At 45.7% G+C, this 144,179-nt stretch overlaps 1 protein-coding gene across 2 annotated transcripts; it reads left to right on the top strand.

The window, feature by feature from the left end:
* Window positions 1-36,200: 36,200 nt before the first annotated feature.
* On the top strand, window positions 36,201-109,105 carry TOX3 (TOX high mobility group box family member 3). Of its 2 annotated transcripts, XM_077310135.1 has the most exons (7): window positions 36,206-36,902; window positions 84,570-84,635; window positions 91,080-91,337; window positions 100,433-100,702; window positions 103,399-103,626; window positions 104,993-105,073; window positions 107,089-109,105. In XM_077310135.1, exons 1-7 carry the CDS (start codon window positions 36,801-36,803, stop codon window positions 107,833-107,835), a joined length of 1,752 nt encoding a protein of 583 aa, XP_077166250.1. In that variant the 5' UTR covers window positions 36,206-36,800; the 3' UTR covers window positions 107,836-109,105. The 2 variants fall into 2 exon arrangements, with proteins under 2 accessions (XP_077166251.1, XP_077166250.1); XM_077310136.1 differs by lacking the exon at window positions 91,080-91,337 and having other exon boundaries at window positions 36,201-36,902.
* The last annotated feature ends 35,074 nt before the right edge of the window (window positions 109,106-144,179 follow it).

Here is a 144,179-nt window from a genome sequence, read left to right as displayed (position 1 = left end):
CGCGTCAGGCTGAGTTACCATTTTCGGAATGACACAGATGTTAGGATAAGGAAGCATAAATGGAAATTAAAGAGAAACAAATTCAGAACAGATGTCAGCCTCTGCCGCTGCTTCTCTTTTCTTATCCATGCCGAGAATCACAAACGTGGGGAATGGCCTGCCAGGCAGGAATGTGAAGGCAAGAGCGCAGGGGATGCTGACAGAACGATCAGATGGCATCATAAGGGAATCGAGCAGTAAAAAGGAAAATGAGCATGCACGCGGCAAATGACTCTAATTTAATTCCAAGCCATGTCCGTCTTTGTACACCATTCCTGCTTACACACATACCTTGGGTAAACACACAGAATGCCGCTCCTTTTCTATTGTCTTTGGGAAGGTTGACTTCTTCAAGACATTGTCACTTTTTTTGGGTGGGTGGGAGAGGGGGTAATGAAAGAGAGAACCAGCCCCAAAGGGAACATGCAATTTTATGACATGCCGCTTAATTTTCCAGAATGCTTGATGCACGCATTCAACTGCATGCAAAGAATATTGAGAAACACCAAACCAACCACTTTTGTTTGGTCTTAGTTTGTATCTTTTAATGATGATGATATTTATTTGGATTTTTACACCGCCCTTCCGTACGGCTCTTTTATATACAGCCTTTTTGCCCCCAGTGGTTCTCTCTTCAAGAATTTGGCTTCCAGGCAATGACCTTTTTAGTGACAGTGTAGCTTTGGAGTTCTTTCTGAAATGTGGCGTTTTAAGTATTAATCAATCAAACAGTAGCCCGTCCATGATTTGGTTCTTCTCATCCTTGAGATTTTTCCTGGTTTGATTTCACTGCACCTTTGTGCAAACTGAATCCATATTTTAATAGCTTGCCACTAATTTACTGTTTTCTTGTATCCCGTCTACACATTTTTAAACATCTGTGCATTGGTCATCCAGTGTCGTATGTTATATTTATAGTATACATGAAAGCAACTTTCACCCAATCATCTCATGAGAAATTCAACAGCAGACTGGGCCTTGAGATGTTCGTAATATCAAATCTAAATCTCATAGACACGTCTTGAGCAAAGATTAGCCACTCCACAAGGAAAACGTTTGTGTGTGTGCATGTGTGTAAATGAGAGAGAGAAAGAGTTTATCCCAGGAGTTACCTTTGTGAGTCTGGGATTTTTAATCATTACATTGTAGGCACATGTTCATTGCTAAACAGCAGAGCTGATGCTTAATTTCGGATCCTCATTGTAAGAGAATGAACCTTCCACATTTCCTTTCCCTGCCCAAAAAAACCCTGCAGCATATGCTTCAGAGGTAGATTAATCCCTAATGGAACCATATGCTTCATTCTCACTAAAAATCAGAGGGAAATAGCTACCAGCCATGCTGCTGGTAAGATTTCTTCCAATCTGATAACAGCCTTTAATGGAAGAACCTAAGAAGAAGAGGGCTGCTGAATCAGACCCATAGTCCTAATGGACTGGAGTCAGATGAAGGCAGCCCAGAAATCATGAATTTTATCTTGAAAGGGACTTTACATTCCAGATATGTAGGGGCAGTTTTGAACATGCCTACTATCCAGATATAATATCAAGGTATGGTTACTCAGGGCAGACTAATTGATAGTCTGTATCATTTTAGAGCCGGTTTAATTTTATAATTGTCACATGGTCCTAATCCTGCTGAGGACCAGGACATGGGGACTGAGGGTCTGCTGTCCCTCCCTTGCACTCTCTTCGAGATCCAAAATGGCTACATATATGATTACATGGGTTTAGAATTTGGGAGAGGATATCAACATGGGCCAATGGGAAGCATTGTGGGTCAATGAGCTGAAATTTAATGAATCGCAAATGTTATGAGAAAATCAGCATAAAATGTTTTTAGATGGTATATTGCTCCTAAAGAGCTAGCAAGAGCAACTAAATGAGAAATGCTGGAAATGTTACGAAATAAATGCATTTTATCGTATGTGGCGGACTTGTCAGAGGACAAGGAAATTTTGGATTATGATTCATTATGACCCATTATGCATGGCTGCAGCCACATTAGGCTGCTGCTGAGCATTGCATCAGGGCAGCATGCCCCGGCACTTCCCGCATATGCATGGGGGAGGGAATCCCCCGGCCTACGCGGACTTCCCATGTGTAGTGTGCGCGCAAAACACTGGGGCTGGAAATCCCAGTACGCTGCCCAGATAATTTTTAAATTATCTCCTTCAGTATCCTGATTGGCTCAACAGGAGTCTTCCTGCTTTTTGAGCACACTTCCTCCCTGCTTGCCTTCAAAACAGCAGTTGAACAGACCGAAGAATGACTGCAGACAACAGTCAGAATACGTAGTTAGGACTCTCCTCTCCTCCTGTTTCTCTTCTGAATAAAAACAATTTTGCTCTTCAAGTATCCTGGTGCTCCACCCTCTCTGCACATTCAGACTCTGCCAATAGTCCTTGGAGGGGAAAAGGGGGTTTATTTGGTAACAGCCTGTCAAACAAACAGCACAGCCCTGCATCAGGCCTTCTGACTACTCTTCCGCTAGGTTCTCAAAGGAACAGAGCTGCCATGGTTGCCAAACAGCGCATGCATTTCTAAACAAATTAGAACCGACAAAATGAAGCTCTAATTTTTTAGTAGAAAATGGCAACCTTGTAGTTTGGAGCCAATTTCCCTGTCCAAAAAATGACCCCCAACCCAAATCCAGCCCTTGATCCAGACGTCCTTGTTTTGAAGTTTTTGCACCTGGACGGTTTGGTTTCCAACCTGACCTCATCGCCTGCCAAAAGAGGAAGGGGCTTAAGTGGGTCCATATGGCTCCCAACAATTGGCAGCAAAGCCCCCACCCCACCCCACCCCACCCCCGTCAGCTCGGTTTTTGCAACACCCGCCGTATTTCAACGCACCGCCGAACTGGTTTGCTATTCACAGAAGAGCAAAAACCCTGCCAGGCACGGCTTAATCTATGAATTTATCTAATTATGTCCTGAAAGCATTGGAGGGCTGCGGTGTGATTTCAGATGTTGGGGAGATGGAGCCAAAATCAATTTCACCCAAACTAGGGCACATGGTGACACTCATCCAACATGACTCAAGCAATGCCTGTCTCTTGGTGCACCAAATATGTCGTTGAATAGAGCTTCATTCTTTTTTTAGAATGATGGCCAACCCAGCAGAAATATAATATCAAAGCAGGACAGCTTGCAACCTTGAACAGGTCTCTCTCTTTTTTTTATTGTCAATGCTTTCTCTCCCTGATTTCATAATATACTTTATTTTGAAGCTGCAATGGATGGCAAACAACAACAACAAAAGGCCCTTCGCAATAATGGCTGTGAAGCCTCGAAAAATCAAATGATATCCCTGTAAAATCCATGGAATGGGGCAGGAAATAACTTGGCAATATTGGAGTTCTACAGCTCAGTTTGTTCAGCAGTTGTTTCATTATGTATTTTTATTGGCTATTTTCCCCTCCTTTTATCCCCTGTTGATAGAGGGTACTTAGCTATTTATGAGTCTCTTGGAGGGTGAGGTATGCCGTTTCCTGCTCGGAATTCTAAGCGGAGGGGTTGAGAATGGAGCAGCAGATAGGTAGGTGGTGTAAATACATAAGAACGTAAGAAGAGAAGAGGAGCCATGATAGATCAGGTCAATGGCCTGGGTTACAGTGACCACAATCCAGGTACCACCAGATTCCACCAGTGGGACAAGAACTCCAGAAGCCCTCCCATTGCTGTCCCCCAAGCATCAAAAATACAGAGCATGACTGCCCCAGACAAATGCAGTCTTGGGCTATATCAACAGTGGCATCACAGGAAGAAGAAGAAGAAGAAGAAGAAGAAGAAGAAGAAGAAGAAGAAGAAGAAGAAGAAGAAGAAGAAGAAGAAGAAGAAGAAGAAGAAGAAGAAGAAGAGTTGGTTCTTATATGCCACTTTTCCCTACCCGAAGGAGGCTCAAAGTGGCTTACAGTTGCCTTCCCATTCCTCTCCCCACAACAGACACCCTGTGGGGTGGGTGAGGCTGAGAGAGCCCTGATATCACTGCCCGGTCAGAACAGTTTTATCAGTGCTGTGGCGAGCCCAAGGTCACCCAGCTGGCTGCATGTGGGGGGGCGCAGAATCGAACCTGGCTCGCCAGATTAGAAGTCTGCACTCCTAACCACTACACCAAACTGGCTCTCATAGTCCCGCTGTATATCGCATTGGTCAGATCGCACCTGGAGTCCTATGTGCTGGTCTGAAGGCTTCACTTCAAAAAGGATGTGGACCAAAATGGAGAGGGTGCAGAGGAGAGTGATGACAATGATCCGAGGGGACCAGGCCCTATGAGTAAAGGCTGAGGGACTTGGGGATGTTCAGCCTGGAGAAGAGGAGGTTGAGAGGGGACAGGATGGCTGTTTTTAAGTATATGCCACTTGGAGGAAGGCTCGGAGCGGTTCATGTTGGCAGAATAGGACAGGACCCGGAGTAATGGCTATACAAAGTTGATCACCCGAACATTTTGTTGGTCTCTAAGCAGCTTTTGGACTCAAATCTGGCTCTTTTACCACAGGCCACTCTCTGTTGGACTTCCCATGCTGAGTGGTGTCCCAACAGGAACCAAATATTCCAGCTCTCTTCAACAGCACTGGCCGTAGCAGCGGTTTGGAACCAGCAGACAAACAAAGCTCTCCCATCAAGGAAACGAAGTGAGTACCGAAAGATATATCTGGGTCCAAACAAATTAAAATGTAATTGCACTCTCAAAATTAGGCGGGGAAAAAGACTCTAATCATGTCAGGCTGGATTGGCTGCTAATTAGCATCCTTTCAAAAGTAAGATTAAAATGCGCCCATGAATAAAGATGCACCATATATAATTAAAACATTCAAAGCATGTAAAGGATATGTATATTCTCGTGTGACAGAGTCCCCCCCCCCCCCACACACACACACCCCATTCCGATTCTGAGGCAGCAAGTCATGTGACATGGCATTTGAAAGAAAGCCCCTATATTCTGATCTGAAACAGTAACTTAGAAATCCATTTGATAATGATGTCAAAATAATGTTGTTGTTTTTTAAGTTGTGATATCATGTTTTTTTTTGTTTGGCCATTTTAATTTGATGCTCACTTTTGATTGAATTTTATTCCTCTTCTCTTTCAGGCTTTCTTATTTTCATTTGTTAATAGCCTGGGGAGGGATGGGGAATGTCCCTCTACATCTCCCTTTCAAGGTTGCCACGCATTGGCTAGCAAGTGGCAGGAGAAGGAGCGGGATGGGAACAAGGAGAATGACACCATGCCGACACCATGACACTACTCCTGTGTAAACTAAGGAGTGGCATCACTATTTTGGCATGAATCTAAAATCCCCTTGGGAAGTCCCTAGAATGTCACCTTATCATAGGCTGGGGTTGGCCAAACGGTAGCTCTCCAAATGTCCGTTATTATTTTATTATTTTATCATGTTATTATTTTATTTATTTATTTGCTGAAGGGGGGGGCCATGCAGCTCTCTCTGGCTGTACCGGCCTCAACCACAGACCTGGTGGAAGAGCTCCGTTTTGCAGGCCCTGCGGAACGCCGGAAGCTCCCACAGCCCCCATGGACTACAATTGCCAAGAGCCCCTTCCACCATGGCCAGTTGGCAGGGGCACATGGTAACTGTAGTTCATGGACATCTGAAGAGCCACAGTGGCCACCCCAAATCTCCATCGATAAGTGAAATCCCTCACCTGTCACATGACATGTTTCCAGCTTCCTAGGCGGAAGTGAGGTCATAACATCAGACTGTGCCATTCTCTCTGAGATTTGTGGCCCTGCTGTTCCACTGAGCACTCATGGGGGGGCAGGGGGCATCATTGGGGGACCCCTTGCCCTTCGCAGTCTTCTGACTACCCTAAACATAACTCGTGTCCACACTAGCAGCCTCGGTGTTGAGCAACAGAGCTCCAAAGAATCTTTCTCTTCATGCTGTGGATGCAGCATCTGGATCCATAGACTCCTATCATGTTTTATTCAACCTGGCCAAATAATAAGAAAAAGGAACCTCATCAATAGTACACATGTGTATATTGTGTTGAATACAAAGCGTGCAATGGCAGACCCAACAAACCAAGCCTAGAGAAGAAATGTCTGATTTGAGATTCTCCTTTTTCTTTCTTTCTTTCTTTCTTTCTTTCTTTCTTTCTTTCTTTCTTTCTTTCTTTCTTTCTTTCTTTCTTTCTTTCTTTCTTTCTTTCTTTCTTTCTTTCTTTCTTTTTGTGTGTGTGTGTGTTTAGCTTCATCGCAATATCTTTCGGTGCATCTATTACTTTTCATTGCCATGGCTACAGAAACTCATTTATTGTTATTATGTAACTGAGCAGATGTGCTCATTTTTTAATATGAAAACCAGAGCTCTTTCATCTCTTTCTGTTTCATAGTTACTGAACTAATAATGTGTTCCCTTGGAAAAAAACCCACAAACCTCCAAATTGATTCTGTTCTGTGCCTGTTCATGAGAGTATTATTGATTAGAATTTGACTAAAGCATTCATAATAAAAGTCTACATTAAATCTTCCTTGTTCCTGCACAGGGGGAAAAAAAGGGGGGGGGGAATGATCGTTATTGTGAGCTGATTTATATGCACAGATATAGATATGTATGTCCTTGCAAACCTATATTTAATTTGCATTTATTTACATGCAAGCAAGAGTTTGACTTATGTAAAACTGAAATTATGCCATTGCTCTGTGAGCAGAGAGCTTTTCTCCTGATGCGTCTGTGCTGAGAGGATGGAAATATATAGAATAAATGATCATAAAAATGAATCAATGACAGAGTTCATACCTATCACACTAAGTGTATTAAAATGCATTTAGAGATATTTGTCAGAGAATTGCGAGACTGGCACAGTTATGAGTTCTTGATAGGAAAGCTGGTTTGCCCCCATCTCTTTCCCTGTCTATATCTTCCGCCTTGCATCCATTTTGTCTCATAGGATAGTACCTTGGTGTACAGCAGGGCTGGCCAAACTGGCTATCCAGATATCCATGGACTACAATTCCCATGAACCCCTGCCAACAAGGCCAGTTGGCAGGGGCTCATAGTAATTATAGTCCATGGACATCTGGAGAACCACAGGTTGGCCACTCCTGCTCTAGAGGAGACATGACTCCATTCTCTAGTTGCTTTTCTGCTTGAGTGCAGGAAGACTTTCCGCTACTAACAGCCTGGTGTAGTGGTTACGAGTGGTAGCTTCTAATCTGAAGAGCCAGGTTTGATTCCCCACTCCTCCATATGCAACCAGTTGAGTGACCTTGGACTAGTCACAGTTCTGCTAGGGCTGTTCTCACAGAGCAGTCCTGTCAGAGCTATCTCAGCCCCACCTACCTCACAGAGTGTTATGGGAAGAGGAAGGGAAGGTCTCTTTGAAACTCCTTTCGGCAGTGACGTGCAGGGTATATAAACCAACTCCTCCTCCTCCTTCTCCTCCTTCCCCCTGCCACTGATGAGCAAACTGAGGGAGAGATAACTCATCTTCATGCAGAAATCCATTCAGGTAGAAATCTATTGTTCATTCAAATAATGGGCAAGATGGTCTTCTATCCAATTAAAGCTCTTCTATTTCAATGGATTTCTACCTCCCCAGACCCGCGATCCCATAAACATATGAGTCAATGAGATGCAAGCATTTGTCAGGAAGTCATGTGACATCATGGGATAAGGAGATGAGGATCAGAATTATGACCTCACTGGGATGAAGTCAAGGACCACAGGCACAACAAGAAGAGACCTGTGGACAGGAAACACAAGCTAAGCAACATAAGGTATACCATAGCCAAGAATTAGCCAATGGCCAATACTATGAAAAGGTTGTCTGCTCCTTGGATGGACCTCACAGCAGGTTCTTCTCAACTGACAGCTTTGTAGGGGGGTTGCCACCTAGTCGATGAGTCTTTTCCCCTTTCGACCTTCCTCCTTGCAGCTCAGCTACTCACTACACAGAGTCCTAAACTGAGGAAGGAGCCTGAAAATTGTTAAATATCACTGTAAGAACAGAAGCTCAGTGGCTCAGTGGTAGAGCAGCTACTTGGTATACAGAAGTTTCCAAGTTCAGTCCTTGGCATCTCCAGTAGGGATCAGGTCATGGGGAGTGTGAAAGACCTCCGCCTGAGATCCTGAAGAGCAGCTGCCAGTAGATCATACTGACTTAGATGGACTAAGGGCAGGATTCAGGCTAAGATGGTTTTGGTGTTCATATGTCCCCACAATGGTTTTGTGGTCCTTTTGTATACTTTCCCCCAAACAGTTCAGGCACAGGCAAGAGAATGGATTTGCACTCTGTTAATGAACCTCGACGCTCAGTTAGGTTTGTTGTTCTCTCAGAATTTGTAAGAAGTGAAGGGAATCAAAAACCTAGACGTGTAATTGAGTCTATATTTACACTTAAATAAGTGGATTGCTTTGCAAACGCCTGAGAAAAAGGTCACCTCGAAATACACAAACATGCAAATATATTCAGTCATTAATAACCCACAATTATATATAGATTACAAAATATGCACTTACTATGGCAACGAGCAAGTTATCTGCACAATGGGTAAAAATTGCTATCAGCACCGCTGCTGGTCTTTTCTTTCGCTTGAGTTGAGAAGGAAAGGGTAGAATAACATCCCCACAAGTTAAGCCAAGGAAGTGTCTCACGTCATAGCAGATGGGATTCTGAGGGTTTTTTTTTGGGGGGGGGGTGAGGCATCATCTGGAAATGGAATTGGGGTCACTGTGGGTGGGCAGGTAGTTGTGAGTTTCCTACATTCCACAGAGGGTTGGACTAGATGACCCTAGAGGTCCCTTCCAACTCTAGGATTCCATCAGAGCTCTCTTTCTCCATCAACGCCTTCCTGAGAGAGCCAGTAAGAACCATTTGGCTTTCTTCTGCTAAGTCTCATGTTAAATATGAGGGGGGAAGTCAGTGACTTGGTGGTAAAGCATAGGGTTTGGATGGAGAACATCACTCCCAGATTCAAAAGTCCTTGGATCTCTTGGGAAAAGGTCTCAGGTAACAGGTACTGAGAAAGTCCTTCTCTACCTGAGCTTCTGAAGAGCCACCGCCAGTCTAGACAACACTCAGCTAGATGCACTAATGGGATGCCTCTGTATAAGGCTATGCCCACCTGAGAAGGTAGGCCCAAGGGTTTCTGGCACCTTAGGCAAGTACATTAACTTTAGCACCCCCTTCCACCATTCAATAAAAAGAGCAGTGAGAAATCTACTCACTGGACATTCATAGAAATAGACACATCCGTCACGCTCCAGCATGGCAGCTGTAGAAGTCCAGGATCAATGCTTATGGGAGTTCTAGAAGCCAGGGCATCAAGCTTCCTTCAAGATGGCACTCTTCCACCAGGCCTATGGTTGAGACCACCACAGCCAAAGTTCCTCCAAGGAACACTAGGGGTCATGATGCAGGGGCAGGCAATGGTCAACTACCTCTGAATGTCCCAGGCTAGTAATTGGATGGGGGACTGCCAAGGATTTGGATGAAGTTCCTCCAAGGAACACTAGGGATCATGATGCAGGGGCGGGCAATGGTCAACCACTTCTGAATGTCCCTTGCCTGTCTGCCAGACAACACACCCCTCTTTAGCCACCACAAGTGTCCTTGGTGAGACAGCAATAAATAGTCAGTCCTCTCTTGCTGTCTCGCAAGTATTCTTACAAGCAGCCTGCCCGACTCTGAAGCCGCGTTTGCGACATTCCCACTGTCATACAAATGAGATGCTCTCGGCACCTATCATTTTGCTACAATTAGAGGTGAGCCTAATCACTTTTAATTAGCCCCAGGCATAATCTTCGTAATCTTTCCTCTCCAATTTGGATCGAATGTTCACCCTTCCCTGCGTGTGTTTACAAGTACTCAACATGGTTCCCTCTCTCTCTTGCCATTTCCTTTCTCCATGATAAGCAGTGTCGAATGCATTCCTTCTTGAAACCCAGATTATTATTCATCTATTAATTGGGCACTAATTCCTCCTCTCTTGCTAATCTTAAATACGAGCGTGTGTATTTTGAGATCCCAGTTCCGTTACACACCGGGCAAGAGCGGTTACGAAGCTGGTCAGGAATGGGAATGGTGCTGTCAAAATCACGGCCTGTTAAGTGGACAATCTAACGATGTTGTAGAGTTTGTGTTTTCCAGTGATGCTTAATGAGTGTAAAGTTTTAAGATGGCACTGGCGCAATTTTAATGAACGCCGGCGTCATAAATCTACCCTTGCTCGCTTGGCGAAGGTTGGATTCCCTGCCTTTCAAGAAGCCAAAGTAGCTCCACTTAACTTGGTGCGATTCTCTTGTGCTAAGGACTTTGAGGATTACCACTCTCAAGGCATTAAACTCATAATAGAGCCACTCGTGTTATTTTATCAACAGAGAAACAGCATTATTGATGCTTGGAGGTTCCCCCCTCCCCACTTATTTATTTTCAGCATGGTCAATAAGGGTCTTAGAACACCTGGGGTCGTGCCAATGGATTATACAAAAGCCAATTTTCCTCACCAAGGCTGCATCCATGTGCATACTGCGCTACTGTTGTGTTATAGCAATATTACAAACTGGATGTTTCAGGGTTGTCCCTATAATCTAGTTGCAAAATATTGCTATAGCATAACAGTAGAAGAGTTGGTTTGTATGACCCGCTTTTCACTACCCAGAGGAGTCTTAAAGTGGCTTGCAATTGCCTCACCTTCCTCTCCCCACAACTGGCATCCTGTGAGGTAGGTAGGGCTGAGAGAGCTCTGACAGAACTGCTCCATGAGAACAACTCTAACACGATTGTCAGTGGCCTAAGGTCACCTAGCTGGCTGTATGTGGAGGAGGAGTGGGGAATCAACCCTGGTTCTCTGGATTAGAGGCCGTTGCCCTTAACCAGTACACCATCAAGATGGCTCTCAAATGTATTGTTAATTATTGAAGAATGAAGTTGAACAAGTTGGGCTGTTGAGTTTGATCCAACCAAGATTCTGACCTTGGGGAGCCCCCTCCCCCTGGATGTGCTAACAGCCAACGTCCTAAAAACTATTTAATCACAGGCATGTTTTATTTACATACATAGTTGTGTCTGTTTACTTTTAAAAATCCCCATCTAATTACCCCAAATACATCAAATGTCATACACAGTAATAGATCAAAATTAACTGAAGGTTATTAGACTAATTGAAATCAATGAGACCATTCCAGAGTAAATGATTTTGAGGTCTGAAGCCTACAGCAGTAAAGAGAACAAAGGAAAGATTTAATAGTCTTTTTCACTGCCTGACTTATGGATCTTTTACATTTTAATTTACATTAAACACATTATTAAACAAAGAATTAATCCCGTGATTAATTCTGATTAATAATGTGAAATATCGCGCAGTGAACGAGCAGAGAAGAGGAGTGATAGCTTTTGTTTCTGCCTACTCTTCATTCTGACATCTTCGATTCAGGTTTACCTGCCCTCACTCAATCATCAGGTTTTTAAAAACATACTTTCCCTGTCTACAAAGATTTCCAAGCTTAAAATCCATTTCAGAAGTTTTTGAGGCCTTATCCAGCCCTGCTTTGGATGGCCCATCTAGCCTGATATCAGCTCTGGCAAGCCAAACAAGTTCAGCTCTGGTTAGTGCTTGGATGAGAGACCACCAAGGAACTCCTGGGTGTCTGCATTGAAGCAAGCAATGGCCAACCACTTCTGTTCATCTAATGTCTTGAAAACTGGCAGGGATTCCTAACCAGGGGTCCATGGGAGCTATGGAGGGGGTCTGCAACATTTCCCCTCCTGCCATAATGGACTCGTCCACAAGCTAGGGAACTGGCCACTTCCAAGCTTGAGTTCTCTCATGGTTTCTCCCCCCAGGAGGGGACAGAACCTTCACACCTACTCCATCTTAAACCACTTCCTGTCTCTCCCCCTCCCATTGTCAGGCCTGCCTGTTAACGTGGGTGATGACATCACTTCTGGTGACAAGAACCTTCTGGGGGCGTGGCCAACTGACATCACTACCGGGGCTCCTTGAAGCCTGAGCAATTATTTCAGGGGCTTCTCCATGGTCAAAAGGTTGAAAAGGGAATGCCTTCCAGCAGGGGTAGTCAACCTGTGGTCCTCCAGATGTTCATGGACTACTATTCCCATGATCCCTGTGCTAGCAGGGGCTCATGGGAATTGTAGTCCATGAACTTCTGGAGGACCACAGATTGACTACCCCTGCCTTACAGGGTTCCCATAATTCCTCTGCAATTTAGCAGTCCTTTTCATGGACATTCCTTTGACTTTAGTCTTCACCCATGGAGGAGGAAGTTGGAAGAGCACAAATTCGGTATGTCTGGAAAGGTATTCTACATGGTGAAGGGCTTGCTATGGGAAACACTCATGGGCTGATTCCGCACATGTAGTATAATGCACTTTCAGTATGCTTTTGCAGCTGGATTTTCACGTGCAGAACATGAAAATCTGCTTCTAAAATGCATCGGAATAACAACGTGTTAGCTCATTCCTATTCGTTTTCAAAGACTGCAGGCCAACTTTCCCAGAAGTAAGTCCCCTTGAATGCAACAGGACTTACTTTCAAGTAGACCTGATTTCCACCTCTGACATTAAAGATCTTGAGACCTATAGCTAGTCTAGAGGGATCTCTAGCTCTGTCTTGGTGTTGCCATGCTGCAAATGGGGGCTGGAGACCTAAAGTGACAACTGATCCCCGGACATTGTAAATAGCTCATTTGTCTGTTTATTTAAAACATTTGTTCCGCTTCTCCTGGAGAAAAGCTTTGGAAGGTGAGCTGAAATCCCTCCCTGCCCTAAACCCTGCCCCCTCCAGGCATCACCCCCAAAACTCCAGTCGTTTCCAAATCCAAATTTGGCAAAGCTACCCTATCTCTGTGTCCATCTCGGTCTGTCTCTGTCCCTCTCCAAGCACAGCTGGTACTTTTTTTGTTACAACAAAACCTGACCGATAAATAGCCTGAATTTTCCTCCACGAACCCAGTGAATAAAATGAGCCTGCACTGTCGGCTTCAGAGCATCTGTGCATTAAAGATTAATTTTCATATTATGAAAAAAAAAATGTACACTATCGTGGCTGGAAAATGAATTAGATCAACTTCACTTGCGGCTTAGAGGCATTCTGTTTGAAATACTGGAATCTAATTCGAGAATGCGGCACTCTGGTATTGTAATGATTTATATTCACCTCGATAAGCTCTTCTTTTCACAGGGCATTAAATTCTCGAGCCATCTTGTGAATTCAGACAACATCATGAAGACTAGGCCGTCCGGAGACCTTAATTGCTATTATAACCTTAAAAATCAAGGCAGCCATTTTTCGCAGCCCTACTGGGAAGAATGCACATTTTGAGAGTTTGCGAGGGACTGTGCTTTCTCAAAAAAAAAATTCCCCAGTGTGGCTAACGTCCCCCCCCCCCGCCCCCCGAATACTCTGCTCTGGATTAAAACCCAAACAGAAAGGACTGCCAGGGTGAAAACAAAAGAATTTATCTCCACTGATGTAGCCTGACATATGAACAAGAGACTGAAGTGTTGCCATGGCAATAAATGTGTTGGACTTATGCATGCATTTTCTGCTATAGGATTTTGATTAATGGCACTGGCTAAGTAGCCAGAGGAAGAAAGGACAGAGAATTAGAGATGGCTTGGAGCGAATGAACTTGTCCCACTCCGTCTTACAAGGCACACTCCAACAGAGGCAATCTTGATTTCCTGGTACCTGTTCCTCATACATCACTGGATCTATTCGGTTTCCGGGTCTGACTTGGGGAGTTGCCTTGTTAACATTGGTGGGAGTTGTTAGTATTGTCTAGCTCTTCCCCCAGGGCATCTGCGTGTAAACAGTGCACGCCTAAACAGAATTATACCCTTCCCAAATCCAGTGAAGTTAATAGGATTAGAAGGGTATGACTCTGCATCAGATTGCACAGGGGATTTTTGTTTTGGAGGGGGCAGGCAACTGGACACTTCTTGTCCCTAAGACAGAGGATGGGCCACAATGCATCTCCCCCATGATGCACATGGACTTCCCAATTGCTTGGGAAAGACCAACCATGAAGAAAGACAGAATATAAATGGTTAAATCACAGAGCGGGAAGAGGCCATAGTGGCTATCTATTACAACCCCCTTCTAAATAAATAAACACCCTTTTGTTTAATCCTAGGTGGGAATCCTAGCTTGGAGGGAAGAGAGCAACCGTGTTAGTGCTGTTTATTATATATATTTTTGGGATTGAAAACCACCCTGAATTAATACAAATACCTAAGAGGCACTAAACTTTCTGAATCCCAGAGCCGGTAGGCAACATTGGGGGATGATTCGGCCTCTATGCCTTGTTGTTGACCCTCCAGAGGAACTGGTTGGCCACTGTGTGATGATGCTAGCAAAAAGTCTCTTCAACCTATTTATTGAATCTACCAGAGCCAGAACGAGCCCTGGGTCTTAGAAACTTGTTGCCAACTTTAAACGCCTTCCTCAATAATTCAGTAATGGTTGTCTCTCAAATATAAATTTCGTTCAGTATTTTCAGTCCTCAGTGTTTAATATTCCTCTTATAGCATCACATCCACTACCAAGGCTTATGTAATCTCACAAAATGGGGATCAAGTGGCCAAAAAGCCTACACGACATTTGCTTCGTCACTCGGCTACTTTGGCTGATGGGTCGTTCTGTGATTTGTGTGAGACAGGATGCTGGACCAGATGGATCACTGTTCTGATCCAGCAGGGCTCTTCTGAGATTCCCCTATGCCCTGTTGTTGGCCCTCTAGAGGAACTGGTTGGCCACTGTGTGAGACAGGATTCTGGACCAGATGGACCACTGGTCTGATCCGGCTGGGTTGTTCATATGTTCTTATGAGGGGAAGACCTCAGTATTTATGCTGTAGTGTTGGCCCTCTAGAGGAACTGGTTGGCCACTGTGTGAGACAGGATACTGGACCAGATGTACCACTGGTCTGATCCGGCCGGGTTGTTCATATGTTCTTATGAGGGGAAGACCTCAGTATTTATGCCCTAGTGTTGGCTGTCCAAAGGAACTAGTTGGTCACTGTGTGAGATAGGATGCTAGACCAGATGGACCACTGGTCTGATCCGGCCGGGCTTTTCCTATATATGCAAATATTTTAAATGTATAAATATTTTAAATATATTGTAGTTCAGATGCAACCAACCAACTTTGGTTTTCTGTGGCAAGTCTTTAATGAAGCCCCATTAAATCCTCTGATTTATGCCTACGATGCTGAATAACAGTTTGTCATTCTATACAAAATATACAATTTTTTCCCCCCTGAACGAAAGACCTAAAAATAGGGACCAGGGTATTCCAGAAAGGCTGAAACTGAGCTCATTTGTTATTATTTAGTATCAAAATTTAAAATAAATTTCGGTGGTGTTTGGGGGGTGTATTTGAAAACCACCATGACATAACAAACACATTATTGTCTGTACAGAAGCATCCTTTGTTCTGTTCTTCCCAAACAAAATGGTATGCCTTCCTCGTTTTCTTTCCTTCTTTTCTGTGTGTTTTTTTTTTAAACCCTCCCTGTTTCATCTTATATTGGAAAAATACAATGTGACATCTGGAGAATAAATTGTTCAGTCAGCCAGAAATACGCCTTGTAAAAATTGCTTAGGTTTCTGTAACAAGATTATTTACTGCCACTGTTCACCTAAAATGCAGCGCACTTTTGAAATGGACCTTTTATGAAACACATCAAGCTCTGTGGAAATGTATTCAGCGCATTAATCTACAACACTGCACACTTTACAACTCTTTGGGAATGGATTTTGAAACTCCGGCCATCTAATGAGACGCGGAGATTGTGCACATGCAGTCACGGTTTGTGTTCAGCCCCGAAAATATTAAGAAACGAATACGGTCCCGATCCCTTGACTCAGCATGGCCCATTAGGGATCCCAGTCCCAGGACCTGGAGACCTCCTTGTTTAACAGCTCATCTCTTGGCGACAGATAATTTCCCCTGGAGAAAATGGCTGCTCTGGAGGGTGGACACCATAGCAATATGCACCATTGAGGTCTCTCCCTGCCCCAAATCCCACCGATTCCCTGATGTACCCAATCCAGACCTGACAACCCTATTGTCCGTTGACTTTGGTGGTGTTGGCTGCAGGTTTCTTGATAGTGTGGATTGGTTTTAATGGTTTTAACCATGGGTTTTATTGCAATTTTTATCTTGTAAACCGCTGTGAGCCTAAGGGAACGGCGGTATAAAAGTTTAATAAACAAACAAACAAACAAACAAACAAACCAATCAACCAACCCCCAGCTTGGAATTGCCTTCCATGGAAAACATCTGGCAGAGGATTCTGGGAGAACATCCATGGGTTATTCTCTGGTCAGGTAAGAAATTAATCTGGCCTGCTAAATTGCACTATTGACCCAAAGGAGCCAAGGACCAGACTATATGCTATGATAGATTCTCTCAACATTTTCTTTACTGTTTTCTCTGACAACTGGAGTGCTAGAATAATTTTCTCTTTATTGACTGTTACTGGAATATGCTTAGATCACTTGTGGGATAGAAACAATTCCCCACTCTACCACATGCAACCAGCTGGGCAACCTTGGGCTAGTCACAGTTCTCTCAGAGTTCTCTCAGTCCTTGCTACCTCTTTGGGTTCAGTCAGGATGCAGACAGTTGAACTGAGATGCAAAGATAATTTTTTCTTCACAGGAGGAAAGCTGAGCTGCAACAGGGAGAACACGCTGTAGAAGAAGGAGAAGAAGAAAAGTTGTTTTTTATTCCCCGTGTCACTCTAGCTGAAGGACTCTCAGTGGCTTACAATCGCCTTCCCTCCCTCTCCCTACAACAGCCACCCTGCAAGGTAGGTGAGGCTGAGAGAGTTCTAAGAGAACTGTGACTGGCCCAAGGTCACCCAGCTGGCTGCATGTGGAGGAGCGGGGAAAAAAACCCAGCCTGCCAGATTAGAAGCTGCTGCTCTTAACCACTACATACCCTTCTGTTTCAGGCCACACCCTTAGAGACATTATTGGTTGTTAATGCGCCCTTACAATTGCCTACGACACATACTCTGCCGATTGGCTGCTTGAGACAGTCTAGCGAATCACAGTTGAGAACCGAGGAAGCTCAGCTACATAAATTCTATTGCATGAACAAATATGCACATGCCTGTAGTGTCTGTAGTGAGGAAAGGAAAGGTGTTTGCAAGTCTCTTTGAGACACCTTCAGATAGTGAAATGCAGAATATTTAAAAAAAAAAGTTCTTCTCTTCCTCTCTGCATTCTTTGATTCCTACGAAGTCTATTCTCTGGAGACGAACTTCCGAAAGAACTTTGTACACAGCTGCTGCCTTGCAGTAGAGTCAGCTTCTTAATTGCCAGCAACAATCCAGGTTCCGACTCCAATATCTAAACTGTGTGTCTTGTAACGTTTGTTTATGTCTGAGTTGTCACCGGAAAATGGCCTCCAGGAATTCTGGGCCGTTACCGCAAAATGTCCTTGAAATGAAGGAACTCCTGTCAGGCAGGAATAAAATAAAGAATACAACCAAGATCACACACTAGAGATACATGATGGAGAATGACAAACGTTTGTCCTGGAAGTGTCTCGGTGGTGACAGAGATGTACAACTTGACATAGGTGGACACCAAGTCCTGCTTGCCGACCAGGAAGGGTTTTGATGACCTTTCTGTTAAACCAAAGGGAGTCACAGTGAAAAGAAACAATCTCTGTCAGCTTCACAAGGGAGGAAAATAATGCGCAAGTCTCAGAGAGGAGCTGTGGTTCAGTGGCAGAGTATCTCCTGGACAGGCCAAAGGTCTTGGGCTCTAACCCCACTTAAAAGGGTCAGGTTGTAGGTGATGCAAAGTTCTAACTGATAACCCCAGAGGCCTTCTGCCAATCTAAGTGGACATTCTTGACCGTGATGGACCAATAGTCCAATTCACTATCAGACAGCTTCACTTCTGATAAGGGGGTGGCAGGTGACAGTGGATGAGCAATAGGGTTGCGAGTGTCCTGCATAGTGCAGAGGGTTGGACTAGATGCCTCATGAGGTCCCTTCCAACTCTAGGATTCTATGATTCTACGTGTATATGTACAGTTTCTAAACTGAAACAGAGACTTCACTGCATGAGCATAGACATCCTCAACATCTGCATATAAATGGCTTCCGATGGGTGGTGAACCAACAGACGGATTTGATATTAGACGGCGTTATATTTTCATACAGGGACAATTGATAAAGTCGCCTTCTGTCCTGATAACCAGCGTTGACGTATGCAGGATGACTGTGCCGCCAGACGCCTTTTAAATACTGCCTCTGACCCGCTGATTCTGCCCTAGCTACACATTGATGGCCATTCCTATTCATGGGGGCATTTTCATGAAGCTTTAAGACCTGGAGATCAACATTGGCTGAGGATTCCTGACCTGAAGGAGATTAAGTTGGCCTCAACCACGGCCAGGGCTTTTTCGGCCCTGGCCCCAGCTTGGTGGAACGCCCTGCCTGATGACGCCAGGGCCCTGCAGGACCTTAATCTGTTCCACTGGGCTTCTAAGATGTGGCCTAGAAGGGAACTTCAGTTAAAGGGTTCTTGTGATCCTACCCCTGCCTGCATGATGTAGCCAGCGTCGTGTCATGGTTGAGAGTGGCAGCTTCTAATCTGGCGAGCCAGATTTGATTCCCTGCTCCTCCACGTGCAGCTAGATGGGTGACCTTGGGCTAGTTTCAGTTCTGCTAGAAGTTGTTCTCACCGAGCAGCCCTGTCAGAAGCTCTTTCACCCCACCTCCCTCACAGGGTGTCTGTCGTGGGGAAAAAAAGGGAAGGTGACAGTAAGCCTCTTTGAGGCTCCTTCAGCTGGAGAAAAGCAGGGTCTAAAAACCAACTCTTCTTCTTCTTCTTCCAGAGAGAATTGGGCAACTTAGTGCATAATGTCTGGCTTTCATGTTTTCAAATCGATTGATTGAAGTCTCGGGGCTCTGTTTTATTCTATTTATATATATCTTGAGCCGCCCTGAGTCCCCGGAGAGAGGGCAGCACCTAAATGCAACTAGAAATAAACATAAAATAATTCTCCCTCCCCCCCTAATTCTTGAATCTGATGCTACCCCATGCGGGAGAAGAACGCCCCAGCAGAGAGGTGGCAGAGCTACCCAAATGCAACAGCAGGACTGTACTTACTTTTGATGTGCATGTGTGTTTGTAGAACCTGGCTCCTACGATTGCGTGTTTATTTCACATTCGTTACTTAATAGAGCTCAGCCAACTGGTCAATGTTAACAAGGGAAGCGCCTACTAGATACTACTGTTTTCCAAAATGGTCCAAATAAACTCTTGGATCTGATGCTACCCCATGCTGGAAAAGACTCCCCAACAGAGAGCCAGCAGAGCTACTGAAACACGATAGCGGGACAGCGTTGACTTTTGATGTTTTTTGTTCTTTAAAAAAGTTGGCTCCTGAGGTTGCCGGTTTATGTCAGATTCGGTACTTCATAGAGCTAAACCAGCTGGTCAATTTTAACAAGAGGAGGACCTGCTAGAGGCTACTGTATCCCAAAATGGCACTAATAAACTTTAATAGACGCCATCTAACAATTGGATATAAATTAGAGACAGGGCTGGTGCAGAGGTAGTAATGGCTGGCGCTCAACTCTGTGCCGTGTTTCAAAAGCACTTTCATCAAGGTCCTGAGATTCGAGCAGATATTACTATTGATTATCACTTACTCTTCCCTGAGTATTAAAGAAAGCAGAAAACTGCTCGAGCATGAAGTGAAAAGAGGGAAGGAAGGAAGGAAGGAAGGAAGGAAGGAAGGAAGGAAGGAAGGAAGGAAGGAAGGAAGGAAGGAAGGAAGGAAGGACGGACGGAAGGAAGGAAGGAAGGAAGGAGCATTTGAATTAAGGAAGGAAGGAAGGAAGGAAGGAAGGAAGGAAGGAAGGAAGGAAGGAAGGAAGGAAGGAAGGAAGGAACATTTGAATTAAGGAAGGAAGGAAGGAAGGAACATTTGAATTATGGAAGGAAGGAAGGAAGGAAGGAAGGAAGGAAGGAAGGAAGGAAGGAACATTTGAATTATGGAAGGAAGGAAGGAAGGAAGGAAGGAAGGAAGGAAGGAAGGAAGGAAGGAAGGAAGGAAGGAAGGTGGCCAGCATTTGGTGGCCAAAAATCACACCTATGTCTTTTCAGAGAAGCAGTGTGCTGTAGCTGTTAGAGTATCAGACGAAGAAGGAGAAGATCCAGGGTCAAACCTCCCACTCTAAAATTAACCTTGGGTCAGTCATTGGCTTGCATCAAGCCTACTGTTTTGCTGGTGAAAATGGAGAGGAGTATCTCCTTTGACTACTAGGTGAGCCTTGGCTGGGCATCTGCATGGACAAAAGCCATGTCCCATGGGGGCTATGGAAAGGAGGGGAAAGTGCAGGAGACTCACTGAAAAATCTGTCTGGATCCAATCCACTGTGGCAGCAGTGGCCAAACTGTGGCTCTCCAAATGTCCATGGACTACAATTACCAGGAGCCCCTGCTAGCATGCTGGTATGAGCTCATGGTAATGGTCGTCAATGGACATCTGGAGAGCTACAGTTAGGCCACCTCTGCACTGTGGTATATCCTTACCTGATTCCAGTGAGTCATAGAATCATAGAGTTGGAAGGAGCCATACAGGACCACCTAGTCCAACCCCCTGGATCCAGAGTAGGTTTCGACCACTTGATCTTAGCACTCTTTGTGGGACATCAGGGGAGTGGTGGTCCTGTAGATACAACAATCCCGGACTATTTAGGGCTTTGAATGTAAGTGTCAATACCTTGAACCTGATTTGGTCTCCAATCTGTAGCCGGTGCAGCTGAGAGAGCACAGGTTCTGGTAAGGACCCAAGCATTCTGGATCATTTGCAGTTTCCTAACTGCAACCTCACCGGCAAGAAAGTGCTTTATGTGTAACCAAATCCTTGGCTCATCACAATCTCATCACAATCAGTATCATCTGCTCAAACTGGCAGCGGCTGTTCAGTGTCTAAGGCTGAAGTCTTTCACATCATCTTCTGCCTGCTCCTTTGGACTAGAGATTTATTTATTTATTTTATTTATTATTATATTTATATACCGCCCTCCCCGAGGGCTCAGGGGATTGAACCTGGGACCCTCTTGCATGCCGTGCAGACCCTCTACCACTCAGCCACAGTCCACAGCCCAGGGAAATGACTATTCAGCCTCTGGTTAAATTTCTCCAGCAAGGGAAAGGTGCCTTCATCTCCTCCTGGGGAAATTTGTTCCACTGTCAGACTCAGACCGAAATTCTTCCTAATAGCCGAATAAAACTTGCTTTCCTGTAATTTGAGCCCATTATTCCTAGCCTGGAGCTCAGAAGCGGCCGAAAAACAACCGTCTGCCATCTTTTGAGTGACGGCCCTGGCAATATCTAGAGACGGCCATTACATCTGCCCTTCATCATCTGCACGTACCAAGCACTTCCAGCCTTCTGCCACTGGACTTAATTTCCTCCTCCTTGCCCTCCTGTTTCAGTTTGCCAATGTATTTCTTAAAGTGGGGTGCCTATGGACAAGCAAATTCTCTCTAACCAGGGACGGGAGAGATTGCTTCTCATGCCACAGAAACAACACTTTGACCGTTTATGCACTGGGAACTTCACTACAGCAGCTCCCGTACAGGAGCACAACTCTGGGGCGGATGATGCACACCAGGCCAAATGCTCCCCCGTGCGGGTGCAGGAAGAGGTGGGGCAACCTGCCACAACTAAAACTTCAGCCTGCAGCTTGGCATAAAACCTCCAGTGCATAAACGGTCTAAGAAAAAACTGGATTAGCCGTTTCAGCAGGTGTATCACGCAGGTGACTCATGTTGTGGTGACCCCCAACCATAAAATTATGCAAGTGTTCTTCCACAGAAATTAAACCAAAACTGACCCATGGCGTGAAGATCCATTGTTCAGGATTGTATATAAATTGTTTTTTTCCCCTAGGGTTTCTCAGTTCAGCTCTGCCTCTTGTCCCACCATGCCCATCTCGCTCTTTTCCTTCGCTCCAGACAGACAAACGCTCTATCTCGATCTACCCCGCAAGGCTGTCGTGCGGATGGCACCCCTCCTGTCCAAGCTGCTTGCCCTGCTGCTTGCCCTGTGCAAGGGCCGTTCAACCCCCAAAAGGGTCCCGACCCCCAGGTTGAGAATCACTGGCCTAGAGCCTTTTTGTGCATGCTGTCAACCAAGCGTAGTGTCACTCATCTCACATGTATGCAGTTGATTTTTGCTTTCTACCAATATCCAGAGCCTTAATTTATGCGATCCATTTGATGGGGCTCCCTCTGTTCCAGCTGCGTTAAAGAACATTACTTTCCCCAGCCTTTTCTGAAGGTGACTTTTCACCAGAATGCACTTGCATATTGTCAAATCCATGATTAGAAAGTGCAAGGGAAATTATGGCCTACAGATGATTTTTGGGATACATTAATTACTGATCTCACCACATGAGGGTGCACTGAGAAAACAGCCTTGTCGGAGACAAACTGCTGCCGGGAAATGATGAAGGTGTTTCGAGGTGCTGTTTCTATGTGGATGACAGCGATGTCTATTGGCGATCAGGTTTTGATGTCACGGTAGGAATCGGCTTGCTTGGCCAGAGCAAATGTCCACATGGCCTAACATTGGGCATCCAACAGCGATCCTGACTGTGACCTGATGAAAGCCCTGGTTAACTCGATCTTGCCAGATCTGATAAACTAAACCAGGCCAACTTTGGTGAGTACAGCTTTGGTGAGTACTTTGGTGAGTACAGTGGTTAAGAGCGGTGGACTCTCAACTGGAGATCCGGATTTGATTCTCCATTCCTCCACGTCAAGCTTGCTAGGTGACTTTGGGTAAGTCACAGTTCTCTTAGGGCTGTTCTCATAGACCAGTTCTGTTAGAGCTCTCGAAGGCCCACCTACCTCACAGGGTGTCTGGTGTGAGGAGAGGAAAGATCAGCAAAGGTTTAAACAGCCAGGCTCCTTCCCTTATCGGCCTATCATTGGCTGCTTTGGGTGGGTCAATCTGCCCAAATCAGGGTAATGAAAACCTTTTTCTTTCCCAGGGTGGGAGGCCTTTCCGCAGCCACCATTTCAAAAAAAACCCATGCTGTGGTGCCATTCAGTGGCCTTTGTGGTACAATATGATACCTCAGTGGCTGGGAAACCCTCGATGATACAGAGATGAACGGACCATCAGGACAGCTCAGACTAAGTCAGCTTGATAGGACCTGCTTGGACCAATCAATAAGAGCCCTCCTTTCTTGTTAGCTAAAGTTCCTTCCTCCAGGTAGAGCTCGTGATCAGGATACATCCATGTCGGCTATCCATGTCGGAGAGGAATGGGAAGGCGACTGTAAGCCACTTTGAGCCTCCTTCGGGTAGGGAAAAGCGGCATATAAGAACCAACTCTTCTTCTTCTTCTTCTTCTTCTTCTTCTTCTTCTTCTTCTTCTTCTTCTTCTTCTTCTTCTTCTTCTTCTTCTTCTTCTGTATGTGCCAACCTGCAAACAGGCAAAATTGACAATGGCCCGCCAGCATGGCCTTCTCTGTCATGGCCCCCACCTTGTGGAGCGGCCTGCCTGTGGGGTCAGGAAGGCTCCCACTCTCCCAGCATTCCGCAAATCTTGCAAAACTGAACCATTTAAGAGAGTTCTATACAGCCAATAGAGACGCAATCTACGAAATATTCTACCAAATTACTTGGATAAATTATTAGGCACTCTGGTCTATACTGCTGTGCCTAGCATGTGGAAATTAGAACCCTCTTGAGTGATTTTTGCATCACATATGATGTCGTATTACTAGTCCAGCTTTGCTTCAGTTCTGTAATGTAAATAAATAAATTTTGAAGTGGCGTGATAAATTAATGGTGCCGCCCCCTCCCCTCTTGTATTGTCAGCTGTTTTAGCTTCTAGGGAAGCCATGCTATCAGTTTGGAAACAGTTGGGTCAAAAGCATGTCATGATGCAAAAATTAATGCACGGAGAGGGAATTTGTCTGCAATTAGATTGATAGAAAGCCCCCAAATCTGTTGTTCCATTATAAGCAGATGTCATGTTGAAAAGGGGTCCCCCCCCCCCCCACACACACACACCCACCTCCTGAATGCCGTCCTTGCCGGTTTCATCTTCTGATCAAATGCCAAATAAGAAATCTGCTTGTTATTTTGGATTGGGGAATTTTCTTTAAATAAACATATTAGTTAAGTATGCAAATCTGCTTATCGTTGCTTAAGGAATCCTGCCAGGGTGGGAAACATCTGGGACTCAAGATCAACTGATGAACTAATTTACAAATTTAGTATGCTGAGCCCTGGCTCTTGTCGAGTTATTGTGTTGGCTTCGTTCAGCTGTTATCAGCACGGCGATTTTCTTTGAATTTGGCTGACTTAAAAAGTTCCAAGCCGTGCAAAAGTCATCCCTTTCTGTTCTTCTCAGTCCAATAATGTAACCTCCCAGGTCCCAGGGAAGACTGATTCTGAGCATTAATCATTAATGCTCAAAGCTAAAGACTAGTATAGCTCTAGTTCATTTATCTGACCTTGCTGCCTTGAAACTCTAAAAAGGAAGGATATGACCAGTAGCATATAGAGCGCATAAGAATGGTTGTTGATTGGGAATGGTTGACACAAAGCCGTCTCATTTCTGTGGACCTTCCAAGATTAGAGATGATTTTCCGCTTGCTTCACCTTTAAAATCGACGATGCATCATGTCCAGGATGCTTTATTTATGGGCCACTCCAAGCCATGGAAATACCTATCGCTCCCTGGAAGGATCAGTTCTTGCAGACTCAAGGTTGACCAGTTAAGACAGTTTCCCTGCCCCACCTGGAGTTTGGCAACCCTACCAATCAAAGCCAGCGGTCCTAAAGGTCACCTGATTTCAAGCCACATATATCTTCATCCAGCCTCATACCATACACATGTGGTGGCCCACCCATAGCCCAGTCCTGAATCGAATTCCTTACTCAGGCCACTGTAGTGGCCATAGTGGATCTGGAGGGAGCTGCCTCGCCCTCTGGCTCTTTCCCGTCAGCCGCAGAGCCTCCAAAGTATATCTTCCCTTTCTATTGCTTACATGAGGCAGCCCTCGGTCTGCAGCGTTGAAGTTCGTGTGCAATGGAGGCATTGCATACATTACCGCGCAATTCAGCTGACCTTGTCCCTTCCCATTTGTGTTGTTGCTGCTCTGAAAGACATAAAGGGAAGTGAATGAATGGGCAACGGGGACAAAAGCAGGAGCATCTGGGAATGCCAAGTGTCACCGGCAATCAACTTGTCACTTAGGGCAATTATCCCTCGATGAGCTATAGCAAGGTCAGGTGACGATGTCTACGACTGGTGGTGGCACTTTGCGGTAGATAGCCATAGGGATGTCTGGGTAGCTGCTAGAGAGATGCCACACACCCCTGAAAAGCTGCCGGGTCTCAGGTGTATTGGCCATTTATGGAAAGATGGAAGGACATATGTCCTGTGACAGTAATCCTGGGAACTTTTCATCCATCCTTCCATCCATCCATGCACCCACCCAACCACCCATCTGTCCGTCTGTCCATTCATCTGTCCATCCGTCCATCCACCCACCCATCCGTCTGTCCATCCGTCCATCAATCCACGTGTCCATCTGTCTGTCTGTCTGTCTGTCTGTCCGCCCATCCACCCACCCATCCTGTGACAGTAATCCTGGGAACTGTTCATCCATCCTCCCATCCGTCTGTCCGTCCGTCCGTCCGTCCACCCACCCACCCATCCATCCATCCATCCATCCATCCATCCATCCATCCATCCATCCATCCATCCATCCATCCATCCATCCATCCATCCCATCCAAGTATTGGCCTCGCTTAGTTTTCAAGATTCCCATGAGACAGGTCTATATGAGGCCACCTTCTCTCCACAGTAGGACTGGGATTGCAAACATTTAAAGCAAGGCAAAATATATTAGATGGGCACTCTTGAGCCCCACAGGCAATAATGCTGCGAGGACTGAAAAAATACACATTTGATAACTCACAAGAGAGTCCGGAACCCGAGTGTGAATCGAGGTGGTGACTTAGCACCACAATTATTGTTCCGAATTTCCAGCCTCTGAAGTGCTTCAGCAAGCCTCAAAGAGAGCTAGGTACCTTTCCATAATGGCTCCTACCCTGTGGAAGGAGATACTCAAGGAAGTCCATCAAACATCTGCTCTGCTCAGCAAAGTCTCTGACAATATCTTAAACTGTTTTTTTTTGGGGGGGGGTTGCTATTATTTTAAGCACTGGACAACCGCTGTAATTTTTATACCCCAAGTAGCTAAAATGCCCTGGGAACAGAACAAACTCAGATTTCTTACAGCCCAACGAGACCTTTTAAAATGGACTTAAGATCTAGCAGAAGGCAGCCTTGTATAACCAAGACTGAATATTTTTGAAATTATTGTAATCCGCTGCTTGATGGCCGGGCACTTGTCGTGTTTTCTGATTGGCAGACTGACACAGGTCAACGCCCCCTTCTCGTTTCTATGGTATGATCTCATCGATGGATGGGCTTTTGTCGGAACGATGGCGCGTTACCCCTGCAGAAATAGCCGGTTATTATAACAGCAGTAAGTGAGCAGCAGTGGTGAAGAAGGAGAGGGAACTCAGAAGACGTCCAAAGTGGAGACTGCCTGTATGGAAGGCTCGGAATAAGATTTCCTGCCAATGCTGTTCCCAAAAACAGAAATCAGAAATGAACTTACTTGGGGAAGAGACATTTATGGTCCTATGTGAAAGGAGAATGCCGTGTCAGACCACATGAATAGCTGAATTGCACTTCCAAGGAAAGTATTTGGGGGAAGTCTGTCAGGAAATCGATTAATAACCCTTTAAATGGGTATAGAATTCCTTTAGTAACCAAGTTGCATTCTGTTCTTTTCAAATAACATTTCCCCCCTAATCTACAACGTCATCTTTAATATCTAAGCGGAGCCTAAACAAGATTTTTTATGCATGTACAAACCCGTGTCCATCCATTCTGTTTTACAAGATAAAACGAACAAAGGTGTCATATCAACGGAGCTGATATTTCCTTTTTGTCTTCAGTGAATGTGAGGGGGTGTTGACATTTGTTTTATAGCTATCCAATCCCCCAAGCTTATTACTTTAGTTTTCTAAACAGAAGATGGGTTTTTACTATATTACAAAGTGATGTTTCTGAAATTCAATTGCATCTGTATTTCTCCCTGGACTTTAGACTTTAGACAGTGCTACCCAAGGCATGTGCACCTGGCCTCAACCAGGGCCAGGGCCTTTTCGGTCCTGGCCCCTACCTAGTGGGATGAGCTCCCGGAGGAGACACAGGTCCTGCCGGATCTTACTCAGTTCCACAAGGCCTGTCAAACAGAACTCTTCCACCAGGCATTTGGTTGAGGCCGGGCCTCCAGGAACACCCAAGCACCCCCCTCAAACCCTCTCTTCTGTACCATCTAGTTCTGGCAACTAATGGAGGGAAGAAATTTGGGTTAGATAGGAAGTCTGGGACACTGATTTTTAGAGATTCTACAGAGTTGTTTTTAACGACGTTGATTTATTTGCTCTGAGACGTCTGGTCTGAGAGGGGCAGTCCTATAAACCCAATTAGAGTCTGCTGCTCTTAACTATTGTGCCACACTGGTTCTCTTGTACCCTGCTGAGGTTCCTGTTCTCCCCAGGACCGTTTACGCACGGAGAACTTCACTGCCCCAGCTCCTGTGCAGGAGCACAAACTGGGAGCGGATGAGGTGCACCAGGCCAAAGGCTCCCCCGTGTGGGTGCAGGAAGAGGTGGGGCAACCAGCCATGAGTAAAACTCCAGCCTGCAGCCCGGCATGAAACCTCCAGTGCATAAATGGTCCAGGTGGCACTCCCAAATCTCCAACCTAGAGATGGCAACCTTCAGACCCCTACCCTCGATGGTGGCCAAGGGAGAGCTCGCAACGCTATTCCGTAGGTTTTTCAGGCCAAGAGGCATTGAAAGCTGACCTCCCGTCTGAATACTAACCAGGCTTGACCCTGTTCAGCTTCGGGGATCTGAGGAGGCTAACAAGGGCTATCCAGTTCCGAGATTCCTGGGTTTACCTGTTCCTGATTCCGCCATATGTGCTTTGTTCTAGGAATCTTGTTGGAAGGGTGCCTTTCAGATCCCAAGCTTAACGTTCGGGTGACACAGAATCAGTCGCTACTAATAAAAATCTATGCTTCCAAAAAAAACAACAACAACAAAAACCCACTGACAAATATATTTCAAAAATGTTTCCTACACTGCCCTTCATATATTAAGATCGTCCCCCCCCCCCCCCGGCACGATGAAATCAAGCCATTCTAGGGAAACTTTGCTCCGTGAATCTTAAACAGGCTACTGGAGAAAGATGCTGTTTTGTTGTCAGACCTCTTTCAGTTTAGAAAGATTAGAAAGTGATAGCCGTGTCAAGTCCTCTTAAAAATAATATGCTTTCATCCTGTGTCTTAATGTAACACTATCTTACATAGCAGATGTTTGGGGAGTGCTTTCCCCCTCACGCAACGGGGAAGGCATACCAATGCTCTCCCGGCGATTTACCTTTGAGGACAGACAAGCGTCAGAGAAAGCCATTCTGGAAATGAGTTGAAAATGGACTCTGCTAAGGGGAGAAGGTTAGGGGGGGAAAAAAACCACCCCCAAAAACACACCCGGCATCAAATCAAATATAGCAATGCTGGAAGTTAAACAATGATCTTTAGCACAGTAAGACCCCCATGAGCTGCAGAAAGGGGGGGGGAGAACACCCCCGCCATTTCTTATGGGATGCAGTGATAAAGAAATTACATACTTATTTGAGAGGAACATAAATAAAGATTAATAGGTTAATGAGTTATTTTCCTTTCATTACTACACCATTGTACTTTATTATAATTGCTTTGCACTCATTTAATTAAATTTGAACTGGGGCCAACACAAGATAATTTGTTTTCCCTGTACTAAACAATGAGTATGCAGATTGGAAGTCGTGAAGCAGTAATCAGCCCTGTGTTTTGCAACACTTTTCTACTCGGAGTAGACATTATAATTGATAATTTGATTGTTGCGGCACTCTGCACAATATATTTTAAAGCAACATTAACATAATGGAAATTATGTTGTGTGCCTAATCGGAGCTGTTCGTGGAGCTGGCGGGTGAACGAATCCCTGGTGGGGTTGGCGGAGGAACGGAACGGATGGCAGGTATGCCCAAAGTCCTACCTGCCTCCTTTTGCTGATGCGTGGCCTGTTTGTTTATGTCTTTCAAGCCTTTTTAGCAAAGGGATATTTTTTAGGTCACTGATGAGGGACGCCAACTTCCAGGTAGGAACGGAGGATCCCCCAGAATTACAGCCCGTTCCGGATTAGAGAGATCCGCTCCCTTGGAGTAAATGGATATCTTGGAGTGTGGACTCTATGCTACTGAATCCTAAAAACACGACAGGGAGAGATTCAGTATGAAAGGTGCGATACCTTCTCCGCTCCCCAGGTAACCCAGAGCTGAATTGTAGCTTCAACTCATTTTTTGGTAGACTGAGGGGTATCTGTCTCCCTTTCATATTCTCATTTCTTTCATACTCTCATAGTCTTTCTCCTCTGTTTTTGGCCCTCGGGTTTGCACAGATCTGGTCACAGGTAAGACCCCTTCTCTGGATTTTCACCCATCTTTAAAAAAAAAAAAAACGCCCATGTCTTCTGGACAGTGCCTTGTGTATCCGGCTTGCCTTGCATTCATGTCTGAGGACGACTCTCCAAACCGAGGCCGTGAGAGGAGGGTTAAAGCCACGAAAAACGGAACGGCTTCTGAGCTAAGCAAACGTTCGTTCAGCCGGTGTTTGTCCTCTGACAAGGGACAAGTGGCGCCGCTTGCACAGGCATCTGACTCATCCCATTATTTACCTGCTCACATTTACCCAGAGAAGTGTTTTTGCTCGGGCTCAAAATGAAGATTGATTGTACGCTGCAATAGTCACATTAACCTGCCTGCCTGGTGGCCTTTGCATCCTTCGGGGCACGCAAGACGCCTCCCCTCGGACCCAAGAACACGAAGAGCCACTACGAGGGACTGGTGTCTGCGTACCCCGAGGTGGGGGAGCTGCCTGGGCCCGGGGTTTTTTGCAGGGCCACTGATGCCCAGCACCACCCCCACCCCCACATGCTGTCAGGGAAAGATGTGCCGGGGGTGCGCAATGGTGGCGCTCCTGAAAATGAGTGGTGTTGTTCATGGCGGTGTTCCCATCACCATTGGGGTTACTAAGTCTCTCCAGGAAACCAGGGCTAGAGGGAAAATGGAAGACACTTTCGGGGAGAAAGAGAAAGATCTAGGCCTGAACGCGGGTGTCGCACAGGAAGTGACATCATTAAACCGGTGGCGTCCGGGCAATGTCCTGGCCACTTAAGGTGGCCGAAGCCTTTGGCTGGAGAACGGCTTCAAACTTTGCTCCCTAGAGTCATAGGTGCATTTTTCTCACTCAGCTGATGAATGTCAGCTGCACAAACCAGGCAGGGTGTTTTCTGGTGGACTCCTGAGTTAGCTCGGTACAAACCTCTTACTTCAATAACTTTTTCGCCTTCTGTGTGCGCTCCAGTACAGTGCAACAGCAAAGACAGGCTGACAATAACCTCTATTTAAGAACAGACAGGAGGCATATTTGAAGCACTGTAGACCTGTAATCTTGACTGCGCCACTGGAACAGCGGCTGTAAACATTAATCAGGGAGAAAATTGTGCAACCGGCAGGAATGTCTTGCTGAGCGGGACCAAAAACCAAAAACAAGCCCTCCCCAGCAACCCTGGATAAAATCAAATAGGTCCTTCAGAGGTAGACAACCAAGGGGGCTCCAAAAAGGAATAGGTGAGATTGGGGAAGAAGGGATCAATCCACATAATAAATGATTAGCAATGCTTTGAATGCCATAACACCAAACTGTTCTGGGCACAGAATGGCAACATTTCAGCACAAGACAATATTATTTTGTCAGTGCACACCAGGGCATTGTGAAGGGGTTCTTACCCAATTGTGGAGTGGAAACGGAAAAGGTGCAGCAGGGGGTGTGAGCATGCATGCTCCAAGAGATGGTTGAGGCAGGAAGATGTCGCCTATTTATAAAAGGTTATAGAAATAGAATCTGTGCTGTTCTGAAGAGAGGAAATTAGGAGGGTGAATCTTGGGGTTACAGAGAACGCCACAGGGAATTGGGAAGATAAATGCTCGAAGGCTGGTTGAAGTTCCTCTGTAAGAAAGCACAACGGGTCATGACCCAAGGGGACCTGGAAGATATAAGGAAGAAAAGAAATATATACAGAACAAGTCCAGGAAAGCAGTCAGAGCGGTAGCTAGTAAACAGCAGGGGATCAAATTGAATGGGATGTAGGAAACGGAACTTCTGAACATATTAATGATTAGGTGAGTGCAACTTTGGTATGAGAATGAAACGATGGGGAGGCAGTCTTCAAGCAAAGGTTGGATACACACTTTTCTTGGATGCTTTAGGATGCTTTGGGCTGATCCTGCGTTGAGCAGGGGGTTGGACTAGATGGCCTCTATGGCCCCTTCCAACTCTATGATTCTATGATTCTAAGGTGATGTTAAGCTGCTTTGAGACTCCTGGTAGAAAAAAGCAGGGTATAAAAAACAATTCTTCTTCTTCTTCTTCTTCTTCTTCTTCTTCTTCTTCTTCTTCTTCTTCTTGAATGTGAGTCCATCATGCCATGCCATACATTTAGTTAGTCTTTCAGTTGCTCCTCATTTCTTCTACTCTTGGTCTTTTCTACACCCCATGAGATAAACTTGCATTCTAGCTGCATCTGAAGAAGTGAACCAGGAAAACTCCTCCTCTGCCACCAAGCTGGTTAGGCTTGGAGTTGCTCCTGGACTCTTGCTCTCTTCTGCCGCTCTGGACTGACCAACACAACTATACATCTTGACCTGTCATCCTGCAGTTGATTTTATCAAACATGGTTTTTAGACCTACTACCTTCCCTTCTGCATTTCCTGCGTTAGTGTTCACAGCCTCCCCACCACTTCCCACCCCCTCATCCATCCAGCCATCAGACTGCCTTATTATTCCGAAGAAAATAACCAAACAAGGCTGCCTGTCTGCAAACAGTCTATATAGAATCATAGAATCATAGAGTTGGAAGGGGCCATTCAGGCCATCTAGTCCAACCACCTGCTCAACGCAGGATCAGCCCAAAGCATCCTAAAGCATCCAAGAAAAGTGTGTATCCTACCTTTGCTTGAAGACTGCCAGTGAGGGGGAGCTCACCACCTCCTTAGGCAGCTTATTCCACTGCTGAACTACTCTGACCGTGAAAATTTTTTTCCTGATATCTGGCCTATATCGTTGTACTTGTAGTTTAAACCCATTACTGCGTGTCCTCTCCTCTGCAGCCAACGGAAACAGCATCCTGCCCTCCTCCAAGTGACAACCTTTCAAATACTTAAAGAGAGCTATCATGTCCCCTCTCAACCTCCTTTTCTCCAGGCTGAACATTCCCAAGTCCCTCAACCTATCTTCATAGGGCTTGGTCCCTTGGCCCCAGATCATCCTCATCGCTCTCCTCTGTACCCTTTCAATTTTATCTACGTCCTTCTTGAAGTGAGGCCTCCAGAACTGCACCCAGTACTCCAGGTGTGGTCTGAACAGTGCCGTATACAATGGGACTATGACATCTTGTGATTTTGATGTGATGCCCCTGTTGATATGGCCACTTTAATCGCTTCTCCACGAGCAATTCTGCCATCAGTGCGCCGTAATGTGCACTAGGGCAGTTTTTCCTTTAGGAGTTTCTTTTTGGCCCGACTGCAGTCCCTCTTAGTGTGTCAGTTGTAATAAAATGAACAAACAGAACTGAACGCCAGAATGAGTAATTCGGCCCCTTCCTTTTGAGGCCTCCAAATCGTCTCCATTGCAGTTCGCTTGACTTTGCCTGGGCAGGCTTTTCTCATGCAAATCCTCTCCTCTGACTCGTAAAGTATTTAATATTTTGCATACCCTCCGTCAGCATCCGTCATAAAGAGGCAGAGTTGCTCCACAAAGGTTTGTGGCTGGCGTATTGTGCGTCTCCTACAAAAGAACAAGCTTTTTTTGTTGTTGTTGTTGTTGCTTTCTTTCAGGTCACAAGGTCAAGCCTGGGTGGATTAATTTTGCAGAGCCCCTTTGTTATAAATAACAAACAAGGCCATTTATTTTCATTTCCTTGTTTCTAATTGCATGCATCTCCTTTGGAGTATGAACTCACTAAACAGGTGGCTGAAATGTTGAAAAGGGGGAAAAGGAGGGGGGAGTTGAAACCATTCCAGAAGAGCTGGAAGGTCCCATTCTAATAAAGCGGCAACGTGAGTTTAATTTTTTTTTTTGCTGGAAAGCAGGGGGGTATACACCTGCCAGGAAGGGGAGTGCCTTTCCTGAGCCATCGATGGATTCTTGCACATAGAGAAGAAAAAGAAAAGGTGCGAATTTTTCATTGCTGAATGCCTCCAGGATTGTGTTGCGGGAAAATAATGCGATTGGATTGGAGTTCCTAGGCTGGGACTAGGTGCATATTTTTAACATGTGTTAAACATTTATCAGATGATATGACAATATGCAGTCATGTCAACCTCCCCCCCCCCTTCCCCAAATGGCCAATGATGGAGATTCATGGAGGAGCGTCTACTAGCCATGGTGACTGAGGGGAACCTCCACCTTCAGAGGCACCAATCCTCTGATTCTCAGAGCCAGGAGGCAATATCGGGGGGAAGGCCTTGGCCTCTCTGCCCTGTTGTTGACTGTCCAGAGCAGGGGTAGTCAAACTGCGGCCCTCCAGATGTCCATGGACTACAATTCCCAGGAGCCCCCTGCCAGCGAATGCTGGCAGGGGGCTCCTGGGAATTGTAGTCCATGGACATCTGGAGGGCCGCAGTTTGACTACGGCTGGTCCAGAGGATCTGGTTGGCCACTGAAGGAGACAGGATGCTGGACTAGTTGGATTAATGGTCTGATCTCGCAGGGCTCTCCTGATGTTCTTATTACTATTAAAAGAAAAGTTTCCAAGAGCAAACACCTCTGGGCTTCTTTGTAGCTCTCAAGTGTGTGTGTGGGGGGAGAATTGCTAAAGCGGTAGGCACTTTTTGCATTCGATGAAAGCCATCACTAAAAACAGCCCTCTCCTTCCAGCCCCAGCAAATGCAGCCTTCTGCGTCGGCATGGTATGATTATAGATATGTGGATCATACCCATCCCCTTTATTGGATCTAGAGGACAACAAACCCATGGCTTGCTGAGTACTGAACCTGTTTTGGCTCAGCAGCACTGGATACTTAAGGACATAAGAGGAGCCCAGCTGGATCAGACCAGAGGTCCTTTTCAGGATGCAGTGGCCAACCAGTTCCTCTGGGCAGCCAACAACAGGCCACGGAGGCCAAGGCCTTCCCCTGATGTTGCCTCCCGGCTCTGGGATTCAGAGGTTTAGTGTCTGGCAGTTCTCCTCAGTCACCACGGCTGGAATTACCCTTCATGTATCTATCTAATCCCCTTTTAATAAGAACACTTCCCCCAACTTTTAGCGCTCATTCCCACAATCAGTTCACCACTCCTGTTCAGTACGGGTTTGAGAGAAGAAGAAGAAAAAAAACCCCAAGTTGGCCGTTGGACACGTCTATTTGTCGTCTGCTCGACCGCGATGGGAAAGACTGTGGGCCTTCCTAAGGTCTCCTCTGGAACCAGAGGAGCTCCTCTGGATCCACTGATATTCTACATCAGTGGTCCCCAATCCCTGAGCCCTCCTGTCCCCTCTCAACCTCCTCTTCTTCAGCCTGAACATCCCCAAGTCCCTCAGTCTTTCCTCCTAGGGCTTGGTCTCCTGGCCCCGGATCCCCGGCGCTCTCCTCTGAACCCTCTCCATTTTGTCCCCATCCTTTTTGAAATGAGGCCTCCCGAACTGCACACAGGACTCCAGGTGGGGTACTAGATTATTATAAAAAGACTATTATTACTATTCTGAGGACCCAAGAGTCACCAGTCAACAGGCAAGGCCTGGAGACCTCCAGCAAATACAGCTCCTCTTCCGACGATAGAGATCCGTTCCCCTGGAAAATAAATAGGGCTGCTTTGAAGGGTCTCTATGGCCTCGTATCCCACCAAGGTCCTTCCCCAAAAGCTGTCCTCTACAGCCCAAATTGGTAGCACGAGCTGGGACTTGCCGGTCCCAATTTTTCCTCCATCCCATTCACCTTCCTTTGTAGGGATGCCAGTCTCCCGGTGGGATCCCCTGGAATGAGAACTCATCTCCAGGAGAAGAGCTCAGTCCCCCTGGGGGGAAAATGGCTACCATGGAGGGTGACTTCCATATGAGGGTGACTTCCACCAAAAGAGTCTCCAGGCATTTCCCAACCCGAAGTTGGCAACCCAACTTTCCGGAGGATGCGGGATGGGGGGCAGCGGAGTCTTCCCGTCTCTATTTTTTCTCCACAACCACCTCATAGATTAGCAACAAGGAAGCAACTCTGGCCAAATCCTCCAGGGGGCAGTATGGAGAGCCGAATTCCCTTCTGGTCCCTAATGAAAACTTTAGCGTCTATTGCCGACAGTGTCGCCCAACAGTTAGATCGTTGGGCTGGGCTCTGGAAGACGCGGGTTCGAATCCCCGCTGCGCCACTCTGGGCAGCACAAGCTCCCTCCCAGGGTGGTGCTGCCAAAGCGGGACCAGGGGGGAGATGCTCTCTGGGTCCTCCTCGGGGCAAATAAATCAAGGATAACCACATAAGCACCCCGGGGTTTTTTCACCTGCCTCTCTGTCCACGCGCGCCCTTCGAGCGTCTGAACACGCCTGTAACCCCCCCCCCCCCGACATGCCCGGATTGCAGGGGGCATCCCCGAGGGGGGCACGGGTCGAGAGAACGCAAGCAGGTGGGGAAACGACCCGACCCCCAGAACCCTCTCCCCCCCTCCCCCAACGCCATCCTGGAGGGTGCAATCCTCCGCATCCCAGCCAGCCGTCCCGCCGCCATAGGATCGCCTTGCGCGCGCGCAGGAGGGGAGGGGAGGGGAGGGGACGGCTGAGGCGCTCCTCCTCCGTCCGGGCTCCTGCGAGGGGAGCCGAGGGGGGGGGGCGCGGCTTGCCGACCCTCGCGGGCGCCTGCGGGAGCGGGAGGCGCGGACGGGGCGGGCGGAGGAGGGAGGGAGGGAGAGAGTCCCCCGCGCCTGCCGCCGAGCGCGCGCCCGACGCCCCCCCTCTTTCCCCGGGGCGGGGGGAGAGCCGCCTGCGCGTGGCTTCTTTGTGTGGCGCGGCTGGGGCTGGCAGGCAGGCAGGCAGGAGCAGGAGCAGGACGCCGGGCAAGGAGGAGGCGCCCCCCACGCCCCCCACTCGCCCTCTCCCCCTCTCCGCGCCCGCGCAGGACCCTCCTCCTCCTCCTCCTCCCTCTCCGCCCCCACCCCCTCCACCTGCCTCCCGCCCTCCCTCCCTCCCTCCCTGCCTGCTGCTCACCTGTCGCTCCCCCCCCCACCGCCCGGCTCTCTCATCCCCTCCCTCCCTCCCTCCCCCCGTCCAGGAAGGCCGGCTGCTCCGTCGCGCTCCACTTTGCGCAGCGCAAGAACTTGGCTCGACGCGGCGCCCTCTCCGGAGCAACTTGGGGAAAGGTGGATCTACTGGGGGTGGCGGGTGGGTGGGCGAGAAGAGCGCGCCCCTCTCCGGGCTTGGAGCGGACCCCCCTCCCTCCCCCCTCCTTCCCTTCCCCCCTCCCTCTTGGGGACCCCCCCTCTCCCCCGGCCCTCCGCAGGCACCCCCGGCGCCCCTTCCCCGACGAGGCGCCCCGCTTTCGCCATGGATGTACGGTTTTATCCCGCGGCGTCTGGAAGCGCTTTGCCCGGCGAGCCGTCCAGCCTGGATTTTGCCCAGTGTTTGGGGTACTACGGCTACAATAAGGTGACTTGATCGCTCCTGCCCAGGGTTGGGTTTGGGGGTGGGGGTGGGACTGGGGGGGGGGATTAGGTCCAGGTTTTGGGGGGATGTGCTGCAAAAGGGGGCGGGGGGCTCGGGCCCGGCAGCAGCTCCAAACTTTGTTGTTCGGCGGGTCTGCGTGTTTGTTTGTGTTTTTTGTGTTCACTTTCACCAACCTCCTCTCCCTTTTCCTTTTGAGCCCCCTCCGATCTCTTTCTCCCCGGCAGGCACAAAGCCCTCTCTGATCCCTTGCCCCCCTTCGGAGGTGGGGGGAGTGGGCGGGAGAGAATCACCTTTTAATTCTGTGCTCAGGGTGGTTTTGAAACAAGAGCATGATTCGCACACAGAGCTTATGAGAAAAGGGGGAGAAAAGATGTTTGTGCATGAAATATTTACTTGCTGAAGATAGTGTTTCATTGGTCCGGGGCAAATGAACTGAGAAAAGGGAAAGTCTGTTTTGTTTCTGGGCAAAATGGGTTTGTGCAAGTTCTCCCCCCCCCCCACCCCCCCTTTTTTTGTAAAAATGCAGCTTTCTTTCTTTCTTGGAAGCTTGGAACAATGGACAGTTTTGCTGAGCCCGGGAGAAGCAAATTGGGATTGTAGCTGGCTGGCAGCAGCTGCTGGTCTCTTTCTCTCTCCCTCCCTCCTTCCCTCCCTCCCTCCCTTTGGCTTTTTGTTTGGTTGAGTCAGGCTCAAAACTGGCTCTTTGGTGTTAAGATGCTGTTGAAATGAATGCTTGCCAGAGAGTCTTTGCTGACCCCCTTTCCCCTCTCTGCTCTTTTTCACTTTCCACCTAACTAGTGAATGCCCTGGGTTGCAACTGAGCTGGCTTACATGGAAGTTTTATGGCCATGCGCATGGTATTTACATCTCCTGCTGTGTGCTAAGGAGGGTAGCTCTGCAGGCAGCTCTGAACTGGCATGGCTTAAGAGAGTGTGTGTGTGTGTGTGTGCATGGGCGTGTGTGTAAACGCATGACTCTGACCATCCTCAAAGTAGCAAACCAATTTGGTCGGCCTCGCCTGCCTGTGGGTAGAAGTTTGCGGGCTGCTATGCTCTGTGCCTGACTTACATCTTTTTTGTGCGGAATGCATTCGAGACGACAGAGCCGAGGCAATGGCCAGAAGGAAGAGGGCATTCCGTGTGGCTAGGTGCATTTGTGAAAAATATGTTTCCCTTTCTGCCAGAGCGAGGCTTGTTTTCGCCAGCAGCCAGCGGAGAACAGGGAAATGCAAAAAAAAAAAAAAAAAAAGAGAGGGGAAAAAACACACACAAAAAAACCAGCACAGTGACACCATGAGTCATGCTATTCAGAATGGGACTTCACTGTTTGCACTGTGCTGTGTCAATAGCAGGCGAAGTTAATAGCAAAGAGTCTTCATCTCTGCGTATAAAGATCCCTTTCACAGCCAGTCCCCCCCCCTAAGTCCCCCCCTCCCAAGCTCATACTGTGTTTGCCCACCTCTGGGGCCTCTGGAAAGATACTGCCTGAGATTCTGAGAAAGAAAAGATGCTATGCAAACTGTTCGCTATTGGGGGTGGGGGAGCCATACATTTGTTTTCGCAAATGCCGGTCTCTCGATACAAGTTAGAGAGCTTGGAACCTTCTTCTCAAGAAGGAGTCTGTGGGTATGCCAGGGGGTGGAGCGGCCCATTTCCAAAACAGCCATCGGAGCACGATGCCAGAAGTTTGTTGTGGGGGGAAATGGCTGTACACAAAAGATGTTCTGGAGACGAACACGGTTCGAAGATGGCTGAGGTTTCGGATGGTCCCGGGGCGTACCTGGCGTGGCTGAAAACTGCTTGGATGTTTGTCTTCTTCTGGCCAGCCAGAACGGACAGGTCTCTTTTCGACGGGTGACACTAAACCGGACCTGGAGATACCCTACATCTGCTTGTGCACGCTCTTGGGAAATGCAGCCTTGGGATGAGCATGCTGCTGTGTTGATAGTGTTTTTTTGGGGGGGGGGAAGCAGAAGGAGTGAGACAAATTTAGGGCCTGGAGAATCGCCCTTGAGATGGGAGCCTTTTAAAAAGTTCTGCAAACTTTTGCTAACTTGGCATGTTCCTCCGGCGGTGGAACCCAATGTGAAAAAAAAGGTTGCTGTCGTTTTAAGAGTGAGCCCACTGCAGTTTGCCTTCATATAGAAAACTCTGATGTTGTGCAGTATGTGCCACATGCCTTTTGGTGTGGGCGCTTAAGAGCGCTGGACTGGAAGGCTCCCTTTGCTTTGCTGTGGAACGCCAGTGGGTCCAGGTTTGCACAGGTAGAGTGTAGGATGTTCTGGATGCATTCCACCTTCATCTTTGTGGTGGCGAGGAAGAAAACCAAGAGTTGATCTGCCAGCGCGCAATGCTTTTCTTGAGTTCGAGTGCCATTTTGGACCTGCGGCAGGAATCAGGTGCCTTGAGTTTCGACCCAAAGCACGGCTGGAAACGAGAATTGATGACAAGAGGAAGATACGCTAGAAAATGAGTTTTAAGGCTCTGGAGGTTGTAGCTGTGATCTTGCTGTCCTGTGCTGATTGCAGGGTGATCAAGTAAGTTGTAAGATGCCGGTGGTCCCAAGCACCAGATTGTCTATCGGTCGCCATAGCGTTGTTAAGCACAATCTTGCATAGTTGGGGTTGGATCATGGTTTCCGATGAAAACGTGGTGTGCACAGTATAGGCCGATGACTTGCAAGCTGGTGTCCTTGTAGAGGAAATCCGTTTCTGCATGAGGCCGGATCAGGAGGTTCTCTCCAAATATACCATCCCTGTGTTTTAGGCCTTGAGGGTATTCTCAAAACCGTCTAGGGCTACCTTGGAATGAACGGGATGTCTTGAGAGCCTGTGAGCTGAGAAGACAGAATCAGCCGTCGAGCGTCCGAACACCTTAAGCGATGGGGTGAGCATTTGTGACGTGAGCATTGTACAGTTCGGTGGCTGTAACTTGCAAATGTGGTGTTCCTTGAGGACGCCAAACTGGCCGCAGCCTTTGGGATCGCCTCGAGGAGTTCACAGGTCAATCAGACTAGCATGGAAACCAGGTTCAGTCCAAGGAGATACATGTGTCCCAAAGTATATTGCTCTCAATGACCGCAAATAAATTTTGTTGTGCCCCAAACTAGCAGTTCCAGAATGTTCACTTCTTCCTTTTCTGAATGAGAATCCCGTAAGACAAAAAACACAACACAACTATGCGCCGTCCAGCATCCAAGTGGGAGCTCTCTTGCACAGGTCTCTGTCGATTCATGCGCTGCCAAGCAGAGGACTGTGGGGAGGGAGAGGTTGACTTGCCCCCCACCCCCAGGGCCTGTTCTCCTCTCCGCCCCCCACTGGTCATCTGTGTGGTCAGGTGTTCAGTTGGAGGAGGGAGGGATGGTTATGCACAGGGCAGACATCCATGCTCTGCTGAGTCATGGTATCGCGGGCCATGTTGCCGTCCTCTTTGGCACACGGCACATCTTTGTTGCTGCGATGGATTGGACCGATACGGGGAAAAGGCTCTCTCGGTGTTGTGTGCATGTGGCATTACGAGGGGAATGATTACATGCCGGAGCATGGTGCTTCCAGAAACAGATCCGTTTCAGAGAAGGGGAAAGGGAACCGAGATGGTGTTTCCCAAGACGAACGCAGCTGCGGGATCCCGAACACTCCAGTTGAGTAAATAGGTGGGGGAGATAAAAGAAGGTGCAGATGGCCAATGGGTTGGAACGGACCACTTTCAGTGGGAAGCTGGGTTATCTTGTTCCGCCGGCCGCTGTGCCGCTTTCCCCCCAAGTCTGCTTGAATCAGGAAGAGATGTTTCATTTCTCCTGCTTTTCCTGCTGGTGCATTTCCACTATTGTTTGAAAGGGGGAGCAACAGTTGTTGCTTCTGTACAGTGTTAACTCTTGGGTGACCTTTGTTGTGCATTGCGATCTGGCCTACCCACACAGGTCATCTCAGCGGAGTGGCCTTCACAGTAGGCTTACCAACCTCCAGGTGGTGGCCTGGAGATCTCCCGGAATTACTCCTGATTTCCAGACTACGGAAAGCCAGTTTTGCTTCTCTGGAAGATGGACTCTTATGGCATTCCAGAAGAAGAAGTTGGTTCTTATACCCCACTTTTTACTACCCAAATGCATCTCAAAGCAGCTTCCAATTGCCTCTCTTTACTCTCCCCACAACAAACACCCTGTGGGGGAGGTGAGGCTGAGGGAGCCCTGATATTTCTGAAGAAGAAGAGTTGGTTCTTATATGCTGCTTTTCTCTACCCGGAGGAGGCTCAAAGCGGCTTACAGTCGCCTTTCCTCTCCCCACAACAGACACCCTGTGAGGGAGGGGAGGCTGAGAGAGCTCCTGACAGGACTGCTTGGAATCAAGCCTGGCTCTCCAGATTAGAAGCTGCTGCTCTCAACCACTACACCAACCACTATACTATGCTGGCTGCCCCTGCTGGAGTCACTCCATGCCCCAAGCCCTGCCCTCCCCAGGTTTCAATCCAAATTTCCAGCCATTTCCCAACACCAAAATGGCAGCGTTGATGACCAAGCAGGGCGGAGCCAAAAATCAGGCTGTGAGGTCAGAGTGGGCCTCTCAGGAGGAGAAGCAGCAGAGATTTTGTGCTTTGAAATGTCACCATTTCCCTCTTTGCCTGGGCACAGTCAGGTGCTCTCCGAGCACCTTTCTCCCAGGTGAGCAACAACAGGCATTTTGAAGAGGGTGCGCACTCACACGGGTAGCAGCAAAATGCATGCACGGGCTTTTTGATAGCGCAAACGAGCATTGCATTCAGGAAGTTGGCGCTCCACTTTTCAGAACGGTTTTTGCCATCTGGCACGACTTCCCTGGAGTGTGATTTGGCCATATTGGATCCGGTCCTTCCTTTCGGTTTGTTTGGACAGCCCCACCTTCACCAAACAGCGTGCCAGGTTGTCTATCCTGATGAACTCACACTTCACATTTTAAGATAGAAGTGATGAGGGGTGGGGGAATAATGAGGGGAGCATATGCCTGAGGGATTAAAATGTGGAATTCGCTGCCAGACGATGTAGTGATGGCCACTGAAATAACAGCTTTAAAATGAGATCAGATAGTTTCATGGAGGATAAATCTATCATGGTGACTGAAGGGAATCTCCACATTCAATGGCACTAAGCCACCACTGAGTTATGAAGACCCCCGAGGATTTTCAAGGGGATAGATATGCAGAGGTAGTTTGCCATGGCCTTCCTTCACCGAGTTTGCCATTGCCTACCTCTCAGACCCAGGAGGCAACATCAAGGGAAGGTCTCTGCCTCTCTGCCTTGTTGTGCCTTTAGAGGAACTGGTTATCCATTGTGTGAGATGGGATGCTGGACTAGATGGACCATTACTCTGTTCCAACAGGGCTCTTTTTATGTTCTTAGGAAGGCCTTGGCTTCAACGTCCCACTGTGTGAGACATTATCTGGATTAGATGGGCCACTGGTCTGATCCATCAGGGCTCTTCTGATCCAAGAGGTCCTCTGTGTCCTGTTTCTGGCCCTCTGGAGGAACTGGCTGACTACTGTGTGAGGCAGGATGCTGGACTAGATGGACCATTGGGCTGATCCATCAGGGCTCTTCTTGTGTCTTGTTGGCCCTCTGGAGGAACTGGTTGGCTACTATATAAGATGGGATGCTGGACTAGATGGACCATTGGTCTAATCTAGCAGGGCTCTGCTTATGTTCTTATTCTCTTCCATTACACGTTCACAGATATGTTCACAAATGTGCATTCAGTTCAGTTGCAGAGGAACTGTCATTTGTAAAGCTGCAGCAGTAAGAAAGCATCGCTTAGGCTGCCCAGCACAAACGGGTTTCACAATTGTACACAGATAAAGGATTGGGCCCTGTGGGCCTTCCAGGGTATGGTTCAGTAGGATCCTATTATGCAATTCCTGTACCACTGAGTATGTCATGCTAATACTCACTCTCTCCTCCTGTTTTCCTCCCCCTTGGTCCCAGGATTCTGACATCCCAGTGCCTTAGTTATTAAATATCCCATTTTGTTGATTATACTGGCTCACTATGTATAATCCGCCTTCGTTCCGCGTGACAAAGATGGACTGTAAGATATACAAACCATGGGGTGCCTTGATGGCCCTGGAAGGATTTCCCAAATATATAGTCATGCCGTCCCCCCTTCCCCTCCCAAAATGGCCAATGGTGGGCCTGGAGGGGGTGGGGAGGGGGAGGGGTCCCGGGTGGGCACATGCTCAGCTTTGCTTCACAACCATTTTCTGCATGATTATAGCACTTCCAGGGTTTTTCGATGCCTGAAGAATGTTTCAGGGGCTTCTCAGTGGTAATAGAGTTGAGAAAGGCTGGTATAAGCGGTCAAGAGTCAGTGCTTAGTATTTCAGAAGCAAGTAAGAATGCAGACCCGTCAATCTTTAGACCCAGGATTGAGGAAGGGTTGTGGCTTAGTGGATGGGTGTCTGTTTTGCATGCAAAAGGTTCAAGGTTCAATCCCTGGCGTTTCCACTTGAATGTACTAAGCCTGGGGTGATGTGAAAGACCTCTGTGTGAAACCCTAGAGAGCCACTGACAGTCTGAGTTGACGATACTAACCTTGATGAATTGATTGTCTGATTCTGTATAAGGCAGCTTGATGGCTTCATGACAAGTATCTCTAGCTCAGATTTCATTCTGTCCTGGATGGTGTGATCTGGGAAGCCTGGTAGATGGTTTCAGGAGGACTTCAGGGATACTGGTGGAAAGGGCTGTCAAGTCACAGCTAAGCTAGGACAACTTCGTAGAATTTTCAGGGCAAGAAACATACAGAGGTGACTTTTCTGTTGCCTGGCTCCACATCCCTACCCTGAGCTTCCTGAGATCTCCCATCCAAATGCCCTGAGATCTTCCGTCCAAATTCTAGCCATGGTCAACCCTACTTAGCTCCCAAGATCTGACATCCCCTCCCACTATATCCCCCAAAGGACATTAAGGCCTAGTGACCAGAACCTACTTTGTATCTCTGGCCCCAAAATGGCCTCAATCAAGGCCAGGGCCTTTTCAGCCCTGGCCCCGACCTTGTGGCACACTCTTCAAAAAGGAGATCAGAGTCCTGCAGGACCTCGGACAGTTCCGTGGGGCTTGTGAAATGGAGTCGTTCTGCAGGGTTTATGGCTGAGACCTGACATCTCAATTCACCAGACTCTCTGCACCTGCCAAACAATGTCCACCAGTGAGATGCTATGGAGACACCCCTCCCCCTCGGATCTCAATCCATACAATAGACCAGGCTGTCCTAGAATTTTGATGCTGTGATTTTATTTGTATTGTGATTTGCCCCTGCATCTGCTGAGATAGGGTGGAATAACTGCCCCGAAATAATAATAATCAATACAAATAAAATGAGATCGAGCTAGATTCAGGTGAGCCACCGGGTTGGTCCGAAGCAGCAGAACAAACTTAGAGTCCAGGGGCGCCTTTAAGACCAACAAAGTTTTATTCAAGGCGTGAGCTTTCATGTGCAGGCACACTTCCTCGGTCAGTGGAACAGGGATGCATTCTGTGGTGCACTCAGCATCCGCAGGGCTCCCTGTGAGGTCAAACAGGCCCGGCTATCCCATTGCTGGAATAAGTGAGGTTGTAGCACCAGCGTTCCTCTGCAGCCTGACGGGCTCAGGATCAGCCGCTATTCTTGGTAGAGCTAATTCACCCCCGGGGAAAATGTCACAAATACTTACAATGCAAACAAGCCACTGGGGACCCTGGCCGACCGCTGTGCATTTGGTAACTAGGTGTTGGTTACTAGGCATCGCTAATGCCTCTGAGCAGCAGAAGCATCAGCTGCTGGTGGTTGACTTTGTTAAATCAATGGGAAGCAATATGGATGCATGGAGTGAGAGAGAGAGAGAGACAGAGACAGAGACACACAGAAAGACTGAGACACACAGAGAGAGACAGAGAAGAGACAGAGAGAGAGACAAAGAGAGAGAGAGAGACAGAGAGAGAGGGACAGACACATACACAGAGAGAGAGACAGAGAGAGAGACAGAGAGACAGAGAGAGACAGAAAGAGAGCAACACAGAGAGAGACAGAGAGAGAGGTGCCAGTGTTGTATGCCTGGTACAGTGTGAGCTTCTAAAGGTGAGCTAAAAGGGAGAAGATTAGAGAGAGGCTGTGGCTCAGTGGCAGACCATGTGTTCAGTATGCAGAAGGACCCAGGTTCAATCCCCGGCATCTCCACTAAAAAGGACCAGGCAATAGGTAATGTTCCGCTACTGAGACCCAGAGAGCTACTGCTAGCTTCAATAGCAATGCTGACTAAGGTGGACCAAGGGACTGATTCAGGAGAAGGCAACTACATGCAAGGGTTCCATGGCTCAGTGGTAGAGCCTCTGCTTGGCGTGCAGAACGTCCCCGGTTCAATCCCCAGAAATTCCAGTGAAAAAGGACCAGGAAGGACCCTGGAGATCTGATGCTGGTTTGAGTAGACAATACTACCCTTGAGGGAGTATTGGGGACTGATGCAGTTTAAGGCAACTTTACGTGTACATATGTAGAGACTGAATCATAGAATCATAGAATCATAGAGTTGGAAGGGGCCATTCAGGCCATCTAGTCCAACCCCCTGCTTTACGCAGGATCAGCCCTAAGCATCCTAAAGCATCCAAGAAAAGTATGTATCCAACCTTTGCTTGAAGACTGCCAGTGAGGGGGAGCTCACCACCTCCTTAGGCAGCCTATCAGGCCCCACCACTGGGCCCCACCACTGGGCAAATAACTGTTCTGAACTGGTAGAGATTGCTAAGGCTCATTGTAGCTCTTGGGTTGCTTCTCCTCCTGCCCTCAGTCTGGGCCTTTGCAATGTGATTACATTGGCCAAAGCGAAAACCACAAAGTTTTGGAGCAAGCACCCAAGAGGGTTTACACACAACATGGACGTCAACCAAACAATCCCTGTTTACAAAAACTTCTGTGTGTCAATTTTATGCTGCTTGTTTTGACAAGAGGGCTAATTTGATGATGCCAGCAGAGGATTCAAAGCGTGGGAGATAGTGAGGTGCTCTTTGGAGAACACGGGGCTTCCCTTTATAGCCTGTTGCTTTTGATAAAGTTATTTTTTACAAACAATGACGTAGGGATTTTTCCCCCATTTGAAAATGAGAGAGCTTTTTCCTAGATATATTATTTTGAAACAAACATCAATTGTGTTTTAATGAACTTTGTTATCATTCTTGACCTACCAAAATGGTGGGGCTCATGAAGCCAATACAACTGGATTTTCTCTCTCTTTTGGCTTGCTAACTAGTGGTGTGATCCCTAATGGTTGCACCATTTAAGAGCATTGAAGATGGAAGGCCATCAAGGAAGAACAGGGTTAAGGAATGGCCAACCATCTCTGCTCATCTTTTGACTTGTATGTTTTATGGTGGGGTGACCGTGCGTCAGTTCTGACTTGACAGCATGTTCTTCTCCTTTTTCTTACTCTTTTTAGGATCGCATAGTCCATTCTTTTTAAATGAATGCTCTGAGAAATATACCTTCCAGGTTGAGATTTGTTGGCCACTGTGTGGGACAAAAGGCTGGATTAGATGGACTTTCCCAGCAGGGCACTTCTTATGTTCTTAGGAAGGCCTTGGCCACTGTGCCTTGCTGGTGGCCCTCCAGAAGAACTGGTTGGTCACTGTGTGGGACAGGATGGCAGTCTAGATGGACCACTGGTATTATCTTGCAGGGCTCTTCTCATATTCTTATGAAGGCCTTGGCCTCTATGCCCTATTGTTGGCCCTCCAGAAGAACGGGTCGGCCACTGTGTGGGATAGTATGATAATCTAGATGGACCACTGGTCTGATCCAGCAGGGCTCTTCTTATGTTCTTAGGAAGGCCTTGGCCTCAAACCCTATTGTTGGCCTTCTAGAGGAACTGGTCGGGCCCTGGACAGACAGGATGCTGGACTAGATGTGCGATTGGTCTGGCCCAGCAGGGCTCTTCTTATATATAGAATAGTATACATCAGTCATTCTCAACCAGAGTTACTAGTATCTCCATAGGGTCCACCTTCCAAAGTGGCAATTTTCTCCAGATGAACTGATCTCTGCAAACTGCAGATTGGTTGCAATAGTAGGAAATCTCCAGCTACCACCAGGAGGAAGGCAACCTTAGCCTAACCTACCTCATAGGACTGTTGTGATGATGAAAGGGAAGGGAGACACACGTGTAGGGATGCTAGTCCCCAGATGAGTTTTGGGGATCCCCTGAAATTACAGGTCATCTCCAGGTGAGAGAGAAAATGGCTGTTTTGGAAGGTGGACCCCATAGGATTTTACTCCACCGAGGTCCCTCCAAATCCCACCCCCACCTGGCTCCACCCCCAACATCTCCAGGTATTCCCCATCCCAGAGCTGGCGACCCTACAAGATGTCTGATGCTGTCCAGAAGAAGGCTGGGGGTAAAAAACAGTGACAAACAGAGTAGCCCAGATTGAGGGTAGGACTGTGGAATCATTCTACATGTTAGGCCAAACTGGGATTGCCGTGGAAATCTTATTTCTAGTTCTTGTGCCAGAGAGTAAAATTCACTTGGGCCCTCACTGCAAAGGGACGCTAATACCTCCCCACCATGTAGGCATAGATTTAATTTTCCAAATGATACAGAAAGCTGGAACCACAGAACATTTCTGTCTGTTTGGCCTCTCATTTTAACGGCCTTTCTGGGAAGGGGGGGGGGGACTGCGACCACATGAAAATGTTGCAAAAATAAAGACCGCTCCTTTGAAAGATGCCAGCTGCTCTGCATACCGCTTCTGTCTTGAGCCCTTTTATGGTTCTGCTGACGGAGAAGTAATTTGGGGCACTGCCTTGCAGTTCAGTAGCTTTTTAAATAAACCTTTCTCTTCCCTCCCTGGTGCCTTTGCTGAAAATATCCAGCAAGCTGCCAGTCGCCAAAGGCTGTGGAAGACGCTCTCCTTTCTTAGGCTTCTATGAAGAAAAGGTGGTGGGGGGGAGGGAGAGAGAAAAAAATCCCAAAACACAGGATTTTTTGCTGAATGACATGTCTTTATCCCTAAAACTGGAGAGTCCATTTTAGGCAAAATAAATAAAAATAGGCACATAAACATAAAAAATAGCCCCCCCCATCTCCTCGTCCCATCATGCATTGCCTGCAATGCCCCATGTGCAAATAAAACTAAATAAAAATATGCCTCCCCCTATTCAAGACAGTCCCGACACCCAAGTGAAGACCTACTGGGCCAACTTACCCCAGCCACAGGGGATGAAACAGGAGGGACTGCTGACTCTGTGTGGCCGCCATCTTGGAATTCCCCCATGCCACGATACATCTGAGCGGCTCTTGAGGTACACTGCTGTATCCTGGTACACTGGTTGGAAAACCATGGGTTAGATGCTCCAATGGTGTGCCTTGGCTTAAGGTAGCTCCTGATTTTAAGACTGTACATTTTTTTCCCCAGTTTGTCACGTCACAGCAGACTTATGGTGACCTCTTGTAGGGTTTTCAAGGTGAGACATTCAGAGGTGGTTTGCCATTGCCTGCCTCTGCGTAGCAACCTTTGGCTTCCCTGGTGGTCTTCCGTCCAAGTACTAACCAGGGATGACACTGCCTTAGGTTGTGAGATTGGATGAGACCAGGCTAGCCTAAGCTACTGCCTTTCACCTAAGCCATATCACATTGGGTTATTTTGGAGACCTTATAAGTTCTCTCTCTCTGTCTCTGTCTCTCTCTGTCTCCCTCTCTCTCTGTCTCTCTCTGTCTCCCTCTTTCTCTGTCTCTCTCTGTCTCTCTCTCTCTCTGTATGGGTGTCTAAAAGGAGGTTCATATCCTTTCAATACCTCGTTATGTGTTTCTACTTACAGCACACACAATATTCTTGTCTACCCTCTTTTTGCCCACGGGGCCCCTCTTCTGGATTTCATGCCAGAGTGGTGGCTGCTGTTGATCTCATGCATTTGATAATTTTGATTGACTGCCCACAAGAACTAACCCGAGGGCTGGTTTCCATATTGTTGCCGCCACATGCAGGCCTCTTCATGTTGCTTCAGATGGTGGCAGCTGCTAACGCGTTTGTCTGTACTTGGAATGGGTTTTCTGTAGCCCGGCTAAAAATCTTCCCTTTGGATTGCCTGTCCTTGTTACAGGGAAGGTCAGCCCCAGGACATTGGATGTACACAAATGGCGTTGTATGGGGTGATAGTAGCTCTCCTGCGGAAGGGTTTTAAAAAGCAGCTCTGTAAGGGGCAAGCCCAAATGGGAAACTAGCTTGAAGACTATCTCTGCCAATCTCCAGGTCTAGAGATCCCATGGAATGACACATGACCTCTAAGCCTAGAAATCTCCTGGAATTACACTTAGCGATCTCCTAGAATTGCACCTGATCTCAAAGTCTAGAGATCTTTTGGAATTGCACCTGATCTCAAAGTCTAGAGATCTTTTGGAATTGCACCTGATCTCAAAGTCTAGAGATCTTTTGGAATTGCACCTGATCTCAAAGTCTAGAGATCTTTTGGAATTGCACCTGATCTCAAAGTCTAGAGATCTTTTGGAATTACACCTGATCTCCAATCAATAGAGAACAGTTCCCCAGGAGAAAACAATGGCAATGAAAGGTGGAGTCTATGACATTATACCCTATGGAGGTTCCCAGTCTGGTCTGATCTCATCAGAGCTTGAAAGCTGAGCAGGGCTGATATGTGGCTGGAAGACCACCAAGGAAGACTAGGGATGCAAGGCAGGTGACGACAATAGCCAATCACCTCTGCTCGTCTCTTGCCTTGGAAATCCCATGAAATGGAAACATCAGTGGGATGCAACTTCGTGGGGCTCTGACTTCCCCTTCCTCTGACTCTAGGATGCCAGTCTCTAGGTGGGCCCTGGGGATCCCTAGTTTTGCAGCTCACCTGTAGGAAACAGAGATCAGTTTCTCTGGAGACAATGACTGCTCTGGAGGATGGACTCCATAGCAATGTTCTCCATTGAGGTCTCTCCCCTCCCCAAATCCCGCCCACTCCCAGCTCCACCCCCAACGTTTCCAGGTACTTCCCAACCCAGAGCTGGTAACTCTACTCTGACTTCAGTTAGTGGCTCCCCAGCCTTTGGCAACTGTAATGTTTCATAGTTGATTTTATTCGATGTGTGTGTGCGTGTTTTTTTTGGCAGGGTATTGTTTTCTTCCAGTTTTATCTTTGATGGGAACAGGGGCACGAGCAAGATATATATTTTCTGTACTGGAATTGTAAGGGATTAAATCCATCGATGCCTTTGACCTTTGTAAGCCGCTTTGAGTCCTGTGTGGCTGGAGAAAAGCTGCATATAAAGGTGCGGAATAAACAATAATCAATTTCACTCGGCGTATCAGCGGGGGATTTTCTGCGTGAATGACACCAAAAGTATCCTTCTCCAAGGCAAGGAAAACGTAAGCCCTGAACGTGGCCTTGGTGCGTGTGTGTTGTGTTTTGTTTTTGGCTTCCCAGTTGTCAGGCTTCTGTTAAAAATAAACATAAAAAAACCCTACAGTGGAATGGACAGGGCGGTGTGGGCCAAGCACCGCAACTGGCTGGCTTTCAGGAGGCCTTGTGCTGCAGAATGGTGCGAGGCTAATTAAATTGTGCTGTGTACAATGTTTTCTTTTTCTCCCTCCCCCTCCCCTCCCCTCCCCTTGATCGAGTTAAGCAACTTCTTTCGGATTGAATAAACGCACAGAGAAGCTGTTTTTAAAGAAAGCAATTAATGTGGCAGAAACCGATACGACTTGCAGCTCCAAAATGATTTCCCTGCAATTTTCTTTTAGGGGGAAGGGGGAAAAAACCCATCAACAGAGAAATAATAATAAAAAAAAGTTTTAACAACCTAATGCAGCATTATTTGGGGGAATTCACCAAGTGCCTCCTTCTCCTCCTTCCATGCTGTAAGATGCCCCTTTGATCAACATGTCCTGTTGGAAACCTGCCTTTACTCCAGGGGTGGGTGGGGCTGCGGGGCCCCCATGGGCTCACATGATATGGTAGTGCTACTCTGGAAGGAGTTGTCTTAAGTATCTTTTATTTATTTTAAAACTCAGGGCGCATTACCGAATAATGAAATGTATGGACAATTCTACTCTAATAGACAATAAAGTTTAAACAATCAAACAATCAACATTACCTGCCCTCCCCTCCCAAAATGGCCAATAGCAGGCCAATGATGAAGGGAGTGGGAAGATGAAGGGCCCCAGGTGTGTTTCCAAAGGTTGGCCTATACCTTGAATTAATCTGTGTTGGTCTTAAAGGTGTTCCTGGACCCAAACTTTGTTCTTTTGCTTCCGACCTGCACCACTACCCACCTGAATCTAAGAGCAGCAGTGAAATGGACATGACTTTCAACTTTCTACCCTACCGAATGAAAATACCTAAGAACAAACATATTTGGGGGGGGGGTATAAGCTGTGATTCTCTTTTGGGAGTATATTCTTCCCCCCAAATCTTGTTGGTCTTGTAGGTGCTTCTAGACTTGAATCGAGACACTCTTTGCAGACCAACTCAGCCACTCTCTGGAACTGGCTGGGGCTCACTAGCTAGTCATAAACTTTGCATGCGGATCTGTGGATGGGTGCTTAGCACCCATAGTTAGAGGTTGTCAGGTAGTAGATGTTGTGGAAGATTTTTTGAACTTCTGACTCTATCCACCCACCCACCCACCCACCCACCCACCCATCCATCCATCCATCCATCCATCCATCCATCCATCCATCCATCCATCCATCCATCCATCCATCCATCCATCCGCCCCTACATGCGTAAGTCACTTCATACACACTAAATACTGAATGTTCAATCAATGCTCTTTGCGACTGGAAGTTATTGTGTGAAATGGCAAACTCCATTTGCAAATGGCCTCAGAAGTGGATGGAAATGGCCTCATTGAGCTTGCGTGGAAGTGCATGCGCACACCCTCATGCGGGGGCTTTTTGTCCAATATGTCTCTTGCATGCTACAGTTAAAATAAATTATACACAGTCCTTGTTGCATTTTCTGAAATAGCTGCTCTGCAGACTTGCGATGCTACTTGTTTTGAGAACAGCAAATATTTAACTACCGCTTTTTAAAATGCTCTCTTTCGCACTCATTGTGCTGCTGAAAATATGCTCTCCTCTGGTATAACTTGAGAACATTTGTTTGCCAGATGAAGATAACCTGCAGGGTTCCATTTGATCATTTAAAAAAAATGATATTTGACTGGAGTGGTTTTCATAGCCAAGGGATCATTTCCGTAAGGGCTTAAGTCGTGGGACAATACAACCCTCTTTCTTATTTTCTTCCCTTTTCTTTTCCAAGAGCAAGGCCTGAAGATAGACTGCAACCGTAGAACATGATGGGGATCTTTTTCTCTGTAGCTGTAGTTGTTGTGTGTTTTTTCCTCATCAAGATCCTTTGTGGTTATAATTTCTTATTGCAATCTAAGCCCGATTTTTTCCTTTTCTTTTTTGCATTATGGCATGTAATTAGAAGCTATATATATCCTGGCAGCTGGAACCTCAAATTGCTTCTTCTGGCAAATCCCCCGTCCCTTTTAAGTGGGACTGAATTAGCAGAATGCTTCAGGCCTGAGCTGCGAATCTTGGAAAATGGCTGCAGAGATAACAGTTTAATAAATAGCAACTGGGGGATAAGTTACAAGTGTATCTACTTGTTAAAACATGAAAACTCCGAGGGACTTTGTAGAAATGCAAAAAAAAATCACTGCTTGAAACTGCTTAGACAATTGGTGCGTTTCTGTCTCTGGTTTATCAGCTGTTATATGTGACATGGCAAAATTACTTCTAATGGAGTTGTGTATGCTTAAGCGCTCAAAAAGACTCAGTCTAGATCAGTTCTCTCCCCCCTCCCTGATTATGGTGTGGGAAATTATCTTCTGGCAATTCAAATCCCTTAAAATTCTTAATTTCCAGAGAAACAGGGACGCGTACCACATCCCCCATGAGCAGGCGATTTAAACCCAGGCTTTCCAGCCATTGCAGATAGGTGGGCGGCATGCATTCCCCCCAAAAATACCCCCCAGTACCTGCTATTATGGGGGGGGTTCGAAATTCAAACTAGCAGGATCTGCTAGGAATCCCTTGGACCTCCATGAACGCCTAGTGCCGGGGCCTTCCAGACAAAAGGCATAGTTGTGGAAAATAGTAGAAGAAGAAGAGTTGGTTTTTATACCCTGCTTTTCACTATTTTAAGGAGTCTCAAAGCAACTTACAGTCACCTTGGCTGCACGTGGAGGGGCGGGGAATCAAACCTGGCTCTCTAGATTAGAAGCCACTGCTCTTAACCACTACACCAAGCTGGCTCAGGTGTTTAGGCAGCTGTATGTGGGGAGAAGTGGAGGGCCTCTGGCTGACATGGTCTCCATTGGATGCAACCTAGCCATCACATGAAGAAGAACCTGGTTCAGTCTGTGGCCTCTCCAGACAGTGCATCTTAGATATTGGGGAATAGCCTATATCTGCCCAGTAGCAGAGAACTGAAGGAACAATGGTACGACTCTGTATAAGGTGCTATGTATGTGCATATGAGGGCAGGGCCACCAACAGGGGGACTGGAGGGACGGAATTTGGAGGTCCGAGTCAGCTGGAGGCCCCTTGAAGCTAAGGTCATGCTGCTTCCAGTTGAATGTCTTCCCACTTTAGTGCAGTTCTGGCTATGGCCACTAGGGGTGCAGGGAAGTCTGAGCACAGGAAAAGGTGTGCTACTAGTGGCTAGATTTCCCAATCTCCAAGACTGAAGCGAACTTGCCTGACAGATCATGCTAAATCCATCAAGCCCGGCTGATGGCTGCTAAACTAACTGCCAGACTGCAGCCTGCTAACTAGTCTAGACTTTGCCTTTCCTTGAAACCAGTTCAACCACATCTTGCAAAGCAGTAGTTAGGGAAGGCTTTCTCAATCAGGGGTTCTTGAAAGCCTGGGGTTTCTTGAACGACCTGGAAGGGTTTCCTGAACGGGTGGGCGTTAATTAAGGTTTTATATATTTTAAAACATTTATTGGGTGATATGACCATATATGGTGAAGTGAACCTGCTTCCCCTCCCAAAATGCCCAGTGATGGGCCTGAAGGGGGTAGGAGGGGGAGGGGCAAAACTATGCTTCCCAGTCATATTACACATGATCATCCTACTTCTGGGTTTCCTGAAGCTTGAATAATGTTTCTCAATGGTATAAATGTTGAGAAAAGCTGAGTTAGGGTGTTGCAGCAAAGGTGTGCCTTCTGTAAGGGAAACTTGATCCGTTGCAGCTTTGGCAGTTTCCCTGTTTTGGGTACAGGGCGACACATGGTTACTTTTGTCATTTGTCTTTGATTTCGGGCAATCTCCCTTCTATTGATAGTACTCTGGCAGAAGCCAGCCTGGGAAGAATAGGTTGGGCGTCCCGCTTACGGAAGATATTTACACAACAAATATCTCAAGCTTGTTTGTGTAGTCGTAGATAATTGCTACTCTATGGGTTCTCCTCTCCATTGTTCAGCCATCTCAGTCTGTCATTCCGCAACTTTGAATGTGGTGCGGCAGCATTTTCTAACTGCTGTGCCAACAGAGGACTCTGACTGTGATTCTACTCGTCGAGGGCATTTTAATGCCTGACATATTTTGGAGGTCTTGATGGCCGTGGAGCAAGTTTGGACAGGTTGCTACCCAAATAAAAGCCCAGTCAGCATGTATTGAGGTCTGTCTGTCCATTATCTCAGTGCCTGCATGTTTTTTATCTTGCCTCTCTTTATGTTCAAGAAGGGCCTCTCAGAGTTTGAAAGGCCTGAACCCTGTTCTGGTTTCGAGGCTACTGGTTACAGTACATCCCACTGAAGTCCCTCTCCTCCCCATATGGAGAGGCTAATTCTGTGAAGGTTCAATGGGGTGGCAGGAGACAGTGGATGAGCGATAGGGTTGTGAGTGTAGGGGGTTGGACTAGATGACCCAGGAGGTCCCTGCCAACTCTATGATTCTATGATTCTGTGATTCTAACTCTCTTCCTGGTATATTAAACCCCCCTGAAGAAACGTCCAGTTGCATCATGAACATCTCCTTCTTCGAATCCTGTCAGTGTCTTTCTGACGCATGTGAAGTAGACATTCTTCCAGTGGACCAAAACTCCTTGAGATACAGTTTTTCCTGATCAGAAAGAGGGAAGGGCCATGACCGGCAGTTGGCTCCCAAATACCTTGTTCTGGTGTACGTTCTCAAGCAAAAGATGATTCCCCACTGCAGGACTAGGCTGTTGCTCATTTTGCCAATCCAAATTAGTTTGGGGTTTTCATAGAATCATAGAATCATAGAGTTGGAAGGGGCCATATAGGCCATCTAGTCCAACCCCCTGCTCAAGGCCGGATCAGCCCAAAGCATCCTAAAGCATCCAAGAAAAGTGTGTATCCAACCTTTGCTTGAAGACTGCCAGGGAGGGGGAGCTCACCACCTCCTTAGGCAGCCTATTCCACTGCTGAACTACTCTGACTGTGAAAATGTTTTCCTGATATCTAGCCTATATCGTTGTACTTGTAGTTTAAACCCATTACTGCGTGTCCTCTCCTCTGCAGCCAATGGGAAAAGCATCCTGCCCTCCTCCAAATGTTTTGTTTTTATGGTTCATGATACTGGTTTTTAAATTCCTGCTTTCCGAAATCCCTGATTGCACATCTGACACAGAAAGCCTACGTGTTATACAAGACTGTGGAATGTGTTCTAAGGACCGTGACCAGTTCATAGCTTTTGGGGCCTCTTTGTTGCCCCCTTGGGCATGGAAAATGCTCCCATAGAACAGTCCCAAAGTCTCTGGCGGCTGTCGGTTGCGAAGGAAGATCAGTCGTCTTGGGTAAGTAGTCTTTCAGGGACGCCGCGCTGCCGTTATCGATCCTGCTGAGGACCTCCTGATTAGCTTCTGTGGGAATTAAGGGCTCCCTGGAATGCAGTTGGAAAGCCACTGGCTTATTAAACAGGTGCGGATGTAGCTGGTTGCAAGCCCTTTAAGAGTGTCCCTTGTTGGCTCTAATTATTACGGCCTTGTTTGTGGAAGACACTATAACCTAACAAGATTTGATAATGGTTGCCAATCCCCGTTTGGGGCCTAGGATCCCCTGGATTGGAATCCCTCCCTGGCCCATTTTAGGGCTTTCTTACTTATCAGGCACATGGTGGGAAAATCAGGAAGTAAACATGATGTTCCAGAGTCACCTGGACGTGACGGAGGGATGTCAGGGGCGACGTTCTGGTTTTTGGGCAAAACTCTGTGCTAAGAAGCTAGTTTTACCATAGAGATTTTGCCCCAAAGCCAGAGCGTCACCCCTGACTTCCCTCTAATGCAGGGACATCACAGTTATTTCCTGGATTTTCCTCCCCTGGTAAATTCCCCCCTCCCTTGCCAGCTGGTTTCAGAGACCTGGCTAAGATTTGACATCTACCTTACTTAAGTACCTGGCCAGATCAGACCAGTGGACCAGCTGCTCCTGCCTTCTGTCTCCCAGAGGGGGCAAACAAACATTTTGGAAGGCCCACAGAGACCAAAGCCTCACCCATTGTGCCCCCAAGGTGCAGTGGGCAGCAGGCTCCCGTTCAGATCCCCATTCTGTCATGGAAATATTTCCTGTACATAGCTTTAATCGGTAGTTATTCAAGTCTTAGTCTGAACACACTGGAAGTATTTCTGTAAAGGCTCTTGGGTCAGAATAAGCCTTCTTACAATCTGCATTCTTTTCTATTGCTTGCCTCTCGTGGAACAAGTAGGAAGAGTTCTGGAATGCATCCTTACCCCTTTTGTGCCTTCTCTGGCTTTGGCATTCTGTGATTTGGACAATTGAGAGGGCTGCCAGGTCTGGCTTGGGAAATCCCTGGAGACTTTGGGGGAAGATCCTGGAGAGGGCAGGATTTGGGAAGGGGAAAGACCTCAGCAGGTTATGCCATCTAGTCTGTTTTATCCAGGGGAGCTGGTTCGACACCTTCTGGAGATCAGCTGTAATAACAGGAGTTCTCCAGCCACCCCCTAAAGATTGGCAACTGTAACAACCAGGTTCATCCCCCCCCCCCCCCAGGTTTAGTCCCAGTTATTCTACTTTTGGTGATGTTGCTTCGTCTTTGCTGATAAACGTCTGTTTTTCTGCACCGCCACTTTGGCTGTTAAAGGAATGTTTTCGACCGTCTTGAATGTGCTGAGCTGGAAAAGGTGTTCGATGCCCTGTTTCTCCTTGTGTTGAGAAACCTGCCTTAGAAAGGGGAGGGTGGGGGGGCTTTCATTGGCAGAGTTTCAATATGCAGAGATATTGGAGCACCAGACTGCTTAAAGAATAAAAGCTTTCGTTCAGAAGAGAAACAAAGAGGAGAGAAGAGACCTAATTAACTATTAGCTGTTATCTGCAGCCATTCTGTTGTTCAGCTGTTCTGGAGGCAAACAGGGGAAAATGTGGTGAAAAAGCAAGGCGTCTCCCGTTGAGCCACACAGGAGGAGATCATTTGGAAATCATCAGGAAGTATCTATCCTATCTATGCTAAAACTACACCTCCTCTGATGCCCCCTGCAGGACACTCATTATATTCTGATCAATTATGCACACTGTGGATCTTGCATGTTCTAACACCTGCACCCAGTTATTTCAGCCTAGGAGGATTGAAGTAGTGACACCTTGCCTTGAGAACTATCTTTCCCCCAAGAAATATCGGTGGATTTCTTCTGAAGTATCCTGCAGTAACATACACAATGTTTGTTGCTCAAGCAATTATTGAATCTTACTCATTACTCCCTGCTCAGCCTGGTAGCAGCTCTCTGAGAACTTTGTTAAAGAGAGGGATTTTTAACCAACGCTTCCTGAGATCCTTAAATGGAGATGCCAGGATCTGAACTTTGTACATGCAAAACGGGCGTTCTGCTCCTGAGGGCACAGTCCTTCCCTGTTTATACTTTCAACAAGCACGTTAGGGAAAGTTAAACCTCTGCTTCAGGAGGGATCCTGATTGCACAATACACAAAGTTATAGCAAGCGGGTTTCTTTCTAAGTGGAAGCGTGTTTGGAATTTTTCTTCTTTGGGAAGGTCAGTTCTGGCCAGGGCTTAGAGGTGTAGGTGTTGATAACTGAGAGGGGCAATATTTCAAGAAAAGCTGTGCGTTTCTCTTTAAAAACAAAAACAAACCAGCAACAAACTTGGCCTCGAGAGAGTTTCCTATATTGGGGTCTCCGGAATGGTGTCCGCTGAAATGCTTGATGCCCCAGACTGGCAGTGGATCTTCAGGATCTCAAGTAGACATCTTTCACATCACCTACTGCCCGGTCCTTCTAACTGGGAATTGAACCCGAGACCTTCTGCATCACAAAGATTTATGGATCCTCAGTTTTATTTTACAAGAAGACTAGATTTTTAAGGTCACTCTGGCTTTTGGGCAAAACACTATGGTAAGAAGCTAATTCTACCATAGAGTTTTGCCCCAAAACCAGAGCATTGCCCCCCCCCAATGTGTCTACATCACTTCCTGGTCATGTAGGGATGTTGCGTTAATTTCCGGTGTTCCTCTGAGCTCCTGGAATGTTCTGGTTCCAAGGGACCTGGTAACCCTCCCTGGAGAGCTCACAGAATTACAGCTGATGCCCGGGCGACATAAATCAATTTCCTCAGAGAAAACAGCAGATTTTGGTGATGGAATCTGTGGCGTCACATTTCTCTTGAGCCCAGTCTCCCAACTCTCTTCTCCTGCTGCACTCTGAAATCTGAGAATATTCCTCCCCAAGTTGAATTTTATTGTGTACACCCAGCTCACTTTCAGTCACATGTTATGTGATGGCGGCAGCAGTTGCTGCTGAAACAATTCCAAAAATATGCACATCCAATTAGAAGCCTTGCTGACTCCTCCCAGTTTTTAAAATCACTTGGCTCTCTCCAGATGCTCGTGGACTACAATTCCCATGAGCCCCTGCCAGCACTGGCACATGGGAATTGTAGTTCATGGACATCTGGAGAGCTACAGTTTGGCCACCTCTGTTCTAGGAAATCCATGATTATAATCCGTTATTTCCCCCTGAAATTCAAGGATAAATACTGCACAATATTTATGATCTAGGAAGCTATTTATGGAAATGCACATTCCACCCCACCCCCAGTATTAAAAACTTGAGTTAGAAAAGCACCGAAAGCCTTAATTCGATTTCCTTGTTTCCCCAAATTTGTCTAGCAACACTAATATTATTTCAGCGTGGTACTCGGTGTTTATTAAGGTAACGCTCTGCTATGATATGGCACTTATATTTCCTCACTTCATGAAATTTTCAATAGTTCTTAGATCGCTATTTTGTAAACCACGGTGCCATTTATATTCAAGCCTGTATTTTAATATAGCATCAATATTTAACTACTCCATGAAATGAAGTCTGACTTTTATAGCAAAAATGTCAGTCTTTGCAGTTCATTAAATTCATTTAAAGCGTAGCTGTCTCAATTCTTTTCCTTTCTTCCTGGAGAAACATGGAACTCTTAATGGAGACATACATTTAAAATTTAGCATGTATTCCCCTCCCCCCCTTCATCCTCTGATTTGCAAATCCTTATAAATGTAAACTATTGTGTGTTTTCCCCCCTATTACCCTTAAGCTTAATAGGTGTCACTTAACATAACGTATGCAGCTGTTTATCACAGTTGGATGTAACCGGGAGGATGCTACAAAAGATATTAAGATGTCACACGCTATTATGAATCTGTGGAATTCTCCGTGTGGTATTAAAAATGCATTATTTGAAATGAACCATATAGGGGCTGGAATTTAATAACTCTCCGATTCCAGTGGGGGTTTTGAGTGGCAAACTTCTGTTTCACAAAATCTGGTGCCTTTTTAGAAACAGGGGTGGTTACAGGCTTGAATCTAGTCTAGGGATGCCAGCCTCCAGGTGGTCCCTGGGGATCCTCTGGAATTACAGCTCATCTCCAGGCCACAGAAATTAGTCCCTTTGCGGGGAGGGGGTGGATATTTTGGAGGGCGGGCTGTATGGCATTGTACCCTGCTACAGGTCCTTGTCCTCCCCAGGCTCTCATCCTGAAATTCCTAGGGGTTTCCCGACCTGGATCTAGCAACCCAACCTCCCCCATTACCTGCCGGTGGCCGGGAAAAGGGCGGGGACGACCAACCAACCCTAAATTAGTGACGTGTGAATGGAAGGAAAAGGTACCTAGCAAAGCTGCGCTTGAGCAAGTAGTGGCACTCAGGTCTAATTTTAAGGAAATAATGATGGGCATCATACTTTAGTGATGTTCCAAACCCTGCCCTCCCCAGGCTCCAACCCTGACTGTCCAAGAATTTCCTAATCGGGATTTGGCAACTCTTAACTAAAACAAGACTCGAACACATGACTTCCCAAATCACAACTTAAGGTGAACAAACCTTTTCTGTAGGAATCACAGTCTTTGCTGAATCCACTTTGTGCTAGCCGGATAAGAGTTTAAATGAATTAGAATTATTATTCAAATTCGGGAGATGTTTGACTGGTCACCTTTTGAACTACGGGTGCTCGCACCTTAAAGCACTGGTACAATGAGAATTTTTTTTTATTATTAAGTACTCTCATTTCGGTGGCAATTTAAGATGTAGCCAGCTTTCCAGGCATTAATCTTTTCTTCCCCCTTTTTTCATTCACGGTTGATGGTCTGGGTTTTACACAGCCAGCCTCTGAATAGGGCACTCAATAACTATGCAAAATATCCATTTCTCCCGTGGGTATTTGTGCTTTGATATATTCTGATCCTTATTAAATTTAAAAAAGGATCAATTTATACAGTTTGGGCAGAGATTTATTAAAAACTCACCGAGTGGACGGCTGGCGGGGGCGCGGGGCGTTTCGATGACGTGGCCTTTTTACCGGGAGACTAGTAATTATTGAGAATCAAATAACTATGCAGGGGCTAAAGGAGAAAGGGAAACAAAATATTGTGTCCGACTCCATAGCAGCTGAGGCAACGATTGCAGATATTACGGGGCTGGGTTCCGGATTTCCTCTTAATATAGTTTCAAACATCCCAATTTTTCAAATTGGAGAGCCAGCTTGGTGGAATGGTTAGGAGTGCTGACTTCTAATCTGGCGAGCCGGGTTTGATTCCTTGTGCCTCCCCCATGTGCAACCAGCTGGATGCACACCATGGGATTTTTTTGATGGCCCTGGAACAGTTTCCTGAATGGGTGGGAGTTACTTTTGAATATAATAATAATAATAATGGTGATGATGATGATGATAGGATTTATTTCCCGCCACTCCCTAAAAGGCTCGTGGTGGGTAACAGACATCATTAACCCCATTAAAATTCCCATTAAAACGATAAGATCCCCAACATGGCGGAAGCAAAACAATCCCATTCGCACCCCCACTGCCGAAGCGGAAGAGGGAATGGAGGGGAGTGAAACACCCGTCGGTTGATATGTCTATATATGATGATGACCAGCTGCCCCCTCCCCAAATGGCCAGGGATGGGCCTGGGCGTGTCCACAGCTCTGCTTCCCAACCACGTTCTGCACCTTTGCGCCACTTCTGGGGTTTCTCAAAGCTTGAAGAAAGGCTCAGGGGTTTCTCTTTGGTAACCAAAGCTGAGCAAGGCTGTTCCAGGTGTATTCACCTTTCCACCGGAAGCACTGGGCCAAGAATGAAAGACAAACGTGCATTCTGGGTCGTCACAGGAGTCTCTCCTCCGCCCCCAGACAGGCAGCGTACCTCCTGCAGCCGTTTTTGACAGACTCTTTTCCGTTTGAAATAATTGTATGGCCCTGCTGTTTGACGAGGTGCCTCATGTTTTTTTTGTTCTGCACCTCTGGCCACCTGTGCTTGTGGAAAATGGATTACTTTCAGGCAGCCTTCTCAGCGAGACTTTTATTTATTGAAGCTTTCAGAACGCTGTGAGGATCTCAGCCGCAGGAGAAGAGGGGGAAGGGGCAGGCCGTGCCCGCAACCTCTCGCGAGCAAATATTAGTAAAGTGTTATGCAAATGCTCAGCATTACTATAACGAATAGCGTAGACTCAGACTAGAGACGTAAAAGGGGGGCATTCGACACTCTGGGTGGACTCCTTAAGAGCATTGCCAGCTCTGAGTTGGGAAGTTTTTTTTTTCTGGGGGAGTGGAGTCTGAGAAGGGCAGGGTTTTGGGAGGGGAGGGACATCAGTGGGGTCTAAAGCCATAAAATGCACCCTCAACAGCAGCCGTTTTCCTTAAATGAACTGATTTCTATTGAGATCAGCTTTAATCCCAGGAGATCTCCAGCCCCTACCTGGAGATTGGTAACCTTTCCCCACGAGGCTGTAGAAAAGCACGGCTCTAAAGCAGCATGCAATTGCCTACCCTTCCTCTCCTCACAACAGATGCCCTGTGGGCTGGGTGAGGCTGAGAGAGCTCTGAGAGAAATGTGATGGTCCCAAGGTCACCCAGCTAGCTGCATGTGAAGGAGTGGAGAATCGAACTCGGCACTCCAGATTAGAGGCTGCTGCTCTTTAAAGGCCACCACGCGGGCTCAGAGACTCTGCTTCGAAGAGTCGGAATTCCTTTCATCAGACGGAGCAAGAATAACCCGTACTCTGTTGTTGCCTGGCTTCTATAAGTATAATATATCATTGCATATGCTTGCTGCCTGGGGCCTATAATCATGTTGTGAATGAGCTCGGGGAGTAGTTTAAATGACTATATCAGTGACAAGAGTCTTGAGTCTTCGCTGCACTGAACGGAAGCGTTCGTGGTGTTCGTTCTACCCGAGAGAGGCGTAGGCACGCCCTGGATTTCTCACTGACACGGGAGACCTGAGTCTGACCTTTGCCACTCGAGAGGAGAGGGGGTTCCCATACGTGAATGCAAAATAAAATAAAATAAAAATAACCATGGCCACCGAGACCTGGCATGCTTGAGGAGAAAGCTCAAAACATGCAGAGCTGCTTTATACTGAACCAAAGATTTTTGGTTGCTAACAGTCGGTATTGTCGACTCAACTGGCAGCGGCTTTTCAGTTTTAAATCAACTACTGCCAGAGCCAGCTGTATATAGTGGAAATCTGGAAACCAGGTTTCATTCCCCACTCTTTCACCTGCAGCCAGCTGGGTGACCTTGGGATGATTACAGTTCTCTCAGAGCTCTCTCAGCCTCACCTAACTCCCAGGGCATCTGGTGCAGGGAGAGGAGGGATAGGTGATTGTAAGCTGATTTGAGACTCCTGTGGGGAAGGAAAAAGAGAGTACAAAAAGCCAGCTCTTGATCTATCTTGGATGCTTTAGGATGCTTAGGGCTGATCCTGCGTTGAGCAGGGGGTTGGACTAGATGGCCTGTATGGCCCCTTCCAACTCTATGATTCTATGATTCTATGATTTATGCTGGAGATGCTGGGGATTGAACCTGAGACCTTCTGCATGCTGAGCCATGGACCCTCCTCCGCTTCAAATTGGTTGAACAAGTTTCTGAGCTCCCTGCATTGGCCATTTTCTTTCCGGCCAGTGGTTTGTTGATATCTCATTGTATTGCTGTCATCCAGAGTATTTGCCTGTGCTTTGGAAACAAAACACCCAGTGGAGGGTGAGTTTGCATAGCAAGATCCAGCATGTCGGAGCAGCTTGCTAAGCAAAAGAGCCACAATAGGGTGGGTTGAATCCAACCAGCTTTTTTCACTCCATCTCACCTGATTCCCTCTTTACTGTAGCCCTCTCCACCTGTGACGTTTGTCCATGCCAGTCCCAAGATCCCCAGTGCAGCCTTCTTGTTGATCCAAGGAGACCACCTTCCTTCAGTTCCCACTGGCGGAAAAGCTGTTTCGATCGAACTTGGTGACCTTCAGGCAGCCCAAACTGAAAAGACGATGTAAAATAAAGTGAACTTGTAGAGTTGTTCCAACTGTCGGGGGACTGAACTCTCCCCTCAAAATAAAATGACCCCTGATTGTAGCTTTGTATCTGGAGACTTTGGGGGTGAAGCCAGGAGTGGGCAGGATTGGGACTGGGGAGGGACCTCAGTAGCGTAGAATGCTATGGAGTTCACCCCCCAAAACAGCCATAATTCCAGGGGATCGACAGGCCCCCCTGGGAACTCATGTCCCCACCTTTGAAGCTTCCAAATTCAGCTCTTCGATCCTGATTTTTCTGAAAATTATTATCAAGATGTAGTCTGCACGGGGCTTTTTACCCAGTCCCAGGTTGACTAAATCCCTGCAGTCTACACTGAATTAGATTTCCATTTTGATTTTGGGTGCTTTAAATTTTCCCTCTGCAACAAACATGATGGATTTGCGGTGACCCTACCTTTCCCTCATGATATCCTGGAGTGGATATAAGCCTCAATATTTCAAAAACCACCATGAGTAAATGTGCAGATCTGTGGTCTTTGCGAAATAACTCTGCCTTGTGCCTCGAATGCTGTAGTAAGGAAGTCTTCCCTGATTGGCCAGGGCATCAGTCTCTCCAGTTGCAAGGCTTCCCTTAAAGTGACTGTGCTCCAGAAGCCCTAACTTCTCTCAGCAGAGATTTGCCTCTTGGTTTTTTCCCCCTCCTCTGCTGTCTCCAATCCTCCCCAACCCGCCCCCCCCCCCCCGTTCAAGAAAAGAAAGAGATTCCTGCTGCACTTGGGTCCCCCCCCCCCCCGGTTCTGACCTTCTGCAATTGAGTGCAGAACACTTTCTGTTTCAATAGAGATAGACTTGAGTTCAAATCCATCTGAATTCAGCAGGATCCACACCGGAATAAACAAAATAAATGCAGAATCAGCCAAGGTGCTGCCATCTGTCTTTGCCATAGATCTAGAATACAGGCTTTTTTTTTTTTTAAGGACAAATTTCAGAGAATTGTATACTTGGTATGAGGTGAATTAAGGTCCCCAACGCACTGTAAGTGCTTCAAAATAAAACAACCTGCCTGGTAACCCCAAATCTTGGATTTTATAGATTAAACCATTTTTGTTGCTGGGGGAAGGGGAGGGGAAGCGACTTTACATCTCTTGGATTCCGTCGATTGCTCTTTTAGAGCCTGTCGGTTAATTAATGCAGCTTAGATAGTAAAACTTCTTAATTTGAAGATAACGTGTGAGCGACAAGGTATTAATTTCACCAAAGATAACATGCTAATTAAAAGGTTTCAGCGCAGTTGGCTAAGGTTAACTGCGCCTTGAAATTCTTGAAATGGAACCCTAATTATATTATTCTCTCTGAATGCTGTTTCTCCGCACGCTCGTACCTCCCAAGCGAGCGTGTAACCGTGTCTCTTGTTCCGGCTTCCGAGATTCATTGGCCGGGGAAGAAATACTTCTGTGATGGCAGACTCTTTTGTAAGGGAGCTGTGCAGATAAGGAATACGTCGGAATACGAACTAGCAGAATCGGTGGCACAAAGCCCATACCAAACGTATCCATGCGTATGCAAGTGTTAGAAGAAGGCAAGCCTATTCATGTGTTAGAATTCATAAAGCAACAACCACACACGCGTGGTAATTTAAAGAGGAATGCAAGCGAAAATAAACCCTCTGTCTTGAAGGGCTTGCAAGGTTTATTTATTTAGACAAATTATCTGCCATGTAGGGTTGGCGGTCAAGGAAGAAGAGTGTATCTTCTTATGTTGTTTTTATTGTCGCTCATTTTTAGGCTGCTGAACACTACTTGATGGGATTTTCGTTGCTTCAGCATGATTCTACCTCGTTTTCATCCCAGTCATTCTTATGTTACTGCTTTTGTGGTCTTATTTTGTAGTCAGCCAAACTTAAGCAGGTCTCCGAAGAAGGGTTGCCAGCCTCTGTGTTGGGTCTGGAATCACAGAATCATAGAATAATAGAGTTGGAAGGGACCTCCTGGGTCATCTAGTCCAACCCCCTGCTCTACGCAGGACACGCTCAACCCTGTCACTCATCCACACTAACCTGACACCCCCTTGAGCCTTCACAGAGTCAGCCTCTCTGTCAGATGGCTCTCCAGCCTCTCTTTAAAAATGTCCAAAGATGGAGAACCCAGCTATGGAATCCTGTTGGTCTGCTAGGCGCCCCTGGACTCCCTTTTACTTTGTAGGGTGGTTGTTGTGCAGATAAAGGAGAGGAGGGAAGGCCAGTGTTGTAATCTACTCTGGGTCTTAATTGGGGAAAGAAGAGTGGTATAAAATCAAAATAAAAGGAAGAAAAAGGACACTGTTTTGGAGGTAATGGATATTAGCTTCTGGTTTTTATCACACTTTATAATTTGTGTGTTGAGTGTGTGACGTTTGCCCAAATGTTCCTGTGTGAAACACAGTAGAGCAAACACACTTGAATGATGTGGGCTTACTGTCCTGTGTCTGTGTTTCACGCCTCAAGCAGATGAACGGAGGTATACAAATTTCCTGCTGATAGCTGATAACAATCTGGCTGTTATGTTTTCCACCGTACAATGCGGAATACAGGTCACTGCAGGTAACCCTATTCTAATCATGTCTTCTCCCAACATAAACCCATTAACCGGTAGTGATAACCTCTCCTGAAAGTTCTGAGATAAGTATTGCCGCATTCTCATTGGAAGTGTCTCCGTGCTTTTGGGATAATGCCGTAAGTGAAATAAACAACGTTGGAGAAGAGAGAAGAATTGGAGACCTCTGTGGACTGCAGAGCTGTCTCCTTCTCAGATTTCCTCCCAACTGAAGAAGTTCATCAAGGGGGCTTTCTTGTGTGTACCGTTCACAGTGTTACGCTTGAACAGAAAGGCGTACATGCAGTGGCAGAGTGCTTAGGTGTCTTATGTGTGTTACGTGCCATCAGATCACTTCCAACATGGCAACCGTATGAAGTGAGAGCCTCCAACATGTCCTTTCATTGACAACCTCGCTCAGGTCTTGCAAACTAAAGGCCATGGATGGCTTCCCTCTATTGAGTCAGTCTATCCCATGGTGGATCATCCTCTTTTCCTGGCATTGCTGGCTTTTCAATGAATGACATCTAGTCATGATCACCTCCGGTGTCATTTTGGGTGCCCTCTGGGTGCCTCTTCGAGCGCTAGTGCTATTGTTTTCTAGCACTGGGCCATGTAACATCAATGGCCCCCTCCTAGCCCACGTGATTAGATATTGGTAGGAGGTTAGGTTTCGCCATCTGTGGTTCTTTGTTTATTGTTGGACATCCTGTTTTTAATGAGGTTTTATCGGGGGGGGGGGTTATGAAGGACCATTGTAACTCGCCATGAGCCGGCTTTGGGAGTGGCAGGGAATAAATCAATCATCATCGTCATCGTCATCATCATCATCTTCTTCTTCTTCTTCTTCTTCTTCCTCCTCCTCCTCCTCCTCCTCCTCCTCCTCCTCCTCCTCCTCCTAGGAGGAATTCAGCCTCGAATTGATCTAGAACCCACTTATTTGTCTCTTTGTGCTTGTCTAACAATTGTGGAACTTCCTTTCCTTCGTAGCCCATTAAAACCTGAGCCTGGGTACTTTCCAGACGACGCGTTCAGTTCTTTGGGCTAGAATTGAACAGGCATGAAGAAGTTTAATCCAAAGGAACCGAACTGTCAAATTAAGGAGCGAACTGTTACCTTTTCTCCTCGGTGTGTGGAATAGTCTTGTCAATTAGGACATGGTGGAGGAATCGTGGGTCATGATTTCTGTTGTAAATGCACTGGAGAACTGCCAGAGAACCACGTGATTCATCCAACCTAGATCAGACATTATCAAAGCAGCACGGAGTCAAGCAACATGGAACTGGCAATTGAGTTGCTTCTGTAACCGGAACCAGAAATGGATAAAGATCTTACGGTGTTGCTCTGGCCAGCTCAACAAATGGGGAAGAACCACCCTTAGCACACTAAACTGTGGATTTCTTATTTTCGTTTCCATATGTGATTAATGCAAGGGAAATTTCAACATGGGGTTTGCAATAACTTGGTAGGGAAGACAACAAAATGTGAGTCCAATAGCACCTTCAAGACCAACAAAGGTGCTATTGGACTCAAATGTTGTTGTGTGACTTCAGACCAACACGGCTACTCACTCGAATCTATCGACAGGGAAGAAAATTCCCCACGCAGGATAGCTTGATTCATGCCAGCTTCTATGTGTGGCGTTCTTCCTGAAAAGTCCGCTTGCATTGTCAATTCTGGCCCGACCATTTCGTAGAGCATCACTCCAAATCTGAATTTACTTGGGGAATAATTTCTTTTAAGAATGGGGGCCGTGCGATCATTGCGGTTGAATAGGTAATGCAAAAGCTTGGGAAATATGGAAACCATCAGCCTTGTATTAAAAGCAGTACATGTGTGGGTGCGTGGCCTTCAAAACAGTAAAAAATCACCCAGCGTCTGTTCATATCCTGTAGCGATGCTGTATCAAAGGTGGCAGAGGCTTTGAGTGCACTGTAAGTAATTATCCTCCTTTCAAGCAAGTGTCTGCTTCCACACCACTCAGAATCACTTTCGGAAACATCAATATCTTCTGATGCCGAACTTTCCCCCTTTTTTTTAAAGGTGGAATTCGGAGAAACGAATTCTGTACTTCTCCGTATCGCCTTGTTTCTTGATTCGGTCTGTGCCGTTCCAAACAGAGCTTGCTGTGTTGACAAGCTCTGTAGAGGGTGGAAGCGCAGGCTGCAGAAAAAAGACCGGAGAGATGAATATGTAGAAACTGTAATGATCAAAGGTTGCAAATTGGCTTACCGAGTTCTTAGAAAGCGTTTCGAAGGAGCCAAGGGTGGCTGAGGCAGTATTTTTAAACACTCGCCGTCAAATGCATTTCATTCCTTCTTTTAAAAGAATATATCTGGTATAAAAGGGGTTCCCGCCCATCTGATCCCCTCCCCCATTCCCAGGTTGACCATCAGAAATAAAAATTAGAATTAAGGTCCTGGAAGGAAGTCATTTTTCACCTTTCCTTTCCTTTCCCTTCTCTCCTCCCCATCCAGAGAGCCAGTTTGGTGTAGTGGTTAGGAGTGTGGACTTCTAATCTGGCGAGCCGGGTTCGATTCCGCACTCCCTCACATGCAGCCAGCTGGGTGACCTTGGGCTAGTCACAGCACTGATAAAGCTGTTCTGACCAAGCAGGAATATCAGGGCTCTCTCAGCCTCACCTCCCTCACAGGGTGTCTGTTGTGGGGAGAGGAAAGGGAAGGCGACTGTAAGTTGCTTTGAAGCTCCTTCGGGTAGAGAAAAGTGGCATATAAGAACCAACTCCCCCCTTCCCTCTTCTGAGCCCTTGATGTCACTTCCCCAAAATTTCAAAATAAAACATACTGTGGACTTTGATATACACATACTATCTTTAAGCAGAAAACATGCAGATAAGTCCTAACTAGAGGTACGGTGAACCAGGGATTCACTCACTGGTGGGCAAATTGGGACCTGTGTCAATAATGGTATAAAGAACTGAAAGAGAGACTTGTCTGGATATTTAATCAATATGTTATTAGGGCTACACATTTTTGAACTAGAAAATGGATGGTGGAGGAGTGAGATCCAGTAAGGTGAGATCAGATCTCTTCCAAAAATATATGTGCAGGGGGTCTCTTTTGCTTGATGGCTGTTCATGGAATCCAGGGGCATCTTCATGTCAAAACAGGGTTTACTTTCTTCTTTTCTGGGTGGGGCGAGGGAGAGTTAATTTTTGTTTATTTTTAGAGAAGGTTCTATTCTTGGAGGCTCCTGTGAGTTCTTCCCCTCCTTCTCCAACATAATAGCTCTTTAATATCGAATTGTTATCCCTCTTAGTTAATACAGAATAATCAAATCACCCACCATTATGACGGGGGCAGTGCGAAAGGAAAATAACGGGGACGTCACGTAAATCTCCGAACGTTATGAAACTCGCATTGCGTTCGATTAAGAATGCTAAAACCGCTGGTTCCGGCTCACTAGAAATGGTGATTGGATAAGGGAAATAGAAGGCATTTCCACAGTGCCCGCTGTGTACTCTTTTGAACACAGAGTTGCCCATTCCTGAGCGGGAAAGGTTAGGCCATATTGCCCTGAGCAGTTGTTTCGAACAGGGCAGTGATCGTTGCCAGTCTCCAGGTGAGGCCTGGAGTATTTGCTCATCTCCAGGCGACAGAGATCATTTCCCCTGGAGGAAATGTCTGGGGGATGGTCTCTATGACACCTGGCGAGCTTCTCGCTGTGGGGGGGGGAGAGGGAGTCACGGCTCCTGTGGCCTTCTGCTGAGGCTTTCGTGGCCCAACAGTGGCCCGTGGCCCGGGGGTTGATGACCCCCGTTTTAGATCATTCTGTGTTCTTATGAGCTGCCTAGGGAGTCAGGACCTTCGGATGAAGGTGCATGGTACAAATTCCTATATAAATAAATGAATTGATTGATACAGGTATATTCCTGATACATCTCAAAAGATTAGGCTTCCAGCTCCGATTCGTTAAACTTTAATGTGCCGCACAACTTCCTGGGTGTGTTTTTGTGTACGAGACAATACCTGTGTGAGTTTGTGATGTCAGTCATTTTCCCACAGAAGACAAAACCATCCTTCTATTTTGATTGTGGCCGGGGAGGAGCTTTCTGGAGTCACCACTCCCTTCTTCAGACGCAGCGGGAAAGCTCCTCCCCTGACACAATTTTTGTTCGTCTTTACGGGGCTCGTGGATTCTCTGCCTTTTCTTCTTCTGCAGACGGACTTACACGGTTACCCGTCTCCTTTTATTTTAAGTTGGGTTCCTTTTCCCAAAAGAGGGCAAGATTTTTAGACTTTACCGTTAAGGATGTACACGCTTTCTTCCTCCCCCCTTCCCCTACACAAAAAAAATGCTTTGAGTCTGACAGGGACGTTCAGAAGCGTGCAAAGGGGCCGCCTAATGAAGATGAATGAAGAAAATTGCCCGTATAAGAATCACACGTTGGGCTTGCAGCCCAGGTTGCCGAAAGTGCGTGATGGAACCTCACGGCTCCATTTATCAGTGTCATATTTGGGGTAAAAGTGAGCGCCGTTGTTCTCATTCCTCCTCGATGGATAGGTCAACCTTAATATATACGGTTCTTGTAGAACATTTGTTTGATGTATTTCCATTAGCCGGGCAATAATAGGAAAGCAGTGGAGAGAAACACAGGACACCTTTTCCCCCCTCGCCCCCCTTTTTTTGGAAAAGTTGAAATACTGCATCTGCTAATGCCCAATATTGCTAGGCTTACTGTTGGAATTTTTTTTTTAATGTTTCATGACGTGGTCACATATATATTGCCTCCCTGTAAAAAATAATGGGGAAGTGTCACGAAAGAAGTATAAAATATACGACTGCAAGCGTGTAAATTTTTATCCCTGAATACTTTCCCCGAGCTTCTTTCATATTTCATGTTTCTGTGCGGAAAGAGTTGACAGGGAGCGAATTTTATAAAATATTTCAGAAGAAAGCAAGTCAGAAACTTTCGAGGTTAGGAAAAGGGGAGGGGGGGAGAGGGGGCCCAGCTAGCTTATTTAAAAAGCGCACACAATTTGGGATTTGTGCGGTGGAGCGTAAAGAATTTCTTTTCTTTCTCCCTCCCCCCCCCCGCCCCAGATCCGAATTATGCAGATTAAGCATTTTCATCTTATTTGATGGAAAGAAACCAAAGTAATCATGAGTTATTTGAGTCCCCTCCCGTTATTGTGCTTCATTTTTGTTTTTATTAAAGGCATTCCATTTGTATCTTTCTACAATGGCAGCCTTTGACTTGGTGCCACACCAGCTTGGTAGGTACTAAGTGATTCGTTAGCCCATTTTATTTTGTGCAGCCGAATTCTGCACTTTTCGTGAATTATAGCATGCAGCTAAAACAACTTCGTTTGGGGGTGTGTGTGTGTGTGTGTTTTAAAAGCCCCAAACCAGGTGTTTCTAAGTGCAATGCAAACATTCCAGCCACATGTTTCTATAATTTAAATTAATTTGGTACAGTCATACTGTTAATCTTTGGTGACTCGCTGATTGGCATTTTGCAGACGTTTTTCTGGAGGGCACCCAAGACCATTTTCTGTTTTCTGGCAGGAGCGGAGAGCAACCTTTCCACAAATTGGAGCCTTGTACAGCAACTGGGAACCCAGCCAAAATTTAAATTAGACAATAACCTCTGCACCGTATATAGCTTGTATTCCTCAACAGCAGGGAGAGTGATTTGTTTAATACAGTCAGCCCTGTAGCGAATAATAGACTGATGGATGAGTCATTCTTTGGCAGTGCATTCCCCCACCCCAGCACCAAACCTCCCCCCACCCCCTCAAAATTGTACAGCTTGAACAACCGGTAGGTAATGTAGTTACTTAACAGTTGTCCAAACAGTAATTATTAGCCAAACAAGAAAAACGGCAAAAATTCACCATTGCCTTGGCTTTTTGTAAAACGAGTGTTTCGTTTCCCATCACTTCTTCTTTGTATGTGGAAGAATATATATATATGACTCCTGGTTTTGTGCGCAGACGCAAAGACGGTTGTAAACATGTTATATCATAGCCGGTGGGTTTCTTACACTTTTGCGTCTGTAAATATTGACTTCGGCACATTCTGTTTCGGTGTAATTAAATGTAGTATCCGTCTCTATTTGTGGCTCCATAATTAGGTCTTGGGAGGGGGGGGTCTTCCTTTGGGTTGCGGTCCCCTCAGCCCGGCGCATTGTTTCCTTTGCGTGTTCAAAATGTGTCACTGACAATTGATATCCATGGAAGCAAGGAGATCTTTTGTGTTCAAACAACAAGAGTCCTTTTTTTCCTTGAAAGGAGACGGAGGGAGGGAGGGGACCTCTTCATACCGGGTCCGGTTCATGTTTATTTAAAAGCTTAAAATCATTAGACCAAATCTTACTTTTTTTTTGTCCCACAGAAAATTGATTTTGCTCAGGGAAAAAAGAAAAAAAGAAAAAAACAGGGACCTGAAAGAGAATATTCAGAAATATGCAAATGGACCAGAGATCGAAATCTCTAGCAGCTGCACAAAAGCAATGATGGGGCAGGTTCTCCCCACCCCCCCATGCCCCTTCCCCAAGAGCTTATTTAGCTGCAGTGTGAACATTGCTGAACAGAATTGTCACCTGCCTCTATTAAAACAGTTTTGGGAGGGGGGGGGATGTGTGTCAGGAAAAGTGGCGGAAACCCTTTTCTGAGTCAAACAGCTTAGAAGGCTCTCCCCTTCCTGCCGGCTCTCGCATTTATGAAATAAAACCCACATTGTGTAAATATTGAACAATACAAAGATGTCTTTCATAAGAGTTTGCTGCTCACCCCGCTTTCTGGGGCCGTGCCAAACAGTAGTTAGGAGAAAGGAGGTGCCAATCAAAAATTATTATTATTATTATTGCTAGCTTAGAACCTGTTATAAGGCAGTGTCTTATCGGGAAGTGTCAACTTGATAGAAGCCAGATGCTTTACTTTAAAACTTAAACTCTTTCGTATATCATTCTGCTTGTTCCCCATTAATCCTGCCTCTGACAGGATCTCTTGAAATACTCCACGTTAAGATCTGTCTGGTAAGGGAATTTTTTCCCCACAAATGACAATAAATTCTGGAGAGCGGTGATGTTGAATGTGGTATACAGTTGTGTGTGTGTGTGTGTGTGTGTGGGGGGGTGTTTATGTCTGGAAGCCAGAAGAAACAATGGCCCCTCCAAGTTAGGCTCTAAAGATTTGGGTAGTCATTTCTATTTTGATGTGGATTTTTGTCATCCAGCCTGCTTAAGGTTGGGTTCTTCTTTCCAGCTGTACTCTGCATAGGGTGTCAACTTCCAGGTAGAGTCTGGAGCCATCCTGGAATTACAGGTGATGCCCAGATGATGGATATCAGAGTCTATGCTGAGATTCTTCCCTAGCTTCTACCCCTCCAAATCTCCATGAATATCCCAACCCAGAGCTGGTGGCCCTAATCCCACAGCCCACTCTCTCTTTCATTAAGGCTGGTTTCAGACCAGACCTAAATTGAAAATGATATTCAGCTGCTTTGGTCCTGTCTTGGAGCTTATAACCAAAACACAGAAACCCCATTTTTGAGCTTAAGAAGAAGTAGTCTTGGGTTTTATACCCCATATTTTTGCTATCTGAGCAGCTTATGATCACCTGCCTCCCCCCTCCCCCACAACAGATGTCCTGTGAGGCAGGTGGGGCTGGAAGAGAGCTCTGAGAGAACTGTAACTAGCCTAAGTTCACCTAGCAGGCTTCATGTGGAGGAGTGGGGAAGCAAACCCAGTTCTCCAGGTTAGAGTTTGCTGCTCTTAAACGCTGCACCCTCCTATAACAATGTGTGTCTTGTCCCACCTTCTCTGTGCAAAAGGCATGACTCCTGAGATAACTCCCATGCTAGTTTGAATTAGGTCTCCTGTTTACCCACCTGGGGTGGGGAAATTCCCGCTCTTGGGCCCAGTTTCCCATCCCTGAAGAACTGAGAAGGGTTTAAAGTGGTCTCAGCATAATGATGCTCTAGGAATGTCCAGGAGAAGGGGGAGGGAGCTTAACATCAACCGGAAGTGACATCACATCCTCTGCAAATAGCATCACTGTCTACCTAATCTCCTGGCATTTGTCCCTAGTATTCTGCTCTGAGTTCCCAAAGATTAAGCAGACTATGAATCCCATAAATTAAAAAAAAATAGTGTGGATATTTATCTATCCGTCCGTCCGTCTGTCCGCCTCTCCCTCCTCCCTCTCTCCCTCCCTCCCTCCCATCCATCCATCCATCCATCCCACCCCTTGCGACATGGCTGGCTCAGAGCGGTTTCCAACATAGCATAAAACAGCACAATAAATACCGTATATACTCAAGTATAAGGTGACCCTTTCAGCACATTTTTAAAGTTGAAAAAGCCCCCCCTTGGTTTATACTCGAGTGAGTATAAGTTGACCTTCTTTTTCACTGCAGAGCAAGTTTACTGTTTTTCTTTGAAATAAATATTCAAAAACATTTAACCTACTGACGCCTCAATTAATGTAATTGTATTGATACCTATTTTTATATTTGAAATTTACCAGTAGCTGCTGCATTTCCCACCCTAGGCTTATACTAGAGTCAATAAGTTTTCTTAGTTTTTTGTGGTAAAATTAGTTGCCTCGGGTTATATTCGGGTCGGCTTATACTCGAGTATATATAAGCAATTGTTAAGATGTATTAAAACAGTAAAATGTACAGCTGTATGAATGGACCAGAACAATCCTTGACATTTCAAGGGGGGACGTATATGTAGAACGCCCAGATGATTTTTAATCAGGTCATCTCAATGTCCATTGGCCCCAGCTAAACGCCAGGCGGAAGAGCTCCATGTTGCAGGCCCTACGGAACTGGGTTAGTTACATTAGGGCTCTTGGCTCTTTGGGGAGCTCATTCTACCAGGCTGGGACCAGGCCTGAAAAGGCCCTGGCCCTAGTTGAGGCCAGGCATACTTCTTTGGGGCTGAGGACCACCAATTTATTCCTATTGGACGATCTTAGGGTCCTTAGGGGAGGGGCATTGTATATATGCAAATTCTTCTGGCGGCATAGTTCACTCCCAGCCTATGTTTACCCACGGGATTGGGTGCTGCTTGCATGCTGTGTAAACAGTTTGAGGATGAACCACGTGGGTGGAGTCTGGGCATTAGCTAGGCCTGCTCCAGAAGCAGCCTTGCAGGGAACGACACCCATTTGCCAGTAATCGTGCATGCAAGGTTATGTGATAATCTTTGAATTCTTGCAGTATTTCTGTTGGTAGTAGGGGAATAATGTCGATCCTGGTGTTGAAGAGGTATTAGAACGTGATTTTCCTCCCTGTTTCTCTCGACATCAATAACGTTGATACATTTGCTATTCCGAAAACTATAAAAGCTTTCTGCTCATGGCTGGGATGTTCATACGTGGTTTTATTTTTATTTTTTGGGGCTCATGCAAAATTCGACTTCGAACAAGGCTCTGCTTATTTACTAGCAACGTCAGCAACTCCCGCCGTTTTGGACATTTCCCAGCACCTCGATGTTGCTTGTAAAATACCGGTCTTGGGAACCTGACTGAAACAAGCCTGTGACGGAATCGGAATTATTGTTTTTGTTGTGACAAGCCGGACTCAGAAGGAAAGTGTTCACAGAGGGACGCTAAGGAGAAAGAGAACGGTGTGGAGAAACAGCTCTCAGTGTTATGACTCTGATTTCCGAGGTTCATGACCGCAGAGGGCCCACCTTCTCCCAAGCCGGACGTTAGGAGGAAGGAGATATGTGAGGGATAAAATAAGCGACGGTTAGTAGTTAATAAATGCCGAAAGTCCTTCTCAAACAGACATAAAGTTGGAATGCGGGAATGCTTGAATTGTCCTGCTACTTCGGGCTTTCTGTTTCCTGGGTGAACCCATGAAGCTACTTTGTCCTGCAACAGACCCTGGGTCCATCAAGGTCTGTCCTGCAGTCCCAACTAGCAGTCTAGCTACAGCATCTTGATTCAGACTGGCAGGGGTTCTCCAGAAATCCTTCATGTTACACAATTACTTATCATGGATGCTTTAGGCCAGCGGTAGTCAAACTGCGGCCCTCCAGAGGTCCATGGAACACAATTCCCAGAAGCCCCTGCCAGCAAATGCTGGCATGGGCTTCTGGGAATTGTAGTCCATGGACATCTGGAGGGCCGCAGTTTGACTACCCCTGCTTTAGGCTAAGCCTGCCTTGAACAGGGGGGTTGGACTAGGTCAGGGGTGGTCAAATTGTGGCACTGCAGATGTCCATGGACTCACAAATCCCGGACACAGCATAATGGGGTTAGCCTTAAATTTCTGCCCTGGTAGATAAAGCCCGCTGCAAAAATGGCTGCCACAGCTTACCTTCAGCCGCACACTGAAGATCTTTGTGGCATGGAACATTTTTTTGAAAGTCTGCAGTCAATATAATGTCTAATGGCCAAGTAGAATCATTCTGGGCAGAAGCACCCGCTGACCCCTTCCCACTGCCAAACATTTGGTGGACCCCCTTTTGGGTGCCTCTGCCACGGAATGAATGAGTTGGCTCCCAGAGAATGCAGAACTATTCTTCAATGGTCTACGACTTGACTCTTGGGCTTTGTCCACTCTGTGTTCCTCTCCTCTCAAGCATTGTGTGTCCCTTCAAACTGAAATTCCAAACCCTATTTTGAAGCTGGATTGCAAATCCAATGTTGAGGGGGGGAGGAGTTATATTCGTTCAGATGAGCTGCATGGATTTAGCTTGGAAATTAACTGGTGGCGATAGGATGCATTTTGCACACTTCATATATGCAAAAAGAATTTGTTATCTGCTGCTTCAGAAGGAGAAACTAGATCTAATAGGCCTAAGTGATGGGAGGGTAGACATTTCTTCCATCCATCCATCCATCCTTCCATCCTTCCATCATCCATCCGTCCTTCCATCCGTCCATCCATCCATCCATCCTTCCATCCATCCATCCATCCATCCATCCATCCATCCATCCATCCATCCATCCATCCATCCATCCATCCATCCATTCAATGCTCTACTTCCTTACAGAGCTCCCGATGGATTACAATGTCAATCAAATACATAAACCAGATTACATAAAAACCAATCACAATTGAGGGCTGCGTTGATCACAGGCAGTCCTAAATAAAACTGTCTTCTAATCCCTCCTAAAGATTTCTAGTAGTGATACCAGGCCCTGGGGAGCTTGTTCCATAATCATGGTGCTGCCCCATTCTAATGTGGCAAGCCAGATTTCATTCCCTGCTCCTCCACAGGCAGCCAGCTGGGTGACCTTAGGCTCGACACAGCACTGATAAAGCTGTTCTGACTGAGCAGTCATATTAGGGCTCTCTCAGCCTTACCTCCCTCACAGGGTGTCTGTTGCAGGGAGAGGAAAGGGAAGGCAACTGTAAGCCGCTTTGAGACTCCTTCAGTAGAGAAAAGCAGCATCTAAGAACCAACTCTTCTTCTTCGTTGTCTTCAGTAATATCACGGCTCTGTCAGCCTCACCCACCTCACAGGGTGTCTGTTGTGGGGAGAGGAAAGGGAAGGCAATTATAAGCCGCTTCGAGCCTCCAAGTAGAGAAAAGTGGCATATAAGTACCAACTCTTCTTCTTCTGTCTGAGTTTCTGTTTTAGCTCTGAGTTTCCTGCACTGAGCTTGGGAGAAGACTGCACAGCCAACTCTCTGATTCCGTGCAATGGTTAATCGGTGTTCGCATGAAAGAAAGAATGAACTGAATTGGCCTTTGCAGTGGTGGGAGAGCAAGAAAACCCTGAGGCTCAGTCATAGAACTCCAAACCTTACCTATGATCAGACCCAGTGACTGTTCCGATTTCTGTATAAGCAGAGCAAGGGAACTTGGGGATATCCTCCCATGACTTCAATTAACACAAAAAGAAAATCCATACGCCTTTGTCACCAACACAGCAGGTATGGTTTTGTCCAAGAGGAAGCTAGCAAGGTGGGGAGGGAGGGGGGAGATTACAAAGAAAGAAGCAACACACACAACTGAACCAAGGCGAGGTTACGGAATTGATGCTTCTAATGCAATAGAATATTTAGAGACATCGTACTGGGTTTGAGGCTGATGTGCAGGAAGGAAATGCTCTGAACCATTCGCAAAAATCATATAGGCCGTTTGGGTCATTGTGGACATTTTAATTAATCTCAAAATGCTCGTCCACCAATCCAAATTGCCTTGCGACTTGAACAGTAAATGTTTTGCTATTTTGGGAAGTGATAACTTGTTTGTCTCCCTTCTCCAAAGAGGACCTTGGAAACAGTTTTGGGGGAAGTTGCCATGATGCATAAAAGTACATTATAGCATCTACTAAAAACGACTAATGTTATATACTACTAATAATAATCATTCAGAAATGCAGTGAGTAAATGGAACACCAGGCTGGCAGTGAATGGAGAAGAAATTGGAGCAGTAACAATCAAATGAAGAAATTTTCAGGGAGACACATTATTACAGTTGCTTTTTGTCGTCCTTATATCACTCACCAGCATTCTTAGCATCATAGCCCTAGGATACCAAGATTTCCTAAATTTCTCCCCTAAGTCTGCAGAAACTGGCAATCCTAGTTGTCTCAACGGAGGAAATGTTCTTGGGTTAATACTTTAAAGCAGGGATAGTCAACCTGTGGTCCTCCAGATGTCCATGGTCTACAATTCCCATGAGCCCCTGCCAGCAAATGCTGACTGAATGACTCTTCAGTGTTGATTTCACAAATTATTTTGGTGATTGCAAGTCTAACAAGGGGTAACCTAACAATGAACTGTTCTTATATCTGAAGAATCTGCCTGTTAGTGAAGACCCATTTTGCAAAAAATATATCCTCCATTCTCACTGTCTTGCATGGGGAATACCTTTGGCAGGAAACTCCAGGGTCTATGTGATCATTCTGGAGTGTTCATTATATAGCTAGCAGTTAAGCTTGCAAAAGAAGTCCTATGGTATAGCTACAGCAGTGAACTAAGGCTCTTGTAAGTACATTCATCTGTTATGTTTAGCCTAAAAATGTCTCGGCTAATCTTTCATTATTATTACAAAATACCTACATGAGCTTCACCCTTCCTACATTAATATTTTTTTTTACATTTATAACTCAGAATAATTTGATAGTGTGTAATTGAGCCAAATAATGTTCCCGATTGAAATTCACAATTTTCGCTTAAGTGAGTGAAATTTGATATGAGAGTCTAAGGAAAGCTACTTACGGGCCAATTGTGGTATAATCATATTGCTTGAAATTCATGGGAGAAAATATTACAGTAATCTCAGATAGAGGAGCATAAAAACCGCTCCTTGCAGGAATATGCTGGCGTAGGGGCGAAGAAAAAATCCGCTCTTTGGCCATCAAGCTACATCTAATAAGATGTGTGCGGATTTTATGTAAGTGTGAGTAATATGAGATCTGATTAATATCCCTACTGGAAGAAACTTTTTGAAGATGATGGGCAACAGCATAAATGAGGAAGCCGTTCTCAATGTTTGCAACAGTCGTCTTTGCGGAAGTGTTTATGCATTTATACATGATACAGCAATTAAGAAATTCAAGTGATAATCCTCACTGGGAGCTAGATGACATGCCTGCATGATGGTTTAGCAACTTGAGCTGCTCGGTCAGATCCAGGTGCCAGAGGTCACCACGGTGCTCTTGAACACCCCCCAAATAATGAAACTTTGGGCTGCTCCAGCAAGGACTAAGATGTGCATACATGGGCATACCTTTGCTAAGTAAACAATGCCACAAGATTTACTGAGGACACGCTGGTATTTGGGCAAAAACTATATGGAAGAAGTCATCTTTAACATAGCGTCTTTGCCCAAATATCAGAGTTTCCCACGTCACTAGCAACGCAACTGGAGGTGATATCATCCCATTGTTGGCAAAGCCAGCCTAGACCACCCTCTGCTGCCATGAGGCCCCCCCACCAGCCAGCTGAGGGTGGGTGGGGTGGGTCCTGGGTATTGGGCTGGCAGCCCCAGTTATCAGTAACTCCAGTGGATCTTGGGTGAGTTTTAGTTTGACCAAGTCTTGTAGTCCAGGAAAGCTACTCTGTAGGATAGTTTACTTCCGGTGTAGAGCTAGCAAGCTGACTCCTTGAGCTTATCGACTGGCAACGGAGTTTAACCTGGGAAATTGAGATATTAAATCCTTGAATTCTAAGATGGGTACGGATATGCAGTTAGCTCGGGTCATTCACAATGGATTCTTGTGCGGAGCTAAACCCACTGGAATCGGTGGCTTAGGCAGGAGTAACTCTACACAGTTAAATCTCTCAATTTCTGGTATTTCAGTGGAGCTGGTAAGAAATATATCGCTCCTGTTTCACCTACCACTACTCCTGCGCCTCATACCGAGAGAGAAGATCCCAGTGTCTTTCCTTTCTTCGGAAAAGATGCTCTGGTCAATGATTTATGATCAGGAGGCCTAAAACAGCAATTACAGCCCTGGAGCTTTTCTCACAGAGTCTTACAACTTGCTAGAGAAACCATCTGCAATATTCAGTTAAAAAGGCAGTAGCCATTGTTAAAGGAATCCATGGGAAAGAAAGGCATGAAAGGGGTTATAGTTTTACGAAGGGAGCACATAGTTATTTTATGTCTATTTTGCCATGTCCACTGCACATGCTAATATGTTCAGTTGAACTATCTCCCCTCCCCCCAAAAATACCCCTCTGGTGCTTGCTTTCTTAGTTTGGTGTAAAGGAGCAAGATACAGAATGCCGTGATTCTTTAGGGACAATCTAGCTGAAGTAGCACAAGTCCAGCATCTCCTTCTTAAATTAAAGGCGGTTTATTGTTGGGGCTGTCCCACTTTCCCCAGGACTCCCTCCCACGAAGCCAGACTCCGCACTCTCTGTTAATTTAATCTGGCGTTTCATTCAATCAGAGAGCGAGCATGGCGGGTTTAAAAACCGAGCAAAAACACACACTTGTAAATACTCGATTCCTGCCCTTCCCAGGCATTGCATTTGCTGGAGAATTGTGATTATTGGCCTGGCCACCTAATTAGACCTAATAATTCTAGTGGAATAATTAAGATGCAGTAGTTAAAACCTCCAAAGTAATTTAATTTGGGTCTTTAATGATGACGGGTGGATCACTGTGTGCCATTTACCTATAAGGCTAGGGCAACCTCTGAGAACAAAACTAGAGTTTGCTCTTGGGTCTTCGCCCCTTTTCTAAGGAGGCATTTTACAGTGTGCGATGGGCGAGAAAAATTCACCCACACATTTCAAATATTCCTAAGAGTAGATCCTAGCTTCCAGTTCAAATAAAGAAGATGAAGCGCTGGTTTTTTACTACTTGAAGAAGTCCCAATGCAGCCTACCAACACTTTTCCCTTGCTCCCCCTGCAATAGACACCCTGTAAGCTAGGTGGGCCTGAGAGAGCTCTGAGAGAACTGCACCCACCATGGTGTTCCAGAACATAAGAAGAGCCCTGCTGGATCAGACCAGTGACGGTCCATCTAATCCAATGCAGCCTACCAACACCTTTCCCTTGCTCCCCCTGCAACAGACATCCTGCAAGATAGGTAGGGCTGAGAGAGCTCTGAGAGAACTGCACCCACCATGGTGTTCCAGAACATAAGAAGAGCCCTGCTGGATCAGACCAGTGACGGTCCATCTAATCCAATGCAGCCTACCAACACCTTTCCCTTGCTCCCCCTGCAACAGACATCCTGCAAGATAGGTAGGGCTGAGAGAGCTCTGAGAGAACTGCACCCACCATGGTGTTCCAGAACATAAGAAGAGCCCTGCTGGATCAGACCAGCGACGCTCCATCTAGTCCAGCATCCTGTCTCACAGAAACCCTCTGGAGGTCCAACAAGAAAGCACAAAGGCCAAGGCCTTCCCCTGAGGAATCTGAGCATGGAAATCCTCTTTCGTCGCCATGGTCTCTGAGAGACCAGTGCAGAACTAGAAGGTCACGGCCGTCCATGATAAGGCCTGGCAACCTGCTCTTGTTTAAAAGCTATGTTTTTTAGGGAAATGACTCTTTGTAGCTCAGAAGTCCATGCTGATGGATGCTCAATTTCGGTGGTCTTGTTCTCCCGTTTCTTAAGTGCGCGCGTGTGTTTTTGCCGCCAGGTTATGAGCGAACAGCTCTTTTAAGAACCATTAGTGCTCCTGATGCAAATCCAACTTTGTTCTCAGTTCAGTGGCACGAGAAAGAGTTTCTCATGTCAGCCTCGCAGCTCCTGAATAACTAATGAGTAGTAAGATGGGATGTTAAAAGTCAGCATGTGGGTTAAAAGTCACCATGAAACCTTGATTTGGGGGAGTGGGTAAATGACTGCAGAGGGTGGAGTAGGTGTTTGAAGAGATGACATGCGCTCGTGACATTTTAACCCTTGCATGGGAGACAGTTTGGTGTAGTGGTTAGGAGTGCGGACTTTTAATCTGGCATGCCGGGTTCGATTCTGCACTCCTCCTCCACATGCAGCCAGCTGGGTGACCTTGGGCTCGACACGGCGCAGATAAAACTGTTCTGACCAAGCAGGAATATCAGCACTCTCTCAGCCTCACCCACCCCACAGGGTGTCTGTTGTGGGGAGAGGAAAGGGAAGGCGAATGTAAGCCGCTTTGAGACTCCTTCAGGTAGGGAAAAGCGGCATATAAGAACCAACTCTTCTTCTTCTTCTTCTTCTTCTTCTTCTTCTTCTTCTTCTTCTTCTTCTTCTTCTTCTTCTTCTTCTTCTTCTTCCTTTATTTGTGGAAATCTGAATCTCCGCAGTTTGCCTGAGACAGGCTGGCCATTTGTGGGTGAGCGCTGGCTTTAATTTGCCCTGGTCTTGGCATACGGCTGGTGACCAAGTGCCAGGGTGAAAGAACGGTTAAAATTTTCCCCATTCTGCCATGCTGTTGGCACAACCTGTCTGACCATTTAGTCTGCAATAGCTGGATCGTCCTGCCACACACACACCCCCACCTTAACAAGGTGACTTGCTACTTCTTCTTCATAGGGCACCCTTCTTCAGCTTTTTCACCATTGAGAAACCCCTGAAACAGTCATCAGGCTTTGAGAAACCCCAGAAGGGGCACAATCCTGCAGAATAGGGTTGGGAACCATAGCTGTGGACATGCCCACCTAGGGCACCTTTCCAGGGCTCAAGGCTACTCAGTGTACATTAGATGATTATTACAGGTACCATTGAATTGCTGTTGCTATGGTTTAACTCCATGGCACTGTAGCCTTCTTAGTGTCCTTTGTCCTGCAGCCAGAAGGAGTAGGTTCCCTTTCTTCTCTGTTCACCTCTGTGCTCCCCTGGCTTGAGACCTCTGCCTTCTCATCTTGATCAGTGATTGGGCAGAATGCATTTGGCTGTGGAATACTTCACACTTATCTATATGAAGTCAAAGGTGGTGGGTGGCCATGCATGGAGGCTGATATTCTCGGACAGGAGTAAAAAGGCAGCCTGGCTACTGGGTCTGTGTACCTGCCAGCTTCTTCAGGCCTATCAACTCGTTGACCTATCAGACCTGGGTCAAAGAGCTCTCCAAGCGTGGCATCAAAGAAGTTTGCATTAAGATTAAGTGGCACTGTGCAATATTTTGGCATTATCTTGTCACTGCCACTATGGTTTTTCAGTCCTGGACCTGAGATCTTGTGCCTACAAAGCAGATGCTCTGCCATTGAGCCTTGGTTCCTCCCCTGTAAATCACAGGAAGTTGTCTTCCATTGGTCCAGCAAAGACAGCATTGTCTCCGATAACTCACAGCAGGACTCCGACTGAGGCTGAGGTCAACCTCATCCTGGGAACTGAACTTGCACGGGAAGCTGGAGCGAGTTCAGTTTTACCTAAATCCTTCTGGCTACTCATTGCACTTGGCAGCATCATGCACCAACACTTCTGTTCCTGGAAACCAAAGTTTACTAAATGCCAACACCTCTTTGGAACAAAGGTAGAGATGCACCTGTACCGTACGTTGCCGTTCCATTCCGCATGGGCTTCAGCTAGCGATAATTTTCACTGTAGAAAATATTGTGTCCCCCAAACGTTTTACATAGAATGAGGACTTGCACATGCCCTGCACAATGTATTTCTAGAAATAAGGAAAAATGGGCTCTGCTTCTTCTTTGGAGTAAAAATGAGATTTTTTAAAAAATTGCAATTTATGTTGGAGTAGACCCTTGTAACAGGAGGTTCTCCAGGGCTGTGGATGAGTATAGGAGTAGGTTCTTCTGGAGCAGGCTTTCTCAACCAGGATCTCATGAACTTTCTTGCTATACTAATATTAGAAACCGTTCTTGTCACTTGGGGGTTTATTTATCCTGATGCTGCTGCTGCTGCTATGGCCATTCTGTTGATATTCAAAACCTTCTATTCCTTTGCAACGGGCTGTTTATGTATTAAAACATCGGTTCCTTTTTGTTTGTTTGTTTCTTCCAGTTTGGCAACAATAACAGCTACATGAACATGGCGGAAGCAAATCATGCATTTCTAACTGCAAACGAGGTAGGTGTTGGGTTAAGGGTCTTGGGGGCATGACCTCTCCTTCTGCTCTCCAATTCTGCTCTTTGCTTTGAGAATTTTTTTTTAGACTTTCAACAGATGATGGTTGAAATGCTACAGTCCCCCCCCCCAGTATGTGTTTTATGGAGCACAAAATAAAGACTTTAATGAGAGAGAAAATAACCTGATAGCTCTCCATTGTCAGTCAATTTAGCTGTCTGTAAGCCTGTTACATTCATAGCATGTAAGTAGAAATAAATCCATATCTATCAGCTATCTGTCTGTCTAAACGTCCAGGAGAACAGCAACAAATGATATAACCAGAATATATGATAATATAACCAGAAGGAAACAAATGGAAAACGCAGTAGGTGTACATCTTTAAAGCAAACAGTGTTAGCAGTCATCAAGAGCTAATGCGCTAATTATGGTCACGGAGACAAACATTTCATTTTTAATTTGGGATCTTTACACCATTAGGAAAACAAAGGGGGAAGCGGCACAGTTGGTGGTGGCGTTTTGTTTTCGGGGTGGGAAATGAGGACGTTGCTTTACAGTGGGGAGTGCTCAATCAGCTGGCTGAAGGAGAAGCCGCAAGATCTGAATTGATGGGGACAGACCGGGTCAGCCGGGTTGATAAATTTGGCCTCCTGCTTCAAAGGGCTGGGGTTGGGGTTACAGGAAGAAGGGTGTGCCAGCTGTCGAAGAATGGCCCTCCTCTCCCCCCCCCTTTCCCCAGCACCAGCCAGTTAAAGCTCTCTTCGTGAAGATGGTGACATCAGTTCTGGGTGCTGCTGCCACTTTGCCAAAGAAACCTTTGGCGTCCATTGTTATGCGCATGTCTTAACTGTGGATTTGGGAGGGTAGGTTAGGGCAGGGGTAGTCAAACTGCGGCCCTCCAGATGTCCATGGACTACAATTCCCAGAAGCCCCTGCCAGCATTCGCTGGCAGGGGCTCCTGGGAATTGTAGTCCACGGACATCTGGAGGGCCGCAGTTTGACTACCCCTGGGTTAGGGGGTAGCGAGCAACATCCAAATGAACATGACGGACACTTTCTATGGTTAATAAAAAGACGGGTTGACCGCTTCACGTCTGATTTCCAGAAGGGTCAGTGTGTCGCAGGCAGAACAAAATGGAAGTCCAGTGGCACCTTGTGGACTCACAGCCCCGATTCTAGCGAGGATAAATAAGCAAATGCTCGCGATCTTTGTAGTGTTGCTGGACTTGTATTTTGCATTTCACATCAAAGCTAGCAGACCCCTTTTGCAGAGAGTGCTCCTTGTCGGTGGCCGTAAAACAATCACTTGGGGGGGGGGATAGTTCCAGTAAAGTGTGGTTAGGTTGTCCGTAGTATTCTTATGAACAGATTGGGTCCGTCCCCCCCCCCTTAAACAATGGCTGCCATTTCTCTCTCCCCCTCCCTCTCTCCCTCCCTCCCTCCAACAAGACTGCTTAGATAAGAGGAGATTGCTTTGGCACTCACTTCGGCGTTAGTTGTGATAATGAACACAAACCCCCATCTGTAATGACAACATGATGTTTCATTCTGTAGCATTTCATTCCTCCATTTGAATCAAACATTGATGAAAGCTCTTCTTGCCAGCAGCTGTTCAAAGACAATTTAATTCCAGCTGTGATAATTCACCGTGTCAGACATTGGCTGTTATATGTTGATACAACAGCTCTCGAGATTTGCATTTTTATCAAAAGGAACAAATGTTTAGAACATTGCGGTGCAGATGGCATTTAACCACACATGCACACACGCAAGCACACACACACACACACACAGGGTTTTGTTGTTGTTGTCGTTGAGGGCTGTTGTCGCCTCTCTCCTGCCCCGAAAGAAAATCAGGGTGAGAAATAGACGGAAAGTCACCAGCTCTTCGAATTGTGGTTGATAAGATAAACCCTTGGAAATGTGTTTTTTTTCTTAAACTCTTGTGAGCACGACGGTACCTTTCTCCACTGTCAAATTACATATCTTTCACACTTTTCCTGCAATTTGAATAGTCGAGTGATTCAGAATGGAAATCTGCTAAGAGGCACCCCCACCCGGTGTAGATGACTTTCATTTTATCCACATCTGTGCATTACTTCAAGCAATTATGGAATGAGATGCAGCTCGATGCGTTTGGATCTCTTTTTATTGGGGGAAAAAAGAGCACCCTTTGGTGTACATGATATCCCCCTCCTCCCTGCCCCCCCCCACACTTCGCCACATGCTTGTAAAAAAGATATTAGACACCTGATAAATATCACTTCTGTAGAAGACGTTAGAAATATCATGCAGCTCAGTTGTATATATCTGAGGCTGGTGGATTCTTTCTTTCTTTCTTTCTTTCTTTCTTTCTTTCTTTCTTTCTTTCTTTCTTTCTTTCTTTCTTTCTTTCTTTCTTCTTCTTCCTTCCTTCCTTCCTTCCTTCCTTCCTTCCTTCCTTCCTTCCTTCCTTCCTTCCTTCCTTCCTTCCTTCCTTTCTTTGCTTACTGCTTCCACTTTACCACCGTACATGAGACCTGTGCTGTTGTTTTGGTTTCAGCAATGGACTAGAGTACAATTTGCGCATTCATATTTGCGCATTCATGTGCCACACACATCTAACTGTGCCATTAATGTCCGTTTATTCGGAACATTTATTAGCTGCCTTTCTTCCTAACGGAACTCAGGGAGGCTTGCAGCGTAGGTAAGGCGCCAAAATAAAAAGAATTAACACCACAAAACCCCAGATTTAAAAATCACAACTCAGGGCTGCTATTAAACTTAAACAAACGTGGTCCTTTCTTAGTGCCTTTCAAAGGAAATTCAATGACTTGACTCTTTCCTTTTCAACGGAGAAGGGTACTTGAGTATGGGCCTTTCCAACCTAAAAATTTGTGTCTCCCCCTCCAAATCAATAAATTAAAGCTGTGCATCGTAGTTAGTGTAACATTAACATATCACGAGCGCCTCTAAGATAAAGAATTAGCATGTGGTCTTCCTTCCTTCCTTCCTTCCTTCCTTCCTTCCTTCCTTCCTCCCTCCCTCCCTCCCTCCCTCCCTCCTTCCTTATTCTTTCTTTCTTTCTTTCTTCCTTCCTTCCTTCCTTCCTTCCTTCCTTCCTTCCTTCCTTCCTTCCTTCCTTCCTTCCTTCCTTCCTTCCTTCCTTCCTTCCCTCCTTCCCTCCTTCCTTCCTTATTCTTTCTTTCTTTCTTTCTTTCTTTCTTTCTTTCTTTCTTTCTTTCTTTCTTTCTTTCTTTCTTTCTTTCTTTCTTTCTTTCTTTCTTTCTTTCTTTCTTTCTTTCTTTCTTGTTTCTGTGTAGTGACAGCAGTGACCCAATTATTTATTCTTCCCCCCCCACACACACACACACAATTTCCTGAAGCACCTTAAATATTTATTGAAATAATATTTCAAGTGTTAATTACTGTGGTAATGAAAACAGCCAAATGCCACGTATCAGGAAGGAGTGTTTATCCATATTGTTAATGTGATATGTTAGATTTCATTAAGCAGTAATGGGGTAGCAAATGACTCACAAATTGCGGTTGCATCTGTTAGAGGGCTGCATTAGTGCCAGGCTTAACTGCAAATGGAGCTATAGGGTTATGTTCATTAGCCATTCACCCTCCACGACCAAGCTATCCTTTGGTGTTGGGGCACTTGGAACTTTCCCCAGGAAGGAAGTGCCCCTCTGTGGGGGTTTGTGAGCATGTGAGCCAGTTTGGTGTAGGGGTCAGGACCGCGGACTTCTAATCTGGCATGCCGGGTTCGATTCTGCACTCCCCCACATGCAGCCAGCTGGGTGACCTTGGGCTTGCCATGGCTCTGATAAAACTGTTCTGACCGGGCAGTGATATCAGGGCTCTCTCAGCCTCACCCACCCCACAGGGTGTCTGTTGTGGGGAGAGGAATGGGAAGGCGACTGTAAGCCGCTTTGAGCCTCCTTCAGGTAGAGAAAAGCGGCATATAAGAACCAACTCTTCTTCTTCTTCAGTAATATCTGGACTCTCTCAGCCTCACCCACCCCACAGGGTGTCTGTTGTGGGGAGAGGAATGTGAAGGCGACTGTAAGCCGCTTTAAGACTCCTTCAGGTAGAGAAAAGTGGCTTATAAGAACCACTTTTCTCTACCTGAGAAAGAACCACTTTTCTCAACTCTTCTTCTTCTTCAGTAATCTCAGGGCTCTCTCAGCCTCATCTCCCTCACAGGGTGGCTGTGGTGGGGAGAGGAAGGGAAGGCGATTGTAAGCCGCTTGAGACTCCTTTGGGTAGAGAAAAGCGGCATATAAGAACCAACTCTTCTTCTTCTTCTTCTTCTTCTTCTTCTTCTTCTTCTTCTTCTTCTTCTTCTTCTTCTTCTTCTTCTTCTTCTTCTTCTTCTTCTTCTTCTTCTTCTTCTTCCACAGTTTGACTACCCCTGCTCTAGACTCTTCTACCAGGCAGGAGCCAGGGCTGAAAAGGCTGGGGTCAATTTCTTATGGTCTTCTGTGGAAGTCTCTCATTGGACTTGGGACCTTCTGTGTACCAAACAGATGCTCTACCACAGAGCCATGGCGCCTCTCTGAATACTTTTCACTTCCATAGTAAACCATACTTTGCCACGGTCACTGAGCTGACAATTAATGGCTTGCACTCTTTCCCTTCCCAAATTTTCAATCCATTGCTTGCCATCTTGGTTGCAGGGATGGTACAAACCATGGTGCAGCGATCCAGGGGCAACAGCAAACTGTGGGCTTTCATGAAATCCTCCCTTGCTGTGCTGTCTAACTGTGTTCCTGCGTTGAGACAATTCGTGTGCCCCGTTTCCGCAGAGCCTGCTGTAGGTGGCTTGCAAAAGAAAACATGCACAATGAAACGACATCAAAAACTGTCACAACAAACCATTAAAACCCAAGCATGAGCACAAGAACAGCCCCACGAAACAGGCAGGAGGGAAGCAATGAAGCCTGAAGGGTCTGTCAGGATGCTGCTTCTTTGTTATGTAGATGTTGCGTACGAACCAAGCTATGTCTGTAGGCCTGTAGGTATGCCAGAGACAATCCCTTGCTTGTGGGTGGTGGTGATGGTAGAAGGTTCCACACTGTAGGGTTTCAAGGGAAGAGATCGGACATGGACGTGGGCAAAATGGAGAGGGTGCAAAGGAGAGAAGGATGATCTGGGGCCTGGGGACCAACCCCTATGTGGAAAGGTTCAGGGACTGGGGAAGGTTCAGCCTGGAGAAGAGCTTGTGGAGGGACATGATTGTTCTCTTGAAGTCTTTGAAATGTCGCTTGGAGGAGAGCAGGGAAGCAGCAGAGGATAGGAACCACTGTCATGGGTTTAAACTACGTGTAGAACGGTATTGGCTGGATATCAGGGACAAATTTTCACAGCCAGAGTAGTTTGCCAGTGGAATCGGCCGCCTGAAGAGGTGGTGAGCTTCCCCTCACTGGAAGTAAGTGGACAGATATTTATTCTGGATGCTTTAGGCTGACCCTGCATTGAGCAGGGAGTGGACTAGCTTGTCTGTATGGTCTCTTCCAATTCTATGATTCTATGATTCTAAATGTTCAGAGGCGGCTTGTCATTGTCTGCATCTTGCACGGCAACCCCAGAATTGCTTGGTGGTCTCCTACCCATGTTATGACCCCGTTTACATATCAAGAGTTGATGACTAAGATCTTCCTTCCTTCCTTCCTTCCTGAAATATCTTAGAACTTACATGTAGAAACCCTGTATGTATCTAGAAATAACAGCCTCTTTGGTCAAAGTGTTTTGGCAGGATATTTCTTCACAAATCTGCCGTTCGCACACATGCTCCTCCTGGCCCCAACAATAAACCTTCTATAATGACCCATTGCCCTATAAATACCTGGCTTCCTAACAACCCCCTTCGTATCAAAAGTCCATTATGCTTCCTAGGAGGAGTCAGAGGAAAGTTAGAAACCAGATTCTAATATTTCACATTTATGGATTGTAAAAGAGTTTTGAAGTATTCACTGCCAGATTAACGTTGTGTGTGTGTGTGCTACTGAAATCGTCAGCGGTTTATTAAAGCACCAGAATAATGTGTAGACTCTTTGTGTTGTTTTTTTTTACTAACATATCAATAAACTGGCAATTTGTTATACAGCCAAATTTAAAAAAAAGCCCCAAAACTCCAATGTAGCTGATGTTCACTCTAACAACAAAGACAGATGTTGCTAATTAAGAGTGCATTAAAAAACAGTTAATACTGATACACCATTAAAGCCATATGATAATGAGACTTAAATCTTTAATCTGAAGGATCCATAAAGTTGGGCATCTGCAAATCTTGCTACACTTGTGATGTACCAAAAAAAATATTGTTTGCGAGTGAAATCATACAGGATATAAAGAGTCCCTTTGATTATGCATACCGGTCTATTCAGTAGGGCATCAATGCAGTAAAGTTGGTTTTATTTCTTTCTCTCTTTCTCTCTCTCTCTCTCTCTTCCCCTTTAGCAAACATTCCATACCCCAAGTCTTGGAGATGAAGAGTTTGAGATTCCACCCATAACGCCACCTCCTGAGTTGGACTCCACCAATCTAGCAATGGCAGACATACTGCTACCTTTCCAAGGCCTTAGTGACCAGTTGGCCATGCAGGGGAATGAATTCACACCCCAGTTTCCACCGCAGAGCTTGGATCTTCCTTCCATCACGATATCTCGAAACCTTGTAGAACAAGATGGCGTCATCCAAAGCAGTGGGTTGCATATGGTAGGAACTGTTCTCTTCCCCCCCCCCCCCACAGAAGTGTCTTCCTACAGTGGAGTCTTTTATTTATTTCTCTTTACGGTATTTATAGACTGAGTTTCTCTCTGAGACTCCAACCTAATTACATGGTGTAAATCGATAACAGTCCATACAAAGAGATGTTTAATAAGCGCAGTGTGGGTTGATATGATCAGTACAAGCAGACGTCAAATGATTTGGACTGCCAGAACCTGAATGTGCTTAGGGTGTTAGGCATGGTACTGAATGTGGCTGTAAATGACAAACAATGGTGTTTGATCAGTCGGAAAAAACAATAGTAGGGTAATATGTAGGGCAAACTGGTAATATAGTCTCCATGTAGGCATGTCAATGCTTTCAATTTAAGATGACTCCAGCAAGAGGCTTTCGAGACAAGTGAGAAGTAGAATTGGCTTGCCAATGCCTTCTTCTGCAGAGTCTTCTTTGGTTGGTCTCCTGTCCAAGTACTGATCCTGCTTAGCTTCTGAGATCTGACAAGATCGGGCTGTACTGGGTTGCTTTCCTTCCCCACTATAACGTATACACAGTGGAATTTCATAGCTTCTTTCCATATATAAAACAACTTCCTAAACTTCTTCAAGCAGAGTTATTCCATTCTAAGTTCATTAAAGTTGGTGGTCAGTGATAGTACTGTTAACTGATAAAAACCAGGGCTTGCTTTGATGCTATGTTTAGCCTACTATCTGTCTGTTTGTCTATCATCATCATCTATCATCCGTCTATCATCCCTCCCTCCCTCCCTCCCTCTATCCATCTATCCCTCCCTCCCTCCTTTCCTCTATCCATATATCCCTCCCTCCCTCCATCCATCCATCGATCATCTGTCTATTAATTAAATGTTTATGCTGCCTTCCCTTGTGGCTCAGGCCGGTTCACAGGGAACTTGAAAAACAGTACGACAGACAGAACATAAGTTCAGTAACTGTATCAATCAACAATAACAACAACGTCAACAACGATTGAACATTCGTCTCTGTACTGATTAACTGTTCACATTTCAACCTCCAACCGCCCCGGCAAACTGGTCCGATTGGGATTGCCAAATGATGTGACTCGTGGGCATATGGAGAGTTCTCAACACTCAGATTGCCAAAAACTGGCTAGTTTACTGGGCCAATGGCTGTTGCATAGTGTGATGTATATCATAAGTCTGCAATATTGTGACATCTCGTATTCCTCAGTTACTTTGATGTTCATTGAAACGTCATTGGGGCCTGCAATATTGGGGCACGAGCTGGATTGTTTGAGAGAGTCAGCTTGGTGTAGTGGTTAAGAGCAGCGGCTTCTAACCTGGAGAGCTGGGTTTAGTTCCCTGCTCCTCCACATGCAGCCGGCTGGGTGACCTTGGGCTCGACACAGCCCTGATAAAGTTGTTCCTTCTGACCGAACAGTCCTGACAGAGCCACACTGACCTCCACAAGCCTCTTTGAGATTCCTTTGGCCAGTGAAAAGCGGGATATAAAAACCAACTCTTCTTCTTCTCTATACATCTCAGAAATAAATAAATAAATGGACAACTCCAAAGCACGCAGGGGTCCATTTTTTGCTGTTGAAAGAGTTTTTCCGAATTTCAAGGGAGCCCCAATGTATCCGGAAAATATCAAATGATGACGATGATGTCACCCGTTCAGTCGTGTCCGACCCTCGGCGATTCTATAGGAAAGATGGGCCATCCACGCCTAACGTTAGGCATATTGGGACGGCTTTGGATGTCAGTCAACAAGATAACCTTGCTTCAATGAAAGTCGAAAAACCGTGATAACAAATGAAGGTTGGAGAGGTTTTCTTGAGGTGTCAGGAAAGGACAGATCAGAGCCAGGGTACCTGAAGGATTTTCTACTCCCATGCTATCCGATCCACCAGTGAAGATTTGCCTTCTGAATCCTGCTCTCTGGTCTCTTCAGAGATGAGGCACCTGGAGACTAGAGGCTGGGCGTTTTGGGTGTTGGCACCTCCCACTTGTGGGTCACCTGCTATCTACTTTATTACCTTTGAGGCACCCTGCTGAAATATCTTTATTCCTACTTGGGAGTTTCTGTTTCCTTTCAAGTCTTTTTACTGGTCTCCTTCTGTTCTGTGATTTGCTTTATACATAATTTATGTTTCAGGCTCTCTTTATTGGCTTTTTTTTTATCGCTACAGTTGGGGAAAGTATCATATTATATGTTTGTTTGTTTTGCTTTCCACCGCCCACATGATTCAGATTTTTTTTTTTTATGTGCAACCTTTCTTGGGGATTTCACATCGAAGACCCATGTGCTGCTTCCGCAGGGCTTCGTTAAGACAATTTCACTCAACTTTGCACCTCCAGAAAAATGCTTGTGGTTGCATGGCGTTGGGAAATGCACAGGGCTCCCTGCTCGACTAATTTCTTCAATACATGTTTAGAATTGGGGCCCTCAGGGCAGCATCTCCTGTGGATGACGAACGTGGACTTCCAGAATAAAGTTCACTGCCAGACATCCTTGTTTGTTTTGCAGAGCTTCTCTCTCCTTCATAGCCTCATAATGTAAGATTCCTAAAAACACTTCCTAGGCTTCTCTCTGTCTCTGTCTCTCTCTCTCTCTCGTTTTCTCTTGTGCATCCAAATCAGCTTTAAGTAGAGTAGCCAGCAATCAGTGAGAGTCAGGAGGCTGTGGGGGTTCCATCAGGCAACGTGTGGCATCACTTGCAAGGAAAATGCAGAAGTGATGTCACACCTTTCTAGGAATTGCTGGGAACTCTATAATAAAACCATAGAATTTCCAGTGATTCCTAGAGCAGGCTGACAAAAGTGACATCACCTAGTTTCTAGGCAGCTTTGTTTATACATTATATTTCTCTCACGGGCTACAGAAGTGGGGGTGGGAAATTGACAGCTCTATTTAAGGAAACTATAAATGCCCATATATATTGTCCTGGGTTGGGAGAGATACTGAAGGAATATCTATGTGAAATTGTTTCCCAGAATTCTCCCTCCAGTTCCTCGTTCCTCTCCCAGATTGTCCCATTCTGAATATATAATTTTAGTCCCGACAATGAGGAATAGGAAATATCAGACATTATTCATCGAAAATGTCCACTTTATTAACCTGGCGATTATTTATTAATAACAGTATCCACCTTTACATTGTATATTTCGTGAATTACTGTACCTGAAAGCCATAAAAAAAATTATTGCCACAGTAAAAGAATATGTAAAAAAGGCATTTTAACTATGAAATTTCATTTCATGGTCAATTGGGCTTACTGTATCCGCAAGAACCAAATACAGGGCTGTAAAATAATCACACTCTCCATCTACCCTCGTAGAACAATGTCTTTATCTAGCCGCGTTCAGCTTGTCGGCATTTATTCTACCTGTGTTGGCAACTTACTAATCGGTATTGATGGACACCTGCTAGATATTTAAAGAGGCTAGGAATGGTTTCCTTAAAGAAAACCACTGCGGAAAAGATAACTCTTAAAAAACAAAGATCTCAGGCAGATACACCACTCTGAAGCGCCACCGTGTTGGGTAGCTTCCCCTCCAAATGATGACCATTTTAATTGGTTCTGTAGGCCGTGTCTGTCGAAATGTCCATTCGAATTTCACACCGAAGAAATGTCATGAAATTTTCAAGCACAAATACCGGAGCAATGAAATGTACCAGGGCAGAGCTATGATTAATACAGTAGTATGTCTCTGGCTTTGTTCTGAGCTGCTCCTGACATGTTCACCTATAAACGTGAATGCAAAATCGCCAGAGGCCATGGGTAAAAATAGGTTGCATGAAGGTTCCCCTACGGTTCCCTCTTGGGTGCAGAGTTGGCCAGCCACATAATGGTACTTTTTTTTTTCACAGGCTTCTCTTAGATTTGCTGTAGGAAGACCACTGGAATAATAAATAAGACTCTGCATTCCATTTCTGACTTGAGAGAGCTACATTTCCCCCCTCAGCTCATTCTAAAGTACAAGCCGAGCCGTTATTAAAAATGACTGAGCTGATGGATTAACAATGCTCCTTTCCAGTTCCGAAAAAGAAGGGTGCCGTTGATGGATGGGGTTGGGTTCTGTACCCCTCAGCCTCTGTAGTGCTTTTGCTTAAAGGAAGAGTGACAATTTGTCACATTGTTAATTAGCTTCATTATTATTGATGGGGAGACAAAACAGATTTATCTTGGTTTTAAGTACACAGTGGTCCAATTGGGCTTCCCCTTCCTACTTCCGAAAGGAAGGAAGGAAGGAAGGAAGGAAGGAAGGAAGGAAGGAAGGAAGGAAGGAAGAATGGAAGGAGGGAGGGAGGGAGGGAGGGAGGGAAGGAAGGAAGGAAGGAAGGAAGGAAGGAAGGAAGGAAGGAAGGAAGGAAGGAAGAAAGAAAGAAAGAAAGAAAGAAAGAAAGAAAGAAAGAAAGAAAGAAAGAAAGAAAGAAAGAAAGAAAGAGGGCAGCTTTATTTGCATTTGGATTTCAACAATATGCTAATTGTGTGTGGGTGTGTGCTTAAGTTGACATTTGTGCATGTGTTCCTGGAAGGAAAACAGAAGGAATTTGAGTCTGAAATCAGAAAGCACCCGAGATTTAAGGTGCAGGGTGGATCCACAACCAGATGGAAATCAATTGCCACATGCAAAGTCATTACAGACTGAAGCACAGTTGACTGTTTAGATGATCGCCCGAGAAATTATTTTAATCTACAAAAGACGGCAATTCTATCGAGCTGCGACTCAGCGCTCGATGGGGTTCCGTCTTTTTTTTCTTCTTCTTCTCTCTCTCTTTCTCCCCTCTCCCTCCCTCCCTCCCTCCTTCCCTCACTCCCCTCTTTAAACATCTCTCTATAATCTGCCCGGCCGGCTGAGTGCAGCTGACATCAGTAGTACATCAATTCCAGAAAGTGGATTATTTTTACTAGACAGCTATTGTGACATATTGGGTCAGTCATAAATGAAAGATATTCATGCAAGCATGCAATACTTGTAATGAAGTCTCACTCTGACCTTCTGTATGATTGATTCTGTAATTTAGTTTTCTCAGGCACTGCCTGAAATGAAATGAAATCATGTTGAACAAGTTTTGAATACCCACAGTGCACCAGGAGAAGAAAAATCTGTAGCCCCAGAGGTTTGAGAAAGGAGCAGCTGTACGATTTATCTCTGTGCTATTATAGCCTTTGCTAGCATTCAACATTCTCTCTCTCTCTCTCTCTTTCTCTTTCTCTCTCTCTCTTTCCTTATTTGGCTTAAGTACTTAATTCTGCAGGTAGCTGTAAATGGGAAAATAAAATGCTGTTCAGATTTAAAATGACAGGACAGGAGTATGTGCGAGGGACTGATAAAATATCTTGAATAGAACTGACCTTTCATGTAGCAGAAAGTTACTGGGGAATTCATCCTAATAATTACCATATAGATTATTTTTATTTCTTCCCAGCAATGAAACATTTCAGAGAGCACTGGGGCTGATTGAATGAAAATTGAACTTGTTAACATTCTTTTCAGCTCAGCCTGTTGTACATAACAGAAGGTTAGCTTTGATGAATTTCGAAATTCCCTTTCTGATATCGAAGGAACAGACGGTAAAATAATTGCCTCTTTTCAGCCTGCGTTTACTTGCCCCCCCCCCTCCTTCTTTTCTTTTATTATTTAAAAAAAGAATTACCTCCGGGTCTTTAAAAAAATGCACTTTTGAGAGGGAGGCGGGGACCAGTTTTTTCCCCTCCTATATTCACACAGGTTTGATTTTAGGGTAATTAAAAAAAAACCTGTGCCTTTTACGACTTCAAAATCATAGATGAAATTTGGTCTTTGGGGTTGGTGAGGCAACTGGTGACAGAGACCATCTTGGTTAGGTGGCCAACCTCCAGGCCAACCCTGGTTAGGTGCCCCCCCCCCAGGTGTGAGTAGTAAACTGGACGGGGAATCAAACCCGGCTCACCAGGTTAGAAGTCGGCACTCCTAACCACTACAACCAAACTGGCCGTTAATAATACACCATTCTTCTCATTTTGCTGGGAAAACTCTGCCTGCGAGGTTAATGCAAGTTAACCAACTTTCACGAAGATTTTGTCATATTTTTACTATTCAGGTGTGGATAGAAATCAAAACCGCAGCATCATTCTCATTATTTACTATTAGCCGAGATATTTTTGATACGCACTTGGAAAGGTGGGGGTGGGGACAGAGCATCTAGCGTTGTGACGACCACCATATTATGGTGCCGCTTAATGTATCACGAATAAAACCGTTATTTCATGGTTCATTAATGTGTTTAGTGTCTGGAAGCCTTTATGAAAAGAACCCTTTGCAGTTATGAAAATGTTGATGATGATCATTAAAGTGTCTGTGTGTTTGCGGGGAACGGGGGGGGGGGGAGCGATTCCAATTACTGAATGCAGCCATTTGCCTGATTTTACGAGCAGTGTATCCTCACTCAATTGATATCCCTCAGACCCTGGGCGATTGCATTTAAACAGGATGCAAGCAAGGGTATTGTTTAGCCAGGCCCATTGAAGGAACAGCTTTATCTGTTTCAGGCTTCATTCCCCACAACCCAACTTGACTCTGATCCTCTTGCCAGTTCTAGTCTGGGAAACACTTGGCTGTTTTGGAGGAGGAGCCTGGGGCAGGCGTGATTTGAGGAGGGGAGGGGCCTGGGAAGGATAGAATGCAATTCCGCAATTGCTCTAGAATCTGAAAACAGGTTCATTCGGAACCAACCCGCAATGCACCCAGGTTCAGAGATCTCTTAAAGCCCATAGCAAATAAACTGAGGTTGGCTTGTGTGCATCCCCCCCCTCCCCCAGCTTTATACTTCGTAGTTAAAACCTAGCAGGTGTTCGCAGGATTGCCCAGAAAACGTGTCCTTTGGTCACCCAACAGCATAGAGTCCATGCACCAATAATTTTAGAATGGTTAATTCAGAAGATTTGCAGTGTTTGCTGGAGCGAAGAGGTTTTGTTCATCCTAGCATCCCCAAATTTCGTATGCATTGGGCATGGGGGATATTTCAGATCGCCAGAGGCAGGTGTCAGATCTAGGACTGCTTGCTCTGCATTGGGAAATTTGGGAGATTTGAGTAGAAGAGGGACATGGGGGGGCACAATGTCACAGAGTCCCCCCTCCAAAGCAGCCATTTTCTCCAGGGGATACGGTCCCTGTCACCTGGAAGCCTGTTGTAATTCCAGGAGACCTCCACCCATCACTGGTCCCTCTAGGAGGGACCTCGGGATCCCCTGGAATTGCAGCTCATTTTTGGACTACAGGAATCAGTTTCTCTGGAGAAAGTATCTGGGTGGAACTCAGATCCCAGGCTCCGTTGCAAAGTCTCCAGGAATTTCCCTGCCTATTTGTTTGGTTGTTTGTTTGTTTATTTGATTTCTATACCGCCCAGATTTGGCAACTCTACCCCACCCAGCCTCCCACCAGGGGGGACCTGACAATCCTACAAAAATCCTACTATTGAATTCAGTAGGCTACACATACCATGGTCCCTCCCTTCAGCTCTGAATTCTAAGAAAACACAGAAAAAAACATTTGGGGAGGGAGGCGGGGGAGAAAAATGTAAGAATTCATCAGCTTGCTTACCAAATTGGATTTGGGGTTTGTGTAAGTCCAGAGAATTTAGCATCAATACACCGCAGATTGAACCAAAATGACAAGATTTAGACTAAACGGTTTGTTCACCCGTGCCTTTCTAGTCCCCTTTCTTGGGATAAGGGCGATGGGAAAGCGTCGAAAAAGCAGACTTTTTAAAGTTACGGGGCCGCCTGGAAACAGCACTCTGTGTGTCTCGTGCTCCCACCCCCAAATTAAATTAGGTTCGTCTTCATTGGCCTCCTAATTCTTTTAACATCTAGAAATTCTTCCTGAGGCAGTAAATCCCTGTCTGTAAAAGCAAAGGAGGCCTGACTTAATATGCAGAAACTTTTTTAAAAGACTCTGAATGACTTACAGATGTCCCTGCCAATATTAAGAGTTTCCTTATAGTGAACAGTAAGGGGGGGAAATTGCAGAGAAAAAAAATACCCTGCAGGAAATGGACTTGAACCAAGACATGCGTTTCAGACATTTCCGTTAACATGACTTCTATTTGTTGGCATTTGAGTTGTCTGCTAAGAAAATTAGTCAAAAATTGCCTTGAGAATTTACTAGCCTGGGGGCTGGGTGTTTGAACCCTCTGCCCCTTTCTTCTCATTGCATTTAATCTGTGTCTCAATGTCAGTTCCCCCCCTCCATTTAGAAAAAAAAATGGATACACATAATCTGTTCAGAAAAACCAAAACACTTGTAGAATTAAATGCCTCATTATATTATCCTGGATCTCTAAAATATGGCACTCCTTTGCAAATGAGATTTTCCTTTTGTGTGTGGTCTCATCCACAACTTAGCAAAACTTGGGGGGGGGGAGGGAAGACTGCACATTGCCCATCAGAATCTGAGCATAGCCAGTAAATATTACTTGGCCGCTCTCCAGCCTCCCTGTTTCATTCATTCATTCATTCATTCATTCATTCATTCATTCATTCATTCATTCATTCATTCATTCATTCATTCATTCATTCATTGGACTTTTATATTTCCTTCCCAGCATGCCAGCTCAGGGCGGTGTACAAAATAATAGATTAAAATGCAAAAGATACAGCTTGGTGTAGTGGTTAGGAGCACGGACTTCCGATCTGGCGAGCCAGGTTTGATTCCCCATTCCTCCTCCACATGCAGCCAGCTGTGTGACCTTGGGCTAGTCACAGCACTGATAAAGCTGTTCTGACCGAGCAGGAATATTAGAGCTCTCTCAGCCTCACCTCCTTCACAGGTTGTGGGGAGAGGAAAGGGAAGGCAAATATAAACTTCTTTGAGACCCCTTCAGGTAAAATTTAAATTAATTAAAAATAGCTAACACAAATAGATTAAACGTTAGCAGCGGTAATTCATTTTTAGAGCAGGTAATCATCCTTCCAGGGCGGCCAAGAACCCCCAGGATTTCATGAATCGCTGGTTGAGAAAGTCTGATTTAGACTGTTTCATGAATTGGACAATGTTTGCTGTTTTCCGAACTGTGCCTCTTAATGAACCCTTTCCTGTTTTCCTCTCCTTTGCTTTTCAGGATCACAATCACACGGACGGGCCTCAATACCGCCAGGACCCCTCCTTGATCATGAGATCTATTGTCCATATGACCGAGGCTGCTCGTTCAGGAATTATGCCTCCGAACCAGCTGACCACTATCAACCAATCCCAGCTCAGCGCTCAACTGGGGCTCAGTTTAGGCGGTGCCAACCTACCGCACACCTCTCCGTCCCCTCCCGCCAGCAAGTCAGCGACGCCTTCCCCATCTAGTTCGATAAATGAAGAAGATGCCGACGATTCAAACAGGGTGAGTTGCTAGGAAGCGCTGGGAGAAGGTGGTCTAGTGTAGCGTCTGAGTCACAAATACCCTTTCAGAAGGTAGTCATGGCGGTCTGCCGTTGCAGAGCTGGATCCGAGTCCAGTAGAGCCTTTGAAAACAACAAGATTTTCGGGCAATGGCAAAGGGAGCTTCTCCAGGGTGTTCCGTAGAACCACAGTTAGCCACCCCAGGCCTAAAGTTTCAGAGCCAGTTTGGTGTAGTGGTTAGGAGTGCGGACTTCTAATCTGGCGAGCCAGGTTCGATTCTGCGCTCCCCCACATGCAGCCAGCTGGGTGACCTTGGGCTCGCCACGGCACTGATAAAACTGTTCTGAACGGGCAGGAATATCAGGGCTCTCTCAGTCTCACCCACCTCACAGGGTGTCTGTTGTGGGGAGAGGAATGGGAAGGCAACTGTAAGCCACTTTGAGCCTCCTTCGGGTAGGGAAAAGCGGCATATAAGAACCAGCTCTTCTTCTTCTTCTTCTTCTTCTTCTTCTTCTTCTTCTTCTTCTTCTTCTTCTTCTTCTTCTTCTTCTTCTTCTTCTTCTTCTTCTTCTTCTTCTTCTTCTTCAGCATTCCTGCTTGAAGACTGCCGGTGAGGAGGAGCTCACCCCCTCCCGAGGCAGCTGAGCCCATTGCTGAACTACTCTGACTTTTAAAAATAATCCTCACATCCAGACAGTGCCTTTCTGCCCATGATTTAAACCCATCATTGCAAGTCCTGTCCTCTCCTGCCGAAGAGCAACCAGGTCCACCCCACAACCTTGTCTTCTCCAGAATGAACGTTCACGAGTCCCTCAGCCTTTCCACACAGGGCTTGGCCTCCAGGACCTTGGTCATGCTCATTGCTATCTTCTGTGCCCTCTCCGTTCTGTCCACGTCCCTTTTGAAGTGCGCATTGGACTCCCAGTGCGGCCTGACCAATGTGGTGTACAGCAAGGCTCGGAGATCTTGCAATTTGGATGTTATGCCTCTGTTGAAACACTCAATTTTTTTTTCGCTGTGGCATCAGACTGCTCCTATTTAGCTTCTATTTAGCGTCCTGTTTGAAGTGCTTTGAATACTTTGCAAGGGCTACACAGGGGCTAAGTATTGTACCTTGCTGGTGCTTCAGTCCTGCCATAGTCAATATGTTTTTTAATAGGCCGGTGTTTGATGGCCGCGAACGAGCGTCTTGATCTAGTTGCATGGGCTTTGCTTAGTGTACAGACATGCCGCTGTCATTCTGCAGCTCTTTAAAAGGAAGACGCTGCTACCTCAGGGTTCTTTATGGCAACTTTCATAGAGGCAATAATTCTTTTTTGTCGTATCTGCTTCCAAGCCCTCCGACAGTTCAGCATTCCTTGCCGATCTATCGGTCTGTCTGTCTGCGTAGAATAGGTGCGTGTATTAAAATACCTCTACAATTGGAGAGATGTAAAAAGCGACCTTTACCTCCTCGTGAAAGTCTCTGAGAATTCATTTTCATCTGGGATTATTAAATGGCCATAAAGAGAAAAGGCATCGGAGAAAGATCATCGGAACAATGATAATGTTTAGGAATGTAAGCAAATAAAGGGGGTTTAGTGGCCGGGTTTATATCTAGCACAGCTGGCGGAGGGGGGTTAGCCTTGATCCTGAGGGATAGGGAAGATCACAGGGAGTCTAAATAAAAAGATTGGTTGTAGAGGTCAACACATTCCAAGGAGAATATGACAGTTATGTCTGAGGCCCAGAATGAACAGCATCGATACGTTAAATGCCCCTTTTGCCAGATTAGGCCTACAAGCGATACAAAGCTTCGGCAAAGGGAAACTCAGTAGTGACAGAATTATGTCTCTATCAGTGGTTCTGTTGCCAGGAAAAGAAACTGAGACACAGTAAGGAGCCTAAAGGAGAGGCTTGGAAGATAAGTTCTTTCCTGTTCCTTTTATTATGCAGCATATTATTTCTGTAATTTTTTAATAGGCTAATGATTCTGTTATCAGTGGCTACTGGCCACAATGACTATGGGGAACCTGCACATTCAGAGGTATGATTCTTCTGAATCCCAGGTCCATTCCGCACAAGTTCAAAGTTGCAGAAGGGTTGCAAATTGTAATCGCTATTAATATGCAGTTATGCACGACGTCGCACACAATCTGCCACGCTCCTGAAACAGTCCCGCAAAAAGCGATTCGTTGAAGCGCTTCTATGGAAATCAGGAAAAGGGGATTCACCCTCCAAAAAGCACTACACTGTTGCAAGCAATCTGCAACACTAGCAAAAAAGATGGGCCTTAGAGTCAGTAGGCAACCTCACAGGAAGGCCTCGGCCTCTCTGCCCTGTTCCTGACCCTCCAGGAACTGGTTGGTCACTGTGTGAGTCAGGATGCTGGACTAGATGGATCACTGGTCTGCTCCAGAAGGTTCTTCTTCTATTCATATGAAAGCCTCAGCCCCTCTTCCCTATTGGTGGTTCTCCAAAGGAACTGGTTGGCCACTGTGTGAGACTCGATGCTGGACTAGAAGGCCCACTGGTCTGATCCAGCAGGGATCCACTGTGTGAGACAGGATGCTGGACTCTATATGACAGCCCTTCATGTACTTGAAGATGGCTATCATATCACCGCTTAGTCATCTTCTCTCTAGGCTAAGCAGACAATGCTCCCTCAACCTTTCCTCAAAATTATGTTGTTTTCGTCTGTTGTTTGCTCTTTATTAGGCTACTGGAGAGAAGAGAGCTGCCCCGGATTCTGGCAAGAAGCCCAAGACTCCAAAGAAGAAGAAAAAGAAAGACCCCAACGAACCACAGAAACCAGTATCGGCATATGCTCTGTTCTTTAGGGACACACAAGCAGCAATTAAAGGGCAGAATCCCAATGCTACCTTTGGAGAGGTGTCAAAAATTGTTGCATCGATGTGGGACAGCTTAGGAGAGGAGCAGAAGCAGGTAATCAAGGGGTCATTGGGAAGATGAGGAGGGGGGCAACGCAGACAACGGAGTAATGAATGGAATGGTGCCAAAGATTGTGGTCCATCTAATTAAACACGAGTGGCATAACCCTTCCAACTTTGTAAATTAGGGATGCAACATGGATTTGGGACCACAGCTAATGCCGTCTGTTTTCTTCCTGCAAACCAACCTCTGGATCAGCACTTGGTTGTCTTCAGATTGTGATTATTATAAAATAATCTACACAAGTAAAGCAAAAATGAATAGTTAAGCAGATGTGGCCCCTTAATCAGCTGCCGTATCTGAAACAGAATAGACTGCACATTTCTTGAGATGTTGAGTTTACAGTTTGGTGGAGAATTAAGAGCAACGATGCTATATGTAGTTATTAACTTGCTTGGAAGATGCATGATCTTAGCTTTCCTTCCTTAAATATATCTACGATCCCAGCTTTTGTAATAAGAGAATGGGGATTTATTTATTTATTGTATGGCAAGTGTGTAGAATAGCCAGGACATGCTAAAATTGCCTGGGCTGCAAGGTAAAAGAGATTCTGATGGGGTTTGCCATCACCTGCCCCCATGTCACAACCCTGGTAGTCTTTGGAGGCCACCTTTCAGTTCCTTACTGAGGCCAACCCTGTTTAGCTTTCAGAAGAAGAAGAGTTGGTTCTTATATGCCGCTTTTCTCTACCAGGAGGAGTCTCAAAGTGGCTTACATTCTCCTTCCCTTTCCTCTGGGAGGGAAGTGAGGCTGAGAGAGCCCTGATATTACTGAAGAAGAAGAAGAGTTGGTTCTTATATGCCGCTTTTCTCTACCTGAAGGAGTCTCATAGGGGCTTCCAATCGCCTTCCCTTCCTCTCCCCACAACTGACCCCTTTGTGAGGGAGGTGAGGATGAGACATCCCTGATATTATTGCTCGGTCAAGAACAGAAAATATAATGAAGAGGACAAAAAGAAAAACATTTTCTGCCAGATACATTTTGTTCTATATGACCGTCTTTGACAAACACAATAATATTGTGAAACCTGTTTTTTTCTTTTCCATTTTTTTTCTGAAACCCCCACTGTGTTCCTAATATTTTTTAAGGGACAACAGCAACAACAACAAATGTTTGACCCCATCGCCTGGGAGGGTACAGCTTATGTGCAGACTCTCCTTGTGAGAACTAAGCCAGAAACAGCTTTTGGTTTGAGCCTTTTAACAGAGAGGCTATTTGCTTTGTGGAATCCAAGTTTCCATTGTCCCTTTTGACTTTCCCCTTTTTACGAGAGCCCATAACAAATCTCTTCAGGCAAGAGCTGTTTTATGGTGTGAAGTTTATTCAGTGAAGGTGGTGTTAATTGTAGTGTCTTTAACAGGTATATAAAAGGAAAACCGAAGCAGCCAAGAAAGAATACCTTAAGGCACTTGCAGCCTACAGAGCCAGTCTAGTCTCCAAGGTAAGCCAGAGGCGGACATCCACCGAATGCACAGAAGCCGGTGTTTAAACGGAGATCTTGTCGCCTAATTAAAAATAAATAAGCACAGGATCTTTAGTTTGTTTCATCCACTATCAAAAGTGTCTCCTCTTCGGCTACTCGTGCATCGGAAGGTCTGCGCCAAAAGTTGTTTGTGATTGCTCTACAGCGGCTAGTGACTTCACTGGGTTTGTGCCATTAATTTTTCAACAACTACCAGCCTTATAGAATAAATAAGAATGGAGAATTAGAAGAAATGAAATGCACCAATAGAGATCCTGTTTCCCCCTTGGGAATATTGGTAGCAAACTCTGTGAGAAGGATCAAGGTAAAAGAAAGAAACACAAATGCAGTTTAGGAGTAGAATCATAGAATCATAGAACCATAGAGTTGGAAGGGGCCATACAGGCCATCTAGTCTGACCCCCTGCTCTACGCAGGATCAGCCCTAAGCATCCTAAAGCATCCAAGAAAAGTGTGTATTCAACCTTTGCTTGAAGGAGGAGCTGAGGATGCTGAGGACTTCCTACCAACACAAGAAGAGCCCTGCTAGATCAGGCCAGTGATCCATCAAGTCCAGCATCGTGTTTCACACAATGACCAACAACAGGGCATAGAGGCCTTCATAAGAACAACAGAAGAGGTCTGCTGGATCAGACCAGTGGTCCTTCTAGTCCAGCATCCTGTCTCACACAACAGCCAACTAGTTCTTCTGGAAGGCCCACAATAGAGCATAGAGTCTTCATAAGAGCATAAGAGTAGCCCTGATGGTCAACCAGTTCCTCTGGACAGCCAATAAGAGGGTATAGAGGCCAAGACTTTCTCCTGATGTTGCCTCCTGGCTCTGGGATTTCTTTGGCAGCAGCTCCCTTGTCAGCACTGAAGGCAAGATACATCAGCCCTTTAGGGGCTGGCTGTTCCTCTTGCAGCAGCCACCACCCTGTGTGCAAAATTCCAAAGGTGTCCTCAACTTCAGAACCATTGAGAGCTCACGGGATACAGGGTGATGTCCCATCACTAGGCTGCGTGGGAGTGTTGAGAATGTGGTTCTTGGTCTTGAGACACATAGCTGGCCATTGCACGAGCAGAAGAGTGTATTATACGGCAAAACCAAATAATGTTTTGCAGCTGAAAGGAACATCATGGCAGGGGGTGGTGGAGCAGAAGTGAGAAGTGCCTGTAAATGGGAAAGATGGCAAGAAGCCATGTTGAATGTTTCAGTAGACCTCTCATTCAGGATTTTTAAAAGTCGGAGTCAAGTCAAAGCGCTCACCCTGCCAATGGCTGCTGCGTGCCGAAGAATTTCCAGCTACCCAGGTCAAATATCTGCACACAAGTGACTGGAAGTCCCTTTCGAGCCACCTGCCGTAAAAACGCATTTTAACTCAAACAGAAAGCACAAGGAAACAACGAGGAAGGGATTAAAACCAGCAGGGAAATTAACTTTCATGAAGTCTTAGTCAAGAGGTCTTTGTGGGGAGATGGCTGGGAATTGTGCGGGGAGAGGCAGGGGCAGGGGGTTCATGGTTAAAGCAGGCCCATTTTAAGGATTTGCGGGGGCCAGAGAAGAACTTTGCTTGTTGTTGTATCTAGGTTGAGTTAAGTTATTTCTGACTCACGGTGACTTCATGAGCAATGTCCTGCCACCCAGTTCTGTCTGCAGTTTTTTGTTTTCCCTTTAAGTTTTCGTGAGGTCAATCCACTTGCGTCTTTAAGACCAACACCCCTACCCATGCCAGCCACGTGCTCTCGGCCTACCCTACCTCACAGGGTTGTTGTGAGGCTAAAATGGAGGAGAGGGGAATGATGTCAGCTGCTTTGGGGTCCCACCGGAGAAGGAGGCAGGGTATTAACAAACAAACAAATAAATGGAGAGCAATCGCAGGGGACTCTTGATAAGAATATTTTAAGTATTTATACATGGTGCGTCGTGTGCTCAAAGCGAAATAGAGTCTAAAGAGGAAGCTCTTCAACATCTTCTTTGTCTCTTCGATTCAGGCTGCTGCCGAGTCGGCGGAAGCTCAGACCATCCGCTCCGTCCAGCAGACGCTGGCCTCCACCAATCTGTCCTCGTCGCTCCTCCTGAACGCCCCTCTTTCCCAGCATGCAACAGTGGCGACGTCACCCCAGACTCTGCAGCAGTCCCTCCCGCGGGCGATCGCCCCCAAGCCTTTAGCCGTGCGGCTCCCCATGAACCAGATCGTCACCCCCGTCACCATTTCCCCCAACCTGCCGACAAACATTCCCTCCCCCTTGATCAGCTCCATGGGGTCCGGCATGGTGGGCTCGTCGGCCCCGGCTCCCTCCCAGCCCAGCCCGTCCTTGCAGAGCCAGCAGCACCAGCTGCAGCAGCTCCAGCAGATGCAGCAGCAGCAGATGCAGCAGCAGCAGCTGCACCAGCAGATCCAGCAGCAGATGCAGCAGCAGCATTTCCAGCATCACATGCAGCAGCATTTGCAGCAGCAGCAGCACCTCCAGCAGCACATGCAGCAGCAGCTGCAGCAGATGCAGCTCCAGCAGATGCAGATGCAGCACATGCAGCACCCGTCGCAGCCTTCCCCGCAGCAGCAGCAACAGCAGCAGCAGCAGCAGCAGCAGCAGCAGCAGCATTCCCCCGCGGCCTCGCAAATTACTTCCCCGATCCCGGCCATCGGCAGCCCCCCGCCGGCCACCGCCCCGCCACACCAGACCCAAATACAAACCCAGACACAAACCCAGCTGTTAGCCCAGGCCAGCATTTTCTGAAGTCGCGTGTTTCTCGCGCAGCTCTGCTCCGCATTTCCGAATTGGGCCCGGGGTTCAGCCGTGTATGGGAGCAATTTGTACATCGCCGATGGTGACCCTCCTATGCTGTCTATTAGATAGGCAATAAAGAACTGCATTGTAGCTGTTCATAATCTTTTAGGTGACTATAAATACTTTGTTCTTTTCTTTATTTGGTCTCCTCCCGTTCTCCCCCCTGAAATGAAAAAAAGCTGTGCTCTCTTCTTTTTTTCTCTCTCTCTCTCCATGAGATGCCTTTTTAATTTATTTCAAGCTTTACCTACAAGATGTGAATCAGACGGTTGTGGCATTAAAGGTGTGGAGGGGGGGACTGCAGGCCTTTTCACCTTTTTGGAATGAATCGCTGTCCTTTCTAGCAGAATCAGTAAATGCACTTCAAAACAACGGTTCTCTTTATATATTGAATATAAATGGAACTCCCGAATTCCTTTCCAAGCACAGTTGTAACTACCTGTAAAATGTCGATTGGTTTTCATGCAATTACGCACATGGAACATGAGTAAAGGACACTGTTTTTCTCGGTCATAAAGGAAATGCTAATGTACAAAAAAAGCAAATCACAGCCTTTTTTTTTTTTTGCCAAAGCTCCTTTTCCTCCCCCCCTTTTTAAAAAAAGTCTTCTGACAAAATGCGAGTGAAAAGTTTTTAAATGTCAAAGCCTATCTTATCATCTTCACTAGAATTTCTCCAAAAACTGCAGTACACTTTGTAATAAACTATATTCTTGACCTGTTCCACTCATTCCACTCTAAAAGAAGAATGTGAATATTCTATTGTGTTTGGGTGACAACTTTCAGATTTAATACACTGTATTTTTTAAAAAAAAGGAAATGCACTTAAATTTAAAAAGCTGTTATTACACATACGAAAAGGAGAGAAGAAGAAAAAAATAGAGGGTCTTTTCTTTTAAAAAAAAAAAGCTGTAATACCGGTAGACTATTTAAAAGGATTGCCACATCTGCATAATCAGTGTAAATATTTTCTTTGAAAAAGTTGTAAGTTTTTCATATCATTTGTTGTAAAGTTTTCATAAATGAGGCTTTAATGTAAACACACTGGTAACATGAACGATTTAATTGCTACATTGCTTAATTGTGTTTCTATGCTGTTTTATACTTTTTTATGAGTTCTAAGAGCAGCAATTGAGTTTGTATTTTGCTTATCTAAAACAAATGCTTTTATCTTGCTATAGAATAAACACATTTCAGTAAAAAAAAAAAAATACCCCAAATATACCCACCAAGTTCTTTGCAAGATGAACCAGCTCACCCTGAACAATCATGGTTGGGTGCTGACTTCCGTGGCTCATACACCACAATACAACTCACAACTGCATATGCCATTTGTGTGATGGCGGAGAGGGCTGCCAAGGAGAGCTGGCTCGGTGTAGTGGTTAAAAGCGGTCTCTTCTAATCTGGTGGGAAGGTTTGGATTTCCCCCATCCCTCCCCATGCAGCCAGCTGGGTGAACTTGGGCCAGTCTCAGTTCTCTCAGAGCTCTCTCAGCCCCACTTGCCTCACGGGAAGTCTGTCATGGGGAGAGGAGGGGGGTAGCCAATTGTAAACCACTTTGAGACACCTTCGGGCAGTTAGAAGCAGGGTAGAAAACCCCAGGTCATCTTCTTCCTCTTATAGTGGCCCCGCAGGGTTTTTAAGGCACCTGTAGAGGTGGCTTGCCATTACCTACCTCGATGTACCAGTCCTGGCCTTCCTTGGTGGTCTCCCATTCAAGTACTAACCAGGGCTGACCCTGTTTAGCTTCCGAGATCTGTGGCTGGCCTGGGTTACCCTGCTCAGGGCAGCTTTATTCTACCGGTGCCTAAACAAGTCAGGGTCAAGTGGATATGCTGCAAAGTGGTTATAAAAGGGTCATTTGCCTGCTCTGGTCATCCAGGTGGAGAACAGCTCTGATGGAAGTGGCAGGTGTCTTCTGTGCAGGACACCGGTTGGTTGCGTCCTTCAAATTGGGAAGAGACTCTTGTTCTCTGGGTTACCCATATTCTGCCTCCACAGCCTGGGGGAGGTAGCTCTTTCACTGTCACCAGCATGCGGAAATGAATGACCTTCCCCCCTTTCTACCACCTTGGCTTCTCGTGCGTGAAGGCGAGGACCAAGCTGAATAAGTTACTCAACTGCAGAATTCAGGGCTGAGGGATGTGTCTGGGAGACATCCTCACAACTACTGGGGTGGGCCGGGAAGAGTACTGTGTGTGTTGAAGCCCAATAAGCTTTCGGAAGCTTTGGCACCTGCGTGCTGTAGGTTCCTGCACCCAGGGGTGAACCAGCTGTTGACGTAATGGAAATTTCCCAGTGGATTGCTGCCAGAGAGGTCCAAGGGTGGCCGGAAGCAAGAATAATCACCCTCTTTAGCAACTCTACCTGAGTCTCCGGTGCTACTTAGCAGTAGTTTATGGGTGTTAATGTACCAATTGTCTTTTCACACCTTGGGGGAGGCAGGGCTGGTCTCAGTGTACTCGGAGGTGGGGTATCTATTGGGACCCAGGAATTTTTGGCAGGGTCCGCTGATTCTGCATCTGCTGCCTGCATCCAGGTGTTCCACCTCTTGTGCTCTGAGTCCTAGCTCCGTGGGCTGCTTACCACTGCCAGAGTGGACAGATGGTACTCTCAGCAGGTTGCTGTGGGAAAGGTCACCAGCAAGCAAGAGAAAGATGCACAGGGAGGTGGGGGCAGGAAGGGAGGTGGGAGTGGGGTTCCTGTTGGGGTCAAGAGGGGAGGGGTGCCCACAACAACCTGCCCATCAAAATAAGGCTCTGAAAGGAAATGTGATCTAATACCCACAGGTTAAATTTCTTCTGGGCCACTTTCATTCCTGGTCCACTCCTGCCTCTGCATGGGGGGGGGGGGCAAACTGTAGCTCTCCAGATGTCCATGGACTACAATTCCCATGAGCCCCACCTGCAGGGAACAGGTTCACGTCTGAGGGGTTCAGCATTCGAAAGACACATTCCATCACTCAGCTTCTAACACCTCATCGCTGCAAGGGGAAGGTAGAGGCAGCAGAGTGCAGTGGACAGAGTGGCAGGCTGGCTGATCAGGATTCGAATCCTTCCTTCTACTGTGGAAGCCTGCTGGGTGACCTTGGGGCAGACACAACATTTCAGCCAAGCCTACCTCAGAGGGTTGTTGTGGGAAAACGGAGGAGGGGTGGAAGATGTTCTGAGTTGCTTTGAATCCCAGTGGGGAGGGAACGCAAACGCATGAAGTCGGCATCAGGTTGGTTCAGCGACAAAAGCGGTGCTCCTTGTGCCATTGAACTGAATGGAGTCGGGGATCAGCGCCAGGGAATTGAATGCAGACTTGCTGGGCTGCTGCAGCAGCGGCTGGGGGTGGGGGTGGGGGTGGAAATAGTCACATCTGTAACTTCAATTCAGTATCATTAAAATGGCTCTACAAGATGGGCAGAGCTGAACGCCATCCAGCATTTTGTTTGCCTGAGATTAGAATAATGAATGTTGGCCAAGGCAGAAAGCGTGTTTCGTGCCACTTGCCAAGAAAGAAAGAATCCCGGCCAAAAATAAAAATGAGGAAGAGCCAAAATCGGACCTTTGAAAAAGCTCTTCCTGCAATAGTGAAAAAGCTACGGCGAGGGGCAATGCATTTTAAAGTATACATTTGAGGCGATTAAAAGGGATGGGGGCGGAGAGTGAAATGTCGCATGTAATGGCTGAAGCCAACACTGACCGCAAGAACTTTATGCATGTATGCATATAGGAATGTATGCATGTATGTATTGATGTTTCAATTTATATACTGCCCCTCCCACATGGTGGGTTGTGGCAATTCATAACAGTAAGACCAAGATAAAATCCCCTAATACAATATACCCCTATAAACCTCCCCTCACAGCAACAATCCCACCTCCCCCCTGCTCAACAGACCTTTTTAGTAACCAGTGTTCTGGACGGGGGGGGGGGACAGGGGGGCTGATGGATTAACTAGCCAATGGGGGGGGGGACTCTGATTGTACTAGCTCTGGCCTCAACCAAAGACCTGGCGGAAGAGCTCTGTCTTACAGGCCCTGTGGAACTGAGACAGTTCCATCAGGGCCCTTAGCTCTCCAAGGTCAAGACACAAGGCATACAGAGGTGGCTTGTCATGGCCGACCTTCAAAGATTTGGGTGGTAGTCCTTCCAAGGAGCCCTAAGGATGCAGAAGCCAGCGATGGCAAACTACCTCCAAACATCCCTTGCCCAGCTGCCAACCAATCCCCGGATCTCCTGGCTGCACAACACACCTGCCGTTCAGCACATAAATAACAACCAAGGCATTTGAAAAATGGTGTGTACAAATGCTTTCCTCTAAAAGCTGCCAGTGCTTTCCTACATTCGTAAAACTGCCATGGAAAACACTTTTGACTGGCCCGAGATTCTCTCTCTTAAGAGGGGTTCCCCCAAGCAAGGCCTGGTGTAATGACTAGGGTCTATGTAGCATCATAGCAGAGGCAAGCCAAGGAATGAGAAGGCCTGTGGCTTAGTGGTAGAGAGTCTGCTTGGTATGCAGGAGGTCGCAGGTTCAAAACCTGGCAGTAGGCCCTGCATGGCTTCTCCAAGGCCTGTTGGGGTTCTTCAGCACTTGACTTGATGCATCACGTAAGGTGGTCCCCATGTAGACGCCATGGAGGGGCTGTGTCATTGTCATGACTCCTATTTTCCACCCCTTTCCTCTCCCATCAGCGGGTGGCATTATGGGAGGGGCTGTGGCTCACTGAACAGAATATCTGCCTTGCGTGCAGAGGGTCACAGGTTCAATTCCTGGTGTCTCCAGTTGAAGAGGACCAGGCGGTAGGCAACCCCAACACTATTGGAAGGGGAGTGGGGAATGAAGCCCATTTCTCCAGATTAGAAGCCACTACTTTTAACCATCACCGACAGTTGCTTCAGACAGGCCTTCATAGAGGGGAAGGAGGCCGCTGCCATTGGGATAATACATCCACCACCTCCGCACCCCCAGCAAATCCTTCCCAGCTACGCTTTGGGCCCTGCCTCTCTGGAACCGACAACGAGGCAGGCATGACCTTCTTTGGAAGGGACCACAACGCTGCTGCTGCTTCTGCCGCCTTCCCCCCCCCTGGCTTCTCCCCCTCGTCCCCTCCCTTCCCCCCCCTCCCCCTGCGCTAGAAGAGCAGTTTGACCAATATCCCCAGTTGTCTTGCATGATTAATTACAGCATCTGTCCTGTCAGAAGCTATAATGAAGAGGTCTTGATAAAAATTGCAAATTACCACTGGCAACAATCTTAAACTACTTATGATAAAATGAAAATTAAAAACAGCAAGCGAGGCGCCTGAGCAGAATCCTAATCTGGGCAGAGAATAAAAGCCAAATGCGGGCACCAGAATCCCGTGAAAGACAATTCCATACTGTTGCAGTCGGGGAGAGCAGTGTTCGGCCACAAAATGCCCATCCTGCTTTTCTAGCCATGCTTGCGGAATGACAAGGCCCAGAACCACAGAGTGCATTGTGGTGTGTGTTTTGTAAGGTCCCCCGTGCAATGTCTCCCAATTCGGGAGAGAGGCTTGGGTCTTGAGAAAATGAGCTTATGCAAACAAAAGGGCCCAAATGCCCTCTGCTGTTGAATTTCCCCCACTGCTTTTGGAGTTCCTAAACACCTTGGTTTTTTGGTTCAGAGCAAGATTTGATTCCCCACTTCTCCTACACAGGCAGCCACTTGGGTGACCTTATCCCAGTTCTCTCGGAGCCCTCTCAGCCTTCCCTACCTCACAGGGTGCCTGTTGTGGAGAGAAGGGAAGGCGATTGTGAGATGCTTTGAGGCGCCTGAGGCCTGCTGGGTGACCTTGGGACAATCACAGGTCTTGCAGAGCTCTCTCCGACCCACCTGTCTCACAGGGTGTCTGTTGCAGAGAGTGGAAGGGCAGGCCATTGTAAGATGATTCGAAACTCCTCTGGGTAGTAAACAGCAGGGTATAAAAAACCCAGGTCGTCGTCTTCTTCTCCCCTGCCTTGTTTCCAAAAACGAACCATTGCTTTAGGAATTCTCCATTTGTTTGATATTTTACAGGACTATCTTACGTAGCATTCCTCTAGCCCGACTGCAGTAACTGCAGAAGATTTCTCCGCACATTTCAAATCTCAAGGACAGGACACCTGGTGTTGCCAGACCTTTGATTCCTTCATTTCCTTTGTATCTCCCCACTCCCTGACCCTGTCTCGCCATTGTACGCTGATAAGACACCTCTTTGTTCGTCTGGTTTCGTTAAAGTTTTGGGGATGCATTTCCCCCCTTCCCGATGGTGCCAAGGTAAGATTGATGCACTCATCCTTTGAGTTTCACGGAGATGGTTTTTGTGCCACGTTTTATGAATCAAAATGTTCCTCAGCAAAGCAGAAGAGAAGAGGAGAAGGAAGAGGAAGAGTTCTACGCAGAAGCAAACCGTTGCGTGTTCTGTAACTGGGATGAATTGTCGAAATCCTTAATTGGGATTACGGAGATGTAACGTGTCGTGTGCAGACGGAAATCCCAGAGCAGTAAAGGAAAGAGATCTGCTGCACGATTCAGCTCCCCAGTAAGTTCTGTGTCCCCAACATGTCAATGGGACTCATAACCTCCAGGTCATTCCAGCAAACTCTGTGTACATCTATTTGGATGCCTGTGTCCGTTTCAACTTATCGATTGCGGCCATTGGAGCCCTTGCTAGCCTTTTTGAAACCTCTCAACAGACGTCTTCGAACATGAATCCCTAAAATGAATGTGACAGTAATTGCATATTCGGTCTGTAATTGCTGTCCTGAAAAGCCATGATGCGTCTTTGGGTAAACGTCACAAGCGATGAGGGTTAATGCCCCAAGAAGTCTGTTGTCCATGGTTTTCAAGAAGAAGCAGGTGCCATTCCACTCATTAAAGGATTTCGGAGATCCGGGGTGGCTTTGCGACATTCGAAGAAACACTGGGGACCCACGGATATGTATAGAAACAAATATTCTTAATTAAGGTCGCTTTTTAAAAAATAAATAGACAGAGGAGATCCGTATATCTGGACTCCACCATCCATCGATCATGGAATGTCTTGTTTCATTTTATGTATATCAATAGTTACATGCTAGGTGGAAGGCCCTCATTATTAGCTATTGTGCTAGCACCATAACGGAGTGATAATTCACAAGTGAATTTCACTGTGTGGACGAGGCAGTCCTGGAGACGAAGGTTCGTTAGAGCACAAGGATAGTGTAATATATGATTGCTCCCTTCCCCTCCCTTCCCATCCTGCACTTCTAAACAGTACTTTGCCTCCTGTCATTAATATGCGTGTTCCTCCTCCTCCTTTTCCCAAGGTTTCTGCCACTTTATCACCCCCGCTAACTACATTCTCCTCTCACATTAACCTAAGCTGACATATGATGAAAGAACATACGGAGTTTTAATTTTTAGCTGAAATAGGGTCATTAGTTTCCAACTTTGAACAAAAGCTTTAGATACCTTTATGGGGCAGAGAAGCCATGACAGATTACCACCTGACTGTTTTGGCTTGAAGGGTTTTTCTCCCTGTTTTTTTGGGGGGGGACAGATGGATTAAATATTTCAAGTTTAACCAGGGGGACTTTGGTGTACAATGGAAGGTTTAGACATTTAATTCCCCACCTCCCTCCCTCCTTTCCCGTTTCTCACTTCGTGGAGTATTTTGTAGCCCCGTACTTTCGTTCTAACCTTTCCCTCCCTGCTTTGTTTGTCTTTTGTTTCGCAACAGCTGTTACGATCGCTTTTTGGTCAGCTGTGATTGCTGGAGGCAAAAGAGAACCAGATGGTGTTTTGCGATGCATGAATGGCGAGAGAGAGGAGCTGGGATTGAATAGGCCAAGTCTGAATGGTGTCTCTGTACCACCTGCCCCCTTGAGCAGTGGCAGCCCACATCACAGAAGCATGATCTGTCTCCGACCAACTCGAATCAGATGGGAACGGAGGGAGCCTTGTTGGATTCCCTCCATATTTATTGATCTTCCATGCACTAACAACATAATGCAGTGCACAGTCAATTTGAATTAATTGGATATGACACAGCGTGTACATGCCATCTATCACCGTGCTCATCTGGTATCCTTCCCCCCATCACAAGAACATGCAAATCGGTAACAATGTGCGTTAATGCACTAAGGAGGGAGGGAGGGATCAAATCATAGAGGGTTTTTTTTTTTTGTTTGCAGGGAGAAGGGAGAAGATGTCATTTTAGGCAGACTCTCGTAGTGATCTGTGTTTACGCAGGCAGCTAAAGGGGGACATGATTGTGGAACAAGGATACTCTCAAGCCAATTCTGTTTGCTCCAGCTGGCTGGCACATAATGTCAACGTCCTCACCTCCCAATTCAACGTTGTTAGATCTAGGCATTTAAGACACACTCAACCGCCCCCCCGCCTGGATATTGCATCTGGACATCTTTGGATGTTGCACAACTGTTACATGAAAGCAACCTTTTGCAACTGGGTTTTCCCTGGGTGTAAAAGACAATCCAGTTGACAGGCATGGCTGCTTTGCTGTAACATTGCAGAGCTTAAAGATTGGTTAAAGTAAAGGTAAAGGTATCCCCTGTGCAAGCACCGTCATGTCTGACCCTTGGGGTGACGCCCTCTAGCTTTTTCATGGCAGACTCAATATGGGGTGGTTTGCCAGTGCCTTCCCCAGTCATTACCGTTTACCCCCCAGCAGCAAGCTGGGTACTCATTTTACCGACCTCGGAAGGATGGAAGGCTGAGTCAGCCTTGAGCCGGCTGCTGGGATCGAACTCCCAGCCTCATGGTCAGAGCTTCAGACAGCATGCCGGCTGCTTTACCACCCTGCGCCACAAGAGGCTTTTTTATGCCAATTAAAGGTTCTCTGAATCTGAATCTTCTTGCGTTGCCGCTCCTGCAAGAACTCTTGCGCAAGCAGAAATTTTGCGCTGCACCTTCCACAGGTTTCTCACTTTTGGGATTCTTGATGTCTGATTTGTGTCCATTATCCCTTTGGCATAGGGTTTTTGCAGAAATGTTCGGCCTTCAGCTGGCCTTACCAAAAGTCCACGGGAACTGAAAAAGAAACACTGAACAGTTTTCACAGTGGTCTGTCACTCCGTTTTCCCTCGACGTACTTTATGGCAGTTTCACAACCGTCTAGCAAACCTCTGAGATCCAGGAAGCCTCAAATGGCTTTTCAAGCAGGAGGCTGTTGGCAACCACTTTCCTTTATAAGTGTTAACGGCTTTCTGTTTTGTTTACGTCGCCTATTAAAGTACATGTTCCAAGCTGCTAGAAATGAAGAAAGGTTAAAATAAAAACCGTGCCATCGGGGAGGAAGGGGGTGAGCATTGACGTGACGTCTGGGAACATGTTGACTAAAAGGGGGACCCTCAGATTTGCCATTGAGGAATCGATAACATAGGGGAAACACCCATTTGATTAAGTTTTGGCTGCCGGATATGATGTCAGAGACACGCCAAACCATGTGTGTGTGTGTGTGTGTGTGCATGCATGCAGACATGTGCTTGGCCAGGAGGGGTGGTGTAGAAGTCTAATAATAAATATAAATAAATAAATATGCATTGGGCCTTCCCCAATGAGGCCTTATTTGTCACCATTTTCCCACTTTGAAATAGGTCTGCTTCTCATTCTGGTTGTCGGGCACAATGGCTTCCGCGCCTTGAATAAATCTTTGTTGGTCTTAAAGGGGCTACTGGACTCTGATTTTATTGTGCTACTTCAGACCAAACACGGCTACTCATTTGAATCAAAGGATCTCAGTAAGAGAAAAGTGTGGTTCTCTTCTCTTTGCCACCGTCTTATATATTTACTTACCATCAACACATTTTAAAGGTGTGGGACCAAAAACATACTATTGATGCCTCGTGGCTTTAGGACAGCTTTTCTTAACCTTTTTACCATTGAGAAACCCCCCAAACATTATTTGGGCTTTGAGAAACCCCAGAAGTGGTGCGATCATGCAGAATATGGTTGGGAAGCAGAGCTGTGGACACGCCCACCTGGGGACCCTCCCCTTCCCACCCCCTCCAGGCCCATTACTGGCCGTTTCGGAGGAGGGGTGGGTTGACATGGCCACGTATGGTCATCTTATTCTTACTGCAGTCACCTGATGAATGTTTAACAATTTTTTAAAAAAAATATAAAAATTAACTCCCACCTATTCAGGAAACCCTTTCAGGGCTGTAAAAAAACAAAAAAACAAAACAAAACAGGGTTTCACAAAACCCTGGTTAAGAATGTCTGGCTTCGGAGAATTCATTCATTCATTCATTCATTCATTCATTCATTCATTCATTCATTCATTCATTCATTCATTCATTCATTCATTCATTCATTCATTCATTCATTCATTCATTGAATTTGTATGCCACCGTTCCCAATTGGGCTCATGGTAGTTTACATAGTAAAATAATAAAAACACAGTAACCCCCCCCCCCCCATAATTACCCTTACTTATATTATTAACCAATAAGACGGCAGGTGAAAGAAAAACCACTAACAGACTACTCATGAGATTGGTCATGAGATTTGGTCATGCAATAAAACGGGAATTGGGTAGAAGATTGGCTTAATTGCAGTTCCTAGCTGGGATGAAAAAAAATATCAGTTTTCCATTTTGGGATGCCTGTCATCATACAGTAGCCGAATATCTTATGTTTTCCACAGATGGTGTTTATATAGCATACATGAGCGGAGGGTTAGAGATAGTCATTAAAAAGTCTTTTTTATAATTACTTGCAATTCCCTTTGTATAATTGGAGGGCTTCAGCTGTTATATTAAACATTTGATGAAATTAGAATGCCGTTAGGTTCCAAGCCCGCTTATTAACAGTGAGGGGGAGCCTGTAAACAGCCAAGCGGCCAAGTTTACGGTGTTTACTCTCAAATTTTGATGCAGAGCAAAGTGCCAGGAATGGGTGCTTCTTGGTGTTAACATTTCCATTCATCAGAACGGAATTGTGTAGCCTCGGAGAAGCTAGCCGTACCCGTTTGGATCTTTCAGGAGTGTTTGGGATGGGGAAATCTTACTTTTGGTGAGGGTTATACCTTTTACCCATTCGGACTCATCGGCCAAACGGTTCCTTTGCACGTGGTACAAAAATGTATGTATAAATGTTTTCCTTGTGTGGTTTAAACAACAACAACAACAACAACAACAACAACTGAGGTTGAAATATTCCCATAACTCTGCTTCTCCCATGAGATATTCATTCTTGATTTGATATGCATTGACTCCCTGTGGGGTTCTTTAAATTGTGTATTTGTTACTATGATTCCATGATTCTAGAACTCTCTCCATACTGCCTTCCTCACAGGGTGTCTGTTGTAGCGAGAAGAAGAGGAGATGATTGTAAGCTGCTTTGCCTGATGAAAAGTGGGGTATAAAACCAGCTCTTCTTCTTCTTGTGGATTAACAAATTAATCGTTGGTTATGATATGATGATGATAAACTGAAATGCTTTGAAGTCTGTGCCTTTCTCTTTGGTGACAAAGGAAAGCCCGCATTTCGATCGGTTTCCCTGACAAGCCAGCGAAATGTTAAAGTGTTTAATTTTGCCTGGATTGTGCCCATATTCTCCGCAACACTCAAATGGGTCTAATTAACACGTCGTAACTTCCTTTTTTTAAATGTCCAAATTAAATGCATAGTTAAGAATAGTTAAGAATATTTAAAAAGCTTCATTTAAAGTGTTGCTGATTGATTCACCGAGAAGACTCTCGACCAGCCAAATACGATTAAAATTTCAAGATTTTAATGAGTTCAGACTCGAGGAAGATCTTTCCCTCCATTTTCATTACATTTTGCAAAAGAATGGGATTCTATCCTTTTGATGCCTCTCCCCTCCCTCCCCCCCCCCAGCAATTAAGCAGAGTAAATGAGATTTATCTGCAAATGCAAGTTTGGTTATATAAACGTGGGAAGGGAGAAATGAGAACTGATGCGCTTTGAGCCCAATGAAAGGAGTTTGTTGTTTGCTGGCAGGGGCTTATGGGAATTGTAGTCCATGGCCATTTGGAGGACCACAGGTTGACTACCCCTGCTATAGAGCAACTATTGGGTGAATACACTTGGTTACTCAGCTGCATCTGAGAAAGGGAAGAGAGCAAAAGCTGTACAAGACCTCTCTAGAGATCTCAGTGGTAGAGAGAGCTGTCATGCTGTGAACAACTGATGGCAAAACTGTAGGGTTTTCGAGGTAAGGGACAAGCGATGGTTTGCCATTGTTTGCCTCTGTCATGACCCTGGGCTTCCTTGGGGGTTGGCCATCCCAATACTAGCCAGGGATGACTTTCCTTAGCTTCCAAGGTCTGAGATGGGGCTAGTCTGGCTCCATCCACAGCAGGGCCTAGAAGGCTTAGAGGGGGAGGAAACCCAGCCTCCTGATTGCTATTCATTTGGTGTTTATTATAATGAAACGAAGCAGGATCCATTCACTTGATAATCCTCTAGCTTTGCTAAGTGCTTCTACACAATTTTTCACTGCAACTGTGTATTAATTAAAATTAACCTCATTATTTTAAAGTGCTGTGAAACCCACTTAACTAGGGCAAAACGGGCAGGGAACGTAGCATTCGAAACAGAACTGGTTACATTCCTGTCAAAGGCCAAACTCATCATGCTTAATCTTGTGGTTGCATTTTATTTTTAAAAAAACATGCCAAATGTTGGTCTGTTTTGATTTTGTAGATATAAATCACCTTTTTTGTGGGGGAGGGGGATATTTAATGAATTTAATATTTAATGTAAAGCCCTTTTAATATTAAGAATGTCCACCTTCTTCGGTCAGTCATTGCTGCTATTCCCCCCCCCCCATGCATGTGTCAACTCTGGCATCAATCCCCCCCCTATATTAGGGCTTTTCTCCAGTGCCAGCCAATCAGGGATCCCGTAGCAACCATCACGATATCATCATGTTGCATAGCCAATTAGGGTTGACTATGTGGTGATACCCAAGTTAACTCAAAGTGATTGAGCATCAACCCCATGCGTCCTGAATGCATCTCATGGTTGAATCGCAACTAGTTGAGGTATAATATCACTAAGGGTCAATGAAGCCCACCCATGCTAGTCCTTATGCAATAGGAAAATATTTCAGCCCTGTTCATGGCAGTCCCCTCAGATTTCACAGGCAATCTCCAGCCGTGAATATTAGCTCGAAAGCATCAAAATCTGCCTGTTTGTCAGCCTCCTGCCACGGTCATTTGGCATTGTTGTTTGTTATTCATAAGTTATCGACCAGGTGTCATGAATAACCTGTCATTGCCAGCTGTCAACGTATGGCCAGTTGCGAAAAGGGGGCAGTGGACCTGTTTTCCTTTGTTCACTAAGTGTACGCTAACTGCTGCATTCCTCTCCGGAGACCGGACTTGTAGGAGGTGGGGAGCTTGGATGTTATTGGATGAGCCTGGCCTTGGTTGGCTTGGTACAAGTGATGTAATGTGCACCTGGGTGCAAGGTGACTTTGTGCGCTTTCCATGGGAACGGAATTCTATGAAGGTTCCAGGGGGTGGCAGGTTACAGTGGATGAGCGATAGAGTTGTGAGTGTCCTGCATAGTGCAGGGGGTTGGACTAGATGACCCAGGAGGTCCCTTCCAACTCTATGATTCTATGGTTCTAGAAAAGCTCACCTTTTCCTTGGGAAAAAGGGGAGTCCCACCTTCTTCATTTGGGCAATAAAATCAGAGTCCAGTAGCACCATTAAGACCAACGTTGCCCTGTGAGTTTCACCCGGGAGTTCTTAGTCTGAGGAAGAGTGCTTGAACTCGAAACCTCACGCCTTTCTTTGAAGATTTGAATCTTCTTTAGTTGGGGTGCGGTTAGGGCTGTCGGGGGTGGAGCATCTTGGGGTTATATTGACCAATGTATTGCTTGTCAAATTAGTTTTAGCAAGAATAATCATGAGCTTTGCATGGTTGCTTCAATAATCTGCTTTTGCTAATACGCCAAGCGTGTTCATTGGAAAAGCTGACAGGGATCCGATCCGGGATTCAACCAGGAATCAATGCAACTGCTTAAGTACAGGCCTCAGGTGGGCTCTTCACGGTGTTCTAGTGAGAACCCAGGCAGCTGCATTTTGGATGAGGGACCAAGCCCTATGAAGATAGGTTGAGGGACTTGGGAATGTTCAGCCTGGAGAAAAGGAGGTTGAGAGGGGACATGATAGCCCTCTTTAAGTATCTGAAAGGTTGTCACTTGGAGGAGGGCAGGATGCTGTTTCTGTTGGCTGCAGAGGAAAGAACGTGCAGTAATGGGTTTAAACTACAAGTACAACGATATAGGCTAGATATCAGAGAAAAAAAATTCACAGTCAGAGTAGTTCAGCATTGGAATCGGCTGCCTAAGGAAGTGGTGAGCTCCCCCTCACTGGCAGTCTTCAAGCAAAGGTTGGATACACACTTTTCTTGGATGCTTTAGGATGCTTTGGGCTGATCCTGCGTTGAGCAGGGGGTTGGACTAGATGGCCTGAATGGCCCTTTCCAACTCTATGATTCTATGATTCAGTTTCTGGATCAGGGACAAGAGCAGACCTGCCCAGGGCACAGAATCATAGAATAGATGTTAAAGTAATCCTATCTGGAGATGACTGTTGCATGGATCACTGTGGCTAGTCATTCCGTGGACAAGTAGGGTGCCAGTAGCTTTGCTTGGCATAGATGGTAAAATGTTAGCTGCGTGACTCTAGTGACCTGTGCCTCCATGAACAAGGAGGCATCAAACTTGATTGCACTTAAAGCAAACGTATAGGGTCAAAGGTTAGACAAGCAGAAATGGTAATAGCAGGTGGAGGAGACCTCCACCCCTCCTCCCAAGGACAGGAGCAGATAGAGGAGGATGTAGGCCTAATGTTTAAGGTGACCCAGTGTTGACACGGGGTTCAAAAGCTGGTTTTTGCTGAAAGCCAGCTGCTGCACAATAAGGCAGCAATGGGGGGTAATTCAATTATGTTTAAAAAAAAAAAGGCTTCATTCATGACGAAGGGCAATTAACCCTCCCTGAAATTGTGCAATATACAACACAAAGCTACATTCAGCCTGAAGGGAACAGTATCTCTTCTATTCACAGCCCAGGACACAAATATGGCTCCGATGGAAATAGCACTTAGATGCATCTCCTCATGATTTCTCTCCATTGTAGACTTTAATGGAGTTCTCCGGGCACGGAATGAGTTTCTGAGGGTCACAGCCGACGTGATGTGGGAGATCTAGGAGTGGGTCTCACAATGTGTCTTTAAGCAACAGCAACAAACAAGTGGCCATGAAGGGGAAATTTAGTGCCGGGGAACATAAAAGAACTGCAGGTTGAATTTGCAGAAGTGAAATGGAAGGCGGAATTCTCATGTCGAAACAGCAAGGCTGAGAAATTTGGCAGCCTCTGTGACATGGGAGACATGGACGACAACAAGGATGGTTCTCCTAAAGAAGGACATGGGAGCAGGTAAACGAAAGGGCTGTGCGTGCATAGCAGGTTCTGTAGGATTTGTTCACACCTGCCTTTTTTTTTTTTTTTTTTTATAATGATTTTTTTTATTTTCATAAAGATAGAAATATAATCATCATTTGAGAATATACGACCCCACATTGACTCCACAGTGATATAAACTTTTGCCCAAAACTCTAAGAGCCATGAGTCTAAGAGCCGTCCGCATTTCCACTACATTAAAAAAAAAAAAAAAAAGGCCTGTTTAGATATACAAAAGAAAAGTTATACAATCTAAGAGCTATCCTAGCAGATATTTCTAGGTTTGAGTTAGATGCTTAACATTAAACATTTCTTATAGCACAGTATGAGTTTTGGCCCTGTATCAATACCCTGATGAAGGGAGAGGAAAGTAGGGCTTTGCCTTAAAGATGTACAAAGAAAAAAAATTACAAAAGGATTTCATAATTTCTCCTTATCCTTAATACAGATACATCTACAAACCATTTATACTTGACCCATTCTAAGAGCCATCCTGAAAGGTATAAGTTGAGAGCTTTGCATTTTCTACAGATCAATATGGGCTTTGGCCCTATAACAATACACCAATAATAAAAAAAAATAATAAGGGGGGAAAGCCCCATTTTATATTTCCAACGCTAACGATTATATTACCTATATGCCTACTAAGAAAAAGAAACAAGAGAGAAAAAAGGCACTGCTTCCCCTTTTTCATAAAAGTAGCAATGTAGAATACAGTATATGTTGTTAATACAGAGAATAATAAGATTTCCAGGTTTAGATTAAATGCTTAACATTAAACATAAAACAATATAAGCTTTCAGTCTTCTATAGCTTCTCCTTATCCTTGGTTCTGATACATCTACAAAACAATTTATGCTTGACCCATTCTAAGAACCATCCTAACAGATATATTTTCAGATTTAAGTTGAAAGCTTAACATTAAACATTTTCTACAAGTCAGTGTAGGCTTTAGTCCTAGGACAATACACTAATAGAAGAAAGAAAAAATAAGGGGGGAGAACCCCATTTTACATTTTCAGCACTAATGATTATATTACCTATATGCCTACAAAAGAAAAGAGACAAGAAAAACAAGAGAGAAAGAGACACTGCTTCCCCTTTTTCATAAAAATGGAAATATAGAATACAGTATAACATTAAACATAAAACAATATGAGCTTTCGGTCTTCTTAAGGGGGTCTCATCTCGAGGCTTGCTACATCTTGTCGTTCCCGTAAAATTATATTCTGTCCCATAGGCCTTTGGCGTAGAAAGTGCAGTTGTACTCTTTCCCGCAGAGTATGCATCGATAAATCTTGAGGCCGTTGCACCTCCTGGACTCCAGTATCAATACAATTTTTTCCCCAGAGAGATCCTTTAAATCGGTTTCTTTCACTGCAGATCCATATTTCTTTTGATTGATTTTTGTACACTGTTGCTTTGAGATGGCTGTATGTCTTTTTAAAAAGGGTGTCCTTATCTGGGCTGCAGAACTCCGGCATCCCATTTTCCGTCTCCAGAATTTCAGATTTCTCTTCTACTGTTGGTTTTCCACCTTGTTTAGAGCTGTCATCAGCCACTGTTATTGATCCATTATTCCTGTTAAAGACGTCTTCCTTGGCATCTTGGATCTCCTTGAAGATATGAATTTCAGATTTCTCTTCTGCTGTTGGTTTTCCACCTTGTTTAAAGCTGTCATCAGTCACTGTTACTAATCCATCATTCCTATTGAAGACTTCTTCCTTGCCATCTTGAATCTCCTTGGAGATATTTTTGATCAATCCATCTAAGAATACTTTGTAATCTTGGGTTTGTATCTCTATTAGATGAGCCAATCTTTTTAACATAGACATGATTTTGACTTTTAAAAAACCCGGCCTCAAACAATTTTACAAGTGGCCAGTAGAGGTCCTCTGTTTTATCCTCTAATGTTCCGGCACAGGCATGTGACGTATTAAAGTCAGTTAAGGCACAGAGTTCTCGTGAGATTTTCCCATTCACAGCTCTTATCTTCTTATCTTCGAAAACCAAAACAATTACAATAAGAGCTTTTGCCAATTAATTCGAGTTGATTTGAGTCCTTCTTCTGCTTAGTTAGGAGAATTAGCCTGCCTCTTAACGAGGTGGCTTCAGGCAGAGCAGAGTAAGAGGAGGGGGGAAACAAAGGGCTTTGATGCAGGAAGAGAGACGGAGAAAAAAAAAAACGAGAGATACTTGCAGTAAATGATGTTTTGGAACTCAGCCGATGTCCTCCCCTCAGTTCAAAGCGTTCATTTGTAGTAAATCATCATGTAGGGTTGAAGCAGATACTTTAAGATTAAAGAAAGAAAAGAAAGTCCGAGGTAGAAAATGGCAGTCGTCCTCTGGACCTGGAACGCTGACAGCCTATAATCCGGGGAGATACACTCCCTAAAGGATTGGAGACGGCCCCAAGAACTTCCTGGGTAGAAAGGTGAGGTGGGGTTTGCGTACCCCTCCTCTTTTCTGCCAATTGCTTGCACAATTGACCCCTGTCAGGCTTCAGAGATAGCAGAGCAGATGCCCTGCCACCCTCTCAGGACGACATCTTTAGCCACACCCTCCACACCTGCCTTTTTGTCGGAGAAAGCACCGTCAAGTAGCAGCCATGTTCAAGCAACCCCGTAGCATTTTCAGGGCAAGTGAAGGTCAAGGTTTTGCCATTGCTTGCCTCTGTGTAACAACCCCAGACTTCCTTGGTATTTAAGTATTTAAAGGGCTGCTATGTAGAGGATGGAGCAGAGTTGTTCTCTCTTGCCCCGGAGGGACAGACCAGAACGAATGGGATGAAATTAATTCAAAAGACATTCCGTCTAAACATCTGGAAGAAGTTCCTGACAGTCAGAGCGGTTTCTCAGTGGAACGGGCTTCCTCGAGAGGTGGTGGGTTCTCCATCTTTGGAAATATTTAAACAGCCTCTTGTGGCTGGGGGGTAAACGGTAATGACTGGGGAAGGCACTGGCAAACCACCCCGTATTGAGTCTGCCATGAAAACGCTAGAGGGCGTCACCCCAAGGGTCAGACATGACCCAGTGTTTGCACAGGGGATACCTTTACCTTTACCTTTAAACAGAGGCTGGAGAGCCATCTGACCGAGAGGCTGATTCTGTGATAGGGTTGTGTGTGTCCTGCATAGTGCAGTTGGAAGGGATCTCCACATAGTGTCCTGCATAGTGCAGACCCTGGAGATCCCTTCCAACTCTATGATTCTGTGATTCTACGGTAGTCTCCCATTGAAATATTAACCCAGGCTGATCCTGTTCAGCTACCAAGATCGAACAAGACTAGGTCGTTCAGTTCAGAGTACCTTTATTCTATGATTTCTTTTTGCGCCATCATAACTTAAGCCAGGCTTTCTCAACCTGGGTTTTGTGAAACCCAGGTTTCTTGACAGCCCTGGAATGGTGTCCTGAAGGGGAGGGAATTAATTAAATTTAAAATATATTTTTTAAAATTTGTTAAACATTTATCGGGTTATTCTGAACTGCCCACCTCTCCCAAAATGGCCAATGATGGGCCTGGAGAAGGTGGGAAGGGGAGAGGCCCTGGGTGGCTATGTAAATAGCTGGGCTTCCCAACCATATTCTGTTCAATTGCACCATTCGTGGGGTTTCTTGAAGACTGAAGTATGCTTCAGGGGTTCCCCAATGATAAAAAAAAGCAGAGAAAGGCTGTCTTAAGCTAACGTTTGGTGACCCTGTAGGGCTTCCAGGCCAAGAGATGAAAATAAGTGTTTTCCCATTCCCTGTTGCACCCTTGACTTCTTTGTTAGCCCCCCATCCACCTACTGACCATGGCTGACCCTGCTCAACTTCTGAGATCTGATGAGATTTGGGTTAGCTTGGGCAGGGTTATTTAACAATAGTGAAATCTTAATAACACTTTTCTGGGGGACAGTCCCAAATATCTTCCACATACCTTGGATAATGCACTTCCAATGCAGATTTTCCTGTTTCACAGCAAAATCCAGGTGCAAAAGCAAAGTGAATTATCCAGTATGTGCGGAAGATGGTCCACTGAAGAAACTTAAGCAGGTTGTGAAAAGACCTGCTTTCTGTCAGTTTTGTTCCCGAGACATTCCCCATCTTTTCTGCTAAAGAACTCTTCCCCCCCCTCCCCACCCACCCAGTAGAACTCAATGGGAGCGCCTCAGCCCTTCTATTTGTTATTAGAAAAATATGAAATCAATTCCATTTAGGTGAAAAGATCTTGCAGCAATCTCGATGTTTACGATGAGGGCCCTTGAGGCGGAATGCAGCTGCATTTTTTATTTTAAAAAAAATGATTAAAACACGACGGGCAAAACGATGCAGATAAAAAATGAGATGCAAAGACTTTGAAACCTGAAAACGAGCCATCTTGTTCGATATTAAAGGACTTGTCTATTTTTCATGTTTACTCCAATGTTCTGTTGCTGTGTTCATAATTTCCTGCTCCGTCATCCATCATTGTCAATTTTGAAAAAGTACCGTACTTAGGGTCATTTATCCAGGCCCAGCGGAGTCTAAAATTATGCGGCTTCAGTCAAATATACATGAATAAAGACTGTCATTCTTGATTAATGACATGTGACTGGAGTGTTATGGGATCCTCTCCCTACTCCAGTTTTGTACTCACACAAAGGCCTGTTTTGTATTATTTTAGCTTGTTTTTTCCCTTTCAAGAAGTTAGCTGAATGCTGGAGGACCTATACTTCCAAAGGTAATCATGGGAAAGGTATTACTAGCAGACTGTGGCTACTCACACCTGTTTCAGCAAAGCACAAAAATATACTGATTTATATATGAAATCTCACTAGAGATAGAGAGATACTATATCTATATCTATATCTATATCTATATCTATATCTATATCTATATCTATATCTATATCTATATCTATATCTATATCTATATCTATATCTATATCTATATCTATATCTATATCTATATCTATATATCTCTCTCTAGTGAGATTTCATATATATATATACACACACAGAGCACTGTTTGCCAAATGGATATAGATAGATATATCCATTTGGCAAACACTGCTGTTTTTATGATTCACTTGTTGATGTGGAAACACATCTACTGGTGCGCCCCCTGAAATGCATGCGACTAAGACTCAGTTGTCCTGCCCCAGCGAGCATGCCAGCAAAGAGCAAAAATATCCTGATTTATATATGGAATCTCACTAGAGACATACAAATTAGAGAGAGAGAGAGAGAGAGAGAGAGAGAGAGAGAGAGAGAGAGAGAGGTGAATTACCAGTGTATTGTGAATTCACTTCCAGGTATAAGTGATGTCACAGAAGTGATGTCACAGCATTGCATTTCATTGCCTGACATCTGACCCTTGCCCCTGCTGAAGTGAAGTGGCCCAGCAGAGCCTGAAGCCTAGTAGCATACCTGCTATACCTGGGAGAATGGTCACATAGAATCATAGAGTTGGAATAGCCTATAGAGATAATTGAATCCAACCCCCTGCTCAGTGCAGGTTCAGCTTAAAGCATCCATGATAAGTATCTGTCCAGCTGCTGCTTCATTGTGTTAGAGACGCAGTGGGATCCTTTCTGCTCATATTTCCCAGGAGCAAAGTGCCTCCAAACTCAGCAGAGATTTGCAGGATGCGGCCCATTGGTGCACATGCGTTGTATTTATGGTGTGTGTGAGTGAAAGAGGAAGGGGGCGGTTTCCGATTGGCACACGTGTTAACCTTTCCACCAGCCCTGGCTACATTGGTTTGTACAAGATGAACTGCATTATGAAGTAAATAGATTGGCTTGAAGGAAAAGGTCAAGACACATGTTCAGCTAAAATCTCATTTCAGGCGATTGCCCTGTAACCTATCGCTCTCCTCCGTACAAGAGGAGAGAATGGTCGGAAGCCAGCATTTAATTATCTCGGTGCTATGAGGCTTGTCCATCCCGGGAGAATATGCGTGAGAACAAGAGGAGGTGTATGAAAGAATATTGCATTTGGTTAAGGGTAATCTTTGCCATATGCTAGTGCTCCGCTTTGCAGGAATGGCCTTTCGGAGGCAGCCAAACTCTCTTACACAGAATAAAGTCACTGTTACATCTGAAATGACATTTTAAGGGGGAGCGGGAAAAATGAGAACAAATGCATCCACCAGAGCTTGCTCATTGTGTTTACTGTCAATCCACAGTACTGACATCATGATAAGGAAGGTTTAACATTTATTATTGTTGTTGTTGCTGTTGTTGTTATTCTGATGACATCTCTCGATTGAGAGCAAAGGACCGTGATGAAAGGAAGTGACCACCATCTTTGTGTCAGAAGCCGGAGCAGGAATTACTGGGGGGAGGGGAGGGGGTGGAGAATAGATTGTCTTCAATGAAACAATCATTAAGAAGGGCTGAGTCATGCTTGAACAGAGGTGCCCGACAGATAGTAGGTTAGGTGTGTAAGGGAGTAGGCCGGTAGCAATGAGGAAGACCGAAAAAGATGGATAACAGTGGCACAGCAGTCAGTGGAGACCTGCTCTTTTTGTGGCAGAAACCTGGGTTCAAATTCCCACTCTGCAAAGCTAACTGGGTGATCTTGGGCCAGCCATTAGCTTTCCTCCTAGCTGACCTCACAGGGAGAAAGGTAGCCTTTACATTGGGAGGCCAAGTCTCTCATGGCCACCAGCAGGGAATTGGGGGGTAGGGTTGAGGATGGGATATTTGGGGATAGAGCCTGGGAAAGCCAGGAACCTCAATGGGTGCAAGGCCATAGAACCTACACAAGTCTCTATTTCCTCCAGAGGAAATGACCTCTGTAATATGGAGGAGTGCTCTAATCCTGGAGGATCCCTGGATCCCACCTGGAGGTGAGCATCTCTACAAAGCCAGGTCATTGGGTACCCCTGGAATTATCCCCCGAGGCACCGTGTCACAGAGTCTGTAGTACGGGGAGGGAAGGGGAGAATTTTTCATCGCTGCGGGTGGTGAGTGGGTAAGATGGGTTTTATCATTGCTTTAATGGGATTTTATTGTGGGTTGTCTATTGTGACCCGCCACGAGCCACGTCAGTGAGAGTGGCGGCATATAAATGCAATTATAAATCAATCAATAAATCCTCAAAGCAAACAAATATGTAAAAACCGCCTGTTCAGGGTTAATGCCTCACAGAGTCTGAGAACTTTTGAGAGGCAGGCTGTTCAAACAAAATCCTGTGGAAAGTGTCAGGGAAGCAATGGTTCCTGGGAACTGACAGCTGAAGAAGAGACAGTTAAGCGCGAAGGGCTAGGCGGAGGCGAAAGAGGAGGGAGGGGATCACAGCAAACAAATCCTAATGAGCAACTGAAGTCCTTGGAGCCGCTGAGCTAAGATGGAGGAATGAGAGGCAGGAAGTAACCAGCGTCCAGTCTTAATAGGGCACTGGTGCCCTTCTTCCGCTAGATCTTTCCCCCAGGACTTTGAAATCCTCTGTCTCAAGATGTCTCTTCAATCTATTGGCCAATTAAAGCCGCATTCAATGGTTCGTGCCTTTCTCCCAGAGCCTTTTGCACTCACTGGCACTCTTCAAGCAAAGGTTGGATACACACTTTTCTTGGATGCTTTAGGATGCTCTGAGCTGATCCTGCGTTGAGCAGGGGGTTGGACTAGATGGCCTGCATGGCCCCTTCCAACTCTATGATTCTATGATTCTAAGTGCATTGCGAGGGGATGCTTTGCTATCGTTTAACACGTCTCAGCCCCAAGAAAGCTGAGAGCAGTTTTGCTTTCAAATGCACAAATGGGTAGCTAATGAAGACCTGAATAGGCTTTCGTTGTCATCGAGGGGCCGGGTGAGAAACGAGCCAGTTGAAGCCAAGAGCCCCGGAACTGTATGACGGAGGAGACCCCTGTGGAAATCTCTGTAGGGATCAAGACAATGAATAGTTGACGTTCTTTAAGTGGCTCATGGCAATGAAATTTCTTCAGGATTTAATCTTATTGGCAGGATTGGGCCCTTAACGGGTGGTGGAAAAAGCCATCAAGTTGCAGTCAATTTACGGTTTGCTGTTTTCTGCCTCTGCATGGCAACCCTGGGTTTCCTTGGTGGTTCCCCATCACAATTCTGGCCATGGCCAACTTTGCTCAACTTCTGAGATCTGGCAAGATCAGGCTTGCCTGAGCCGTCCAGATCATGGTGTGTCCTTAGCCAACATGAAACCACATGTCCAGGTGTGCCAACTGGATGGATGCACATGTACAAATTGGATGCACGCCATCACGTTTGGCGGCTGTAATGTAACACGAAAGCTGCAGCAGAGGCCACGTTTGAAGCTGAGCATGTCAGAAAGTCCACTAAGGTTGCCAACCTCCAGAGAGAACCTAGAGAGCTGTCCAGTGTCTTGTGCAGGGGTAGTCAAACTGCATCCCTCCAGACGTCCGTGGACTACAATTTCCATGAGCCTCTGCCAGCGAATGCTGGCAGGGGCTCATGGGAATTGTAGTCCACGGACATCTGGAGGGCCGCAGTTTGACTACCCTTAGTCTTGTGGAAGCCAAAAAGCTCCTACAACCAGAAATGACTGAAGGATTCTGGGTAATTTTTGGCAATCTGTTCCAAACTCTAAGCTCAAATCTTTCTCTGCTGGATTTTCCTGCCTTTCAGGGTATGGTTTGCTGGGGGAAATAGGAATTCAAATCTCAATTAGCATGAGTGTGGGGCCACCATATGCCTTTTTCTTATTCGGTCGTGCTGTTCCCCCCCCCCCATGCATTCCTGCTAAAAGTATCCCGGTCAGAACTTGCTGCGGAATTAATGCTATTTACAAAGACTGATGGCTGCGCTACTTGTTATTCTTCCTTTTTTTTTTTTGAAATTCTGAAACGAATGTTTTTTTCCCCTTCACTGTAACTGATCATTTTAATTTCCCCAGCCTTGTCTGTAATAAAAATTGACGTTAAAGGATGCCTGAGGCAGTGTAATGAGAAAATGAAATTAGTTTTTCAGTTGGCTGATCAAAAGCATTTTATGTGTGATAATAAACAGTTTATTTTACTCTTTTTTGCTTATGACATAATAAATGACAAAATGTTTCCCTGGAAATACACATAGTCCATTTCGGCCAAGGACCTAAACAAATTTATTTGTTTATTTTGTTTGGGGGGGGAAGGATTTGAGCTTCTTCAGTTTTGAAAAGGGGGATTTGGGGTTCAAAATGTTTCACATGTATTCCTAAATTTTTATATATTTTTTTCATGTTTCAGTGCCATTGAAAGCCAGTGTGGTGTAGTGGTTAAGAGGGGTGAATTCTAATCTAGAGAACTGGGTTTGATTCCCCAGTTCTCCACTGGCCTTCAGGCTGCGGGAGCTGAGGCTGCTAGCGACAGGACTCTTTGGAGGTTATTAGATCACAGGGTTGCCATATGTCAGAAGTAACTTCACAGCACATAACACACACATGTAGAAAGTGATGGGGTGGGAGGGAGCATTGGGATCCCATCCTTGATGGCGGAACATAGAGGAAGCTGCCCTATACCAAAGATGCCCATGGGTGGATCTAAGTCTGATTCGTCTAATCAAACTGGCTTCATCTTTTAGAGAGCTGAAGACCTTCCCACATTTATTTTATATATTATTAAATAAATGTATATACCACCCCTCTCTGTGAACAGCCTCGGGGCAATGACCCAATGGAATTTGGGCAAACGCTCTATGATAAAACCAGCTTCTACCATAGAGTTGTTGCCCAAATACCAGAATGTTGCTAGTGTGGCGATGTCACTTCCTGTGTGATGCCAGCAACAAGGCCTGGGCCTTGCTCTTTCTATTGGTTAGTGGCCCCACTGGCCAGCTGATCAGCAGCTGGAAGGCAGGACCTTTGCCTCCACTAGGGGAGGAGATTGGAAACCTCCTTGCCCAGTCCCTGGTAAGCTTCTGCAAGCTTCTGCATGTCCAGCCATTGATCCTTCCCCCATGGCAAACAACTCAGAGTTGCACCAAAGATAGGTTTGACATGATTTCCTGCAACAATGGGATTGTGCTTTCAGAGTCAGCTATTGAACCTGCCAGATTATTGATACAGCCCTACTTTGAATCATTAGCTGATGCAGGGAATGCATCTGGTTATATAATCCATCTCCTTCAATTTACTTCATTAAACAGTAGACTAATTAGATACCATCATTCTAAAAATACTTCCCAAGAGTGTCTAATTCTGCATGTAATGAACTCCATCTCTATAATGTCTTGAAGCTTTTCAAGCTAAATCATTAGTTGAATTGTATTCAGCCTTTAAAAAAAAACACCACTCTTATTTAATGGATGTAAAACTATTTCACATACACCTGTTCAGTGAGGGATACACACTAGACCAGACACCTCTTACATCTCTCTGCAGCAGAATTATTTGTCCTTTCAGGAAGCTGACTGTTACATCTCTGTATGAATACACAGCCAAGAGTTTTCCCTTTTTAGCTTTCGGGGGGGGGGGGGATTTTGGCTGTGTGTTCAGTCCAGAAACCCAAGAGAAGGAATGGAGTTCCCCTTTAACTTACATGACTTAAATGGCACTTGAGAGTTTTTATATTCCAAATTAACAAAATATTTTATTTAGCACCAAGGGGAAAGGTCAGGTGAAATCATGGGTAAAATTCCTGAGGTAACTCAATAGAGATAATTCTGAGGTAAAACTAGTACAGACTTTAGTTCTTATGTTTCAGGCTAAAGAAAGTTTTTTAAGCTATTCATGGTAACTTAATTTTTTCAATGCAGAGCAGCTTTTGTTCCAGTGTTTTCTAAAAAAAAAGAAAGAAAACCTAGCATACTTTTTTTTAGCATTGTCTCTTTTGTTTTCCTCTCTTCCCCATACCCAGTCCCCTTCTCTTGATACACCAGTACTCATCTTGAGTTTTTAACTGATTCCTGTGGAAAGTTTCTAACCCCACCAGATCAGGGATCTCAGCACTCTTCAGGGCTAACTTTCTGTTTGACTGGGTAGGGAATTCCTTCTCTCTCTAGAAGATTTAATCTCCTTTCCTTGGCTTGAATGGGAGTCCATCTAACTACCCATTCATCCTTGCCAACTTTCCCCCAATTTTCTTGTCTGTGTTAAACTGCTCTCAGTCAGAGCTGAATGCTGAAACTGTCAGTACTCAATTCGTCTTAGCTAGGACTGAAATCAGACTGAATTCTCCTCAGCATCCATTTTGGAAGTCTCTTTGCTCAGCTGATGCTAACCAGTCAGAACTCTTGTGGCAGCCAGGCACTCAAGGCTCTCTGACACTGTGAAGTATTAACCCTATACCTGTTTGTACAGTGAGTCTAAGCTTCTTAAAAGCACAATCAGTCACACCATGGAAGGAATACTCTGTGTGAAATCCGGGGCAGTGAGGTGGGGTCACAGGTCATTGTGAGCGCATGACCTCTGCACTACAGGGAAGATAAGCTGAGTTAATGCTACCAGAGGAAACAAGTAGCAAAAAAATGGAGTGTGTGTGTGTAGATTTAAAAAGCTTATGAAATGTCAAAAGAGACATTGTAGCCTTTTGGATAAATACTAAATACATCTTGCCAGGAGGTAAAAAGGAACAGAAAATGACCTGTTAACCAGAGGACAGGGTGAAATCCTGAGATGATAGTGAGTACTGTACAACTGGTTTAGCTTTTGAAATATTCAGCTGTTGTTTTTATTTTCTTTTTAAAAGGAAACATGCCACTAAATGCAATGTTTTTTTTTTAAAAGACAGGGCTCATGAGCTTTATTTAGGGTGATTTATGGGGAGGAAAAAAAGGTGGAGACATTTAACTTGTCCTGTTTGATTTGAGCTAGCGGTGTAACATTTGTTCATATTTGTCTTTCTTCGTTAAGTGATGAAAATCATTAAATTTTCAATCATGGGCCTATTAAATATGCAAGATATAAACAGCAGTCAATTAAATGATAGCTAAGGTACTGTAGCGGACTTGATTAAATTGGTGTGCTATTAAGATTATATACACAACGGCCAGAGAATAAAATTTGGTGTACGCCTGATGAAACCTAAGTGAGATTTCCTCCCACATCTGTTCTCTTGGAAGAGACCTTTTTCGAAAGTGTCCCTAGAGGGGCCAGCCTCCAGGTGTTAGCTGAAGATCTCCCAGAATTACAACTGGACTCTAGACAACAAAGATCAGAACATAGCTGCTTTGAGGGGTGGCCATGAGGACATCATGTCCTGATGAGATTCTTCTTCCCCACAAACTTCACCCTCCCCGGGCCCCACCTCAAAATCTCCAGGTATTTCACAACCAAGACCTGTCAACCCTGTTTGCAGAGACACTCAGAGAGATGTTTGTCCCTCTTAAAGATTTTGAGTCCATTTAAATTGCTTCTCCCTGATGGACTAACATGGCTACCTCCATGCATCATTGGTCTCTGTGTTGCTTTCACCTGAGAATTCACATTTTATTTTTTTAAAAACTTCTTCATGGTACAAATAAAAAGCCTGATTCCAACCTCCCCGCCCAGGTGCAATTTTTCCGTTGATGAACGCCATGCCTGAGCAAATTTCATTTCTGCTAGAGGGAGGGAATACCCACGTTGTATATCAATTCTTATATCGTTGGCATCTAAAAGGCCTCTTCTGCTCTTGAAACCTAGAAGGCCGGAAGGACCAGGAGATAGCAACTGACTAAGGGGCCCCAGTTAGCCTCGTGACGAAGCAGGATTTGAAACCGGGCCTCTGCTGCTCCAGATGTCTCTATCTTCCCCATCCCGCTGCCTTGACATGTACTCTCAGCACAACATGAAATATAACAGATTAAACATAGTTAATTAAAATGTCTGGGCATATAAATATCCTAAGGTTATTTAAACATTGTTTCAGTCGAAGTAATATATACACCCAGGTAATGTTTATAATTAAAGCTATAATTTATCTTCATGCACCGCCTGCCTGCCTTCACAGTAGCAGTAATATAAGGCGACACACCGGAATATAATAATAGATTTGTTTAGCACTGACATTATAAACAAATGCCGCAGTCTATTTATTCTAAGTTATGATACAGATTCTTTACTCATACATCCGACGGCCTTTAAACCATTTAAAATGAACTACATTAACGTAATCTAATTCTGATGCCGAACATAACATTTCAGTTTGAATTATCCTGAATCCATGAACCATTTTATTACTCACAAACCACTTTACACATTTATGATAATGGCCAACTTCGCGGTGTTGTTTAAATCCCATTTCAGCTGGGATTTCTTTTTTTTTCTTTTTTTTTTATTCGTATGATTTTACTTAAAAAAATAACCGTACTCATTTTTAGGTACTAAAATACAAAGCCCTTTAGCTAAGCAAACAATCCGGCTCCTTTATTTTGTATGACATTAGCAAATAACAAAGAAAAAGATTTGACATTTACAGTTGATGAAATTTTACGTTATAACAGAGATGATGAAAGAGAATGGAAAATCAGACGTGATAGATAAAAACCTAGCCATGAAATGCAGAAAGGCCTTTACGGAGATCTCTTCTTCCCTAGCATTGGGGTTGCCAGCTCTGGGTTGGGAGATACCTGGAGACTTTGGGGGTGGAGCCAGGAGTGGGTGGGATTTGGGGCAGGGAGCAATCTCAATAGGCTACAATGCTATGGAATTGACCCTCCAAAACAGTCAATTTCTCCAGGGGAACTGATCTCTGTCTCTTGGAGATGAGCTATAATTCCAGGGGAACCTCACGTCCCGCATGGAGGCTGGAGTCTAGGCTTGCCAACTCTGGGTTGGAAATACCTGGAGACTTTGGGGAAGGAGCTGAGTGGGTGGGATTTGGAGTGGGGAGGGACCTCAATGGAGCATAATGCTATGGGGCCCACCCTCCGAAGCAGCCCATGTTAGCGGATGAACATAGAAGAAAGGGAACCACCGAACCTCTAAATTGTCAAAAGGGCCCAACTTAAAGGGAGTAATGTGATTCAGCCCAAAGTTCTGCTTGAGTTAGAGTTTTCCAGAGATTAAAAAGAAAAAGAAATGAAAAGATTTTTATCAAATTGCCAATGTGTTTGTGCAAAGATTGTTAACATGCCTGGAGAAAATGATCATAGCTAATGGCAACCCCATAAGTATAGACGGACTAGAGTTGCCAGTTCTGGGTTAAGAAATACCTGGAGGCTTTGGGGGTGGAGAAAGAAGTGGGTGGGATTTGGGATGGGGAAGCCGAGGGAGAGGCAAACTAATTGAAGGGGATCACACTGCTAGTTTTAATTGTTTTTACATGTGTTATTTATTGATTTCATTTATTTTTTTTTATTTGTATACCGCCACTCTTCCAATGGTCTTGAGGCGGTTCACACAAGACATCAAAACAATAAAATACAATCAAAGCCCATAAAAATAACAGTTATGTTATTGATTGTTGATGGTCTTATTGTTTATACTTCATGTGTGCCGCCCTGAGATGACTGTTCAAGAGGGACGAAAGATAAATATAAACAGATGATAGACAGATGGATATTTCTTCTCTCGTCCAATGTCTCCTGCTTAGCTTCCAAGACTCGATGAAATTAGACTAACCTTTTCCATCCAGGTCAGGGCTCAACCCCACCGGGTTAGTAGAAATTTGAATGCAGTTCTTTCCCTCCTGGGTCTGCCACTGCTTTATTAGAATGCTCCACAGTCCCTCGGTTTTTGTTGTCACAGACAAATGAAGGGAAATCACCGATAATATCTCTGTAACAAACTGAAGCAGAACTGCTCAAAGGGAAAGAGAAGAACTCTAGTCAATGTGTGTCCTCCGAGCATGTCAGATACGTTTTTAACAGGCTCATGAATTTAAAAGCCATTTCCTAAGAGGCTTGGATGCCAAAGAGGTATTAGAATGTATTAGCTTAATTTACAGGTAGTTTTATGTGGCATGCTTATTCTAGTTATCTAAATGACATTGCCAATATTCTGGGAACAGGAAGATTTCCAAGCTTTTGTTTTGATTCTCCTGCCTGGATCATGAATTACTGTCCTCTTGGTAGACCTGTGCTAAAGAATGTTAGTGCCGTGCATGTATAATTATGGCCTGACGGTGAATTATAACTCCTTGAGATACTTTCTGCCATGATTTGCTGGAATATAAATAACCGTAATTTATTTCTGTTCTACCTACTGCTCTAGCCATGATGGAGCAAAGAGATCATGACCATTATGAAATCAGGACGGAGATGGCTCTTCCACCCCCTGCCCCGTATTATTTCATTGTTGTTTCTCCCAGTTGGAAAGGAGAATCCATCTCCTTTTAGAAAAAGAACATAATCCATGTTAGAAAAGGAACATAAATCAATTTTGCTTTTTTCCCTAATGCCTGTCTAAAAGATCAGATTTTAATTACAAATCGTACCTTCCTGAATACAGAGAGATTAAACAGTTTCAGCATAAAATGGGTGATAGAGGAAATATAAGAACATAGGAAGAGTCTGGCTGGCTCAGATCAGAGGTCCATCTAGTACAACATCTTCTCTCACATGGTGGCCTACCAGTTTCTCTGGTTGGCCAGAAACATGTCAGAGAGGCCAAAGCCTTCATTGGAACACCAGAAGAGCCTTCTGGATCAGGCCAAAGGTCTAGTTAGTCCAACATCCTGTTTCACACAGTGATCCACCAGTTCCTCTAGATGGCCAAAACCATGGCAGAATAAGGCTGAAGCCACCCTTAGAACAACATAAGAGCCCTGCTGGATCAGCCAGAGGTCCATCTAGTCCAATGTCCTGTTTCACACAGGAGCCAACCAATTCATCTAGTGCAGGCTTTCTCAGCCAGGGTTTCATGAACCAGGGTTTCTTGACAGCCCTGGAAGGGTTTCCCAATATTATATATATATATTTAATAAAAACATTTGTTGGGTTATGATCATATATGGGCATATCAACCTGCCCCCCCCCCCAATGGCCAGTGATGAGCCTGGAGGGGGTAGGAAGAGGAGGGCCCCCAGATGGGCATGTACACAGCTAGGCTACCCAACCATATTCTGCACAATCTTGCCACTTCTGGGGGTTCTTGAAGCCTGAAGAATGCTTCAGAGGTATCTCAATTGAAAAAAGCTGAGAAAGGCTGCTCTGGAGGGTCAAGAACATTGGCAAAGAGGCTAAGCCTTTCTCCTGATGTTGCCTCCAGGCTGCGGGATTCAGAGGTGGGTGGGCGGACGGAGGGATGGATGGATCTCTCCTATTCTTTTTGTCCCTCCTCCAGCCTTAGAGGTAAACGGACCAGGAAATGAATCTGAACACATTTCTTGTGTCTTTTGTGGAAGTGCAATTGTGGAAACATAAGATTGCCAAGTTTCTACCCCTGGGCACTGGTGTGGGGTGGGGGGCAGGGTTGCCAGCTCAGGTTGGTAAACTTCTGGAGATTTGGGGGTGGAGACTGGGGAGGATGGAATTCTCAGCGGGGAACAATGCCCTACAGCCCCCCCCCCCAAAAAAAAAGCATCCATTTTCTCCAGGGGAACTTCTCTTCATAATCCAGAGCTGAGCTGTTATTCCGGGGTCCCCTAGAGGCTGTGTTCAAATTGGGAGTTGAACTGTCTTTGTTCAGAGATGGAGAGCTAAGACCAGGGAGTTGTTTTGAAGAAAGTCTGGTCCCTTGAGTGTTCTGGGGAATCTTGCGTTAGCATTTATTTTGTGGTTGTTGTCTTTTTGGAAACAAAACCGAAAATCACTTTTAGGTTTTTAGTGGTGCAGGGTTTGCAAATATTACATCTGCTGATTACTGGCATGGATGAAGTGAGTCCAAAAATTAATTTAGATTAAATTTCCATTTTTGTTTTATTTTTATTTTTATTTTTTTTGCCGGTACTTTTGTGGCCGTCTGTAAAGGATCTCAGATTAATGCACAGATAAAAACTGTTTCTATTGCATTTTTGATTAAATAATTGAATAACCGGCAGCTGAAACATTCCCTACTGCTTGACATGTGTTCTGGAGCTGAACTTTAATGAACCTTAGAATCCGAGGGAAATAAATGAATAATAAATTGGGATCTATCTTTCCCCTTAAAAAACAACAACAACGAAAGGTCTGTTTTATGCATGTCTATAAACTTCTGTCTTGCAGCTGAATATATCACTCCTTGAGCAAGGATTTGTTTGCATGCTGGTAATTAGAAGGATAATTAATTTTTGTAAATTATAAATAATGGGGCTTGGGAATGCTGTTCCCAGTAGATCCAGTGGCAATTTTACTAAACAGTCTTAAAGAGACAAGACGTGTGCATAACTCAACTGGCTTAAATGGATTGTGGGTTTTGGAGGATGAAGTCTCGTATTAACGAAAGCTGTGATTTTGCTGCCGTACTTAATAATTTATCGGCAGAAGTGTGAGGCTGCGTTAGATGTTCTACTCTGCGTTAGATGTTCTCCTCCTTACGCCTGGCGCATAAGGATGCAGTATCTCTGGGTTTATCACTACTTCAGATAAACAGTAGCACAAGTAGATTGTTCCCTGCAGAAAGATTCATCCTGTACCCTAATCTCAGAGCAATCATTCACTGATCTAAATGAGCAGTTACTTAAAGTACTAAGAAGGGATGGTAATTAGCCAAGGAAAACTCAGCAAAGTATTTCATTCCCCCCCAATATGTTTTTTTTTCCCCTTGCCTTCTTACACTTTTTGGTGCACATCATCAGTTTTGGTAGTGGAATCCTGTTTCGAAGACATCTTCTTCAGTTAACTCAGCCTTTCTCAATTTTTTTTAATGGTCGAGAAACCCCTGAAACATTCTTTAGGTTTTGAGAAGTGGCACAAACATGCAGCATATGGCTGAAAAGCATAGCTGTGTACATGCCCACCAGGGGCCCCTCCCTTGCTAACCACCACCAGGCCCATGTATAGGCCGGGGGTGGTGGTGGTGGTCAACATGACCATAAATGATCATACCACCCAATAAAGGTTTCAAGAGAAGGGGACTGGGGACTGGAAAGAAAGAGTAAAACCAGGCTCACCAGATCAAAAGCTGCTGCTCTTTCTCACTATGCCACGCTGGCTCAGGTAGTCAAAAGCAGGGTATAATTGCCAACTCTTCCTCTTCTATGTCCTCTGTTTTGGGTGTCTGTCCTCTTTGGGGCTCTTTTAAAAAGCCTGATGAAAATGTCCTCCTTTGGGGTTGAAAGGTTAGGAATATTCCCAGTTCGTGGAGATTATCACATCTTTGCTAGCAGGGGGATGTAAAATTAGATTTGTCACAGTGATCCCTTGTTTGAAGTGATCGGTCAGGAAACAGTTCCCCATTGTTGCCTTTCAAAAATATGGCAACGTTAAATAAAACGCATGATGTTACTATTATGTTCCGTACTCTCTCATGTCATTCTTTCTTCCTTTGCCCCAGTTTTGTGCATAAACAATAACTGCAACAATATAATTTAAAAAAAAAAACACACAAAAACAAACAGGAACAAAATTCTCACCTTCCAAATTGGTCACAGAGGAGGCAGAATTATGGGGGAGCTGTGAGGCATCATGGCAAAGGTGGGCAAACGCCTCCGTTATGACAATGTGTTGAGACTTGTAGGAGGTACTCATATTTGCTCCTGACCTTTTGTAAAGGATGCAATGCTGAATCACCCCTGTCAGTGCCTGGAAGATCTACATTCCTGCTGACTCACGGCTGCTTTAAAGGCCCACTGTATTCTTTAAACATCCACAATTAAACAATTTCTGCCTCATTAGTTCCCACCCCCTTTGTGGACCCACTCTGGAAATAAAATACATTTTTATGAGCCTCTTGTGGTGCAGAGTGGTAAGGCAGCAGACATGCAGTCCGAAAGCTCTGCCCATGAGGCTGGAAGTTCAGTCCCAGCAGCCGGCTCAAGGTTGACTCAGCCTTCCATCCTTCTGAGGTCGGTAAAATGAGGACCCAGCTTGCTGGGGGGTAAACGGTAATGACTGGGGAAGGCACTGGCAAACCACCCCATATTGAGTCTGCCATGAAAACGCTAGAGGGCGTCACCCCAAGGGTCAGACATGACCCGGTGATTGCACAGGGGATACCTTTACCTTTACCTTTACTGGCATAGAAGATCAGAGATTGTGATTTGATGCATGTCCTTCTCATTGCCCTGTCTTTTGCTTTCGTAAGTCTGATGGCTGGAGAACCTGGAAGATACCTGGAGACTTTAGGGGTACAGCTAGGAGTGGGAGGGATTGGGGGCAGCGAGGGACCCTAACGGAGTAGAATGCTATGGAGCTCCGCAGGGTCTAATGCCATAAAGCAGGGGTAGTCAAACTGCGGCCCTCCAGATGTCCACGGACTACAATTCCCATTCGCTGGCAGGGGCTCCTGGGAATTGTAGTCCATGGACATCTGGAGGGCCGCAGTTTGACTACCCCTGCCATAAAGAGCCTACCCTCCATAGCAGCCATTTCCTTGAAGGGAACTGATCTGGGTCATCTGGAGAGCAAACGGTGATAGCACAAGATCTCCAGGTACCACCTGGACACTGGAAACCTTAGCCCAAAACCATCCAGTGACAATCAGGGCAGAAAAGGGATTTGAACCTCCACCTTCCCAGTCTTTCCAGTATTCTAACCAGTGTCCTAAAACAGGGCTTCTTATGCGAGATCATATAAGGGAGTTTTTTTGTAAGGTCTTAGAAGTGTTTTCTTTTGAAACAGATGCTTCAGAGCTTGGAGGAAGCCACTAGGATGGTGGAACCTCTTCATGAACTAAAAAACAAAACAAAAACACGATCATTCGAGAGCCGAGTCCTGCCAAGCAACCAGGAAACAATCGTATTATGGAGGTTTTTTATTGACACATTATGGGAGAGTGAACTTCGGTTCTCTCTTTTATGGGCTCCATCTGCTCCCTTCTTGGCACACCTCAGAGCTGGCCTCACCTAGTGCCATAAAAGAAGTTGCTTCTGTATTTGGGGATACAGGTTGCAAGACTCGGAGAGAAACATTTCCTACTGTACAATATGCACTTCCTTGTCCGATTATTCGGCCTGCAGTCCCTGGCATATTTGGGTTTCAGAGTCAGGCCGAAGACTGAAGAGAACTGCCTTTCCTCACCTTCACTTTCTTGTCTAAACATTGGCTCATCCTGATTGATCATAGATAGGGGTGATCCTAGATAGGTTCCTCTTGGTGGGAAGGGCCGTCAAGTTGCAGCTGACTTATGACAACCCTGTAGCGAAGGGGTGGCCAAACTGTGGACTACAATTACCATGAGCCTCTCCCAGGGGCCAATGATAGGCCTGGAGGGGGTGGGAAGGGGTGGGGCCCTAGGTGGGCATGCCCACAGCTTTGCTTCCCAACCATATTCTGCACGATTGCTCCCCTTCTGGGGTTTTCTATGCCTGGAGAATGTTTCAGAGGTTTCTCAACGGTAAGCATGTTGAGGTCAGCTGTTCTAACCAGTTGCGAGAACAGGAATTGGTGGAAATCAACGCAACATTAAAAAAACAATCCCCAATTCTTCTTCTACTTGTTCGATGTCATTGGTTGTTGAAATTCTTAGTGCGTTCATCATAGGCAAGTTGGATTGGTGCTGCTTTAAGAGGTACCTGTTGTCAAGATCCCATGTCGTTTTCACACCACCCCCCATGCGCGTGCATGACGAAAAAATGTCACCAGCGGGTTTGGTCCTTGGACCAAAGGTCATTACAAAAAATGGGTATATAAATCAGTGAACTAACACAGTAGAATTCCCCCCTCCTAATGCATCCCCTCAAATCCAGATTTTGCAACAAATAGCAAAGACATTCAGAATACGAGAAACCCTTAAAAACACAGAAATACACACACAACATTTCCCTATTTACTTAGCAATTCTTTGTCCAGCTCGACACAAAGGGTTGGAATTCTTTGTTCAGCAATCAACAAGGCCTTTTACCGCTTAATAATAAAAAAAAGGACTCTGTTCCAAGGTCCCTTCTCTCCTGCCCGGCCCCCTCCCAGCCCATCCAG

This window comes from Paroedura picta, chromosome 14 (assembly GCF_049243985.1).
Source record: "Paroedura picta isolate Pp20150507F chromosome 14, Ppicta_v3.0, whole genome shotgun sequence".
Taxonomy (NCBI): Eukaryota; Metazoa; Chordata; class Lepidosauria; order Squamata; family Gekkonidae; genus Paroedura; species Paroedura picta.
The sequence above is the reverse complement of the archived record's forward strand: the minus strand, read 5'-3'. Positions and strand labels throughout refer to the sequence as shown.

Bases quoted from the DNA above. Each gene is read 5' to 3' on its own strand.
- TOX3 (XM_077310135.1), top strand. From the start codon at position 36,801: ATGGATGTACGGTTTTATCCCGCGGCGTCTGGAAGCGCTTTGCCCGGC. The intron at 100,703-103,398 runs GTGAGTTGCTAG...GCTCTTTATTAG, and splicing joins ATGCCGACGATTCAAACAGG to GCTACTGGAGAGAAGAGAGC. The intron at 105,074-107,088 runs GTAAGCCAGAGG...TCTTCGATTCAG, and splicing joins GAGCCAGTCTAGTCTCCAAG to GCTGCTGCCGAGTCGGCGGA.